Below are 123,226 nucleotides of genomic sequence, written 5' to 3' on the forward strand. Positions count from 1 at the left end.
CTAAGTATGTGTATATGTGTAAAAGTAGCTTATATTCCTTATATAGGTAGGTCAAATATCACCCCAAATGAGCTGGGCCCGTACACCAATAATCCTTTAATGATTGGATATGAGACAACTTTTAATGAGCTGGAAGGATTTTTCTCTGGATTTAGGAAGTTCAATCGATCGAACTTGAGGTGAAATCGATCGAACATGACTGAGATCTATCGAATTGAAGCTGGATCGATCCTCAATGGTGGCGCCTTTTTGGATAAAAACAAATCTGAGATATTTTGAAGATATTTTTGGGAAAAAGGACAAAATGGTTGGTAGGGTGATACAGCTGGATAAAATCTGGCATGTGGATAAGGACAAAAAAGTTCGATCGATCAGAGAATGATGTTGGATCGATCGAACTTTTATTGAGATCGATCGAAGTTGCTGAAATTCCACCTTTTTGCTTACTTTTGCTCTACTTTGCTCATTTCTTTGATTCATCCTAGAATTGCTTCATTTCTACTCTTATTTGGCTGAGTTAGCTTATTTTGGGGATAAGTACCTGAAAATGGAAATAACACGAAATCAATCTAAAGCGGGAAAATAAGATAGATGAATGGACTAAAATACCCTCGCTTAGGGGGTTTAAATGCGCACTTTTCAGCGCTCATCACACCCCCAAACTTAAATATTGCTAGTCCCTAGCAATGAACTAGAAAGTAAAGGAATGAAATGAACAACTATACAACTACGAACTAGAAAGCAATAAATGGATAACGCCACTTTCGTAGGGAACACGATTGCATTTAACATATGCAACAAGCCTTTTAAATCCCTAGGTTAGCCCTAGTGGACGAGTGAAGTCTCGTGAGGGTTTCCAGAAATGATACCCATAAACATTAAGCTCATTCTTTCAAAAGATGCACCAATATTGCAAACAAGCATTGGGAGAAAATTACCTCAAGTATGCAATATTTCAACTCTTTCCAAGCAATTTCCCAAAATCTCAACATCAAGCAAGCAAGTATGGTCCTTCACACATCAAGAAAATGATCATGCAAATCAAAGCAACTCTAGAATCCTTTTTGAGTGGACCGGTATCAAATATGTTGTTATCTTAGCCAACTAAAGAATTAATCACATCTTTACCCTCAAACTAGCACACAAATCTAGTACCGATCATCAAGACAAAAAGTGGACCTATTATTAAAGCTTTATTGTTCTAAGTGCGCTTATTCTTTTCACTCGATATATATATATATATATATATATATATATATATATATATATATATATATATATATATAGGATCAAAGACGGAAGCATGGTGCAATGTGTTGATCTATTAAGCTTTCTAGGGATCCATGAGGTCAGACGGAAGCATGGTGCAATGTGTTGATCTATTAAGCTTTCTAGCGATCCATGAGGTCAAGCGTTAGGTCAATGACTCCCAAATCGGACGACTTTAGGGCACTAGGTGTTCAAACACCCCTAAGGACTTACAAGCTCAAATTAACTAGGTTACAAATCAAGATAACCTCCATCTAATCATTTCCCACTTCTCACATTTTGGGAGAAGTCCTCACTTTTTATTTGCTTTTTGCAACTTCTTTATTTATTTTATTTTTTTTGAATAAACAAGTTCAATTATTAACCTAGAGTTTGGGCCCTCCACCTTTTGGTGCGAGAAGTTCAGTGCTTGATGAGGCTAGAATCCCGGCTACTTAGTGAAAAGAGGTTGTTATCCACATTTATCAAGAATGAAAGCTTTCAATGCACTACTAGCTCAATTGGGATATAATCAATTCAATAATCAATAAAGCATGTACCCCACAAATGAATGCTAGTGTGCGCCTGTGCTAGTGTAGAATCCTAGAGTGAATCTCAATACAATCACAAAATCAGGATGATGTGGACCACATGTGTAAGCAAGATATCAATCTTTTGAAAAATTTACTCCTAAATGGTATCCACAAGGCATACAAGGAGTATTGGACTCTCAAGTCAAGCAATTTTTAAATTTTAAGCAATATAGTCCTCAAAAGATCATCAAAATCATAGCTAGTTATGGACCAATCATAGAAAATTCACAAATACACAAGTCATGCTCAAAATTTTGAATTTAAAAACAAACACTGCAAAACACCATTGCCCCCAAGCTTAACTGGCACAATGTCCTCAATGTGCAAAGAGAACAAAAGGAAAGAGTATACTAGTGCAATTAAGGTAAAGAATGGCTGGGACAGAAGTATCCAAAGTGGGTGGCATAGCCCCCCAAAACTTGGGATTAACTGTGGTCCTGAAATTTTGGCACTTGGATAAAACTTATCAGATAACAAAAGGGATAATAACAGTGCACAGTGGACATGCAAGTGTAAATGGGATAGCAACTGAAAAATAAAGAAAGGTATAATGGTGGTCTTGAAAATTTTGGGCAGTACTCTATCTCATTGAAGTCACTGGGATGCACCTGATGGAGTCAAACAGATAACTATAAGAATATGAAAATATGGCATCTATACAGAAAACATATATAAATAAATAAAATAAAGTACAGTACATCCAGTATCAAAGCCGACAGACACAGCTACAAGAATAATATAACAGTATCAAAAGTATACAGATATGACAGATATATAGAAAGATCAAGTGGAAGAGGTAGGATGGGTAGATCGCGCTCTGCGGATGTCTCTGGATAGGTCTCTGAATGCGGTCATGACATCCGTGCGGAGGGAAGCAATATCAGCTCTAATGGAGATAGTCTCTGCGCGGATAGAAACCATGGCATCCTCCAAAGTCTGAAGTCGCTCTCCAAAGTCGGGTATGTGGGCAGGAGCCTCAGGTGCCGCTGGAGTGGGAGAATGATGATCCTGAGCCTGCTCCGCATCGTGAATGGGTTACCCAACTGGAGAGTACTAATCTGGGGCGTCTGCAGGCTGCTCCAAATCAATGTCCATATGTACGGCAGCCGGATCGACTGGTATATCGTCCGCTGTCGGGTCTGCTACTGCTGCTGCCTGCTCCTCTACCTCTAGATCCTCAGTGGCCTCTACAGCATCGTCCCTCAGACTCTTGATAAGAGCATTGTAGCTCTTATCCCAGTCCTTCTTCTTAAAGGAACAGGCCCCAGACTCAGTCTGCTCCTGTGGCTGGAAGGGATAGCGCTGGTCTCTTAGAATCTGGGTGATGAGGTGGCCAAATGGAAGATACTTAGCCCTTTTGGGCTTGGCCTTGCTGATGTGGTCAACATACAGCTTCATCATGACGCTCCAGATGAGTGCTGAGATAGATAGCCAATGCCCTGTATAGAATGCGTACAGAGCTGTCAGATAGTTGCCGTGTCTCTGTGTCTTATGGTCGGCCATGAAGATGTTACGGAATAAGACAGAGTCAAAAAACCACAGATCATCTGGAAGATAGGTCCGGGGTGGCATAGGTCTCGCCACGGGCATAGTGACCTGTGAGTAAAATGGCCATGTCTACATATGTGGGCCTGTAGAGAGTATGATATGTGTCATGTAGCTCTGGAGGGCAGACATGTGGGCACTGGCAAGATTTGGACAATGTGTCCACAGTGATGCAGATCGGGTAACCATCAATGGTGGTCCGCAGCTCCGTCAGGTTACTCGGGGCAGGCCGGAGGTTCTGGAAGAACATTCAAACCAACCTCGGGTACATTGGGTATGAGACGGGGGCTAGTATGGCTGAGATGCCCCGCCTAAAAATATCGTCATATGCTGACCGGGTAAGCACCAATCGGGAAAAGAAGTCTGTGTCGAAGACTGACTCATGCGCCACTCGAAGGCGTGAGTATCTATGTAATGGCCGGTCTAACTCCTGGGCTAGCTGAGCTGGCGATGGTGGTGGAGATGGTATGTGCTCAGCCTCAGCATCACCCTATGAAGAAGATGCTCCGTCTGAAGACTGTAGGCAGCTGTCAGCTGGAGACTGAAGTGGAGTGGGCTCCTGGGCATGAGATGGATCGGCCTCATCATCCAAACTCGGCCTGCCCCTGCGCTGATAGTGTCCGCGAGCTACAATCTTGACCCTAGCCATAGCCTGCAAAATAAAAAGGAATACTTGCAAAGGAAGTCAGTGTCGATATAAAGAATTAAAGCACAGTTCATAGAATCATGTCTGTCAAATAGGATAGACAAAACAGATAAGGAACATGAATCTATACAAGTGACAAGGAATAAGTGATATGATGTGAAACATGCGAGACAGTATAACTATGGAATGCATCTAATGTGGAAAATACAGGCATTGGGCATGTATAAGATGGCATGAAACACAAGAGATGGTGTATGAGATGTGTGAAACAAATCTGTGAAGTTTGATCGATCACAAAAATGTGAGATCGATTCAAGTTTGATCAATCAAGAATAAGTGAGAACGATCTGTTACAGATCGATCGAATAAAAAGTTCGATCGATCGAACTGTGAAGTGAAACACGAAAAGTCACAGATCTGTGACGTGGATGGCACGGGGCCTTCACGAACATGGTCGTGGGCCCATCAACACAACAAATCAACCTATTGGGTCACTTGGTTCGGCCTATATTCTAAAAATAAAATCAAAATCACGAAAAATACAAAAACATATATATATATATATATACAAAGAGCTCAAAGCTTCATCAATGGAGCTATTCATCATGGAAACAACTTAGATCTAACATTTAGAGCATGTATGCATCAAATCTAAGCTTGAATCAAAGAGATGAGGTTCGGATCTCACTGGAATGAAGAGAGAAATGGAGATGCGAAAGGGGTGAGATGCGAATCAAGATCCAAGAGGAGAGAGAGTGATTTGACGCTTGGGATGCTCGCCGGAGATGGAGAAGAGTTGGGATGCAGCGGTGAAGGGGGAACGAGGGTCTAAGATCGATTCTTGTTGAATCGATCGAATGACCCTGAATCGATTTTTAAAAACATTTCTTTGGCAATTCGATCGATCGAACTGAATCCTCAGATCGATCGAACTGACATCGATCTCTCCTCTTAAGTGACAACATATTTTTGTGATTTTTGAAAAAGTAAAATAAAAATAAAATAAAAAGTAAATTTTTAGGATTTTTGAAAAATATTTATTTATTTAAATTATTTATTATTTATTTTATTTTATATATATATATATATATTATTATTTTTATATATATAAATATATTTTTGGAAAATAAAATTAATAAAAAATAATAAAATATATATATATATATATATTGAACTTTTAAAATTTAAAACAAAGTCAAAACCAAATAAAAATTGAAAAACAAAAAACAAAGATCAATCTCCCCAAGATCGATCACAGATTACCTTTGATCGATCGAAAATGCATAAAATTGAAGAAATGTTCGATCGATGGGACAGAGAGGCTTTTGGATGCAGGTGGATGCAGGTTCAAATTTTTTCTAAGGGTTGGAACTGCAGATCGATCCAAGATGAAATTAGATGGATTGAAGAAGTTTAGATTGATCTAGGAACAAGTTCGAACGATGGGACAGAGAGCTGAAATATGCAAGTTTTGTTCGAACCATTGGACAGAGAGTGATTTGGATGCAGGTTTGATGCAGGTGGGAAGTTCGATCAATCGAACTCATTTTGAGATCGATCGAACTTATGCAAAATGCTCAATTTCAACATTAAAGTGCATGCAATCCTAATCACAGTTCCTAGCAATGCATATGAACCCAAAGCCAATATCTAGACTTCGCAAGAAATGAAATTAAAGATAGGAATGAGGGAGGAATAGGGTTTTGACACCCTATGAAATGTCTTGCTAGTCTTTAACGTCTCTAGCAAGATGTTAGGCTCTTTTAGCCCGGATCAAACATCTTGTAGTGCATCCCCTCCTCAATGGGGTGATAAGTTCTTTGAACTCCACCCAACAAATGGTTTTTTACAAAATTTATTGGATTAAGCTCAAAAGACGTTTTCGGTCCTTGGTCAAAACAATCTTTGGGCTTCCACGCCCTTTCAAAACAAGATTTTGAAACAACTTTCTTTGGTTTCAAGTTTGAAGATGAACTTTTTAGAACTTTGGTCTCATACAAAAACTCAATTCCTTCACTTTTAAGGTCATGACATTTCTCTACAACATTAATCTCTCCATGCTTATCAAATGAGTTGGGGGTTGGATTGAAAATATTCAACTTTACCTTCATGTGGCTAAATGAAATCTTCATTATCCCCGTCCTACAATTAATGTTGGCATTCGTGGTTGCCAAGAAAGGACGACCAAGGATAGCGGGAATTTGGCTCTTAGGATTTGGGACCGGTTCTGTGTCAATGACAACGAAATCAACGGGAAAGAAGAATTTATCAATTTTAATCAATACGTCCTCAATGATACCCCTAGGCTTTTTGATTGATCGGTCGGAAAGTTGTAAAACTACCAACGTCGGTTTCAAGTCTCCTAAGCCTAATTTGACATATACCAAGTATGGAAGAAGATTAACACTTGCTCCTAGGTCAAAAAGAGCTCGATTAATGATATGATCACCAATGATACATAAAGTGGTAGGTGAACCGGGGTCCTTAAACTTTGGAAGAGTGTTATGCTGCAAAATTGAGCTTACTTGCTCGGTTAAGACCACTTTCTAGGTGTTTGGCTTTTGTTCTTCCTCTTTTGGGTGCACAAGTCTTTTAAGAACTTGGCATAAGCCGGAATTTACTTGATTGCATCCAAAAGTGGAAGATTGACTTTCACTTGCCTAAACACTTCCATAATTTCATTTACTTTGGCCTTTTGTTTGTCATTTGAAATGGATCCTTTTAAGGCATCCGAGAATGGAGCTTTTGGCTCAAAAACCTTTTCAGAAATTTTCTTTGAAGTCTCTTCAACACAAGAAGTTTTCAAATCAATTTGCAAATCTTTCTTTTCAAAATCACTTTTCCAATCACTTTTCAACACATTCTTATTTATATGGTCATGCATATGCAATGAAGGAGGAATATGATATGAAACGGGATGGGTGTCAACTTGTGGTTGCACCGGTTCACTCTCTTCATTGGACATATCCACTTGGTTGTCCACAATCTCTCCACTTCTCAAGGTAGTCACTGCATTGACATGCTCTATTGTGTGACCTTCCGATGAGGAATGAGTCTCCACAATACATTGTTGTTTTTGTGGGGCATTCAAAGGCATTTTCCCTTTCTCTCTAGCATTCAAAGTATTAGTTATTTGCCCTACTTGTGTTTCTAGCTTAGCAATGGATTGAGAGTGAGAATGAAGTAATTGTATGTTTGCCTCTAAAGTGCCCAAAGCGGTCAAAACTTTCTCTTCAAAAGCGGGACGTCTAACATTTCCTTGGGAATATGATGGTTGATTAGGAAAATGAGAATCAGAGAATTGGTTTCCTTATGATTGGTATGATGATCTAAAACCTTGGGAACCTTGGCTTTGTAGTGGAGGTGGAATGTATTTCCCTTGAAAACCACATTGGGAAGGGTTTGAGCCCTCCCCTTGGTTTTTTCAAGAGAAATTCGGGTGATTCCTCCAACTAGGATTGTAATGATTGCCATAAGGATTGTTCCCTTGATTCACAAATGTTGCATTTACTTGTTCATGATGCTCACTTTGCACATGTCCATGGGGACAATTGGAAGTAGAATGTAAAACACTTGAATAAGTCATACATGTCTCATTAGATGCATGATGAGAATAGTTAGGGAAGAAAGATACTTGATTCGCCAAGTTTTGATTGATCAAACCTTTGAGATAATGATTTCATTTCGGCGGCAATTTCATTGGAGTGGTCGACTTGATGTAAGCCAACATTCTTTCTACCACTAGAATTTCTACCATTCTTCGAAGATAAAGTACGATGCAAAGGATTTTTATTCATGCTCTCATAAAGACGCCACACGTCATCCTCATGCCTATCAATGTAAGAGTCACCCATGGACGCATTAACCATGCCCTTGTAATTATCCGATAAGCTCTTAAAGAAATATTGAACTAATTGCCATTTGGGCATGTCATGATGTGGACACTTCCTAAGCAATTCATTAGAGCATTCCCATGCCTCATGAAATGTTTCCCCATCCCCATGTGAAAATTCCCTAATTGAAGTTCTCATAGCATTGGTCTTAGAAACTGGATAGTACTTCTTCAAGAACTCTTGTTGCATTTCTGCCCAAGAAGTTATTGAAAAAGGCCTAAGATTGTTAAACCAATATTTTGCCTTGTCTTTAAGGGTGAATGGAAAAAGTTTAAGCCTTAAGACCTCTTCCGGCATGTCCGTGTAATTCACGGTGGAACATACTTCAAGAAACTCATCCAAATGCTTGTAAGGTTCTTCACTTGGAAGTCCATGATAGTTATGAAGCATTTGTATGGTTTGTGATTTGATTTCATAGTGGTGTGCTCTAAATAGTGGCAATTGAATGCATGTGAGTGCATTATATTCATTAGGCACATAGTGATCTCTTAAAGCAAGTGGAGGATTAGCAATTGGAGGTGCAACATGGGCACCTTGATTGCCTTGAATGATGGGAGGTGGTGCAACATAGATTGACCTTGGCATTCCCAATGGAACTTGGCCTTGTTGTTGTGGTGGATGAGCAAATGGTCTCGGCATGCCTAATGGAACTTGCGTGTTATCATGATGCACATTGGGGTGGAGGATACCTTGTTGGTCTATGTGACCAAGGTCCTCCACATGGTCCTTATTATGTCCTTCCATTAATGAAATGGATTGACTAGAACTTCCTCTTCCCCTATGGTTTCAAACAATGGATTTAAGATGAAAATTTAAAGGGACAAGAGTGGATCTCAATGATCTTCAAACAATGCACAATGCAACACAACAAGAAATAATAACAAACACTTCACCTTCACAACAAGTCAATAATCAACAAACTTCCTCCATATACAATGTTCCCATACTCCCATGCTTTAACAATATGCAAGAAAAGTAAATTGCCTCCACGTGAGCTTACGATTTATCTAAGAATTGAAATACAAGCCTCCACGCGGGCCGACGATTTAACTAGAGATTGAGTAAGAAAAAGCTCACAAAGGTCCTTTAGCACTTCAACTCCAAATTTTTAGCTTTTAGCTTAGCAATATATTTTTTTTTAGCCTTTTTCCTTGCTTGCTTAGCTCCTTTGCTTGAATGCTCATTTGCTTACTTCCTAGCTCGATACTCCTAGTCAAACAAGAACCAATACAATACGTAGCAAAAATTGAAATAAAAATAAAGTAAAGACAGGATCAAAGGAGTACTAATTCCTAATTGATTCCACAAATACGACGTTGCCAATCAATCAATCCCCGGCAACGGCGCCAAAAACTATGATGACTTCCCGAGCGTGTGCACAAAGTAATGCATAACACTTTGAGTTTGGAAATTAGTGTCAAGTGTGCATCATAATTTTAATTTATAAACCGCTTAACACCTATACTGTGTAGTATGAGTGAGAAGGGATCGTCCAAAGGGATTGAGGGTCGTACTAGGTTAAGGAATCAAGATTAGGGTTAGTAGGTTGAGTGATCAAAATAGTGGTTGGTGGTTGAATTACACTAAGATGCAATTTAAACTAAAGTAAAATATAATGCAATAAGGAGAATAAAAGAGAGAGAGATATTGGGGTTTAGAGATCACCACTAAGCATACTTTTTTACACCTTTAATGAATGATTAATGAGGGGAAAAACATGTATTGCAACAAAGAGTGTGTGTGTGATTGTTTCAATAAGCATGAATGACAAATTAAGCATATATTGTCTAAGCAACATGGTGGATAGCACAACATATCAAATTAAGCCATTAATCCCTTCTTTAAGCTCACAACCAAACACATAATAAGGTTAGAGATAAATGTTACTTGCTTTCATAAGTATGGAACATCAACAACAAGCATGGATTAAACTAATTAAGCTAATAACATAAAATTAAACTAATTAAACTAAGGAAGAGGTACAATCCATCAAGAAATGAGTATGAACCATTAAATAAACCACAAGAACATGCCATTAAGCATTATGTCTTGATAATCTCTAGATCTATAGCATTAATACATATAGACATGCATCAATAACACAAGAAATAGAGACAAAGACATGAACATCTATTCTAGCATACATAGACATATGGATAGAATGAAATGATCAATTGGAAGCATTAAACCATACAAATCATCGAATAAACAAGATCTATATAAATATAAGTGTCAAAACATGTATCACAAAACAAATCCGCTCAAAAATACATAAATCAAGAAGTAGAAAGCATGCTTAGGGCTAACTCTAACCCCAAGAGGATGTCTAACCACTCATGGATGATGTCCTCCAACCCTCAAGGTCAAGCTCCATGGAAGAAATCTGCTCCTTGGTTGATGAAGAGTCTCCAATGGTGTCTCTAGCCTCCTCTTCTCCTTTACTTCCTCACTAAGTATTATCTTTTCTAAGTATGTGTATATGTGTAAAAGTGGCTCATATTCCTTATATAGATAGGTCAAATATCACCACAAATGAGCTGGGCTCGTACACCAATAATCCTCTAATGATTGGATATGAGACAACTTTTAATGAGTTGGAATTTAGATTTTTTTCGGGATTTGGGAAGTTCGATCGATTGAACTTGAGGTGAGATCGATCGAACATGGCTGAGATCTATCGAATTGAAGCTGGATCGATCCTCAATGGCGGCGCTTTTTTGGATAAAAACAAATCTGAGATATTTTGAAGATCTTTTTGGGAAAAGGACAAAAGTGGTTGGTAGGGTGGTACAGCTGGATAAGATCTGGCATGTGGATAAGGACAAGAAAGTTTGATCGATCAGAGAATGATGTTGGATCGATCGAACTTTTCTTGAGATCGATTGAAGTTACTGAAATTCCACATTTTGCTTCCTTTTGCTCTACTTTGCTCCTTTTTTTAATTCATCCCAGAATTATTTCATTTCTGCTCTTATTTGGTTGAGTTAGCTTATTTTGGGGATAAATATCTGAAAATGGAAATAACACGAAATCAATCTAAAGCGGGAAAATAAGATAGATGAATGAACTAAAATACCCTCGCTTAGAGGGTTTAAAACTTTTCAGCGATCATCAGAAGGGCATTTTCGGTATTTAAATAGTAAAAAATAGTAAATAAAATTTAGTTAATGTAAAAATTCAGTTGAAAAATAGTAAAAAAATTCAGTCAAAGAAGGCTATTTTTGATATTTAATACAATTAATTAGTCATGTGCGAGACACATGATTTGTTAACGATACTATTCTAACAGTTGATTGCCGAAAGCCCTGGTTTGCAACATTTTTTAAATTTTAAGGGAGTTATATGCCCAAAATAAAATAAGGGTGTTATTTCTTCAAAAAGTAAACCTTAGGGGTGTTTTCTATACTCTATTCTTTTTAAAATTCAAACTTTTGTTCTATGTGATGAAAAAATGGAGCCATAAGTGATAACATCAAAGGTTATGTAACCTAATAATATCTCATCTATCTTTTAAAATGAAATGTGAAGGTTTAAATCTTGATAAGGACAAAAGGTATGTGAATTTCTATTCTAATAGTTGATTGCCGAAAGCCCTGGTTTGCAACATTTTTTTAATTTTAAGGGAGTTATATGCCCAAAATAAAATAAGAGTGTTATTTCTTCAAAAAGTAAACCTTAGGGGTGTTTTATATACTCAATTCTTTTTAAAATTCAAACTTTTTTTCTATGTGATGATAAAATGGAGCCATAAGTGATAACATCAAAGGTTATGTAACCTAATAATATCTCATCTATCTTTTAAAATGAAATGTGAAGGTTTAAATCTTGATAAGGACAAACTGGTGTGTGAATTTTTTTTCAATGAAAAAAATGGAGCCATAATTTATGAGTAAAATTTTCTAAACTAATTTTAGGGGTGGACAAGAGTGTCAGATAATATAACAACGTTTTACTTAGACCTTATTTACTGGGAAGATAGTGTTATATTTGAAAATAGAATAGATGTCTCTGTTATTTAGGCAATCACATGGGAGGTAAGTGTAATTATTTGGAAAAAAACAAAACAAAAACAAAAGGGGGAAAAAGGTTTTAAATTCAGACAAATCAACAAGCAAAGGAACCACCAATCCCTTTCATTAAAAGATAAGAGAAAGTAATTGGTCACACAAGAATCTGTACAACCACTGTACCTTATCCCCAACACTTCTCCCACATACCAGATAGGCTGATTGCACCCCACTTCCATTTTATTTTTTCTTTCATTTTCCCTCAAACCAAACACCAATTTTCCCAGGAAAAATTCCCCCAAATGGAAAACAACCAGCCAGACGTGGCCGTAGCAGCCACAGCGGCAACCCCAACACAGTCCTCTTCCTACCCACCTCAACCCCCGTACCAACACCTCCTCCAACAGCAGCAACAACAGCTCCAAATGTTCTGGAACTACCAGCGCCAAGAAATCGAGCAGGTCAACGACTTTAAGAACCACCAGCTCCCACTCGCGCGCATCAAGAAGATCATGAAGGCCGACGAGGACGTCCGTATGATCTCCGCCGAGGCACCCATTCTCTTCGCCAAGGCCTGCGAGCTCTTCATCCTCGAGCTCACAATCCGGTCGTGGCTTCACGCGGAGGAGAACAAGCGCCGGACTCTGCAGAAGAACGACATCGCGGCGGCGATAACCCGGACCGACATTTTCGATTTCTTGGTGGACATTGTGCCGAGGGATGAGATCAAGGAAGAGGGTGGGTTGGGGATGGGGATGGGAATGGGGATGGTGGGGCCTACGGCGAGTGGGGTGCCCTATTACTACCCGCCGATGGGCCAGCCGGCGCCGCCGGGGGTGATGATCGGAAGGCCGGCGATGGATCCCGCGATGTACATGCAGCCGCCGTCGCAGGCGTGGCAGTCTGTGTGGCAGACGACGGGGGCGGCGGAGGATGGGTCGTATGGGAGTGGAGGGAGCAGTGGGCAGGGGAATCTCGATGGGCAAAGGTATGTTGATTGTTTCTAGTTGATTTTGTGCTAAGATTTGGTCTCTTTTTCATCTTTTTGTTTTTCTGATTTTATGTGGTTCATTAAATTTTTTTGTTTATTTATATTTGTGTTCTTTGATTTTGTAAAGTTTGCCTCTTTTTTAGTGTTGTAGAGATTGAAGCTGTTTAATATTGTTTGTGCTCAAAGGAGCTATTTTTTTTTTTACTTCAATACAAAAGAATCATGGTTTTACTTCAACGCGAGTTGATTACAAAAGAACCACTTTCTAGAGTCTAGATTGTGTGCATGAATGAAGGTGTTGGTTCTAGTTGTTTGAATAGTGTAGTGTGGCAAATCATGACAATGGCGTGGAAAAGGCACATGATCATTGGTAGAGGAGGTTTTTAGTTTAAATATTTCTAGGTAAAGTAAATTTGCAGGTGATGGAGAATGTGGGATCTATTAATTGATGTTACTACATTTTTCGAGGGATCTATGGTGGAGGAATATCTTCTATGCTTGGAATGATTTGGGGTATTTGATTTAGGTTGTTGCATGACTGGAAGATAGAAGAGGTGGTGGAATTGTTGGAAATCTTGTATAAAGTGGTTAGTCATGTGGAGGAGAAAATGAACTGGGGTTTGGGAAATTTGATGTTAGCAATGTGTTTGGATAAGTGGAGGGAAAGGAAATGGAGAAATTACATTAGTTATGAGATTAAAGAAACAAAAAGAATGAAAAGAAATGTGGTGTTAATTGTTAATCTCTATTCTTGTTTGGATAAGTAGGGGGGAAAAAAAAAAAGAAAAAGAAAAAAAAAAAAGAAAAAAGAATTAAGGATATTAAAGGCCCCCCCTCATGTTGCTTGATAAACATATTGGATAGGGTTGGTAGGAAAGGAAGGAATGTTCTGTTAAGCAATTAGATTGGATAAATTAGAGATTTTCTCGTTAAAAACATGAAAACAAAATTGCCTCTTTCATTTATTTTACTATTCCTCTCAATTTTTAGAAGACAGCAAAATGAGCCTTTGAGGGTTTAAGAATCCTTCGTTTTTTCTCATTTTTCTTTCTTTTGTTCCTCAATTTTTAAAGAAATGTGGTGTTAACCATTAATCTCTCTTCTTGTTTGGATAAGCAGGGGAAAAAAAAAAAAGAGAAAAAAAAAAAGAAGAAGAAAGAAAGATATTAGTGCCCCCCATCATGTTGCTTGCTAAAGATAGTGGATTGGGTTGATGGAAAAGGAAGGGAAAGAAAGTTCTATTAAGCAACTAGATTGGATATATTAGAGATTTTCTCGTTACAAATGTTTGGGCTCAAACATGCAATCAATAATTGTCTCTTTTATTTATGTATTTACTATTCCTCCCATTTTTGAGAGGAAAGCAAAATGAGCCTTTGAAGGGTTTAGAATCCTCTGTTTTTTCTCAATTTTATTTCTTTTCTTCCTCAATTTTTAACCGAACATGCTATAACCTTTTTCCCTTTTCCGTTCCCTTCTCTACCTTTCAACTCTCTCAATTCCAATGCAATGTTAAAAGATACAAGGTTAAGCAATCTATAAGGTGTTGATTGGCATTTAGTGGATCATCTTCTTATTCATTGTAGATGGTTAAGGAGATGTGGGCTCTGTGCTTGCTTTCTCGTAATGTCTTGGGTGTTTTTCAAATTAGTGTCAGGTCAGTTGTAGAGTATTAGAGATGGACAGAATTTTGCCCCAACCATAAAGCTCTTTTTAAGGAAGTCCCTTTGCCATTCTCTAAAAGGTTTAAAGAAGTATTTTCAAACACCCACAGGCACACTCCCCTTTATGATGCAAATTAAGATCATGTTTATTTGTTGCCAATTTGCCATAATCCCACCTCATCTTCCATGCAGTCCATTAGCGGTCTTCTTCAACCTGTCCAACCATCCCAATTAATAGTTCCCTTTTAATCTTTTCAAGGTCAACTTCTAAGATGCACTTAGTATTATCTTAATCTTCCTTGCATTGATCTCAAAATGATAAACATTTGTACCACAAGTATTAGCAAGATTTCAGCCCTGATGGTATATGATTTATATAAGTGTATTCATTTTGTCAGTATAATGAAATTGGGAAGTAGTTCTCTACCCCTTCCCCTTCTTCTCTATCTCTATCTTTATACTGATGTTTATTTATTTGTTTCTGTTCATGGTTTGTTCTGCTGTTAAAAAGAAGATAAGTTGAACTTTTGAGGTTTCCTAAGTGTAATTTGTGTGAACTGTTAAACGAAATAAGCAGATAAGTTTGTCGGAGTTTCAGTGTTTGTGCTTTTCCAGGTCTTGTAGGTGAAAGGAAAAAATTGTAGAAAAAAGTCATTTGAGAAAGGATAATCAATTCTGATATTATTGTTCCAATGGCTGATTGGGCCAACTATTGCTATAAATTCAATATTTGGGTGCCAGTAATGGTTCACAGGTCTTGAACAGGAATACCGATTATTTACGGATCCTAATGAATGTATGCTTCTTATCTTGCCTTTTTTTTTTTTTTTCTTCTGGAAAATGGTTTCATTTTTCATAGTTTTTAGTGAAACTAGTACTCGTGTCTTTCTGCAATTAATTACTTAACCGACTTTCTGGTCATGTATTCTAATTGATATATTTTGGCCTTCGCCCTAATCCTACCCTCCTCAAGAAATTTTAATATTCAGTTTTAATGCAAACACCAGATAGCACAGATGATATAAGTAATTCATTATCCAGAAAGATTTTAAATAAATAATTTTGATTCGTTGAATGTCTTGGTTGAAGGATGCTCGTTGGTCAGAAATTGCTATCAGTCATATTATGTCATCAGATTGGTCTTTCATCAGGTCACTATTGCATACCATAGCTACTGGGGTTCTTAAATATCGGAGGTGGTGCAATTAGGAACAGGAGAGATGACAGGTTGCATTCAAATGAGAGTGAGGCTGTCTGGACAAAAGACCTGAAAGCTTATGGAATTTGCAGTAGGTCAGCCCTAAGTAGGGCTGCAAATGAACCGATTTGTTCATGAACAACATGGGATCGGCTTGTTTAAAGCTTGTTTCGAGCTCGTTCATTAAGTAAATGAACTGAGCTCCAGCTTGATTTTTGAGCTTGTTTATTAAACGATCCCAAACATTGTTAGGCTCGGTTCATGTAGGCTCACATGTGTTTGTTCCCGTAGGCTTGTGTAGGCTCTTATAAGTTCATGAACGAAGCAAAGTAATCTTTCGAGCTCGAGCTGAGCTCAGCCTTTTAAAATATTGATGCACCGAACCTGAGCTCTGCCTTTTGAGCTTGTCACAATCCCGAGTCGAGCCCACAAACCCGAACAGACTAACAACCGTCTGAACTTGGGTCATTTGTAGCCTTAGCCCTAAGGATGTGCATTCCGGTCTGGAGTCTCTTAGTAGCTTAAAGCTCTATTATTGGCCTATTACAATGGGGACATTATATTGGATCCCAGGAGTGTGGAAAACAATAGGGCTATGAGCCTAGAGCCAATCATAGTGCGACTAGACTGCTAGCCGATAGGGCCTATGCCACTGGACAAGGCCAGTTATCGACAAATAATCATTTGTTAGATCCATTGGAGGCATGAGAACGATAAGAGGAATACAAACAATGCACTTATAAAAAATAAAGATAAAAAGAAGGGGAGGGGGGAAGGCAAACAATGTCAGTACACGGGGATGCATTTTGTTGACTACTTTCACCAACCTGCCATAATTATGATGTCACCTCTCCTCATTTCTTGGTCCATTTGAGATGTTATTTAATGCTTAATATTTTCTTGGTGGGTCCACCACAACTTGTTCCGAAAGTCTAGCTATCCTCTGTCGAGCCATATTCAAACAGGCACTGGACCTATATTTAGGTATCCTCAGCCATATTCAAACATGCACTGAGGAAATGTAGTCACAGATCATCATTTTGTTGCAAAAAAAGGTTTGAGATTACTCCTACTTTAGTCACTTGGTGGCAAATGCTTGCACCACATATCTGAGTCTCAATGAAACTTTATGCTGTCTTTTGTTAGTTTTATAAGATTAGGAAAATGGCCTCCTTTTCCTCTCTCTTATCATTTTTGTGTGTGTGTGTGTGGGGATGGAAGTCCACCAGGGCAGACCCAGAAACTTTTACTTTCGGGGGCAGAATTAGTAGTATAAGAATAAATTAAAAATATATATAATGTATATATATATATTTTTTTTCACAGAGTGAATCTAAGAAGATTATTTATAAATTTAGAGTGTTTCATAAATCACGAAGCTCATAAAATGAGAGAAATAATAGAGATAGGGGCTATATTAAGAATTTTTGAACTTTCCTTCAAATGTGGACTTCCAAAAAGTAGGCCTAAATCGACTCAAATTGCAATTCTTTTTAAAATGGGTAAAATACAATGGACCTCCTCAAGTTTCATCCGTGTGTAATTAGGGCGGGCCACGTGTTAAAACTTGTTAGTATTTTGGAATTTGCCATTTCCTTGTATCAGGGAACAGGATTTTACAAAATTCCTAGTCCCCACATAGTTTGCCCTTGGGGTCAATGGTGTTTTCAGATAGTATGGTTCCTTTCATTGTTGTGATGACTTGCTACAGAATTAATATTTTGCTATATGATTTACTTAAGGTGTATCAGTACATATCCGAATATTTGTATGGTTTGGACTTAAGACATGTTGATGTTAACCCTGGCCTTTTTTTCTTTGTTGCAGTTAAGATGGCTCATTTGCAGATGCTATGGTGCTGAATGCACGATGGAAGACTTGAGCTTATTGGTGCTACCTAGAGTTTTGATTAACTTCTAATTAAAAATGAACTGAAGCTACTGAACTATTATATATGGAACCAGGTTTTACTACAACGTCTTCATACTGTTGAGGCCTATAATAACTTGGTCCCATGTCATTAAAAATTGTTTTATGATTCCTCTTATCACCATTTATGTGCAGTTCTAAGTTTAACTTCCATAAGTTACTGATTTGAATGATTCTGGAATCTGATACTGATTCGATCTGCATTCAAGTGTTCATATCAGTGAACTTTTTCGCCGATTCTTACTGATTATTTATTTGTTTATTTTATTTTATTATATTTTTATTTGGAGAAGAGGGAGGAGTGATTGTTGTAGTTATCATTTAAATACTCTTAAGCAAGTGTAGTTCTTATAAGAGAGGATAGGAGAATTTTGAAAGCCCCATCTTTCTTTTCTCAGCAACACAAAAGAAACTTACTTTCCCTTCCATTCCCTTCTATTTTTTATTTATATTTTCCTTTACTTTCTCTTCCCACCAAACAATAAGAAAGGAATTTAGAAGTTCTTTCACTTCTCTTTCTAATTTTTCCCTTTCTTGTTTATTCTTTTATCATCTCTCTTCTTTCTTCTCTCAAACCATATACAGAAAATAACTTCCTTGTTCTTCCTTTCTCTTTCCTTCTTCTTTCCCCTTCTTAGAAGCTTTCAATAAACAGGTGGTCTGCTTGTCAATGCGAGGTTTCATCATATAATTAACATTCTTTGGTGATGCCCTATGTAACTTGGTGAAAGATTCCAATGAATTCCTCCCTCAGTGAACAACATGATCTTGACTTGTAATTTTTTGGGTTGGTCAATCTCATAGTTCAGCTTCTTTATAATTTAAACGTGTAACATTTTCCTGGTATAACACCTATGTCACAACTATCGTTTGTGTCTCATTTATACCTAATCTATAACGAACCTGAATGGCTCTTGTAACACCTATCATTTATGTTCTCATCTATGCATCAATAACGAACCTGGATGGCTTTTATAGTCGCGATTCCACACTGTAGTGTGTGGAAACCATGTGTTTCTTTTGACATTTGAAGGAATTTATAATGTTAGGTTATCAAGTTACCTTTATCTGAAATCATAGATTTGAAGGTCTGTGAGACTTCACATTTTTTGCAGAAAACATGTGTTGACAGTTGAAGGGAATTTATGCTGTTGGGTATCAAGTTAGCTTTATCTCAATTAATAGATTTGAATGACCAAATTTCAAATTAGTTGAAAATTATGTAAAATTGCTGGGGATCTGTATTTTCTGATGTGGTATATGTTTTTTGGATGCATTTATCAGATTTCTTCTGCATTTAAATATTGAAAGAAACAGGAAATGTCATTATATGAACCCTCTCTTTGCTAAGGGAGAGGTGAGTGGTTCAAGCTCTGCATGGGACAATGTGGTGTGCATGAATGTGCGTTTGTGTGTGTGTTATTCGTTATTTGATTTTCTGTTTCTTCCCTATCATTTCCTAGATGAGTCGTGGTGTTTCTGAGTTCGATTTCTTCCCTACCATTTCCTAGATGAGTCGTGGTGTTTCTGAGTTCGATTTTGTCCCTACCATTTCCTAGATGAGTAATGGTGTTTCTGAATTCGATTTCGGCTACCACCGTTCTCTCTCTTTTTAATCCCTAAGGCTCTGTTTGTTTACATGGAAATAAACAAGAAAATAAAAGAAATAAAAAATAGAAGAAAAGTTATTTTCTAACATTGTAATTGGTAAGCATGAAAATTTATTCAAGAAAATTGTTGAAAAATAATAGTTTTGATAACATGAAAGTGAAAAAGGAAGTGATTGTATATACCAAAACTTTTTCAAATATTAAAAAAATAAATAAATAAAAATAAAAATTTAAATGAATTTGTGTTTGATGATGTATATTTTTAGCAAAGAAATAGTAAATTAATAGATTATTAAATTTAATAATATAATTATTTATTTTTATTTCTATTGTTTATATTTAATATAAGTCTTCATAATATTTTCTTTCTCAGTAGAAGTAGAACTAACTTATTAGTTAAGAGAAACGAGAAAACTTAAATAATAATAATAAATATCATGATACTTATCAAATAATAATAATAATAAATATCATGGATTATATTAAAAAGACGCCACTTATCCTATTTTATTAGAAAAAAAAAAAAGAAGATTGTTTTATAAAAACACTGGTTGACAACTCACAAAGAAGAACATGGCTCCAAAAAATACAAAATACAAAAAAAGTAAGTTGTTGGGTAGAATAGGAAAGTCATATAAAAATGATCTCCTTTCACGGGAAAATATTTTCCTGTGTTTTGTGCAAGAAATCAAATTTTTCATTACATTTCTTTTTCTTTTTATTCAAACTCCAAAAACTAAGAGGATTTGGTTGCAAAATTGAAGTAATGGACGGAAAATACATTTAAAAAAAAAAAAAAAAAACCCTCTATATATATATAAAATAAAAATAAAAATAAAAACACCTTTTCACTGTTTTATAAATGGCAGATAAAAGTGTTATAGCAAAATTTAAAGTGAGTGAAGTTTTAGTTTGAAACTTACTTCATAAGTTTATCTCAACGGGTCGATTATGGCCATCCACAGACCCGGTCCAATTTAGCTGTCTCAGTTTTCAAATTTTGACTTTTTACCCGTTCAATTTCTTATCACCATTATGATAATATAATGATGAAAAAAATAATAATAATATAATATAATTTATAACTCCCTAAAATGTTCTAAAAAAAATTGTTTATGTAGATTCTTATATTATTTTTATTTTTTTTTTTTAAATGAAAAATATTTATTCAATATATTATTTAGATTTTTTATTTTATTTAATAAAAATAAAAATAATTTAGATAAACTATTATAGTATATATTCTCTTATTGTTAATTTTGATCCAAGTTTATTAATTTAGATAAACTATTATACTAGTATATTATTATAGGGTTAATTACAATGACACCCCCTGAAGTTTACCTTATTGATAACCATATACAAGTTAGCTCACTTTTGAACAATGACACCCCTTAAGCTTTGCTCCTTTGACAAAGACACCCATTAAGGGGCTTATATGTGATAAAATGACCTAAGTGCCCTTCGACTTATGAAATGACACTTTTGAATAGCAAAATTACTAAATTACCCATTCTAATAAATTTGAAATGTCCAAAATAACCTCTCACGTCCCTCTATATACAACATGGACTGATCGAAGACCCAATAGTAGCAACCGCCGACACACCCAATTTCCGTTGGGTTCTTCAAACAGCTGTCCTTGGTGGACTCGTCTTTACTGGCGTTGGACTATAACGTGAGCAGCTTGAAGAGGTGCAGAGAGTTTTTTTTTTTTTTTTTTTTTTTTTTACACAAGAAATTTTTATTTTCATTCCTCTATATCCAATCAAAATTACCCAATATCTGGGTTTACAAGGATCTAATACCACAAATAAATTGAAACCTTCGTATTCCCCGCAAGTTCAAGAACCTCAGAAGGCCGGTCTTCAATTCCTCAACGGCAGAATCGCCAGCTACCTCAAAGCTGGCAAATACGCCGAGCGAGTCGGTGCTGGTGCTCCGGTCTACTTCTCCGCCGTTCTTGAATACCTAGCCGCCTTTCTTGGAGGACCTGGGCTTGCCTCTGCCTCCTTTGGTTGAACTTGCTGAACTCATTGTTTGTGTGTATTTCTGATCGCTGTGCATAGACGAGCTTGGCTCGCGGTTGAAATCTTGCTGTAGTATTTCAGAACGCTGATTTCATCGTTGAGTTCTTCAACGACGACTATCTCTGGACTGTCGGCGAGAGGTTTGAAGAAGTCGCCGTCGGGAACTGGATCTAGGTCTTGCCGTGTTTCGCTGGTTTTTCAGTTGCAATCGCTGAGCTCCGTCTAGTGACCATCGCTACCGCCGCTTTCTGTGAATCCAATGCTCTGAGCCTTTTGCTTTCCAAAGTAGATTCAAGCAAGATTTCAGATCGTGCAAAGGAATCAAATGAATCTGATTCAGTTGATTCTGGTGATACCACCACCACCTCCGTCGTAACCTCCCACCACGGTCTCAAGAGGCAAATGGATCTGGATTGATCTGTGGGTTGCTCCTCTGTTTGTTTTTGCAAATTTTTGCACAGATCAAGCATAGTGGTGATGATAAGAGCTGTGATATTGTGCAATCACTGATGCATAGAGAGAGACGGTGGTGGCAGCTGTAGTTGAAGAGAAGTGGCGGCGGGATATGGTTGAGGAGATGGTGGCAATGTGGTTGAGGGTAAGTGGTGGTGGCTGTGGTTAAGGGGTTGTGGTTGAGGAGATGATGGCGGTGGGTGAAAAGAAAAAGGAGGGCAAAAGTGTCATTTTAAAAATCTAATATTTTACAATTAAAATTAGTTAAATATTGATGGGCAATTTTGTCTTTTCAAACCTTTTAGGGGTCTGTTTGGCTCCAAATTTTGTGAAGGGGTGTTATTATTCAAAAAAATGTCTAATTTGTATATGAGTGTCATTATAGCAAATCTCACGAGTGTCGTTGTAATTAACCCATTATTATATTATCGATAGGACTATATATCGGCACGCACGTCTTACAGACAATCGTTTCCTTCTTTGATTTCACCGAAGGAGGAAAAGAAAATCAATAAACACGAACTGCGGAAAAGCGCCTGAGAACCACATCGGAGTACCAAAATCTCTCTCAGCTCATCTCGTCCACGACCATGGTAATCTCTACCCCCCTCTCTCTCTATATGTATATGTCTATATATCTCTTCGTTTAATCATTTTAATCTTTTCGATTATGAATTTTTCATGTTTGAATTGGATTTATCAAATTCTAAAATTTGGTTGATTTTATTTTGAATTTTGTGAAGGTCAGATCTGGATTTCTCTTATCTCTTTTAGGTTACATATACATTAGTTATATTATATATTGTGATATGTGTGTATGTATTAGATCCGTGTTAACTTGTTTTGTATTTTGCAATTTTAACGGTAAATTTGCTGATGAGATAAAGCATCTTATTATCTATTTAGTGGATTGATGAAAAAGTTATCTTTTGAAGACAATGAAGAACTGTATTTTTTTCTGAAGACATGTTTGTATCCATAAATTGATTGCATTATTTCTTTAAGAGAAACTCAATTCTTGTTAATCGATATAAGTTTGACTGTGATACAATTTTACTTCACACTCCTTGCAAAATGGCTTGGAATCTTACGCAAGGCTCTCATGTGTCAAGAGTGTGAGCCGGTACTTAGACCTAAAGCTCGGTGAATAGGTCTTATGGATATAAATTTAAAATCTCAATTAATTTTTAGGTAGTTATGTTGATTGTGATTTTAATTTAGTTTGTATCTGTTATTTTTCTAGTTCAACTATCACATATAAACACTATGCATTCATAAAATTAATTATAGAGTTGAGACGCAAATTTATACATTTAGAACCCTAATCGAAACAGAGAAAAAAAAAAATCACGGGACTTAATCCAGCTCTACTCAAGTTTTCGTCTACTCATCAATGAACTCCGGTCCTTACGAATTCACTTCTCCATCGGTTGTCCATCCTTCTGCTCTGAAATCGTTTCGGCTGAATTGAATCGTGTCGATATGCTGATGAATTCCTCCTAGATGAATACTCAATCACATATCACAGTGTTTAAGAAAATCCTAGAGTGATCGAGAATTTCAATCTTTGAGATTTCACTCTCTCAAAGATTTTCTCTCTCTAGATGATTAGGGGCTTCAGATCATAACCTAGACTGTCTACAACCCCATATTTATTGCCAATGTAAGTAGGCCATACGTTTTGCTAAGTTAAATCCTTGTAGAATTCTGTTATGATAGAATTTTCAAAAATATAGGTCCGAAGGATTCGATCAATCGAGACTTTAATCGATACCCACTAGACAAGTCTTGATCGAGGCATTCTAGATTTCAAAATATTTTTCTGTTACAAAAACTTTGATTGATCAACCTTTCAATTGATGCTCTCAGGATTTAAAACCTGCAAAAGACATCCCATTGCTCGATTGACACACAGGATTTTTCCGATCGATTGACTAATTAATCGATGCATATTATTTCTCAGAAAAAAACACAATTTTGAAGTACGTTTGAATCCTGCACTTTTGAAAAGCCACTTCTTAAAGACACTTAAAACGAGTTTGAGTCTCTGAGATTAATTTAGGTAATTTAAGTTCTTTCTAAAATCAATTTACTTGAGCCCTAGATATGTGATTGAGGAGGCGAATTTCTTGCCATGTTCTTCGTAAATCTGTTTGTATTGCCTTCAGTGGTTGTCCTCAAATGACTCATGACACTTTTCCACGTTACAACCCAACTATTGAGTAGGAAATTATTCAACACATGACCTATTCCTAACATGGTGATGAAATCGATATGTTCTACAGACTCTGAAAATGATAATTATTATTTAGTTTTAATCTAATTCTGTGTATGTGCATGATTTAAACAATTTCATGCCCTTCTGAAAAAGAGAATCTCATCTTCTAACCTAAGTTCAAGATGTTCAATTCTCTGCATTGAGAATTCAACCTTTCTTTATTTTTTTCCTCTTTTTTTTTTATATATATATATATATAATGTATTGAGAATTCAACATTTGAACCAAAGGCTTTAGCCTAGTGTTACTTCCACAAGTAGAAGGTCGAGGGTTCAAGTCCCCATAGAGGCAAAAAGTGAGGGTTTGAGTTTCTTGCAAAAGGTATATGAAATCAAAAATCAAAAATAAAAAATCAAACAATTTGAAGCTTCAATTCTTGAAATTTTCCAATTCTAAGTTGAATGTGAAAAGTTTATATCTAGGTACTTGTTCTATAAGTTATGAGAATTTATGAGTTTGTTAGATTTGAAGGACTGCGTATCAGTCCGCTCTAATATTCTTTAATTAAATATGGGTCCAATTGAGATCCATATGCATTTGCATTTTTTTTCCTCTGTAGTAAACCTCAAATTATGAGATTTGGGTATAGTGTTACCAAGAACATGAAGAAGAAGAATCGTGTTTCATCACTTTATTCCTTTCAATACCGTAACTTCAGTTAGACAACATGTTCTCATAGTTTTATTTACTATATTCACCCAAGTTAAAGATTTTGTCCTCTGCACTTGGACCATGTCACTCTTAACTCACTATTGTATTTACCTTCAATACCTTCCTCTAGCAGTGTAAGGTATTGAAGTTATGTTCAGATTCCTTCGGTTGGTTTTGTAAATTTTAATTTAAATGAATTGTTGCCTCTCCTCCTCTTTAACAAATGGTGTGCTATTTTTTATCATTTGCTGTTTCTACAGACAACATCAAGGCGTCTTGCAGACCGTAAGGTGGAGAAATTTGAGAATAACATCAAGAAGAGGGGTGCAGTGCCTGAAACGACAACAAAGAAAGGAAACTCTTATCCAGTGGGGCCTGTTTTGCTAGGGTTCATCATATTTGTTGTCATTGGATCATGTGAGTTTCTTTTCTGATTAAACTGTCCTGTATTTATTTTTCACCTTTGAAACTTAAATGAAAGTAAAATATAATTATATTTATTTCTTCCATGTCCTGATTTGAGATAATACATATCAATTAAAGTCTCTGCTCCTTCAAAGCATAACTGAAGGGAGACCGGGAAAAAAAGTTACTGACCTCCATGCTGATTTCAATTTACTTCTGACCTGAAATTAAAACATAAAAACACGCACGTGCACCTACTGTTCTAACCAAGCTCTAAGAGTCAGTTTGGCATTGACAAAAGATCCGTGAAGGGAAAAATGTAGAAGTCTCGTAATTTGTTTTTTCCTTATTCTCTTGATATATATGACTAGATTTTGCAACTTTTTACGAGTGCGGGTCGCCTGGCAGATATTCTGCATTTGGGTTTGTTCTGAGGATGTAAAAAAAATGAAATGAACTGAAACCAGAGTGTTTTTTTACGATTGCCCCTACTTTCATTCTGTCTGTGATGGTCTCCTTACATGCAATTCACTCAGTAGCCCACAATGCTTATATTTCTGCTGGAATGAAAATCGAACTTGGAACTGTCTTGGCCAATAATAGTTTCGATTTTATGTTTCTTATCCAACCAAAAAAGAAAAATAAAATAAGATTTGTCTTATTTATGCCCCCAACTCCTATTGTTTACTGATTGCATTTCCTTCTTTTCCATTGTGCCAGCTTTGTTTCAGATTATCCGGACAGCGACAACTGGAGGCATGGCTTGAATGACAAGTATGCTCTTCGTCACAGAGCCTTTGCAACAGCAGGATCATGATATTTTGTAATCTTATCTTTATGTCAAAATGATAGTAGTAATTATGTGATGGTAGACTCGGGTGTTTTTCTGTTTTTGGAACCTAACAAATTTCAAATTTAAATATACTCCGTTTTTCTTAAGTTCGTATGGAACTTGCAGAGTTATGATTTTTGCACTCTACCTGAATTCTTACCTTGCTCAGATTATGTTCCTCTGTGCATCTGTGTGCACTGGGTATGGAAGTGGGTGCCTGTAAACACAGATCTCTGGGATGGCCTCGCTCCTGCGACCATGTGGTGGCCACCTCTCACCACCACCAACTCTTATGGAGAAATTATTACATAGCTCGGGACCACATGGGCAATGCAAAAATATGAATAAAGCGGACGCATTTGCATGCATATTGAGTGGTGTAAAAATTCCTCCCTCTCATGTTCTCTCTTTTTAGCTCTCCATCGTTGTCACCTTTTTTGTTTGCTCTGCTCTCCTCTCCAACCACCCAACCCTCTTTGAGATTTAAACCTTGTGCAGATGAGGGGACAAAAACAGGAAATTCACCTAGAGAATTATATGTTATGGATATTTTGTTGGTCCATTATTATTACTATTTTTCTGAATGTGTTTTGGTCCATTCAAATTCATTTAAAATAAATAAATTAATTAATGAATAAATCAAGAAACTTGCTTTTATTTGTGGTTGCACCATGGCGCTCAGCAAGAGAGAGAACAACTCTCTGATCACATTTGTATTTACACCCACATGGCACATGGTAGAACACAAAATGGGGCTTTTTTTGGCTAGAAAGAAACACACACCCACTTTTTACCCACAATTAATATGCGTGTTCTCAAACGACTGTAGTCCAAAAATTGAAACTCTATTTCAATAACTTTAATTGCTGGTGCCTGGTGTTACAAACTCTAATATATAATTTGATCTCAATAAAGCAAATATTGGAAGCCATTATACTGAATTAGATTAATTAAATCAGGTGAAGACCTTTATGTGTGGGGGAAGTTCAAGAAGGCAGAGATAGTGATGGTAGTCATAATTTCGTACTTGCTGTACGCAGTAGGACAAAGCCACCCGTACGGCACTAGATGATGTAGCAACCATTCATCAAATTCTGGATGTGGTTCCTCCTGCAAGCATATAATTAATTTAAAAGAAATGAAGATATTTATTAGGAGGGAGTGAAGGTAAATCATATCCACCAAATGAAAGAAAAATCACAAGTAAACCAAAAGATCTGCTCCAAGAACTCTTAAAAAGACGTAACAAAAGATGTTTCACATTAAACTATGCAGTCTGCGAATCCCACCAACTCCTCTAAAACGAACAAGTGTGTGTTCGAAATTGATTTCCGACACTATTGTTCTGTCTTAGTCATTCATTATTCTCTCCCAAAGTTTCATAGTATGATTTATTAATATAACAGCACAATACTTTGTATAACTTCATATACACCCCTTATTTGGATAAACGTAATAAAATATTTCACCACTCGTCAGCATATTCTTATCTTATTAAACAATTTTGTTCGCCAATCATTCTCTAAACACTTCAAGATGCTAATAGGAATGCTATTTGATCATAAATCCCATGCTGTTTCATTTCCCACAATGCATTTTTATATAGCCCATCCTGATTCTACGAAAAAGTTTCTGTAGTCTTCCTAAAGTCAAAAATATCCTTCTAAACCTAAGTTACTTGTATGTTTTTCATTCGATAATTTTTCAAAGTAATTCCATCATCTTTCACAAAACCTTTAGATTACCAATCTCGAACACTTAATATGATAACTCTTAGTTCTCTCCCTCCCTCCTCCTCTCCCTCTCCCTCTCCCTCCCTCCCTCTCTCTCTCCCCCTCTCCTTTTTTTTGGGTAGGTTTTCTCTCTATACATATTACCTATATATTTACATATATTTCCTTCTCTCTTTTTTCCGGTTAGGTTCTCTCTCTCTATACATATACATATCTATTTACATATATATCACCCCCCATTATATTTACCTAATTTATAAAATCTTCCAATATTTGATGCAAAACAAACGGATGGTAAAAGTAGAGTAATTTAATACTGTTAATTGTTCAAAACAAAGGGAATTAAATAATCAGGGCAAAAAAGCTACTCAACATTACTCAACAAGTTTACAACTACTTAGTAAATACCAACTAAAAATAACACAGATAGATTTTTAATTACCTCTTGAATTCATGAAGGTGCTAACTGCTAACTATGCAACTGTATCAATATATTACCATTAATTTTTTTTTTTTTTTTTTACACTTTCTTTGTATTTATTGAAGCTTGCTTCATTTCTATCTTTTGCTAAATTTGACAACAGTCGCTTTTGTTTTACAGCAGTTTGGACATCCTTCACCAACCATCAAGTTTTCTCAGAAAATGGACCTTTCCCTTTTTTTCTTCAGAAACCTCTTTTAATCAATGTTCCTTTTTTTATGCTCTTTTAATACATTCGATCATCATAATTTGTGTTTGCTTTATCTTCTAAACTTCATGATACCTTTTTTAAAATCTTGTTCTTAATTTATCAATCTATGTCGTGTCATCAAATTCTACATCAGAATAGTCTTACAACCATGCACGTTAATCGATTAACTCTTCCAGTTAGCATAAGATCCAACTCTTATCAGATATATATATATTAAAGGTTATCTGATCTAATTTTAAAGATTCTTAAAAGATCACATGCCACTACGAGATCTAGGATTAGCTCCACAACAGCATTCTTATCTCCAAATTTATACCATCTGGTACCATCAGTAATCTTTTCCTACATGATCATTAAAATAGGCTCCTATAAATAATTTCTCTCCTTTGAGTATCTTTGTTAATATATCTGTATGTTCCCTTGATTGGCTCTAACGTGTTTGTGTAATCCCACGTTTTTAGTGCATAAGCGCTAACTATGTTAAGTTCTGTTTTCTTCCATTAGAAATTTTATTGATATTATCCGTTTTTCTTTTCTACTCTCATTAACAACTTCTCCTTTTAAATCTTATCAATTACCATGTGTGCTCCACTTCTGCACCAAACTGTTCATGAACTGCTTGACTTGTTAAAATTAGGGGTGCACGCGTTTAGTCTGGTTCTGAGATGAACCGAATCGGTCCCAACAGTTCTGAAAATATAAGAATCAGAACCATATCATTGAAATTCTAGAACCAAACTGATATGCATCCCAACCCCCACCCTGGAATGCGCTCATTCAGTTTAGTTAGACTGTTTGAAATAAAATGGATGTTCAGCTTCCTTGATCATGAACATTCAATCAGATACAACAAAAAGGCCAAGTTATAAGGAATATATATATATATATATATATATTTGATAAGTAATAATCGATAAAAAGGGTGTTCAAAAGGGGAACGCGTCCCTAATACAAAAACGGAATAGGAACCTAAGGACCCAAAGAGTCCAAAAGATCTACTAAGACATCGGGGGAGGAGCAAGTGCTCCCCTTCACGTAACTAACAACATCTGCATCAATGATAGAAATCACCTATATGCATGTCTACATACATACATACATACATACATATATATATATATATATATATATATATATTCAAACCATTCAAATTAAAATATAATTTTGAAAGGATCAGAAGATTCAGAACCAAAAAAACTAGAAGCTAAACGTCAAGAAAATATCAGCACAACCACAAATCATCAAGAAATTACAATGAGCTCGAGATAGCAAACACCAAATTCAAATCTGTCAACAAAAAACAGAAACAATGGGAAAGCTTTAGCTTTATAAAAATAAAAAATAAACAGTTTTTGCCACCAAAAAACTCTCAAAGCTACCCCCGAGATCATTGCCGGATGCAAGGAGAGACAGAAGTTCAAATTGCTAAAAATTTACAGACACTCGATTTAGGTTGCTGGCGGTGGTGATGCAGTAAGAATTCCAAAACTGATTTTCCAGTAATGATCAACAAGTGTTTACATGGTTGAAATGACAGTAATCCTCATATCACAAAAAATGGAAATTAAAGAAATTTAGAAACAGACATTAGGCTAAGAAAAAGCACCAAAACAACCCTAACCCTAACAACAACCCCATCCATCCTACACCTACACATGCGCAGTCATATAACACACATATACACATAGACGGATAAAACAGAGAGCTTACTAAATTAGGGTTTCGTACCTGTCGGCAACTTTCGTGACCACCGCAGACCCGCCGGCTACGTTGTTGAGCTCCAAAGACGAAGAGATCTGCGAAGTGGTCTCTCTGGGTGTGTCAGTGTGTAGAGAGAGAGAGAGAGAGAGAGGAGATCTCTAATAAGCGCATATCTTGTTCACATCACATGGCAGGCCAATATTGGGCTCAAACAGGTGTGTTGGCAGGCCTGTTCTAGCTTATGGATAAGGTCAGGCTTCATAACTTAAGCCCAAGAGGTGGACCTAATTATCGGGTTGGACCAGGACGGCCCAAGTCAAACTTGGTTTGGTCCGAAACAAGTCCAGGCCTAGACCTTCAACACCATCTGCTAATATGACCCGAAGTTACCTTACTGGTGTCGACTTCGTGTATGTAACCATGTTCTTTTTATAATTTAATTTTATTAGGGTTTTTGGTGAATTTTAGAATCTCAAGCTCTGGCCATGCCATCTCAATTTTGGTCTTACATTCGTGTATTGTTTTCTTATTTTGAACTTGTGATCACCATGTCATAATGGAGCAACCTAATCGTTATGTCAAGATGAGTGAAAATTTATTATAATTATATGTGCGTTTATATATATATTTACGTACGTTATAGCTTCTATAATCTACTAAATTTTTATACAAAATTTGATTAGAAAACTCAATTTATTTTTCAAGGAATCGATCAATATTCAAAAGATAAGATTAATGGATTCTCATTCGCTTAAATTAGTAGTGTTGCACTTAGGCCTGGCAATCGATCGGATTCGAATCGGATCGATCAAATTCATATCCGAAGCTTAAAAAGATTATCGGATTTAGATTACTAAAGGGTTCTCAGACTGAATGTCCAAATCTATATCCTATTTAACTCGGACTCGAATCGTGGAGAATTGCTAATATACAGAATGCTACATAATATAACTATGAAACCAAATGAATAAAAATTTAGTAATATATAACTAATATATATAACATTGATAAGAACACCACACTATTAATATGTATATTAAGAGATTAATTAGCATGTGGATAAGAACACCATACTATTAGATATATAACATTATGATTTTCTTTTTATTTTTTGGATTTTTTGGTTACCTCTAATACAATGTATTGATATAAATATGTAAAATTATTGATAAATAATTATATATATAATTTTAATCGGATCGGATCGGATCAGATCAGCATAATCCATATCCGATTTGTTAAGCAAACGAATTATCGAATTCGGATTATAATCGAGTTATCGGATTTTTTTGTTCAATTCACATCCGGATCAGGATCAGTTCCATTGACAGGTCTAGTTGCACTCATCCATATAGGCTTCCGTCATTACATAGTTTGGAGAGAGTCAAATCAAATATAATGTTTTACTTCTTATATATGTATGTGAAAATATTATTTCCTTATTTTGACCTCGTAACCTCCATATCATAATAGATCAACCTTGTCGGTGTATTAAATTCAATAAAATTTTATACGTGGAAGTGAATAATACTTATAACTTATTTACCTCTTTAAAATTATTTATAGCATTTATAGTCTACTAAAATTTTATTCATACATGAATCTTCTTGGATATGAGTTAGACCATAATTTTTTTCAAGATTGTCTTCATTTGTCATAAAAAAAAATTAAATACTTATAAAAAAAAAAATCTAAAATAGAAATATGAGTACTTTCAAATGAAAATATCTATTAAAATAATTTTTTTACTAGAGTAATTTGATTTTTTTTTTTAATCTTATCATTGTTTAAAATGGTCCCCAGAAATAATTTAATGGCTGCGTGACTTTCTTAGCTATCTTAGGCTTAATTGATGCACATGCATTATTTTTGGTCCGTCCACATCTTATCCTTGAAAATAATCTTTTTCTCATTCGTCCTCATTTGTAAAGTTGTCACTTAAATGTGGCGGTTCAAATGCGCGCATGGTTTGGTCCCAAATACCAATTTGTCTTTGGCCTTCTTAACCACTGTCCCCACAAAATGAAAGGGGAAGCACTTAATTCACGGAAAACTTTTGTGCAAAAAAAAATATAAATAAAAAAAATAAAAATGCATGTGAGTACTAAGTCACATAAAGTATGACGAAAATATGAGTAAATTCAAAAGTGAGGGTGTGAGAGTGACATAATTAAGTTATAAATAGTGAAATTTTGATTCAAAGCGCGCGCGAAATGTGATAGAGGGAGCGTGTTCGGAGCGGGAGAACGACACATGTTGAAAAGTATTGTGTAACTGAGTACGTTTGTTTGAATTAATTTTTTTTTTTTTAAACTTTGTTTAATAAATGGTTTTGTTGAAAATAAAGTAAAAAGCTCTTATACATTTTAAGAGTTTGTAGAAATTGTTTTAGAAAATTGAATCAATTAGGGAAGGAGATGGTAATCAAAGATAACATGGAATGAGTTTATTATAGATGAATTTAACAAGTTAAATATAGTAGAAGCAATGAGATGCATTAGAAAATATCAGAGATAATTTATGGGTTCTATTTATGTGTCGTTAAGGCGAGAATGTTAATGAAGAACCAATTTAGTTATTATTTTATAAAATATTACTTTCTATGTCCTATAAAAAAATGTCATTTTTAAAACAATGTGATTCTCATAAATAAAACTGTTATAATTTTTCAAAAGCAACATTGTTTTTAGAACGGAAGTAATATTTCTTTAATTGCCTAAAAATCACTTATGTTCTCACTTCTCACTCTTATTATTATTATTTTTTTCTAACTAAAATAATTAGTTCGATATGAAAAAGATACTACAAGAAGAAGAAGAAAAAGGGGGGCAAGGCCCACCCAACAGCCAAATGAGCATGTGTTTCACTTTGCTGCTGACAGAATGAGCACCAATTTTTTTTTTTCAGAAAAAATGTATTCTGAAACTGGTGAATCTGTGTATCTTCTTCATTCAGACTTCAATGAAATTCCAATAAATTTCCTTCTTTTAAAAGTGAAAGCAATAAAGAAAAAAAAAAAAAACAAAGAAAATTACAAAAATGAAAAAAATAAAGGAGTTCTAGTACTTTAGGAAACAAACAAAAAGGGTATGCAAGTAATTTTACCTATCTGGCGCCTTATTAGTTCTCATCTGCCACCACAGAGTTGTCTCTCTTTCGCCAGAACCCTACAGAAGCCTCTGTTTCTATCTCTGCCGTCAAAAATGGCGGCCACTGCTGCGAACACCTCCATCTCCAAGCCCTCTCCTCTCTTCCCCTCCAAATTCTCAAAACCCATTTCTAGGTTTACCCTCGCATTCTCCAATAACCCCCAAAAACCCACTCTCCACCGTCCTCTCCATATCTCCAATGTCCTGTCCAACCCCAAACCCGCCACCACCTCCACCCCTGAAAGCCTCCCCGGAACCTTCATTTCCCGTTTCGCCGCTGACGAACCCAGAAAGGGCTCCGACGTCCTCGTCGAAGCCCTCGAGCGCGAAGGCGTCACCTCAGTCTTCGCCTACCCCGGCGGCGCGTCAATGGAGATCCACCAGGCCCTCACGCGCTCCACCACCATCCGAAACGTCCTTCCGCGGCACGAACAGGGTGGCGTCTTCGCCGCGGAGGGCTACGCACGCGCCTCCGGCCGGCCGGGCGTCTGCATCGCCACTTCGGGACCCGGCGCCACCAATCTGGTGAGCGGACTCGCCGACGCGCTGCTCGACAGCATCCCATTAGTCGCCATTACCGGGCAAGTCCCGAGAAGAATGATAGGCACTGACGCATTTCAGGAAACCCCAATTGTAGAGGTAACTCGCTCGATCACCAAGTATAATTACCTTGTTTTAGATGTAGAAGACATTCCTAAAATTGTGCGTGAAGCTTTCTTTCTTGCATCTTCGGGCAGACCTGGTCCTGTGTTGATTGATATTCCAAAAGATATACAGCAACAGTTGGTTGTTCCAAATTGGGATCAACCCATTAAATTACCAGGTTACATGTCTAGATTGCCAAAACCACCCAATGTGGACCAATTAAAACAGATTGTTAGGTTGATATCGGAGTCGAAAAGACCTGTTTTGTATGTGGGTGGTGGGTGTGTGAATTCCAGTGAGGAGTTGATGCAATTTGTGGAGCTTACTGGCATTCCAGTGGCTAGCACTTTGATGGGTCTAGGGGCGTACCCGTGTTCGGATGAGCTTTCCCTGCAAATGCTTGGAATGCATGGTACTGTTTATGCTAATTATGCTGTGGACAAAAGTGATTTGTTGCTTGCATTTGGAGTAAGGTTTGATGACCGTGTGACCGGAAAGCTTGAAGCTTTTGCCAGCCGTGCTAAAATTGTTCATATTGATATAGATTCAGCTGAGATAGGGAAGAATAAGCAACCCCATGTGTCGGTTTGTGCAGATGTGAAGTATGCATTGGACGGTCTGAACATGATATTGGAGAGGAAAGGAGGTCAGGGTAAGCTTGATTTTTCAGCTTGGAGGCAGGAGCTAAACGAGCAGAAAATGAAGTACCCATTGAGTTTTAAGACATTTGGAGAGGCTATTCCTCCTCAATATGCAATTCAGGTTCTTGATGAGTTGACCAAGGGGAATGCCATTATAAGTACTGGTGTTGGGCAGCATCAAATGTGGGCTGCGCAATTTTACAAGTATAATAGGCCTCGGCAGTGGCTGACTTCGGGTGGATTGGGGGCTATGGGTTTTGGATTGCCTGCTGCAATCGGAGCTGCTGTTGCAAGACCTGATGCGGTTGTTGTGGACATCGATGGTGATGGAAGTTTCATCATGAATGTCCAGGAGTTGGCGACAATCAGGGTGGAGAATCTTCCGGTAAAGATAATGATGCTGAATAATCAGCATTTGGGTATGGTTGTTCAATGGGAGGATCGGTTCTATAAGGCTAACAGAGCCCACACGTATCTGGGTAACCCATCAAAAGAGTCCGAGATATTCCCAAATATGTTGAAGTTTGCAGAAGCTTGTGATATACCTGCTGCCCGTGTGACGAAGAAGGGAGATCTTAGGGCTGCAATTCAGAAAATGTTGGATACCCCTGGTCCTTACTTACTGGATGTGGTTGTACCTCATCAGGAGCATGTCCTGCCTATGATCCCCAGTGGTGGAGCCTTCCAAGATGTGATCACCGAAGGTGATGGGAGATCAACCTATTGATCTTCTGTAGTGATGGAGCTAGTTTCAGATGTTGTAAGTTGCAATTCTGAGCTTTGCAAAATGGTGTGACCTGTTTTTGTAGCTTAAAATAGTTAGTTATTTGGAGTATGTTGTTTATTTCATGGACTGATTATACTGTTTCTTCTGTAGTTATAATGTCGATGTTATCTATCAGTTTATTATGTTCATTTCATGTACTTGTTTCAATTCTTATCATTGTTTCTTCCTTAAACTGTGACTTGTGTTGCACAAATTGAGAGTTGTAGTGGCTGGTCACTGCTACATCAATGCTGCGGATCTTAAGTTGTTTATGGTTCGGGAATTGCATTCAAGTTGGTTCGTGGTTGATATCTGATGCGGTGTTTCTCTACCTCAGTTTATTATGTGGTGTTGAATTGCATATGATGCCAGGTTAGAAGGTATTATTTCCATCTATACTATTTTGGAATAACTTTGTTAGTAAACGTGCTTTTTACAACTCTCTTCTCTCATAATCAATACTTTTTGGTTAGTATTTGAGTAATGTGTTTTTCTTGTATGTAGCTGAGGTTTATATATAAAGTGTCTGAAATTTTGGGTGCTTGTGCTGGTGATGCCCACTAATGTGGTGTTGATGTGGATATACTAGTGGTAAGACTAGTTATGATGGCATTGCACTCATATTTGTAAACTGTGAATCTTTTATTTGAAAATAATTCATTATGCTATTCTATATAATGCTAGTTGCAGTGATTTTATATTGTCTTGTAACCATGAGACATAGGTTGCCCTCTGTTTTATGGAGGCGGATTTGTGGAGGGTGTGGATCCTGTTTTTGCAATTGAGGATTTTCTGTACCTAGGGTCACAACTTAGGTTGAGGTATATTGTATACGTTCTCCACAACTTAGGGTATACCACGTGTAAAATACTCCCGGTATTGTATGCCACGTGTAAAATGGGTAGTTTTTAAGAAAAAGCATGACTAGTGTAAAATACCCCGATATTGTGTACTTTCTGGACATCTTAGGTTGAGTTTAAATTCAGTTTCAATAATTTGAAGTCTGATTAATTAAGTGGGAAACTCAACCTCTACCTTTCACTTTGAAAAGAGAGGAGTTACCCCTGGCCCCAGGACTTGGTTGTTTGTTTGAACTCTGATCAATGTTGATCCTTTTTTTTTTTTTTTTTTTTTTGTGACTTAATAGTAACATATGAATTTAATTTCAAATTTGCTGATTGTCATTATCTCTATAATATCATAAAAGCTAATATTATTGTTTGTAATGGGAAAAGAGGAAAACTAGGAAACTGGTCTAGGACCAATATTGATGAGAAAGTATAGTTGAATTATAAAAAATAAATAAAAAAAAATTCCCCATTAAGGTGTTAATTCAGTTAGTCACATTTGATCACTGCCAATGTTAAAGAGGAGTTAGTGTAGGTTTTCACGGTTTGAATTACTGTTGGACATATATGTAGGGTTGTCATCCATACAATATTCTATATAGAAATCCTTTCACTTGATATGATATTTCACAGGAAAGTCTTGGAATTTCATTTTTTGGGCCCTTGGTTTCATCATTGTTGGTTGGTGTAGCATGTTATGTTTTTTTTTTTTTTTGGGATTTTAAAGCGACTGAAAGATATTAAAATAAAAATAAGAATTTACAATGTGTGCCATTAGGCCATGCCATGCAGTCCATTTGGACCAAGAAAACAAGCCCAAGAGGGCCAACAAGAGAGAAACCCATGTAGCACGATATGTTGTTCCTTGTACAAGTGGTGCTTGATGTCGTATGCCATAAAATGCGTGTCCTCCCTTCACTAGACATTAATAAGTTTTCATTTGTGATAGCAAGGCCCGATCCAATAAATGATAGCAGAGCCTCTAAAATTTCCCTCTTACTCCGGTTCTTGTAAAATAAGAACAATCTCTTCACTTTGTGTGTGTGTGTATATATATATATATATTAATTGGAAGATTAAAGCAAGGCTTCCATTATTGTTTTACCGTTATTGGCAAATTTCATAAGCCTTTTTAATTGCATTTGAGCAAATATGATTAATGCAAGCGTAGGTGCAAAAAAATTCTACAAAACCTCACTCTACCACTCCAAATGGAAATTTCTAACCAAGAAAATTCCATAAAGATAAAATATTTTCTTTTGATTCGAAGCTCCAACTGTCACATAGAAAATAATGAGTAAGCACGTATTTCTTTCAAAAATTCATGGCAAGAAGTAAGAATTCATTCATGAATGAGGTCCGATTTGGCATAACTTTTAGTTCTACTTTTAATTCATTTTGTTCTTTGGTTATGCCAGCACTGGATTAAAATTACATTTTGTATCTTTGTGGCGGCCAAAAAAAATGTTTTCTTGCTTGTTTTTGTAGAGATATCTTGCTGTTAATTGTTCTTGGTTTCCAATTGTGCTGCCTTTGGCTTCGAGTACCTTTAGGCCATTTTAAACTTGAATCCTTCTCATGTAGATTTTTTTTTTTTCTTGACAAACTGGGAAGGGAGACTCGAACACGAGTATACTCGTTTGGACTCTGATGAGACCTTCTCAAGTAGATTATAGTGATGGCAATTTGTGTTTTTCAGTCTTGGATCATGCTATATGGATAACACCACACAATTATCATTTATGTTCACCACAAATTTATCATTTATATACCCATTCTATTATCAACTTCCGTAAAAATAATAATAATAATAATAAAAAAAAAATAACCCTACCTATTCTATTATTAAACAAAAAAATGCAATTGTAGTAATTTTTTTAAGAAAAGCCAATATATATATATATATATATATAAGCTAAAGCATCATATATGAAAAAAGCAGCCGCCACATTTCTTGGAGGACCTGGGCTTGCCTCTGCCTCCTTTGGTTGAACTTGCTTAACTCATTGTCTGTGTGTATTTCCGATCGCTGTGCATAGACGAGCTTGGCTCGCGGTTGAAATCTTGCTGTAGTATTTCAGAACGCTGATTTCATCGTTGAGTTCTTCAACGACGACTATCTCTGGACTGTCGGTGAGAGGTTTGAAGAAGTCGCCGTCGGGAACTGGATCTGGGTCTTGCCGTGTTTCGCTGGTTTTTCAGTTGCAATCGCTGAGCTCCGTCTAGTGACCATCGCTATCGCCGCTTTCTGTGAATCCAATGCTCTGAGCCTTTTGCTTTCCAAAGTAGATTCAAGCAAGATTTCAGATCGTGCAAAGGAATCAAATGAATCTGATTCAGTTGATTCTGGTGATACCACCACCACCTCCATCGTAACCTCCCACCACGGTCTCAAGAGGCAAATGGATCTGGATTGATCTGTGGGTTGCTCCTCTGTTTGTTTTTGCAAATTTTTGCACAGATCAAGCATAGTGGTGGTGATAAGAGATGTGATATTGTGCAATCACCGATGCATAGAGAGAGACGGTGGTGGCAGCTGTAGTTGAAGAGAAGTGGCGGCGGGATATGGTTGAGGAGATGGTGGCAATGTGGTTGAGGGTAAGTGGTGGTGGCTGTGGTTAAGGGGTTATGGTTGAGGAGATGATGGCGGTGGGTGAAAAGAGAAAGGAGGGCAAAAGTGTCATTTTAAAAATCTAATATTTTACAATTAAAATTAGTTAAATATTGATGGGCAATTTTGTCTTTTCAAACCTTTTAGGGGGTCTGTTTGGCTCCAAATTTTGTGAAGGGGTGTTATTATTCAAAAAATGTCTAATTTGTATATGAGTGTCATTATAGCAAACCTCATGAGTGTCGTTGTAATTAACCCATTATTATATTATCGATAGGACTATATATCGGCACGCACGTCTCACAGACAATCGTTTCCTTCTTTGATTTCACCGAAGGAGGAAAAGAAAATCAATAAACACGAACTGCGGAAAAGCGCTTGAGAACCACATCGGAGTACCAAAATCTCTCTCAGCTCATCTCGTCCACGACCATGGTAATCTCTACCCCCCTCTCTCTCTCTCTATATATATGTCTATATATCTCTTCGTTTAATCATTTTAATCTTTTCGATTATGAATTTTTCATTTTTGAATTGGATTTATCAAATTCTAAAATTTGGTTGATTTTATTTTGAATTTTGTGAAGGTCAGATCTGGATTTCTCTTATCTCTTTTAGGTTACAGATACATTAGTTATATTATATATTGTGATATGTGTGTATGTATTAGATCCGTGTTAACTTGTTTTGTATTTTGCAATTTTAACGGTAAATTTGCTGATGAGATAAAGCATCTTATTATCTATTTAGTGGATTGATGAAAAAGTTATCTTTTGAAGACAATGAAGAACTGTATTTTTTTCTGAAGACATGTTTGTATCCATAAATTGATTGCATTATTTCTTTAAGAGAAACTCAATTCTTGTTAATCGATATAAGTTTGACTGTGATACAATTTTACTTCACACTCCTTGCAAAATGGCTTGGAATCTTACGCAAGGCTCTCATGTGTCAAGAGTGTGAGCCGGTACTTAGACCTAAAGCTCGGTGAATAGGTCTTATGGATATAAATTTAAAATCTCAATTAATTTTTAGGTAGTTATGTTGATTGTGATTTTAATTTAGTTTGTATCTGTTATTTTTCTAGTTCAACTATCACATATAAACACTATGCATTCATAAAATTAATATAGAGTTGAGACGCAAATTTATACATTTAGAACCCTAATCTAAACGGAGAAAAAAAAAAATCACGGGACTTAATCCAGCTCTACTCAAGTTTTCGTCTACTCATCAATGAACTCCGGTCCTTACGAATTCACTTCTCCATCGGTTGTCCATCCTTCTGCTCTGAAATCGTTTCGGCTGAATTGAATCGTGTCGATATGCTGATGAATTCCTCCTAGATGAATACTCAATCACATATCACAGTGTTTAAGAAAATCCTAGAGTGATCGAGAATTTCAATCTTTGAGATTTCACTCTCTCAAAGATTTTCTCTCTCTAGATGATTAGGGGCTTCAGATCATAACCTAGACTGTCTACAACCCCATATTTATTGCCAATGTAAGTAGGCCATACGTTTTGCTAAGTTAAATCCTTGTAGAATTCTGTTATGATAGAATTTTCAAAAATATAGGTCCGAAGGATTCGATCAATCGAGACTTAAATCGATACCCACTAGACAAGTCTTGATCGAGGCATTCTAGATTTCAAAATATTTTTCTGTTACAAAAACTTTGATTGATCAACCTTTCAATCGATGCTCTCTGGATTTAAAACCTGCAAAAGACATCCCATTGCTCGATTGACACACAGGATTTTTCCGATCGATTGACTAATTAATCGATGCATATTATTTCTCAGAAAAAAACACAATTTTGAAGTACGTTTGAATCCTGCACTTTTGAAAAGCCACTTCTTAAAGACACACTTAAAACGAGTTTGAGTCTCTGAGATTAATTTAGGTCATTTAAGTTCTTTCTAAAATCAATTTACTTGAGCCCTAGATATGTGATTGAGGAGGCGAATTTCTTGCCATGTTCTTCGTAAATCTGTTTGTATTGCCTTCAGTGGTTGTCCTCAAATGACTCATGACACTTTTCCACATTACAACCCAACTATTGAGTAGGAAATTATTCAACACATGACCTATTCCTAACATGGTGATGAAATCGATATGTTCTACAGACTCTGAAAATGATAATTATTATTTAGTTTTAATCTAATTCTGTGTATGTGCATGATTTAAACAATTTCATGCCCTTCTGAAAAAGAGAATCTCATCTTCTAACCTAAGTTCAAGATGTTCAATTCTCTGCATTGAGAATTCAACCTTTCTTTCTTTTTTTCCTCTTTTTTTTTTATATATATATATAATGTATTGAGAATTCAACATTTGAACCGAAGGCTTTAGCCTAGTGTTACTTCCACAAGTAGAAGGTCGAGGGTTCAAGTCCCCATAGAGGCAAAAAGTGAGGGTTTGAGTTTCTTGCAAAGGTATATGAAATCAAAAATCAAAAATAAAAAATCAAACAATTTGAAGCTTCAATTCTTGAAATTTTCCAATTCTAAGTTGAATGTGAAAAGTTTATATCTAGGTACTTGTTCTATAAGTTACGAGAATTTATGAGTTTGTTAGATTTGAAGGACTGCGTATCAGTCCGCTCTAATATTCTTTAATTAAATATGGGTCCAATTGAGATCCATATGCATTTGCATTTTTTTTCCTCTGTAGTAAACCTCAAATTATGAGATTTGGGTATAGTGTTACCAAGAACATGAAGAAGAAGAATCGTGTTTCATCACTTTATTCCTTTCAATACCGTAACTTCAGTTAGACAACATGTTCTCATAGTTTTATTTACTATATTCACCCAAGTTAAAGATTTTGTCCTCTGCACTTGGACCATGTCACTCTTAACTCACTATTATATTTACCTTCAATACCTTCCTCTAGCAGTGTAAGGTATTGAAGTTATGTTCAGATTCCTTTGGTTGGTTTTGTAAATTTTAATTTAAATGAATTGTTGCCTCTCCTCCTCTTTAACAAATGGTGTGCTATATTTTATCATTTGCTGTTTCTACAGACAACATCAAGGCGTCTTGCAGACCGTAAGGTGGAGAAATTTGAGAATAACATCAAGAAGAGGGGTGCAGTGCCTGAAACGACAACAAAGAAAGGAAACTCTTATCCAGTGGGGCCTGTTTTGCTGGGGTTCATCATATTTGTTGTCATTGGATCATGTGAGTTTCTTTTCTGATTAAACTGTCCTGTATTTATTTTTCACCTTTGAAACTTAAATGAAAGTAAAATATAATTATATTTATTTCTTCCATGTCCTGATTTGAGATAATACATATCAATTAAAGTCTGTGCTCCTTCAAAGCATAACTGAAGGGAGACCGGGAAAAAAAGTTACTGACCTCCATGCTGATTTTAATTTACTTCTGACCTGAAATTAAAACATAAAAACACACACATGCACCTACTGTTCTCACCAAGCTCTAAGAGTCAGTTTGGCATTGACAAAAGATCCGTGAAGGGAAAATTGTAGAAGTCTCGTAATTTGTTTTTTCCTTATTCTCTTGATATATATGACTAGATTTTGCAACTTTTTACGAGTGCGGGTCGCCTGGCAGATATTCTGCATTTGGGTTTGTTCTGAGGATGTAAAAAAAATGAAATGAACTGAAACCAGAGTGTTTTTTTACGATTGCCCCTACTTTCATTCTGTCTGTGATGGTCTCCTTACATGCAATTCACTCAGTAGCCCACAATGCTTATATTTCTGCTGGAATGAAAATCGAACTTGGAACTGTCTTGGCCAATAATAGTTTCGATTTTATGTTTCTTATCCAACCAAAAAAGAAAAATAAAATAAGATTTGTCTTATTTATGCCCCCAACTCCTATTGTTTACTGATTGCATTTCCTTCTTTTCCATTGTGCCAGCTTTGTTTCAGATTATCCGGACAGCGACAACTGGAGTCATGGCTTGAATGACAAGTATGCTCTTCGTCACAGAGCCTTTGCAACAGCAGGATCATGATATTTTGTAATCTTATCTTTATGTCAAAATGATAGTAGTAATTATGTGATGGTAGACTCGGGTGTTTTTCTCTTTTTGGAACCTAACAAATTACAAATTTAAATATACTCCGTTTTTCTTAAGTTCTTATGGAACTTTGCAGAGTTATGATTTTTGCGCTCTATCTGAATTCTTACCTTGCTCAGATTATGTTCCTCTGTGCATCTGTGTGCACTGGGTATGGAAGTGGGTGCCTGTAAACACAGATCTCTGGGATGGCCTCGCTCCTGCGACCATGTGGTGGCCACATCTCACCACCACCAACTCTTATGGAGAAATTATTACATAGCTCGGGACCACATGGGCAATGCAAAAATATGAATAAAGCGGACGCATTTGCATGCATATTGAGTGGTGTAAAAATTCCTCCCTCTCATGTTCTCTCTTTTTAGCTCTCCATCGTTGTCACCTTTTTTGTTTGCTCTGCTCTCCTCTCCAACCGCCCAACCCTCTTTGAGATTTAAACCTTGTGCAGATGAGGGGACAAAAACAGGAAATTCACCTAGAGAATTATATGTTATGGATATTTTGTTGGTCCATTATTATTACTATTTTTCTGAATGTGTTTTGGTCCATTCAAATTCATTTAAAATAAATAAATTAATTAATGAATAAATCAAGAAACTTGCTTTTATTTGTGGTTGCACCATGGCGCTCAGCAAGAGAGAGAACAACTCTCTGATCACATTTGTATTTACACCCACATGGCACAAGGTAGAACACAAAATGGGGCTTTTTTTGGCTAGAAAGAAACACACACCCACTTTTTACCCACAATTAATATGCGTGTTCTCAAACGACTGTAGTCCAAAAATTGAAACTCTATGCCTGGTGTTACAAACTTTAATATATAATTTGATCTCAATAAAGCAAATATTGGAAGCCATTATACTGAATTAGATTAATTAAATCAGGTGAAGACCTTTATTTATACTTCACTAGACCTTCATTAAGACTTAGGTTGCACTTTCAATAATTTAAAGTACCCACTATTTTTCCTAACATCTCGTACAAGTAGGATTTACACGCACATACATACAGTAATGCACTTTTATATTTTTCATACCACAGGCACTTGGTTCCTTTTATTCAATAACACAACTTATACAGTCTACATAGTTAAAGAAGTTGTGCCTTTTGATTTGCCTGCCACAGGCAAGACTTTCTATACACTGATGCAAGAAACTTGCAGCCTCTATAAATCAAAATTTTAGTTGGGAATTGCACATTCCCACTTCACATTTATCTCTTCACAAAATTTTCAGAACTAATCCAAGCTAAAATCTCAGAGAAACTCTGGGAACTCTAAAGAATAAACAACATAATTAGTCTTCGGAGCATCGAGAACGTGTTAATGAAAACACTTGTGCCCTTATTCTGAAGGATGAAACTTAACCTCCGACCCAATATAAAATTCCTCAAATCAACTGGCAATGACGAGAAAAGGATATTTCAGTACTTCCCCCTCCATGAATGCCATTTTAGTTTCAACTGGAACCACAAAGGAGGAATACCCATAATCCCTCGGTTCAGTCTTGGATCGAACACATCAAATTGCACACGGCTTAGAGAATCCAAAAGAACCTGAGCAGGCACAGCAGGTAGAAGCACTGGACGAGCCTCAGCAGGCACGGTTTTAGCTAATTCACGAGCTTTCCTCAGATGCGCATCAGCTACAGAGGCCATTTCAAAAACCACATCACATAGGCCCTCCCGAGAATCTATGCGGATATTCAACTGATCTCCCTGCTTAACCAACAACCCATGTTTGTCCGCCAGCTTAGCTGGTATATAAGAAAAATGACGGTTGCAGCTAGCATGGTAAGGCAGTGACTTGAGCAGCAAAAGAAGGCCGCTTGCCTTGCCAACATGTGATGCTGCATGATCTGCTGCAGTGGAACTGATACCACCTGCCTGAAGTGTCAAGTACAAAATAGTTGAGACCGTGTCCTCGGCATATTTCTCCAACTCTTCAATGGTTTCCGGGATTTCAGTAACCTCTGTTTGGGCATCCCTTATCCGAGCTTCAACAGATCGCTTCAGCCAGCTCTTGCTAATTTTATGCTCGGATACTATACATGCAAGGGCCTGGGCTGTTGGATGCTCAATTAACTTGTTGGCAAAGATCTTGTCTATGGCTTCTTGCCACCAGAGCAGGCGCATAAGCCCAATTTGGGGATTAGAAGCGACATCCATAGCTCTTGCAGTTTCAACATTGAAAGCACGGAGCGCAAATGCTGCCCTCCGCATGTGTGGGGGAAGTTCAAGAAGGCAGAGATAGTGATGGTAGTCATAATTTCGTACTTGCTGTACGCAGTAGGACAAAGCCACCCGTACGGCACTAGATGATGTAGCAACCATTCATCAAATTCTGGATGTGGTTCCTCCTGCAAGCATATAATTAATTTAAAAGAAATGAAGATATTTATTAGGAGGGAGTGAAGGTAAATCATATCCACCAAATGAAAGAAAAATCACAAGTAAACCAAAAGATCTGCTCCAAGAACTCTTAAAAAGACGTAACAAAAGATGTTTCACATTAAACTATGCAGTCTGCGAATCCCACCAACTCCTCTAAAACGAACAAGTGTGTGTTCGAAATTGATTTCCAACACTATTGTTCTGTCTTAGTCATTCATTATTCTCTCCCAAAGTTTCATAGTATGATTTATTAATATAACAGCACAATACTTTGTATAACTTCATATACACCCCTTATTTGGATAAACGTAATAAAATATTTCACCACTCGTCAGCATATTCTTATCTTATTAAACAATTTTGTTCGCCAATCATTCTCTAAACACTTCAAGATGCTAATAGGAATGCTATTTGATCATAAATCCCATGCTGTTTCATTTCCCACAATGCATTTTTATATAGCCCATCCTGATTCTATGAAAAAGTTTCTGTAGTCTTCCTAAAGTCAAAAATATCCTTCTAAACCTAAGTTACTTGTATGTTTTTCATTCGATAATTTTTCAAAGTAATTTTTCATTTTTCACTAATTCCATCATCTTTCACAAAACCTTTAGATTACCAATCTCGAACACTTAATATGATAACTCTTGGTTCTCTCCCTCCCTCCTCCTCTCCCTCTCCCTCTCCCTCCCTCCCTCTCTCTCTCCCCCTCTCCTTTTTTTTGGGTACGTTTTCTCTCTATACATATTACCTATATATTTACATATATTTCCTTCTCTCTTTTTTCCGGTTAGGTTCTCTCTCTCTATACATATACATATCTATTTACATATATATCACCCCCCATTATATTTACCTAATTTATAAAATCTTCCAATATTTGATGCAAAACAAACGGATGGTAAAAGTAGAGTAATTTAATCTTGTTAATTGTTCAAAACAAAGGGAATTAAATAATCAGGGCAAAAAAGCTACTCAACATTACTCAACAAGTTTACAACTACTTAGTAAATACCAACTAAAAATAACACAGATAGATTTTTAATTACCTCTTGAATTCATGAAGGTGCTAACTGCTAACTATGCAACTGTATCAATATATTACCATTAATTTTTTTTTTTTTTTTTTTACACTTTCTTTGTATTTATTGAAGCTTGCTTCATTTCTATCTTTTGCTAAATTTGACAACAGTCGCTTTTGTTTTACAGCAGTTTGGACATCCTTCACCAACCATCAAGTTTTCTCAGAAAATGGACCTTTCCCTTTTTTTCTTCAGAAACCTCTTTTAATCAATGTTCCTTTTTTTATGCTCTTTTAATACATTCGATCATCATAATTTGTGTTTGCTTTATCTTCTAAACTTCATGATACCTTTTTTAAAATCTTGTTCTTAATTTATCAATCTATGTCGTGTCATCAAATTCTACATCAGAATAGTCTTACAACCATGCACGTTAATCGATTAACTCTTCCAGTTAGCATAAGATCCAACTCTTATCAGATATATATATATTAAAGGTTATCTGATCTAATTTTAAAGATTCTTAAAAGATCACATGCCACTACGAGATCTAGGATTAGCTCCACAACAGCATTCTTATCTCCAAATTTATACCATCTGGTACCATCAGTAATCTTTTCCTACATGATCATTAAAATAGGCTCCTATAAATAATTTCTCTCCTTTGAGTATCTTTGTTAATATATCTGTATGTTCCCTTGATTGGCTCTAACGTGTTTGTGTAATCCCACGTTTTTAGTGCATAAGCGCTAACTATGTTAAGTTCTGTTTTCTTCCATTAGAAATTTTATTGATATTATCCGTTTTTCTTTTCTACTCTCATTAACAACTTCTCCTTTTAAATCTTATCAATTACCATGTGTGCTCCACTTCTGCACCAAACTGTTCATGAACTGCTTGACTTGTTAAAATTAGGGGTGCACGCGTTTAGTCTGGTTCTGAGATGAACCGAATCGGTCCCAACAGTTCTGAAAATATAAGAATCAGAACCATATCATTGAAATTCTAGAACCAAACTGATATGCATCCCAACCCCCACCCTGGAATGCGCTCATTCAGTTTAGTTAGACTGTTTGAAATAAAATGGATGTTCAGCTTCCTTGATCATGAACATTCAATCAGATACAACAAAAAGGCCAAGTTATAAGGAATATATATATATATATATATATTTTTGATAAGTAATAATCGATAAAAAGGGTGTTCAAAAGGGGAACGCGTCCCTAATACAAAAACGGAATAGGAACCTAAGGACCCAAAGAGTCCAAAAGATCTACTAAGACATCGGGGGAGGAGCAAGTGCTCCCCTTCACGTAACTAACAACATCTGCATCAATGATAGAAATCACCTATATGCATGTCTACATACATACATACATACATACATATATATATATATATATATATATATATATATATATATATTCAAACCATTCAAATTAAAATATAATTTTGAAAGGATCAGAAGATTCAGAACCAAAAAAACTAGAAGCTAAACGTCAAGAAAATATCAGCACAACCACAAATCATCAAGAAATTACAATGAGCTCGAGATAGCAAACACCAAATTCAAATCTGTCAACAAAAAACAGAAACAATGGGAAAGCTTTAGCTTTATAAAAATAAAAAATAAACAGTTTTTGCCACCAAAAAACTCTCAAAGCTACCCCCGAGATCATTGCCGGATGCAAGGAGAGACAGAAGTTCAAATTGCTAAAAATTTACAGACACTCGATTTAGGTTGCTGGCGGTGGTGATGCAGTAAGAATTCCAAAACTGATTTTCCAGTAATGATCAACAAGTGTTTACATGGTTGAAATGACAGTAATCCTCATATCACAAAAAATGGAAATTAAAGAAATTTAGAAACAAACATTAGGCTAAGAAAAAGCACCAAAACAACCCTAACCCTAACAACAACCCCATCCATCCTACACCTACACATGCGCAGTCATATAACACACATATACACATAGAGGGATAAAACAGAGAGCTTACTAAATTAGGGTTTCGTACCTGTCGGCAACTTTCGTGACCACCGCAGACCCGCCGGCGACGTTGTTGAGCTCCAAAGACGAAGAGATCTGCGAAGTGGTCTCTCTGGGTGTGTCAGTGTGTAGAGAGAGAGAGAGAGAGGAGATCTCTAATTAGCGCATATCTTGTTCACATCACATGGCAGGCCAATATTGGGCTCAAACAGGTGTATTGGCAGGCCTGTTCTAGCTTATGGATAAGGTCAGGCTTCATAACTTAAGCCCAAAAGATGGACCTAATTATCGGGTTGGACCAGGACGGCCCAAGTCAAACTTGGTTTGGTCCGAAACAAGTCCAGGCCTAGACCTTCAACACCATCTGCCAATATGACACGAAGTTACCTTACTGGTGTTGACTTCGTGTATGTAACCATGTTCTTTTTATAATTTAATTTTATTAGGATTTTTGGTGAATTTTAGAATCTCAAGCTCTGCCCATGCCATCTCAATTTTGGTCTTACATTTTCTTATTTCGAACTCGTGACCACCATGTCATAATGGAGCAACCTAATCATTATGTCAAGATGAGTGAAAATTTATTATAATTATATGTGCGTTTATATATATATTTACGTACGTTATAGCTTCTATAATCTACTAAATTTTTATACAAAATTTGATTAGAGAACTCAATTTATTTTTCAAGGAATCGACCAATATTCAAAAGATAAGATTAATGGATTCTCATTCGCTTAAATTAGTAGTGTTGCCCTTAGGCCAATCGATCGGATTCGAATCGGATCGATCAAATTCATATCCAAAGCTTAAACAGATTATCGGATTTAGATTACTAACGGATTCTCAGACTGAATGTCCAAATCTATATCCTATTTAATTCGGACTCGAATCGTGGAGAATTGCTAATATACAGAATGCTACATAATATAACTATGAAACCAAATGAATAAAAATTTAGTAATATATAACTAATATTATAACATTGATAAGAACACCACACTATTAATATGTATATTAAGAGATTAATTAGTATGTGGATAAGAACACCATACTATTAGATATATAACATTATGATTTTCTTTTTATTTTTTGGATTTTTTGGTTACCTCGAATACAATGTATTGATATAAATATGTAAAATTATTGATAAATAATTATATATATAATTTTAATCGGATCGGATCAGATCAGCATAATCCATATCCGATTTGTTAAGCAAACGAATTATCGGATTCGGATTATAATCGGGTTATCGGATTTTTTTGTTCAATCCATATCCGGATCAGGATTAGTTCCATTGACAGGTCTAGTTGCACTCATCCATATAGGCTTCCGTCATTATATAGTTTGGAGAGAGTCAAATCAAATAGTTTGGAGGGAGTCAAATCAAATATAATGTTTTACTTATATACGTATGTGAAAATATTATTTCCTTATTTTCAACTCCTAACCTCCATATCATAATAGATCAACCTTGTCGGTGTATTAAATTCAATAAAATTTTATACGTGGAAGTGAATAATACTTATAACTTATTTACCTCTTTAAAATTATTTATAGCATTTATAATCTACTAAAATTTTATTCATACATGAATTTTCTTGGATATGAGTTAGACCATAATTTTTTCAAGATTGTCTTCATTTGTCATAAAAAAAAATTAAATACTTATAAATAAAAAAATCTAAAATAGAAATATGAGTACTTTCAAATGAAAATATCTATTAAAAATAATTTTTTTACTAGAGTAATTTGATTTTTTTTTTTAATCTTATCATTGTTTAAAATGGTCCCCTCAAATAATTTAATGGCTGCGTGACTTTCTTAGCCATCTTAGGCTTAATTGATGCACATGCATTATTTTTGGTCCGTCCACATCTTATCCTTGAAAATAATCTTTTTCTCAGTCGTCCTCATATGTAAAGTTGTCACTTAAATGTGGCGGTTCAAATGCGCGCATGGCTTCTTAACCACTGTCCCCACAAAATGAAAGGGGAAGCACTTAATTCACGGAAAACTTTTGTGCAAAAAAAAATATAAATAAAAAAAATATAAATGCATGCGAGCACTAAGTCACATAAAGCATGACGACAACACGAGGAAATTTAAAAGTGAGAGTGTGAGAGTGACATAATTAAGTCATAAATAGTGAAATTTTGATTTAAAGCGCGCGCGAAGTGTGATAGAGGGAACGTGTTCGGAGCGGGAGAACAACACCTGTTGAAAAGTATTGTGTAACTGAATACGTTTGAATTAATTTTGTTTTTTTGAAACTTCATTTAATAAATGGTTTTGTTGAAAATAAAGTAAAAAGCTCTTATACATTTTAAGAGTTTGTAGAAATTGTTTTAGGAAATTGAATCATTTAGGGAAGGAGATGGTAATCAAAGATAACATGGAATGAGTTTCTTATAAATGAATTTAACAAGTTAAATATAGTAGAAGAAATGAGATGCGTTAGAAAATATCAGATAATTTACTGGTTCTATTTATGTGCCGTTAAGGCGAGAATGTTATTGAAGAACCAATTTAGTTATTATTTTATAAAATATTACTTTTTATGTCCCATGAAAAATGTCATTTTTAAAACAATGTGATTCTCACAAATAAAGCTGTTATAATTTTTCAAAAGCAACATTGTTTTTAGGACGGAAGTAATATTTCTTTAATTGCCTAAAAATCACTTATGTTCTCACTTCTCACTCTTATTATTATTATTTTTTTCTAACTAAAATAATTAGTTCGATATGAAAAAGATAGTACAAGAAGAAGAAGAAAAAGGGGGGCAAGGCCCACCCAACAGCCAAATGAGCATGTGTTTCACTTTGCTGCTGACAGAATGAGCACCATTTTTTTTCCAGAAAAAATGTATTCTGAAACTGGTGAATCTGTGTATCTTCTTCATTCAGACTTCAATGAAATTCCAATAAATTTCCTGTTTTTAAAAGTGAAAGCAATAAAGAAAAAAAAAAAAAAACCAAAGAAAATTACAAACATGAAAAAAAATAAAGGAGTTCTAGTACATTAGGAAACAAACAAAAAGGGTATGCAAGTAATTTTACCTATCTGGCGCCTTACTAGTTCTCATCTGCCACCACAGAGTTGTCTCTCTTTCGCCAGAACCCTACAGAAGCCTCTGTTTCTATCTCTGCCGTCAAAAATGGCGGCCACTGCTGCGAACACCTCCATCTCCAAGCCCTCTCCTCTCTTCCCCTCCAAATTCTCAAAACCCATTTCTAGGTTTACCCTCCCATTCTCCAATAACCCCCAAAAACCCACTCTCCACCGTCCTCTCCATATCTCCAATGTCCTGTCCAACCCCAAAACCGCCACCACCTCCACCCCTGAAAGCCTCCCCGGAACCTTCATTTCCCGTTTCGCCGCTGACGAACCCAGAAAGGGCTCCGACGTCCTCGTCGAAGCCCTCGAGCGCGAAGGCGTCACCTCAGTCTTCGCCTACCCCGGCGGCGCGTCAACGGAGATCCACCAGGCCCTCACGCGCTCCACCACCATCCGAAACGTCCTTCCGCGGCACGAACAGGGTGGCGTCTTCGCCGCGGAGGGCTACGCACGCGCCTCCGGCCGGCCGGGCGTCTGCATCGCCACTTCGGGACCCGGCGCCACCAATCTGGTGAGCGGACTCGCCGACGCGCTGCTCGACAGCATCCCATTAGTCGCCATTACCGGGCAAGTCCCGAGAAGAATGATAGGCACTGACGCATTTCAGGAAACCCCAATTGTAGAGGTAACTCGCTCGATCACCAAGCATAATTACCTTGTTCTAGATGTAGAAGACATTCCTAAAATTGTGCGTGAAGCTTTCTTTCTTGCATCTTCGGGCAGACCTGGTCCTGTGTTGATTGATATTCCAAAAGATATACAGCAACAGTTGGTTGTTCCAAATTGGGATCAACCCATTAAATTACCTGGTTACATGTCAAGATTGCCAAAACTACCCAATGTGGACCAATTAAAACAGATTGTTAGGTTGATATCGGAGTCGAAAAGACCTGTTTTGTATGTGGGTGGTGGGTGTGTGAATTCCAGTGAGGAGTTGAGGCAATTTGTGGAGCTTACTGGCATTCCAGTGGCTAGCACTTTGATGGGTCTAGGGGCGTACCCGTGTTCGGATGAGCTTTCCCTGCAAATGCTTGGAATGCATGGTACTGTTTATGCTAATTATGCTGTGGACAAAAGTGATTTGTTGCTTGCATTTGGAGTAAGGTTTGATGACCGTGTGACCGGAAAGCTTGAAGCTTTTGCCAGCCGTGCTAAAATTGTTCATATTGATATAGATTCAGCTGAGATAGGGAAGAATAAGCAACCCCATGTGTCGGTTTGTGCAGATGTGAAGTATGCATTGGACGGTCTGAACATGATATTGGAGAGGAAAGGAGGTCAGGGTAAGCTTGATTTTTCAGCTTGGAGGCAGGAGCTAAACGAGCAGAAAATGAAGTACCCATTGAGTTTTAAGACATTTGGAGAGGTTATTCCTCCTCAATATGCAATTCAGGTTCTTGATGAGTTGACCAAGGGGAATGCCATTATAAGTACTGGTGTTGGGCAGCATCAAATGTGGGCTGCGCAATTTTACAAGTATAATAGGCCTCGGCAGTGGCTGACTTCGGGTGGATTGGGGGCTATGGGTTTTGGATTGCCTGCTGCAATCGGAGCTGCTGTTGCAAGACCTGATGCGGTTGTTGTGGACATCGATGGTGATGGAAGTTTCATCATGAATGTCCAGGAGTTGGCGACAATCAGGGTGGAGAATCTTCCGGTAAAGATAATGATGCTGAATAATCAGCATTTGGGTATGGTTGTTCAATGGGAGGATCGGTTCTATAAGGCTAACAGAGCCCACACGTATCTGGGTAACCCATCAAAAGAGTCCGAGATATTCCCAAATATGTTGAAGTTTGCAGAAGCTTGTGATATACCTGCTGCCCGTGTGACGAAGAAAGGAGATCTTAGGGCTGCAATTCAGAAAATGTTGGATACCCCTGGTCCATACTTACTGGATGTGGTTGTACCTCATCAGGAGCATGTCCTGCCTATGATCCCCAGTGGTGGAGCCTTCCAAGATGTGATCACCGAAGGTGATGGGAGATCAACCTATTGATCTTCTGTAGTGATGGAGCTAGTTTCAGATGTTGTAAGTTGCAATTCTGAGCTTTGCAAAATGGTGTGACCAGTTTTTGTAGCTTAAAATAGTTAGTTATTTGGAGTATGTTGTTTATTTCACCGACTGATTATACTGTTTCTTCTGTAGTTATAATGTCGATGTTATCTATCAGTTTATTATGTTCATTTCATGGACTTGTTTCAATTCTTATCATTGTTTCTTTCTTAAACTGTGAATTGTGTTGCACAAATTGAGAGTTGTAGTGGCTGGTCACTGCTACATCAATGCTGCGGATCTTAAGTTGTTTATGGTTCGGGAATTGCATTCAAGTTGGTTCGTGGTTGATATCTGATGCGGTGTTTCTCTACCTCAGTTTATTATGTGGTGTTGAATTGCATATGATGCCAGGTTAAAAGGTATTATTTCCATCTATACTATTTTGGAATAACTTTGTTAGTAAACGTGTTTTTTACAACTCTCTTCTCTCATAATCGATACTTTTTGGTTAGTATTTGAGTAATGTGTTTTTCTTGTATGTAGCTGAGGTTTATATATAAAGTGTCTGAAATTTTGGGTGCTTGTGCTGGTGATGCCCACTAATGTTGTGTTGATGTGGATATACTGGTGGTAAATTTTATAGGTATTCTCCATTTTGTTCTATATTTTGTTCTTGTAAGACTAGTTATGATGGCATTGCACTCATATTTGTAAACTGTGAATCTTTTATTTGAAAATAATTCATTATGCTATTCTATATAATGCTAGTTGCAGTGATTTTATATTGTCTTGTAACCATGAGACATAGGTTGCCCTCTGTTTTATGGAGGCGGATTTGTGGAGGGTGTGGATCCTGTTGTTGCAATTGAGGATTTTCTGTACCTAGGGTCACAACTTAGGTTGAGGTATATTGTATATGTTCTCCACAACTTAGGGTATACCACGTGTAAAATACTCCCGGTATTGTATGCCACGTGTAAAATGGGTAGTTTTTAAGAAAAAGCACCACTAGTGTAAAATACCCCGATATTGTGTACTTTCTGGACATCTTAGGTTGAGTTTAAATTCAGTTTCAATAATTTGAAGTCTGATTAATTAAGTGGGAAACTCAACCTCTACCTTTCACTTTGAAAAGAGAGGAGTTACCCCTGGCCCCAGGACTTGGTTGTTTGTTTGAACTCTGATCAATGTTGATCCTTTTTTTTTTTTTTTTTTTTTTTTGGTGACTTAATAGTAACATATGAATTTAATTTCAAATTTGCTGATTGTCATTATCTCTATAATATCATAAAAGCTAATATTATTGTTTGTAATGGGAAAAGAGGAAAACTAGGTAATTGGTCTAGGACCAATATTGATGAGAAAGTATAGTTGAATTATAAAAAATAAATAAAAAAAAATTCCCCATTAAGGTGTTAATTCAGTTAGTCACATTTGATCACTGCCAATGTTAAAGAGGAGTTAGTGTAGGTTTTCACGGTTCGAATTACTGTTGGACATATATGTAGGGTCGTCATCCATACAATATTCTATATAGAAATCCCTTCACTTGATATGATATTTCACAGGAAAGTCTTGGAATTTCATTTTTTGGGCCCTTGGTTTCATCATTGTTGGTTGGAGTAGCATGTTATTTATTTTTTTTTTTTTTGGATTTTAAAGCGACTGAAATATATTAAAATAAAAATAAGAATTTACAATGTGTGCCATTAGGCCATGCCATGCAGTCCATTTGGACCAAGAAAACAAGCCCAAAAGGGCCAACAAGAGAGAAACCCATGTAGCACGATATGTTGTTCCTTGTACAAGTGGTGCTTGATGTCGTATGCCATAAAATGCGTGTCCTCCCTTCACTAGACATTAATAAGTTTTCATTTGTGATAGCAAGGCCCGATCCAATAAATGATAGCAGAGCCTCTAAAATTTCCCTCTTACTCCGGTTCTTGTAAAATAAGAACAATCTCTTCAGTTTGTGTGTGTTGTGTGTATATATATATATTAATTGGAAGATTAAAGCAAGGCTTCCATTATTGTTTTACCGTTATTGGCAAATTTCATAAGCCTTTTTAATTGCATTTGAGCAAATATGATTAATGCAAGCGTAGGTGCAAAAAAATTCTACAAAACCTCACTCTACCACTCCAAATGGAAATTTCTAACCAAGAAAATTCCATAAAGATAAAATATTTTCTTTTGATTCGAAGCTCCAACTGTCACATAGAAAATAATGAGTAAGCACGTATTTCTTTCAAAAATTCATGGCAAGAAGTAAGAATTCATTCATGAATAAGGTCCGATTTGGCATAACTTTTAGTTCTACTTTTAATTCATTTTGTTCTTTGGTTATGCCAGCACTGGATTAAAATTACATTTTGTATCTTTGTGGCGGCCAAAAAAAATGTTTTCTTGCTTGTTTTTGTAGAGATATCTTGCTGTTAATTGTTCTTGGTTTCCAATTGTGCTGCCTTTGGCTTCGAGTACCTTTAGGCCATTTTAAACTTGAATCCTTCTCATGTAGATTTTTTTTTTTTTTCTTGACAAACTGGAAAGGGAGACTCGAACACGAGTATACTCGTTTGGACTCTGATGAGACCTTCTCAAGTAGATTATAGTGATGGCAATTTGTGTTTTTCAGTCTTGGATCATGCTATATGGATAACACCACACAATTATCATTTATGTTCACCACAAATTTATCATTTATATACCCTTTCTATTATCAACTTCCGTAAAAATAATAATAATAATAATAATAATAATAATAAAATAACCCTACCTATTCTATTATTAAACAAAAAAATGCAATTGTAGTAATTTTTTTAAGAAAAGCCAATATATATATATATATATATATATATAAGCTAAAGCATCAAATATGAAAAAAGCAGCCGCCACATTTATGATTGATGATGCAACTCACATAATATCTAATAGGATTAACAATTTCCCAGCAGCGACCCATTTTGCTTGATTGAAAACAGCATCAAAAGTATGCTTTAGAACGTACTGCTGTCGGGGGTGGTCCCACTTTTCAGCAACTTGATCAGATTTGCAATCAGAGAGATACTTGAAAATGGTTAGAAATAATCTCTCTCCCCTGAATTATAGCGCCTTCAAAATAAAATTTGTTTCCAAAGATTCCAAGAGATAAAAAGTAATCCTCTGAACTCTGAATGCTTCCCCAAGAGGGCTAAAGGGATTTGAACAACTTAAGAGCATCTCCAATCCAATACTACGATGTCTGTCATTTTTTAAATATAGCAAAGGAATTTCAAAAGAGATTTTTCAATATAATGTTAAAATGCTTGCTAATTTTTAATTTTGCTAAAAGTTTTGTCAATTATAGCACAAGAAATATCTACTGCTATTTGAGAGAGAGAGAGAGAGAAAGGCGGGGTTCAGATTTGGCACACATATACATATATATATTTAAAAAAGATCATAAAAAATTTCACCAATGCTAGAGAGAAGAGTGCAGGGTGTTAGAGAGAAACAAAGATTAATCTCGCCGGAATCCATGGACGCCACGGTTGCCAATGAGGATGTCTGTGAAGCAGTAAACTGCTAGAGAGAGAGAGGAGTGTAGAGATGGCACTGGAGAGAAACATAAAAAATTTCATCGGAATCGAAATCCATGGTCGTTGATCGTTTTTATTTAGAGATTGTCTTTGTTCTGGCAAAGGCATTGAAAGATGATGCGAAGAGATGGAGAAAAGCTGAAAAGGTGGAGAGGATAAATTTGAAGTTGTCTGTTTGTGATAGGGTGATGAGTTGTCAACTTCTTATTGGTTATTGAGATTTCATTTGACACCATCAGAAATCCAGAAATCATTTTGTTTTATTATTATTTTTTTTTTTGTCCTTTTTTGACCAGATATTTTAAATTTTTGCTTCTTTTTAATTAAGTTTAATTTTAGTTCCTTTTAATGTCTACAACTTGACTTGAAATGTGCCTAATATTAATATTACTGATACAAATATGATGATGGGAATGGTAGTTGAAAAATAATGATGGTTGTGTCAAAAAATAGTATTTTGCACAAAATGTATCATTGTAGCAAAATTGCTAAAATGTAGTATTTTGACACTATAGTACTGTCAAAATATAGATTTGGCATCCATATTTAACAATTCTACGAGATGTGATATGATTGCATCGCGATGCCTAAGGACACGATCTAATAGATCGTTGTATCGAGTAGTTGGATCATAGTCTCTTACCATAAAAATGGCTGCATGCGCAGCAGCACCAACTATGAGAAATCCGCCAATCCACATGTGATGTGTGAACAATGACAGTTGTGTACCATAGTCAGTAGCTAGATATGGATAAGGGGGCATGGAATACATATGATGAGCTACAACAATGGTTGAAGATGCTCTAAGTAGGAGTAAAGTGAAAGCGGGAGGTTCAAAGCGGTAAAAGTAAAATTTATAATTATGACGGAACGAAATTCATTTAAAAAAGTTACCTATGAATAAAGTACCTTTCAAAGGTCTCTTCTTCTCTGATTTTTGAGTTGTAAATGATAGTGACGCAGTGTTCAGTGTTCATTGTATTAAGTTTGTAAAATCTTTGGTCTCATTGAATGAAATAAGAGTGGTTCCTCTTCCTTCGTAGAGGGTTTGTAGTGTGGTTTAATTTTAGAAGTTTAACAAAAAAATTAATTTTTTTTAATAGATTAGATATTCCATAAACTACCTAATTGGATATGAATTCATTAACAAATAATTCGTCAAGTTATCGGATCAAGTATATTCTTCATGGAATTAGGATCGAATTAGGCCTAACAGTTGTAGAGTTGTGGTAGGGAGATACGTTTTAGAGGGAGAGAGCTAAGCCCTATGGTTTAGAGAGGAGAAAAAATTGGGCCAACAAAAGTGCTAAAATATGTAATCTTTAGGGGTATCATGATTAGTAGAAAAGGGCATTTTCAAGTTTTCATACAAGTTTTTGGTTAAATAGCAATTTTTTACCAAATTTTAAAATATAGGGATTTATATAGAGAATGTTTTGTTTTGTTTTGTTTTTTTTTTTTCGGTCACATTTTTTATATAGCTCCCATATATAATTGGCAGGGATGGAATGATCCTGGAATATGTACAAATAATTTCTCTTGTAAGCTTTCTCGAAGATGTTTTTCTATATATATATATATATATATATATATATATATATATATAATGGGTGGTAAAATGGGTCATGACTCACCAATCCGTTCATATCGGCCCGTTTTAAAATGAATATGGGTAAACTATTTTAAAATATAAGTCAAAATAGGTGACCATATTCAACCCATTTTTACAGAGAGTTGAATATGAGTTACTCATTTTGACCCATAGTCACTCGTTATAAGAGACCTAATTTTACAACCTTTATTTGACTCAAATTTACCTCTTCTTTTTAAAAATTCTCTCACACGATCCCAAATTCTGTGATGTTTTCGATTTTCACCATTTTCCAATTTTCTGGAATTTTGTCGTTGTAGGGGCATTTTTATCTTTTCTCGTTTTGTGTACCGGACACCGTGGAGTGTGCCGGTTATGTCCGAGAGTTGATTGGGACCCGCTACCGGAACTGTTGCTTACGAAAATTTTAATTGGAACCATTTGCACCATAATCATTTTTATTTAATGCATTTTATGTGGTGGTAATTTAATATGTGTATGTGTATGTATATATATATGTGTGTGGTGTAAAATGAGGTTAAAAATAAAAGAAAAAGAAAAGAAAATTCTAGGTGGGGCCCACAACCATTTAAAGTGGTCTAGAGACCATTTGGTCACTCATTTCTTCTCATTCTCCCGTAGCTCTCTTTCTCTCACTCTTTTTCTGGATTTTTCTTTTTCTTTTAGGTTTCAATCTTCAATCCAAGATTTTTCCTTCATCCTTTGGAATTTTTAAATGAAGCTCACAATGAGACCTTCAAATCCATACCAGTAATTTCAGTTTTTGGCCACTCTAGAAAGTCCGAAAATTGAGACCCATTTTGAGGGTTTTTGCATCCTAAGAGGTAGGGGTTCTTAATCCACAACTTCTTACTCCTTTGTGAGATTTTCTATGTGTTTTGCTATATAGCATGCTCAATTGTGTTGAATATTTCTTTAAATCACTTAATTATGTATTTAAAGCATGCAGTTATGTGAATTAATTGATGTGGTATGTAAAAGCATGTTTAAGTGGTGAATCTCTATGCCTATTGTGTTTGATTTTGCTAATTGTGTTAATTGCTCCTTAATTGACTTGATTATGTATATGAAGCATGTGAGTATGTGTATTTAATTGAATTGTATGAAAGAGTATGCTTTATGTGCTAATTCTCCATCCCTATGATGCTTATTAACTTGCTAGAAACTTGTATGAAGAAGCATGTTAATTATGAAATAATAATTTTTTTTCCATTTCAATAGTATTGAAGGCATGAGATATACATGCATGTCATTGGGCATGAAGGAAGGGAAATGTTTTGAAATGAAAAAGGGGTTCTGAAAAAAAAAAAAAAAAAAAAAAAAAAAAAATTTGAGAAAAGAATTTTGTGAAAATCCGGACGCCAAGGGGGTACTGAGGGTCCGTGGCGTTAATGTAGTCTAGAGAGAATTAGGGAGATCGCCCCAGCATGGTTGAGCTATCTGGGCCCCAAATGACACCGCGGGGGTACCAAGGGTCAGGGACGGTAGCTAATCCTTCTCTCGTCGTTGAGGGGTTACCGAAGGGGGTTACATTAACGGTTTGAAAAGTGAAGAATGGAATTGTTTTTAAGTAAGGGGAGCGACATACATGGTATTGCATATCATGGCACGACATCGTTTATCATGAAATTGAAATTAATGTTGGATTCCTTTTCGGCATAGTATGATCTTTATTCCATATTTCTATTCATTGTGTGGATTCACGGGGTCACAAGAGGTGTGTCTTAGGCACCACCTACTTAGCAATTTGCTCACCCCTTAAATTTAATATTTTTTTCAGGACACGGATGGCAAGTGGCGGACGACGCTCCTCCACAGGGTTCGATGAGTTAGTAGATCATTTTGACATACTTTATAGCTATAATCTCATTTTATTATTATTTATTTATTTATTTATTATTACTTATTTTTTTTATAAACCCGGAATGACACGTATAATATGTATTGACGTAGGAAAGAATGGTGTTGTCCCTAGTTGACTTCGGGTTCGGTTAAGGACCCGGCTAACGGTTCGGACCTACGGGTTCAGGTCGTTACAAAATTGGTATCAGAGTAATGGTTCGAATACCATTAGGACGACAGGTAGAGGCCTGCCTAGGATTGCATGGGAAGTTGAATTGCATGTTTATATATTTATGTGCTAAGTGTTTAATTTTTTTAAAAAGCATACCTAATTGCTTACTTGCTTATCTGCTTAGGTGTTAATTACTTATTGAATTAAAGCATGCTTAAGTATTTAATGATAAGTGACAAAATTTATGAGATTAATTCCATGGTTAAATTTTTAATGCATACTAAAATGACAAGGTTCCATTAGGAGTCCTTTCCCTAGAGACTGGTAACGGTGATAGGGTTTGATCTTAGGTATCTTCCGGGATGGAAGTTCTCATTTTCTTGAACGGGCAAGAGTTTGTGTTGTGTTTTCTCGGTGTAGTGAGTGAACTTTTGGGATAATAGGTTAGTAGGGTATGGTGTGTGAGTCACGGGACCCTTTCATGTAAGCAAAATTGATTAGATGTCATAGGACGTAAAGTCGTATGTAGTGTATGGCTTGTAAGGTTCAGGTGTTGTATGGGTTGAACAAGGTTTGTATTTGGATTTTTATTTAGAAGTTTACTGATGTTAAGGTTGAGAGTTTGTCTTTTAGATTGCCGTTTTGGGAGTAAAAGTTGAGGTTGACTTTGAGTTGGTGATGAGATGAGTAGGTTGCACCTTTTGTTTTGATTTCCAGTGAGGAAGGCAGAAGCTTAATGTGATGTTGTTTGGTGACCATAGAGTGTTGGTCATAGATTGTGTTGAGCCAGGATGAGGAGTGACCTCTTGAGCTTGGTGGCCTGTTCTATTTAATTTCTTTGTTTTGTGGCCCTATGGGCGGGTGTGCGTGAGCGTGTGCAGGTGTCACTAGAAGGCTACCACACTGGGCTAGCTGCAGGCAGACAACTCAGATGAAATCGATGTGGACATTCCCTTGAGTTGTATGGTAGTTGTAGCGATTGGTTGGAAAATGATAGTGTTAGGGGCGTAGGAGTTGTATACCCTTTTGTTTGGTCGGATAAGTCAGTTGTAGGTATGACTTGAGTGTCCAGTTAGATACCAATGAGAGACCACTGTTTTGTAGTTGTCGTAGAGTGTAGTTTGTGTGGTTGACCGTTTGGCGTGGTGTCTGTTATCCCTCTTAGGGATTATTCCTGTAGCGTTGCCACGTAGGATTTTTATTTTCTTGTAACGGGTTGTTGACTATGGTGTCGGGTATCATGAGTAATGTGTGTGTTTAGTGCTAGGTTGGTATCACTTTTGAATGAGCAGTTGATTAATGGAGGCTCGTTGTCTCCAGGGGATTGGAGTTGTGTAGTTATTTTAGGAAGGATGATCATGGGGATATTAGTACTTGAGATTCCTGTATTAGAGAGTAAGTCAGTTTTGGGGTGACCTCAGTATTCGGGAAGAAAGTGGTGATTGATTACATCGTTGATGGTTTTAAGAAGACAGTTGGGTGTTGAGCATTTTGGATTTTTATGCTCATTTTTATTTTGAGAATTTATCGGCATGGCCTTGCCGTATGGATGTTCTTTTCAAGTGGTAAATAGTGGTCATTGTGGGAAGTACTGAGAGTGGTGCTCATTCTATTGTTGTGATGGTGTTATCTTAAGGATATTGAAAGAAGAATCGTTTGGCAGTGGCTTGATGGTCTCATGGGATGATAGGTTTGAACTGTTGTCTTAAATGAGTGGCAGTGAAGGTGTTATAGTATGATAATTAGTGTTGAGAAGTAGAACGGTTTAAGATGTGATTCAAATGTGATGTAGAGATTATGAGTTGTTTGTTGTATGTTGTTATGTAGGTGATAGGATTGTGTGCCAATTGAGGTGATTGTGGACAGTTTAGTCCTTAGAGCCAGTGACAGTGGTGTTGCCAAATAGCCATATTTTCTTTTGAAGAGTCAGGTCACAGGTCTTGTGTGCATGGTGATCGAGGCAGTGTCGCCTTTAAAGGGTAGAGGTGGAACAGGTGATCATGTGTCGTTGTATTTCATAGAGTTTCTCATTGGGAGATTTTTGGGTAGGATGGGACACGGTATCCAACGTGAAATGATGGTTCCTAGTGTTAGTACGTTGAGGGTGTTGGTGCTTTTATCTGATTGGTTTTGGTTAGCATAGTGTTACGGAGAAGTATTTGTGAGGTTTCTGTGTTGATTGTGTAGGACGGTCCGTTAGTGGCGAGGTCGCTTAGATTAGTGTTCGTGGTCTTGTATATGTTTCCAAGTTGGTTCTTCTCTTTGTGTATAAGGAGTTCAATTCATCTTAGGAGAGTTTGGGTGTCAATGGTTGGACGAACGATGAGTAGCGTGTGACAGGTTGTTGGGTGCATTTAGGTGTGAGTTGTCGGACTTTTGTGAGGGTGGGGTTTGTTACCCTTTCCGTTTATTCTGGTCTGGCGAGGACGTCATTTGTTGTGTGTCTTGTCCTCCATCTAGAAGTTGTGTGCGTCCGTGGGTGGACGGACCTATGTGTAGTTTTTTATGTTGTTAGGGTTCAACGGTAGAAGCTCTGATTAAAAGGGGTCGACTCACTCCCTCGGAGGGAGGTGGAGTCTTGGGTTTCTGTAGTGCCCGTTTTGAGTGTGGTTTTGCATGGTGGTGTGTGAGGCACGAGCTGTCTAATAGGGATTGTATGTTTTCGGTATCAGATACTAGTGGCGGCGGCAAGGAATTTGTCATGAATGAAATATTGAGGATGATTAGGTGATGTGATGTGACTCATATATTTAGATGTTTTTATAGGTGATTGATTCTAGCAATGTCTTGGGGACAGGTGTTGGTATTGTTGAATGTTATGCAGTTAGAGAATGATTATGGGATTCCATTGAGGATAATAGGAATAATTGATTCTGTTTTTGAGATCTTAGGTATTAAATAGTTGTATTGTGTGTTTTGACGAGGTCAGAATTGAATCGAATGATGTTTTGAAGTTATTTACCAGGTATGGGTATTATAAGAAGATTAGAGAGCTTTGATGTTGGTCGATGATTGAAACATTTAGTGCTGTGTTGTTTTTGTTTATTATGATTATGTGATTGAGATATGATTGGGATTTTAAAGATAGGTATATGATTGTATAGTTATTGAGGTTGTGTATAGCAATGGATGGATAGTGAGTGGATCTTATAGTTGTTTTGTGGATTGTGTGAGACTGTGTTTGAGGTTTGGACCTGAGGACAGGAACGACGTCTGTGTTGAGATCGGATCAATGATGAGAGTGGCCTGGCCAACCATTTCTCCTGAATCAATCCCTCTTTAACACGATGTCAGGTCAAAGGTCAATGGTTGTTTCAAGTTGTCATAAATAGTGAAAGTATGGTGTTGGGTGTTGTGTCAGTGTGAGGGTGTGGATTCAGGAAGTTGTCTCGGGTGACGAAGTGTGTTAGGTGGAACCAAGTCCAATCCGCTTGATTATTAAAGATCTGGTTTTGAGGATTTGAGTCCTGGGCACAAGAGGGTACGCTCTATCGATTTGGTGGCTTATGATTGTATAATTGTTAGGAGATTCATCATTTAGTCATCTTGAGGTTGATCAGTATAATAATTGCCGGTTGGTGTGTGTGATACCCCTCGATTCTAGAGCCACGGGTGATCAAGTCCGAGCACAGATCCGAGGGATATCAGACAATTAATATGTAACCAAGCAAGAATAAAACTGAATTAAGAATAAAATAATAATGCGCTGAAAGAAATTAAAATGAAAATCCTCGAACCTTAAATAATAAATTAATAACATTTAAATCCGTCAAATCTGTACAACTCGGGAATCCATCTAGTGGACCCCTAATAATTCCAACTGGTAAAACATTTACAGAATCAAAATCCAAAACCAAAATCAGAAAGAATATCCTATGTAGTCGGAAGAGTGAGTGACTGTATCTGCATCACCACGATCAAACCCTAAGTCTGGTACCCACGAACACCTGAAAAATAGGACTGGGTCAGGCCCACATGCAAGTTCCAATCTACTACAATCCGTACATAAACCTGATACGCAGATACTTCCTAGATAGCTCGGTAATATCTACAATAGTCCATATATATATATACACACTATAGGATGCTCACTAGCCTATAACATAGTTCAGCCAGAGTAGAAGGTGACCTATAAAACACGCTTTTCAGCGGCCAAGTACCTAGACCTACCAGGGAACATTAGCTATATCTAGCTACTCAACCTTTGCAATATACACACCCTAACTGTGATCAGGAGACTCAAGTTCGTATCACGGTACCATAAATATATATATAAATTCCTTCCTAAATGCAGAAAGATAAAACAAACATCCGTTATGTCGTTCAACTGTTTTAGTTGACAGGACATGTATCCATGTAGGAGTTAACTATTTTAGTTAATCCATTCCGTATGTATGAAGGGGTAGGACTTAGCTTTTTAATCTAATCCCTCCCTAATATGTCACCGTCCCATACCGGTGCATATAATGCAAATGATCCTTGAATGATGCAACATTTTAAGCAGTTCATCAAATCATATCCACGTAATCCAAATAGTTGATATACATCATTTAAACAGTTCATCAACTAGCAATCCAGAATCCATCCACGTAACTAATCAAGACAAGGTTTATAGTTCACCAAGTTAAAATCCAGCATCCATTTATGTATTTGACAGAAAATATATATATAGTTATTTCTTCAATTAATTCCAGGCCAACATCCAATTAAATTAACAGAACCCAAATATTAGTTCAGAAATTTAAGTCCAAACTATAACCCAAGTAATTGTAAAATAGTGCTTAATATCACAGTAATTACTATCCAAGCTCAAATCCATATATCGCAGAAAAAGAATTTGTATTTCATTAATTAATATCCAAGGTATGCATAGATCAACCATGATATATAAATGATCCTAGCATGCTACCATAATAAAATTTATAAAGATATATATACTCCGTTAAACTGCTGAAATTAAACTGGGCAATTAAACCTATTCCTTCCATTAACAGCCACCGTTGAACTTTCCTACGGTTAAATCCATGAATATAAAAACATTAATTTATCAAGTGTGGCTCCAATATAGCCCAATATCATGTTTAAAGTCCATGCTACCATCCGTTAAAATTTTAAAACAAGACTTAGCAACTTAGTCCTTCCGATCCGTTAGCAGCGTACAAAGTCGCTTATTTTTACACTGTTTATTCCATTTGCCTTATGAACCAAATCATACACGTAGATGGTTTAACATCCCTTGAAATTACTTTTAGAATTTTCATTCCAGTCCCTGAAACCATTTAAAATCCCAAACATGGCCCAAAAGTGCCCAGACAAATTCCAGAACGCACCCAAACAAGACCCAACCAAAGGAGCCTGCTCTAAAAATCAAGAGCAGGCTCTTTTTACCTTAGAGCCGGCTCCCTAACCCCTTGGAGCCGGCTCTATGAAGGGGGGAGCCGGCTCCCACCTTCTGGAGCCGCCTCTCTCCTCCTTTGAGCCTTCTCCTCTGCTCCAACTTCCTTTCTGCTTCGTCCGGTTACCTTCTGTGTTTCCGGCGACGTCCAATATCCTATTCCAGACTTCTTAAGATTATTAGAGGTCAATTAAAGTTCTTAAACCCCTAGAGACTCCTCTTATTCCAGTGTGAACCGATTGACAAATAACTTAAACTACACACAATAATTTATGCAAGGAAAACCAAATTCAGTTTAACTAAGCATACGAACAGTTTAAAGTCTGAAACATATATCAACAATTCGTTTTAAAGTTTTCAGTGTTAAATTGTAGTCCAAACCATCCTAGAAACTCCTTACAAATAAATTTACAGAAGTTTAAAACCATACTTAACACAGTTTTATGCAAGAACCAAATTTCAGTGATCTAAACCATAAACAGATTACAGTCTGATACATTATACGTCAATCATGAATTTTTTTAAAAGTTTAATTAGTCCCTGGAGACTATAAAGAATGCACAGAACACAAGTTTACAGGAAGGAGAGAAGGAAACTTGCCTCTAGGTTTCAGTTGTAAACCTTCAACCTTCGTCTGCAAATTCCGGCAAACCTAATACATTCCCTTCCTCCTTTGGTCACTGCCCCTTTTTCCTCTGTTTTGCCTTCTCAAAACTAATACGTGCATAGGGTTTTCTAACCCTAGCAGACTTATTTTGTTCAATATATATAGGCCTTCATTCTATATTTAACATACTTTTAATTTCGACTAATTTACAAGTCGGCTAAATACTCCCTATAAAAGAAAACCCTAACCCTAATCTATATCCACGACTATTTAAAAAATTAAATAAATAATTGACAAATAAATTATATAAACTAACCAACAATACACGTCAATTAAATCATACAAATAAAATAATGAAATTAAATCACACACAAATAATTCAACTATTAAATTAAATACACATAAATAGTAATTAAGCAATTAAGCAAATACACATAAAATAAATTCCCCAAATAAAACAATCAATTCAAACAACTAAGTCATATAATCAAATAAAAATGAAATAAAAACCAAAATGCAAAATTAAATTTCCATTTTGTCCTTTTGAAAACTAGGGGTATTACAGTGTGGTTGGTGGTCATTGTATGATTATGTAGTCGTATAGCCATATGTTGGATGGCAAGTGTTGGTTTGACTGAGAGGTGTAGGTCTGAGTTTGAGTCTGATTGTGTGGTGGATAGGGTTCCTTGTCTGGGACTCGTGTGTCCTTTAAAGGGATGGGTTGAGATAGGATGTTGTCATGTTCAGGGGTCTTACGACCATTCTTCTTTTGTGCCTTGTGTAGTAGTGTAGCGGGGACCAATGTTGGTTTTAAGTCGAGTGTAGAATTCAGTGGGTTGTGTATGATGTTGTGAGTGATGAGTACCTTTATAAGGTAGTGATCATTGGGTTTTCTGGCGGCAGAGTGTGATTGCCTGTTGGCGCCGGTGTCAAAGGCAATATGGTTGTTGAGTTCTTAGTCTCGGGGTTTTGTGAGGTGTTCTCGGAAAGTGTGTGGTTGTGAGCCTCCTTCTTTTAAGGAGGGTAGATTTCGAGGACGAAATCTCTTTAAGAAGGTAGATTGTGATGTTTTCGATTTTCACCATTTTCTAATTTTCTGGAATTTTGTCGTTGTAGGGGTATTTTTGTCTTTTATTGTTTTTTTGTACCGGACACCGTGGAGTGTGCCGGTTATGTGCGAGAGTTGATTGGGGCATTTTATTGAATCCAGGACTCTTTGAAATGTAAGGGTGGTCATTTTTGCATTTTTCTGTTTTTCGCGCCGGACGGTTCCTTGTGGGACCCGCTACCGGAACTGTTACTTATGGGGATTTTAGTTGGAACCATTTGCACCATAATCATTTTTATTTAATGCATTTTATGTGGTGGTAATTTAATATGTGTATGTGTATATATATATGTGTGTGGTGTAAAATGAGGTTAAAAATAAAAGAAAAAGAAAATAAAATTCTAGGTGGGCCCACAACCATTTAAAGTGGTCTAGAGACCACTTGGTCACTCATTTTTTCTCATTCTCCCGTAGCTCTTTTTCTCTCCCTCTTCTTCTGGATTTTTCTTTTTCTTTTAGGTTTTAATCTTCAATCTAAGATTTCTCTTTCATCTTTTGGAATTTTTGAGTGCCGTTTGCGGCAAAATGAAGCTCACAACGAGACCTTCAAATCTATACCAGCAATTTCAGCTTTTGGCCACTCTAAGAAGTCCGAAAATTGAGATCCATTTTGAGAGTTTTTGCATCCTAAGAGGTATGGGTTCTTAATCTACAATTTCTTGCTCCTTTGTGAGATTTTCTATGTGTTTTGCTATATAGCATACTCAATTGTGTTGAATATTTCTTTAAATGACTTAATTATGTATTTAAAGTATGTAATTATGTGAATTAATTGATGTGGTATGTAAAAGCATGTTTAAGTGGTGAACTTTTATGCCTATTGTGTTTGATTTTGCTAAATTGTGTTAATTGCTCCTTAATTGACTTGATTGTATATATGAAGCATGTGAGTATGTGTATTTAATTGAATTGTATGAAAGAGCATGCTTTATGTGCTAATTCTCCATGCCTATGATGCTTATTAACTTGCTAGAAATTTGTATGAAGAAGCATGTTAATTATGAAATAATAATTTTTTTTTTCTATTTCTGTAGTATTGAAGGCATGAGATGTACATGCATGTCATTGAGTATGAAGGAAGGGAAATGTTTTGAAATGAAAAAGGGGTTTTGGAAAATAAATAAATAAATAAATAAAATTTGAGAAAAGAATTTTGTGAAAACTAGGATGCCAAAGGGGTACTGAGGGTCCGTGGCGTTAATCTAGTCTAGAGAAAATTAGGGGAATCGCCCTAGCGTAGTTGAGCTATCTGGGCCCCAAATGACGCCGCGGGGGTACCAAGGGTCATGGACAAAAGCCAATCATTCTCTCGTTGCTGAGGGGTTATCGAAGAGGGTTACATTAACGGTTTGAAAAGTGAAGAATGGAAGTGTTTTTAAGTAAAAGGGTGACATACATGGCATTGCATATCATGGCACGGCATCGCATATCATGAAACTGAAATTAATGTTGTATTCCTTTCCGGCAAAAGATGATCCCTATTCCCTATTTCTATTCATTGTGTGGATTCACGGGGTCACAAGAGATGTGTCTTAGGCACCACCTACTGAGCAATTTGCTCACCCCTTATATTTAATTTTTTTTCAGGACACGGATGACAAGTGGCGGATGACGCTCCTCCACAGGGTTCGATGGGTTAGTAGACCGTTTCTCATTTTATTATTATTTATTTATTATTACTTATTTTTTTTATAAACCCGGAATGACACTTATAATATGTATTGACGTAGGAAAAAAATAGTGTTGTCCTTAGTTGACCTCGGGTTCGGTTAAGGATCCAGCTAACGGTTCGGACCTACGGGTTCGGGTCATTACAAATTCTCTCTCTTTAATATTCTCTCTGCATCATGGACTCCTCGTGTATGTAATATTACGGCTCGAAAAAAACTTATGTTTACATCTGTATTTCGAAATAGGACGACCTGATTTATTCTATAAAAACTTAATAGATTATTTCATATTATATATATATATATATATATATAATATCCTACTTTTATACATGTTTAGTCACAAAATAAAATAAAGAATTTTCAAAATAAATTAGAAGATTTACAATTATCCATATATATTTTTACAAGCTTTCATCCATCTAGTATAACATTTGTTTTTCTTCGCTAAAACGGGTTGTGGGTCATGACGGGTTAATCGGACTCATTTTTATCCAAATCATATTTAACCTATTAAAACGGATTGAATATGAGTCACAATCCATACTCGACCCATCATATTTAACCATGACTAAACCTGACCCGTCCTGTCCATTTGCCATTCATAATATATATATATATATGTATATATATGTTTGTGTGTGTGCGCGCGTGTGTATTTTGCATAACATGCGACCTGGGCCATGTTTTCTCCTCCAAGCTTCCTCGAAGATGCTTTTCCGCTGGGTGGTTTCCTAGTTCACATTACTTTTTCCAATGGCTTGACTTTCATAGAAGATGCTTAATCACATTTCTTCCGCAGTTGTGGGGCTGTACATTTTTAAAATTAATATACTTTACTTTACCTTTCAAAATTACAAAAAACTGACCCTCTTCGCTTCCTTTACGCATTTCTCTTCTTCACATATTAAGGGTGAAAGTCAAGCCATTGGAAAAAGTATGATGTCACGGTATATTAAAAACTTTCCGAATTAAAAAAAAAAAAAAAAAAATGTATGATGGCACGGTCCTGGACCAAGTACAAATAATTTCCCTTGCATGCTTCCTCGAAGTTGTTTTTGTGTGAATATATATCTATATATATATATATATGCATGTACATGCAATTGGCGATACTGGGCCATGTTTTTCCCCCAAGCTTCGTCGAGGATTCTTATCCGCTGGTGGTTTACTCGTTCACATTACTTTTTCCAATGGCTCGACTTTCATCGAAGTTGCTTAATCGCATTTCTTCCTCATTTGTGGGGCTCTACAGTTTTACAATAAATACAGTTAAACTTTCAAAAACACACTCGCCCTACTAGCTTGTTTCTATTCTCCACATTTTTGTTACTGTATCACACTGTCCTTGTCCCCCCTCTGCCACTAGAAAATGGTTTGCAAAACTCAATGTTGGAAAAAGTAGAAGGAAAATCTTTTGCATTTTTTATAATCCATTTGTATCAATAATTCCAAGTACTAGTAGTATTCCTTCCATCTCCCCTATGTCGTTAGCGGTCGTGCCACATGGGGTGGCGAGGGCATGCGGTGGGACGATTGATATGGCAATGAACGCAACGACTTCTGGAGAAGACACAATCATAGGTATCAACATGGTGGCACAAGCAGACGAAATACCGAGCAGTACCATGGATCCTCAATTGTACAGAGCCATAACAATTGGGATCCTAATTATGGGTTACTATTAGTACAATCAAACATTTCTTCCATTCAGCAGCAACTGAGCCCACAAGGGAACACGGTTCTTCACCTCGCCGCTAGTTTAGGCCATCACCACCTTGTGGAACCCATCCTCGTGGACTATCCAGAACCGTTCAGGGCTACAAATTCGACAGGCGACATTCCCCTTCATTTGGCTGCAGCTTCCGGGAATCTATCTACACTCAACTCTCTGCTTCGTCAAGCCAAACAGCTCGGAATTTTTAGTCCCTAGGCCCTCGTGTATGGAAATTCGGAGGAGAATACTGCATTACATGCGGCCATGAAACATCATCACTACGATTCGGCTATGGTCTTAGTTAAGCAGAACCCACAAGCGTCCACGCTTCCAAATGGCGAAAACATGTCTTCCCTGTTTATGGCTGCCGAAGCAGGGCAACTGGAGCTTGTTAAGGCAATGATGCAAAATGGATTAGTTGACATACAAACTGTGGAAGGCCAGTCAGTTGTGCACGCTGCCATCAAAGCAAGAAACTTGGGTATGTATTGGTAGCCACTATTATTATTATTATTTAATTTTCTTCTCTAGTTAGGAGAAAGTCTACAATACCCAGAGTATTTATCACGTAGTATCTCCAACCAATTATTTCTCATGTATTAAGACAAAATGATTGTTTCTAGACTGTCCATTGGCCAGATAGTCATACCTTCATTGAAAACTCCTCATTTCTCGTTTATCTTGTATCAAGACAAAATGACTATTTCTATGATTCTCCATTAGCGGGAGGCACCACGGTGTAAATCTCGCCGGGGCATTACTTAACTTATCTTTACCTATTAAAATACCAGATGTCCTAAAGGCTTTGTTGGAGCGGCAATCAACGTACTTTTGTGTATATGATGGAAATGGGAGGTCTCCTCTGTCCTATGCATCATCAATAGGTTACTTTGAAGGCGTTTGCTACTTCTTGGGCAGAAGTGGTTATGAAGCTGCTACATACAGAAGAGACCGGGGCGACGATGGCTCATTTCCCATCCATTGGGCATCCAAGATAGGCCATGTCAATATTATACAAGAGTTTCTCAAACTTCGGCCTGATTCGAAGGAGTTGCTGGACTATAACGGTCAGAATATTCTTCATGTGGCTGCCATGAATGGGAGAGTCGATGTAGTCTCTTATGTGCTTAAGAAGCCCGAGCTTGCAGTGCTCATCAATCAAATAGATATGAAAAAGGGAAACACTCCATTGCATTTGGCCAGCAAAGGGGAGCAAGCTCGGGTTGTGCATATCCTGACGTGGGACAAGAGAGTTAACTTGGAGATCAGAAATGATAAAGGCTTAACTGCTCTAGATGTTGCAGCCAAGCATGGATATTGGACAACCACATTTCAAAAGGTATGTGTTGTAGCCTTGTAGGAAGTCAAATTCTTGCTACATCTATATCTGAATTTTTCTTTCATCACTAACTGTTACATGATGATACTTTGCAGCGGTTGACATGGTTAGCCCTTAGATATGCTGGTGCGACACAAACACATAAGCGGAACACTAGTCAAGGAATACAAAATTTCTATTACACTGCCAGGGTCAACACTCTTTTGTTGGTGGCGACACTAATAGCCACCGTGACCTTTGCTGCCGGTTTTACCATGCCAGGTGGGTATAATAGTTCGGATGATCATCCATACAAAGGCATGGCAACGCTGGTCAAAAAGCGTATGTTTCATATTTTCGTGTTAAGCAACACCATTGCAATGTATACTTCCATTATCGTAGCCGTTCTTCTTGTTTGGGCAATGCTGAATGATCTACATTTGAGCCTTTGTTCCGTCAAATTGTCGATTCCATTGCTGGGAATCTCTCTTTCAATGGTCTCCTTGGCATTCATGGCAGCCATTTCTCTGGTAGTGAGTGACGTAACTTGGCTCGCCATTGTTGTGCTAATCATAGGTTCACTCTCCCTCCTCGGTCTTTGGATGGTATTTCTTCCACTTTCCTTCCCCAATTCCTTGACACATCGTGTCTCTCTATACATCCTCCGCTATCCACTTTATCTTTTGATATTAGCAACTGAAAAAAGGAAAAAGTGAAGATGATGATGCAGATCAGAAATTTCCAACTTTTAATTTGAATGCTGTTCGCTTTGTAGTAGTGTTTTCTAAAAGTAAAAAATACCTCTAAGGCCTTCTCCAACTAATAAATTATTATATATGAGCATGTAGCTAGTCAGAGCTTGGATTTTGTATTCTGTACTTGCTTCAGTTTTTCAAATGAGTGGTTTGCTGGTTTTATTCGTCCCTTCGTACTTTTTAGACTTTTGTTTGGGCTTTGTTTCCATTTGTGCTTTGTTGGGCTTGTACACTCTTTTATTCTTCTAATAAATTTTTAATTACTAAAAAATTGTGATCAAGAATTTGAATGGCTCCCACTCTCTATGGCTGAGCGTTTATTGCTGACATCCAGTTCTAAATATATATATATATTCATAAATGACAGAGGCTCTTTCTATATTTTGAACGCTTAAAATTCAATTAAATTTTAAGTGAAAAAAAAATGTCATTTAGTACAACCCTACAAAAAAATGCCAGTCAAGAAATTTTGCTTCTGTTTGGTTTCTCAGAAACTGAAGGAAAGGTCAAGTTAAAGAGACAATGGGAAAGAAATTTCAAATCTTTTCTTTAAATTTTTCACCATGGAATCTATGGTTTGATATGAACTGAGAATTTATAGAATTTTCACTAAACTTGAATTCATTTAATAATTCATCATACCCCCAATTTGGCATGATGTGAATTTTTTAAGCAGCACCATTGAAAAAAAAATTAAAAAAATAAAAATCAATAATACCAATACTGTTATGGAATGGGATACTGTGGGTGTGTGCATTTATTTGAACTTTTAATAATAATAATATCAATTCTGTTTCTTTACAACTCCAACACCAATAAAATGATCACATCAAGGGCGGAAATCACAAACATCATTTTGTCCATCCCATGTCAAGAACAGAAAATAGTTTCCTAAACACTACGAAAGCTGAAAAAGTATAAAACACATCACAAAAATACACACGAAATATTGAAACTGGTTCCAGCCTAGGATTTCATTGAATTAGACAACATACACTAAAACCACTTCTCCAGTAAGTAGTAATTTGGAGTCAGGAAGATTCAGTGTTAGCTTAAGCAAATATACAAGGGCATTTCCTAAATAAAAAAAGAACACAATGTTCGAAAAAATGCAAGCTCACCTCCACTGTCAAAGCTTCCGAAACTCGATTAGAGATGTTCTTTTAATGCATCATCAACTTGTGGGAGTCTGCTGAATACATTGACAGTAGGTAGTAGCATAAAACACTAGGGCAATGAACAAAATTTGATATTTCCCACAAATGTGCATCCGCGTGTAAATACGCAATGTTCTGGAGAACAGATTTACAAATCGACTTCAAAGCTGGTTTTCAATCAACTGCCTCTTTTAACAAAATTGTGGATCCATTTGATCTCTAATCGAAATCGAAGGTCAACACAGAAAAATATATACAGACTCGAGCAGCACGGGGATCTAAATACTTATAAGGCTGCTAGTAGAAATTCTCATGAAATACTAAGCAAAAAGCACTATTCCCCGTCATCTCTTCGCTGCAATAACCAAAGGAAACAGTTAGCCTCAGTTAGTCCATTCCACAAAATCATGCAACTAAATACTAAAGTGCCATTGAATATTCCAACCCCGGGTGCTAAACAATCTATCAGAATTTTGTTAGCATTTATTTGTGAGAGACCAAATGAAATAGTGGGTAACGGGTTGTAATAGTAAAAGCAGGAGCATGTGCCAGGGAAACCCAACCACCAAAAAAACAAAAAAAATGGAGATGATGATACTTTTCTCCCAAGTCCTACAACAAATATTACTAATACAGTACTTTAAATTTATAGAAACATAATAACTGCATTTAATACAACACAAAACAAAATTTCTCGAATTGATTCTAATCTACTCTAAACTGATACTAATGCTACTCTTTTAAGATACTCCTTGTAATGCTTGCATGCACACGTTGTGTCATAACAAGGATAGACCAGAAATTGCAAGCTCTATATCAATCATGGGAGATAAAAGAAGGAATCCATGTGAATAACGCATCACCATCCAGGCGCACACAATTGTATAATGAGATAAGATATCAAAAGCCATAATCTAACCATTTTAATATAACAAAGAAAAATGAAAATTTTATAACATGGTACATGGGGATTCGAGGTTTACTATTCGTTTGCTGATGTAAGGCTGTATCTTGATTGGCGTCTCACTTTCAGTTTCAACCTTTAGTGGTTTTTTGTCCTCCACCTCAAATTCTTTTCTAGATTCCTTCCGGCTACCTGATTGCCAAACTCTACCAAAATTAGGGAGCCAATTAGCATCAAAATTATTGGTGATACACTCTCCTCTCCTTTCCATCTCCAGTTCAATCTTTCTCTTCTCTGCCCAAGCAGCTCCCACCCGTTTCGGGTTCAATTTCTGGGACTTCCCAGGTTTACTGTGAGGAGAGGCAACAGCATTGAGTCCTAACCCTGGTTTTAGTCCAGCATTTAGTGGATTTGCTTCAGTTGCATTGAACCAAGGAGGAGGTGCTCCAGAATGCACATTTCCTTTACCATCTACATGAACAGTGGATGAAATTTGAGTGATGTTCTGCAAACCTGAAAATAAAGTATCCCAGAAGAGTAACTCGTGCGAAACAAATCCATCATATTGACCTTCTTTAGCACTAAGTTGCCCATATACCCATATGGGTTTTACAGCATTTGACGTCTGTAATTGCATTTCTTAAAGCAAATTTACCAAATTAAGAACACACGTGCAGCTTCAGAGAAATTAGCATTGAAGTAGAAATTTAGATAAGAAACAAAAACCAAATTGTAGTAGTCAAACTTGTATACCCTGAGAAATGCTTCCTCCATTAATTGTTCTTCCATCTTGACAGACCTGGTACAGACATTAAATGTTTGCCAATGGTTTAACAATGAATTTATTTGAACAGAATAAAATGTTTTGATCTAATCCCATTATAAAATTGAAAATCAAACAAAGCAAACTAAGTATCTGAAGGAATATAGGAAGCAGTACTGAACCACAGGAAAGCAAAGAGACAGAGAAAGAAATGTAAAGAATTGACTTTTTAATGTCAACATCACACAACAAATTTATAACACTTTGCACTGTTAAGCTGATATATAAGATTAGGCTTTCTCAGGGTATACATTTTATTGATGTTGATATACTAGTGGTAAATTCTATAGGTATTATCCATTTTTTTGTACATTTTGTTCTTGTAAGACTAGTTATGATGTTATTGCACTCATATTTGTAAAGTGTGAACCTTTTATTTGAAAAATATTCATTATGCTATTCTATATTGTAACGACCCGAATCCATGGGTCCGAACCGTTAACCGGGTCATTACCCGAACCTGAGGTCATCTAAGTCAATCCACATCATGTCTAAGGTCAACACATCATACTTGTGTCAAAATTAAGCTGCGAGAAGGTTCTAGACAACTTTCCAAAGCTTAGGATAGATTACGTCGGAGGAAAAAAGAACAAAAAGAGCACAACATGCGAAATGTCCCTGACCCTTAGTAACCCCGCGGCATCATTATGAGGCCCAGCTAGCTCAACCACGCTAGGGCGACTCCCTAGTCCCCTCTAGGCTATATTAACCTCCGGCCCATTGGTAACCCCGCAGTGACCGGGTTTGCATAAAACCATTTCATCAAAACATTTCCCCAAAATTCCCCATTTTCATTTCAAAACATTTTCCATCATGCAACCCCATGATTTACATGTATAGCTCATGCCTTTGATGCTTAATCAATGAAAGATTATTACAAAATACAATAGGGCATGTTCTCATACATCAATCATAGCATGTAAATAATATGATAGACATAAATTTCATAATATAACATGTTTTTCACACAACATAATCAAGACAAGTCTCCATATACCCACACATATACAATCAAAGCTTTTTTAAAACAACAATTAACACAATTAAACATGCTTTAACACATTTCAAGTAGAATAACTCACAAAGGAGCAAGAATATACGGATTAGGAAGCCCCTACCTCAAAAGTGAGCAAAACCCTTGAAAATGGGTCCTCAAATTCGAAATCCAAAAGGTGCTCAAAGTCTGAAATTGCTGGTACTAGTGCGTAGAGCTCGTCGTGCTCTTCGTTTTGCCTCAAACGGCACTTTAATCCGATAAGAGATGAGAGAGAAATCTTGCTTCAAAGATTTGAAACTAAAGTGAAAAAGAAAATGAAGGAGAGAAGAAGAGAGAAAGTGACGGGGAGAGAGAAAAATGAGAGTGAAAATGTGGTCTCTAGACCACTTGTGCATGGTGATGGGTCCCACCACTCATTTTCTTTTCTTTTCATTTTTTCTTTTGCTTGAAAATACACCTCACACATATGAATGCACCACCAAGCATATACTACATGATTCCATAAATTAAAATGCACCAATTGCAATTGGACCCAACCACAATCCCGAACACAACATGCGAAATGTAATACCCCTAATTTTAAAAGGATAGTCTCGGCATTTATTTATTATTTTGATTGTATTTTTGGGTGATTGTTTGGCTTAATTATTTTTATTTATTATTTGATTTAATTGCTTAACTATGTGACATGGGTTATCTTTTATTATTTAATTGGAATTAATTGTTTAAGTGTTTTACTTGTTTAATTATGAATTTTAATTTCGTTAATTGTTTCTTGTTTTTCTTTAATTGGGTTGTGTATTTAGTTATATGTGTATTTTCGTTACTGTGTTAAAATAAATTAATAACTGGTCTAATTTTAAACAGTAGGGTTCCCTAAGAGGTTACGCGTATGTAGCCGAGTATCTTATAACCTAGATTGTTATATGGGCCGACTGACTAGAGTTTTACATTACGGTTCTGGCTTTAATTAAACAAGGATTAGGGTTTAGGATTTTTACGCCTATATATACATAGTTATAATCTGTATTAAGGGTTGGAAAAACCATACTCACGAAACATAGATACAGAGAGTTACAGAGTGAGGCTTTGAGAGAGCAGAACAAGTTTGTGAGGTTTCCAACCGAGGCTTCAAGATTTGGCTTAGGAGAAGGGAGGAACAGAAGTCATAGGAGGCTAGACAATATTGCAGTGGTCGTCGGAAAGCTTAGAACAACGGCGACAAGGTTTTGTTTACAAAACTGTACAGGCAAGTTCTTATCTTCCTCCTTCCCTCTGACTTGTGTTATGTGCACCTAGATAACCTCTAGGGGATTAATTGGCTATTAATTGAACCATGCATGATTTGTATATGTTTACTTGAGGGTCTTTTAATTGTGAAAAATTATCTGTAAAACCATTTTGTCATGTATGTGTTCGATTCTTTGTTTTGGCATAACGTCCCACTGTTCTAATTTTTATTTTGAATCTTACTGGAATCAACCAAGGTCTGAATGGATACTAAATGTAATTTAAGACCTTTAAATATAAATTAGAGGGAGAACAGAGGGGTTGGGATAGAACTGATGTTGTAATTTAGTTTCAGTGTTGTTCTTCAACAATGCTAGTTTAAAGGGTTTTGTTTAAACTCTGTAATTGTTTTCAAATTTATTGTAAGCAACCTTGGGGATGCTTCTAGACTCAATTAAGACTCCTAAGATTAGTTTTAGAAACCAACAGAGTGGTAGAAATTGATCAGAGAGGGAGCAGACGGACTGAAACGAAGCAACGGGGATAGAGGCTCTCAAAGGAGGTGAGAGCCGGCTCCATGGATGTGGGAGCCGACTCTCACAACAAGTAGAGCCGGCTTTAAGGACTCCTAGAGCCGGCTCTAGGCTGAAAGAGCCTGCTCCCAAAATTTGGAGCAGGCTCCCTCTTCAATATACGATTAATTTTATTTTATTTTAGTTTTCTTAGGCACTGTTTGGTATTCTGGACACTGTTTGAGCCTTTGGATGTTTCTAATGGATTGTGGGGACTTTACAGAGGATCTAAATACTTGATTCTAAGTGTGATTAAACTAGTTATCGCATGGTTTAAGTCTCTAAGATAAAGGATGAAACAGTATAAAAGCATATGACTTAGTACACTGTTATCGGATGGGACGAAATAAATTGTTTAGGTTAATTTTAGCAATTTATTGGACTATAATAGGATTATAGAATTTGTTTTAAATGCATGATAGAGTCATTGATATATTGGATTGGGTCTATGCATGCTTTGGATGCTAGTTGTGTAAATTATTAAACAGTTTCCTGCAATTACATGGTTTAATTCTTGGATTTAAATTGCTGAAACCTTATATACTTTTCTGCAATTATTTGGATAATGGTTTTGGACTGTAGATTACTTGTTCATTATGTATACATTGTAATTTACCTGGATATGGAGGATGGTATATACCGGTATGGGACGGTGACATACTAGGAACGGTTTAGCTCAAAACGCCTAAACCTAACCTAACGGATTAAAGGAATGGATTTATAAATATTGAATCCTAATTTTGGTTAAGACATATCAACTGCAACTAAGTTGAGTGGCTTCCTGGATTAATGGACGGTAGTTAAGTCACATCAACTGAATAAGTTGAGTGACTAACACATTGGTTTGTTATATGTCAGTTTATTAAATATTTGAACTACATATCCTGAATTTGGACGGACTTTATAAATATGTTTATGGTACCACGAGCTGAGTTTGAGTCTCAAACTCGCTGGTTAGGGTGCGTATATGCGGTGGATGCATAGCTAGTTATAATAGGTTGATGTGTACCCTGTTAGGTCTAGGTACTCATGCCCACCTTTGGATGCGTATTCGCATGTTACCTTCTATTCAGGTTGAGACCCCTGTTATAGACCAATGAATGTCCCTTAGTGTGGATATATTTATATGTATGGACTAGATAGATATTGTGAGGTATCTACGGTGTATCTGTGTATCGAGTCACTGTATGGATTGCAGTTAGATTAGAACTTACTCGTGGGTCTGACCCACTCCTTTATTATTCTTTTCAGGTACAGGATGGTTCCAGCCTTAGAGCTTGATCGTGCTTGTTGAGGGCAGTCTCACATTCATCTGATTACGCAGGATTTCTCTCGATGTTTCTAGCATTATCTATTTTCCAATTTCAGTTTCAGTTGAACTTTTGGTTATGGATCCACCAATGGATTCCCAAGTTGTAACCTTAAAGTTTTGGAGGATTGGAGTTTTATTATTCAGTTTTACATGGAGGGTTTTATAATTGATGTTTCTTTCAATTTTATTCCATCTTTATTATTTCATTTTATCATATTTGTTCGCTTTAAAATACTTTAATTATTTGATATTCCCTCAGGTTTGGGCCTGAGCCTGATCAACCCATGTCTCGGATCCAGAGGGTATCACACGAAATGACCAAAATGCCCTTGCATCAATGAAATTCCAGAAAAATTAAGAAATGCTGAAATTTGGAAACATCACAATCTCCCCAACTTATAAGGATTTTGTCTCCGAAATCAAGCCATGCCTAGGGAAGAAAACAACTCTGGGCACTTGGAGTGAACCAGCTGTTCAAGCTCCCAAGTAACCTCCTCGACTCCGTGGTGTCGCCAAAGAACTTTCACCAACTGCACCATCTTGCCCCTTAACACCTTCTGTCGTGTGTCAAGGATCTGCATTGGTCCCTCTTCATAGGAAACATCTTTATCAACGTCCACGTCAACCCAATCCAAAACATGAGATGGATCTGGTTCGCACTTTCGTAACATCGACACATGAAAAACATTGTGAACCTTGTCCATCTGTGGTGGTAAAGCAAGTCTGTAGGCCACTTCTCCTACATGGTCCAGAATCTTAAACGGTCCAATGAATCGTGGTGACAACTTGCCACTTTTCCCGAACCTCATCAATCCTTTCCGTGGAGAAACCCTTAGAAAAACATGGTCTCATACTTCAAAAGATAGCGGTCGTCTCCACTTATCTGCATAGCTCTTTTGTCGACTCTGAGTTGTGAGCAACCTCTGTCTGATCAATTTAATCTTCTCTGTAGTCTCGAGTACAATGTCGGGTCCTAAGGCAGCTGTCTTGCCTATCTCAGTCCAACAAACTGGAGATCTACAAGGTCTGCCATACAACGCCTCAAATGGAGCCATTTTAATGCTCGCTTGATAACTGTTGTTGTATGCAAACTCAACCTCTGTCTGATCAATTTAATCTTCTCTGTAGTCTCGAGTACAATGTTGTTGTATTTTCTTTTTTATTTTTGGGGAAAAAATTAAGAAAATTTTGAAAATTATTTCAAGGTATTTTTATTTTCTTATAAACTAACAATTTCAAAAAAATCAATTTTTTTATAACAACCCTATGCAAAATGAGTTTGTATTAATTTTAATTTAATATTAAGGAGCACCATTTTATTAAATTTATATTAAGGGTCAAATTAGTCATTATAACATCACTTTGCAACAAATTAGAAAGTTAAGGGGTTTTATATGAACTTTTTTGTTCAAGGAGGTTTTTTGCAAAACAAATAAAAGTAGAGGGGAGTTTTGTGCAATTTTTCCTATATAATAGGAATAGGGGCATTTTTGTCTCAAAATTATTTTTAATCCACTCCCATCCACTATGTTATGGAGTTTTTTTTTATAGCAAAAACATTAAACAAGGGGAATTTATTGCAAAACCGAAAAAGTTAAATGGGATTTATTACACTTTGCCCAATTTTAAAATATAGGAATTTATATGCGAAATTATTATTATTATTTTTTGTCACGATATTTTTGTATGGCTAGGAATTTTATTTATTTATTTATACTTTACCCAAATATTTATTGCAAAACCGTATAATTGGCAGACCTTTCAAAACAAAAAACAAAAAACACGCGTAACTGGCAGGTATGATGTCACGGTCCTGGACCATGTACAAATAATTTCCCTTGCAAGCTTCCTCGAAGATGTTTTTCTGTGGATATATACATGCAATTGGCGATCCTGGGCCATGTGTTTTCCCCAAGCTTCGTCCAGGAATCTTATCAGCTGGTGGTTTCCTCGTTCACATTACTTTTTCCAATGGCTTGACTTTCATCGAAGTTGCTTTATCACATTTCTTCCTCATTTGTGGGGCTGTACAGTTTTACAATAAATATAGTTAAACTTTCAATAACACACTCGCCCTCCTAGCTTGTTTCTCTTCTCCACATTTTTATTACTCTAACGCACTGTCCTTGTCTCCCCTCTGCCACTAGAAAATAGTTTGCAAAACTCAATGTTGGAAAAAGTAGAAGGAAAATCTTTTGCATTTTTTATAATCCATTTGTATCAATAATTCCAAGTACTAGTAGTATTCCTTCCCTCTTCCCTATGACTTTGCAGCTATAGAGTGCGATGGTTGATATGGAAATGAACGCAACGACATCTGGAGAAGACACAATAATAGGTATCAACATGGTGGCACAAGCAGACGAAATACCGAGCGGCACCATGGATCCTCAATTGTACAGAGCACTAACAATTGGGGATCCCAATTATGGGTTACTATTAGTACAATCAAACATTTCTTCCATTCAGCAGCAACTGAGCCCCCAAGGGAACACGGTTCTTCACCTAGCCGCTAGTTTAGGCCATCACCACCTTGTGGAACCCATCCTCGTGGACTATCCAGAGCTGTTCAGGGCTACAAATTCGACAGGCGACATTCCCCTTCATTTGGCTGCAGCTTCCGGGAATCTATCTACAGTCAACTCTCTGCTTCGTCAAGCCAAACAGCTCCGAATTTTTCGTCCTGAGGCCCTCGTGGATGGAAATTCGGAGAAGAATACTGCATTACATGCGGCCATGAAATATCATCACTACGATTCGGCTATGGTCTTAGTTAAGGAGAGCCCACAAGCGTCCACACTTCCAAATGGCAAAAAAATGTCCCCCCTGTTTATGGCTGCCGAAGCAGGGCAACTGGAGCTTGTTAAGGCTATGATGCAAAATGGATCAGTTGACATACAAACTGTGGAAGGCGAGTCAGTTGTGCACGCTGCCATCAAAGCAAGAAACTTGGGTATGTATTGGTAGCCACTATTATTATTATTATTATTCTTTAATTTCCTTCTCTAGCTACGAGAAAGTCTATAATACACAGACATACTTATCACGTAGTATCTCCAACCAATGGACAGTCATATATATTTTCATTGAAAACTCCTTATTTCTCATGTATTAAGACAAAATGATTGTTTCTAGACTGTCCATTGGCCAGACAGTCATACCTTCATTGAAAACTCCTCATTTCTCGTTTATCTTGTATCAAGACAAAATGACTATTTCTATGATTCTCCATTAGCGGGAGGCACCACGGTGTAAATCTCCCCGGGGCATTACTTAACTTATCTTTACCTATTAAAGTACCAGATGTCCTAAAGGCTTTGTTGGAGCGACAATCAACATACTTTTGTGTATACGATGAAAAAGGGAGGTCTCCTCTATCTTATGCATCATCAATAGGTTACATTGAAGGCGTTTGCTACTTCTTGGGCAGAAGTGGTTATGAAGCTGCTACATACAGAAGAGACCGGGACGAAGATGGCTCATTTCCCATTCACTGGGCATCCAAGAGAGGCCATGTCAATATTATACAAGAGTTTCTCAAACTTCGGCCTGATTCGAAGGAGTTGCTGGACTATAACGGTCAGAATATTCTTCACGTGGCTGCCATGAATGGGAGAGTCGATGTAGTCTCTTATGTGCTTAAGAAGCCCGAGCTTGCAGTGCTCATCAATCAAATAGATATGGAAAAGGGAAACACTCCATTGCATTTGGCCAGCAAAGGGGAGCAAGCTCGGGTTGTGCATATCCTGACGTGGGACAAGAGAGTTAACTTGGAGATCAGAAATGATAAAGGCTTAACTGCTCTAGATGTTGCAGCCAAGCATGGATATTGGACACCCACATTTCAAAAGGTATGTGTTGTAGCTTTGTAGGAAGTCAAATTCTTGCTACATATATATTTGAATTCCTCTTTCATCACTAAATGTTACATCATGATACTTTGCAGCGGTTGACATGGCTAGCCCTGAGATATGCTGGTGCGACACAAACACATCAGCGGAACACTAGTGAAGTTGGAGAAAATTTCTATTACAGTGAGAGGGTCAACACTCTTTTGTTGGTGGCGACACTAATAGCCACCGTGACCTTTGCGGCTGGTTTTACCATGCCAGGTAGGTACAACAGTTCGGATGATCATCCATACAAAGGCATGGCAACGCTGGTTAAAAAGCGTATGTTTCATATTTTCGTGTTAAGCAACACCATTGCTATGTATACTTCCATTATCGTAGCCATTCTTCTCATTTGGGCAATGCTGCATGATCTACATTTGAGCCTTTGTTCCATCAAATTGGCAATTCCATTGTTGGGAATCTCTCTTTCAATGGTCTCCTTGGCATTCATGGCAGCCATTTCTCTGGTAGTGAGTGACGTAACTTGGCTCGCCACTGTTGTGCTAATCATAGGTTCAGTCTCCCTCCTCTGTCTTTGGATAGTATTTCTTCCACTTTCCTTCCCCAATTCCTTGACACATCGTGTCTCTCGATACATCCTCCGCTATCCACTTCATCTTTTGATATTAGCAACTGAAAAAAAGAAAAAGTGAAGATGATGATGCAGATCAGAAATTTCCAACTTTTAATTTGAATGCTGTTTGCTTTGTAGTAGCGTTTTCTAAAAATAAAAAACACTTCTAAAATTATTATATATGAGCATATAGCTAGTCAGAGCTTGGATTTTGTATTCTGTACTTGCTTCAGTTTTTCAAATAAGTGGTTTGCTGGTTTGTTGGTTTGTTCGTCCCTTTGTACTTGTTTAGAAATTTGTTTGGGGTTTGTTTCCATTTGTGCTTTGTTGGGCTTGTACACTCTTTTAATTACTAATAAATTGTGATATATATATACACCCAAGAATTTGAATGGCTCCCACTCTCGATGGCTGAGCGGTTATTGCTGACATATTATTCGGCTTGGAAAGTGATACACACCCAGTTATTCATAAATGACAGAGGCTCTTTCTATATTTTGGACGCTTAAAATGCAATAAAAATTTAAGTGAAAAAAATGTCATTTAGTACAACCCATCAAAAAAATGCTAGTCAAGAAATTTTGCTTCTGTTTGGTTGCTCAGAAACTGAAGGAAAGGTAAAGTTAAAGAGAAAATGGGAAAGAAATTTGAAATCTTTACTTTTAATTTTTCACCATGGAATCTATGGTTAATTTATAGAATTTCCATTACTACCAACTTGAATTCATTATAATTCATCAAACCCCCAATTTGGCATGATCTGAATTTTTTAGATTTTGGCGGACTCGATTTGGTAGGCAAAAATTTGTTGTTGATGATCTAAGGTCTGAAATTATTGGTGGAAAATTGGCCGGAGGGGTTGATTTTGGCAAGTACAGAGAACAAGGTCAAAAGTTTTGGTGGTAAAGTTGATCGGAGGGGCAACGGCGATAAGAGATATTAGTTTGCTGGTGAGGCGACGAAAGGATATGTGAATGAGGAGTTAAAGAAGGCGTTGATGGGGATACTAATGCCTAAATCTGATGACACTGCCTGAAATTAACTCTCTGGTTTAATCTGAATTTAAAATTAAAAAAAAAAAAAAAAAAAAATTTACCTCAATTTATTTCTATTTCAAATTCAAACTGATTCAGTAAAGAACTTTTTCTCCCATTACCAACGACATCCTTTATCAGTGTCCTTGCTTCTCCTCTTATCTTAGAGAAGTATTCTTAAGCCTTTATGCACCATTACTTTGAAGATTGGTAAAAGGAATCTGTCAAGATTGCTCCAATATCCCAGAATTTCTACCTTTAAATATCAAGTTTGACTCTTGGTTTAAGGTCAAAATGGTTCCTCGTTAGGTGAAGGACAAAAAAAACACAATCCATTTTTTCAAAAATTATATATATATATATATATATATATATATATATATATTTGGTCAAGCTCCATGAAACGTCAAAACTACCCTTACTTAGGCTCTATTTGTTTGGACATAAAATATTTTTCAGAAAATATTTTTTTATTTTTTAGTGTTTGGTTGTAGTAAAATATTTACGAAGAAAAAAAATATTAAAATTTAACAAAAATAATTTATTCATAAATTTTTGGTAAGTTATTTTACATGTCCCGCCAGATTGACTCGACCTCAACCTCGACGTAGACCTTTACTAAACACCGACAAAGTAAAAATAAAAGAATATTTTACCTGAAAAAGAAAAATATTTTTCAAAGAGAATATTTTACATTGAAACAAACGAAACTTTAGACTAAAATAACAAGTCAAACCTTACTAACCCTTTAAATTAGGGATAATTACACCCGACCTCCTTTTAAGTTTCGTCGACATACACTGACCTCCCTTCTTATTTGTCAAATTACACGTACCTCCCTCGAGATTTGTATATTGATAACAAGCACCTCCCCTTCGTCAATGGAAAACACCGTTATTGACGAAAAATGATAATGTCAGCAATTTTTTATTCTCAAATTTCCATTTTACCCTTGAAAGACATGTAAATAAATTATTATCCTAACTAAATTATGTGAAATTACTTAAATACCACCTCTTTTTTCTTCAAGGCCAAGTTAATCAAACTGGTTCGCTGTTTCTAGGGGGCTCGCCAGACTGTGTAAGCTTCACCGGTGGTTCTATACACTTCATCGAGCTTGGGTATATGAACTTCAAACCCAAACCATCACCATTTATCTCTACGATGCCGACGCATACATTCTTAAAGCTCAGGCCTGGATCGAATGAAACGTCGCCGCGTACTACCCACAGACGCTCATCGTCGCTGTCGGCGACGAAATTTTGACCACCGTACCCCTCTTCCGCTCCCTACTTATGACGGTAATCGAGTCCATCTACAGTGCTCTCGTCGTCACCAATCTCCACACCCAGATTAAGATCTCGATGCCATGTGCGGCGTCGAATGTTCTCGACCCATTCCCTTCGTCGCAGTCGTCATCAGCATACCCAATAACCAACTCTTCACAATTGGGTCCTCCAATACCACTGTCGTCGGCACCAGTTTCTATTGATTTCGGCAAGCACCCAACATAATTAGAACTCCATTGATTCTAGTGAGCTTTGATTGAACTGTACTTCAATGATTAAAATACAGAACTACACACACACACACACACACACACACACATATATGTTGGGATTTGTGTGCCCTAACATAGCAAATTCTTGTTTGGACTGTAAAAATCATGGTTCCTTATCTGAATATTATTATTTAGGCATTATACAATTAGTGAATGAAATGTATTGTTTTTTTGATTCATTATGGAATTGAATATGTTCACTTGATTACAAGATATATTTAGTTAACTAAGACTTGAACCGAGTTCACGATAGGTTGAGATATATTGCGAGAGCCATCGTATGCAATTGTTCTCTATCACTGTCATGACTTTTGACTCTCAAGCATGAGAGAAATATATATTCTTTTATTAATTAATAATTACTTTGATTTATTCGGGGGATACTTCGGGATCCAAAGATCGACACTTTGGGTAGTTATGTAATTAATAGTTAAAGGGTTATATTCTCAATAATTGCATCAGTGCTACTTATATTTATTTTGTATTAATTATGGTTGATCACAAATTAAATTCAAAGGTCTTCGTATGATTTAGACAAAATATTTTCTATATATTTATTTATTAAATTATTATTTTTTGTCAAACAATTTTTATTTTATTTTATTTTTTATTTTTTATTTTTTTATTTTATTTTATTTTATTGTGATCAAGTCAGAAATAAACAAAGGTAACAAAATAGTTATATTAATTATGTTGTTGGATTGATGACTTTATAATCCGATAAATAATTATACATAAAGGGGTCAAAGTGCAACTTTGACTTAAAAGTTATTTACTATTTAATTGGAGTGCAATTAATTTCTTTTAGTGGAGTAGAAATTAATTTAAGAATTAATTAAATTGGGTCTATGATTTAATGGACCAGGCCAATTATTAATTTATAGTAGCCAAGAAAATTGTAAGCCCAATGGATTCTCACCCATAGCCCAAGTTGATATTGGAAGCCCATTAGATTTGAGTTATCACGTGAATTAGATATTGAGAAAAATATATTGTCTTTAATGTTTATTTTTATTTTGCCTATATATACATAGGTCCATGTATATTTTAGGTTACACCTTTAAAGACAGAAAAATATATTTTCTTTCTCTAGTTTTCTTTAGAGTTTGCTTTCTCATCTAAAGAAGGCTACCACAAGCCTTGCCTCCAAGGTCATTCATCCAAGTTTATGGGTGATTCCTAAAGGGAAGATCACTAGCAAGAAGAAGAAAATCGTGGGAAAAATGATCTTGCTAAAGGATCTACAATAAGTGAAAACATTCACTTTGGAAGAAAGATTTAAAGGTTTACTCAAACATTTGATATAAGTTTTCAATCTAATAATTGAACGATTCATCATCTTATTTTTTTTGTATAAAACTTGTCTCAATGTGATGAATCAAGATACATGTATGAAAATCCCTCAAAAGTTTTAAAACTTATATTTTCCCAACAATATATACATATAAAAGAGAGAGAGAAAGAGCACTTGTTCACTAAGATACCCAACCGAGAGAGAGTTTGAAGAGAACAGAGCCCATGTGAAGCAGATATCTTAGTAGATATGTGGAAATATATATATATGAAGCCGCAGTAGAGAGCCCGCCCAAATCCTTGTCGATGCGCTGATTGAGAACAATAACTTGAATTGTTTGATTGCTTGTGCTGTTTGTTACATTCAGTGGCTTGTGTTTATGTAGGTTGAAGGATAAATTTTAGGCCTTTTTGTCTTTTCAAACTCCATTGAGTTTGTAATAAAATACAGTATAGATATAATAAAGGCAAAAATTTGATTTCAATATAACAGTTAAAGCCATCTGCCCAAAAGCTCTGACATGGAAGGTCAGTGTTATTTAACGAACAAGAAGAGAGGTCAATGTATGATGACGAAACCTCAGGGGAGGTCAGTGTAACTATCCCTTTATATTACCATCGCACCCTTAATATTTTGGACTTTTATACCCTCATTTGTCAACACTTAAATCTCCTATCTCTCTACCATTACCGTCTTTTCACGTGAAAAAAATCGAATCTCTCGGGTTTGTTTCTTTATCTCTTAATCTTTTGCTCCTTCCTCTCTTTCAATTCTCACTCTCTCTCTTTTCCTCTTCATCTTTCTCTAATTTATTATTGAATCATTTTAACCAAAAACAATCATGATTTTGTGACATTTGGATTTGAATATATATATATATATATATATATATATATATATATATATATATAAGTACATTATCGATAAATATATAAGTATATATGGAAACTCAAGTATGGGAAATGGAATTTGGATTTGAATTGTTGGGGGTTTAAGTTACGAAAAGCGATAAGCCTAGTCAAAGGGGATTGTGGCCGGAGATTTGGGGAAGGGAAAATGGTGAGCATGGATTAGTTTTTCATTTGTTGTGTAAAGCAATTCTAATCCAATTTTCGAAAGTCAGTGTTTTAGACTCTCCAAATTTTAGCTAGCGCATGTATTCCAATGGTGTGTTTTCTTTATCCAAAAATAATAATATATTTTTTAAAATTTTTGAAATTTTTTTATTTTTTCAACAACTATATATAAAATGACTATATTAAAAAATAAATTAAACAATACAATATCCATTATGAATTAAAGAAATTAAAAAAAATTAAAAAATTAATTTTTTGGACCAATATAGTCGTTAAGACATTGTTTGGTTTAACGGCTATAATATCAATATTGTGCAGAAGAACAATATTTGAATTTGTACTCTTTTTTGTGCTTTTTTTGCCCAAAAAGTCATTTTGACACTGTTTATGTCAGCCAAACAATGTTTAACGACCCTTAACCTTAGTATTGTAAGGAAAAAAAAAAAAAAAATTGGCATTTTTCATAGTCAAACAAACCCTTAGAGCCTTAGAGCCTTAGAGCTCAAGACTCCTAACAAGAAATTACCAAGTAAAATACAACTCTAAGATAGAAACCTAATTGGAATAGGAACATGAGCCACAATTCTTAACGGTCTCCTCTTTAGCTCAAATTTCATCCGGTCAATCATCACTTCTCACGGCATTGATCGAACAACTCATTTGCATTTTCAATCTTAACGATCCATCTGCAAAACTCTGAATTCTTAATAAACATTAGTTGATCAGTTTTATCAATTGCAAGTACAGTTAATTAGGTTAAATTTAGAGGCTCCCCTTTTTGAATGCTCGACCTCCATGCCATGTAACCTATCACAATTTTCTAATTATCATGATCAAATAAGCATATTGATTAAATGTACCTGCAATTGAAACACATTGCAGAAGCCCGTTGATGTTCCTCGTGTTTTCTAGATCATCTTCAAATTAAGGTTGAACATCACCATTGGCTCTTTTACCACTTGCTGAGGGTAGCGGAAGCATAGGAACATCAAGATAAAACGATATATATATATATATATATATATATACATACACAAAAGATAAAGACAAAATTTACATGATTCACCCAAAATCGGGTTACGTTCACGAATGGGAATAGATTCACTATGATTATATAGAGATGTTACACTAGTAAAGAATTTTTAACACTAATCCATGTACACAAACTCTTGTTCCAAAGTTCTCTCCATATGCTCCATGACACTCCCTAGCACTATCAAAGTACACTCTACCAAACACGTATGTACCTCTACCATCAACCCCTTCGCGAGACTACATTTCTCTCAATCTCACTACTCTCACCATAACATAATTTTCTATTTATAGAGTACAAAACTCAATTCCTTATTGGAAAAAAAAAAAATTACAATTGCTTAGATCCCAAAACTTGCCTAATAAAAAATTATCTAATAAATTACAATTTAAGACAGAAACCTAATTAGTATAGGAACATAATCCACAATTCTTAACTTCTTTTTGATTTTGTTTAGAAGCTATAGCCTGTTCGTTGAGTTTTAATAAAATGATCGTTTAGGGGAGAGGGAAATAACTGTGTATTCAAAGCTTATGCCTTGTCTATTTTGGAGGCAAATATTAGGTTCATGTTGTTGGCAAGGAGAATGCTAAGACTAGTGGAGGAGTAAATGAATAACTTATTTAATTAATGTGTGATAGAAAGGGTTGCTTAAAGATAGCAGATAGCAGATTGCAGGATCAACGTGGGCATCATACATTATGCTTCATAACATAATGACTACATGAAACTAAATTTATGTATCCTTGACTATTTGTTTTGGTTATGTATAATTTTTTTTTTTTTTAATTAGTACTCACACATTTATATATGTCTTCATTAAAGTTTGAATCTCTTAATTTTTTTTGAAAGGCCAGGGCTTGGTATCACTGACCCCTTGGTTGATTATGTTATGATTATGTATAACTTAACTTAAATACACTTAAAAATTTTAATTTTTTTGGATGTTTGAAAAACTGTAGTTTTTCCAACCAAAGAGATTTCCTCAACCAAGCAGATTCTTATATTTTAAAAAAAATTAAAAAAAAAAAATTTAATTCTAAAGAGTTTAAAGAGTTTTAAATTTTTTTTTTTTTATTTTATTTTTTTTTTTTAAGAGCGAATAAAAAACCAACAATTGAGTTTAGTTTCTAGAGGCCGCTTGCATTAATATTATTACACACTGAGTATTTTTCATGATTTATTGTGTTTCTATAAATGAGATTATTTAATTTTTCTTAAAAAAATATTTTTGTTGTGAAGATTATTATAAATGTAAGAGACAGTAGATTTAATAAGATTCTATATCCATGAGAAAGAAGGATTAAGATGAACGAAAGTGGCAAGCATGAGATAAGAGGCACATTGACATAAATACCCTCATTTTTTTAAAAATGTTACAATTAGTGCAAATTTGGCATGTGCAATAGCCATACAACACACTATCTTAAGTTGGGTTAGGCCCTGTTTGGTTCGTGATATGATATTGTTTTGGGTGTTTTGTTTTTTCTAAAGTGGCCCATATCACGTTTGGAGGAGTTGATGTGGTTTGAAACAGTGTGAAGTCCAAAACAATGGGCCTAATCCATATCACCAGACTGGTGATATTAGTTGTTTCTGACACTGTAGCATTTCAAACCCATAACAGATTACTGTAGCTGAGTAAACAGTTATACAGGCGTTATTTTTAAAAACCCTACCACTTCTGTCTCCTCTCTCTCTCTTATTATTGGACTTTTACAGGGACACCAGTGATCCTTGTGGGTTCTGATCAATAATGTAATTAGGTAAATTTTCCCCAATATGGAAAGCTCTAAATATGATATCATATTTTTAAGCCTATTGTATTGAATTTTCTCATAAGAGTAAGGGTTTCATAATTATTTTTTCCTTAAAATCTCAGTACAATCTACTACGAACACTTTCAGTTGCATGTTACTAAACCCTCAAGTCATAGCCCTTACACAAAAATTTATAAAACTTTTTCGTCAAATATTCAATTCCTTTTTTTTTTTTTCTACTTCCTGATTTTTCTGATTGTTACCAGTAATTACCCAAATCCTCAACTCAATCCTTCATGTAACCCATGCTTATTGTTTTTCCTGAACACCATTCTAATAATTTTTTCTGATTCAGTTTTTGGTTTTCCGCGGAGTGAGTAAGAAAGTTTCTTTAGACACGGAATCATTAAAATACTGAATATTATATGTATGTATATTTCTTTCAAAAACTGAAGTACAAAAAGTGATGAAAGTATATGTGTGTCAGTCTGTGTGTGTGTGTGTGTTATGGTATGCTGCTCAATATTTTCTTTTCTCTAATTTATTATTCTTTACATAGATTTAGTTTTGAAAACTAACAAAAATTCTCCTACATCAACCTATTTTCCAAAACAGAATGAAGAGTGCTTGAATGGATAAATTTGATTTTATTTTAAGATTTTTAATGAATTTTGTTGAAAAAATCAAAAGGAGATCAATATTGGGCATGCTTTATATTGTATTTCTTTTTCTGCATGCTTTATAAATGAACTAAATTCTGAAATTTACTTAAAATTAATCAGATGGCAAACAATATTCAAAATGATGAACAATATCTCAATCCAATTGAATTGGAAGGAGAGGACGAAGTAGATAGTTAGATATCACAACAGCTACCATAGAGACCAATGCCAAAATTTGGTGTGACTCCCGTCAAGAGACATTCATTACATTTTAATGTTGGATGATTGTACTATTTGATAACTGATTTCGAGAGACTGTTTTGTAGGTGAGAGGGCACATTAGTAATTTTGCTAAATTTAGAGCACTAGAGGAGAATGTCAGAGCACAATCAGATAGCCGACTTTTCCTAGAATCAGTCCGAGCTACTACCGTTGATGGCAAAATCTCTATACCTCTTTTGTTTGCCAGAACACTAGAAATACAAGCCTCTTTTCTCTCTCAGCTAGTTGAAAATGGCCGCCATTGTTGCGCCTTCCATCTCCAAGTTCTTTCCTCTCTGCCCCTCAAAACGATTTACCCTCCTACCATCAATCTCATATGGCTCCCAAAAACACACACCGCGCGGTAATCTCCGCATCTCAAATGTCCACTCCGAAACATCCAAATCCCGATTCGCTGCCAACGAACGCAGAAAGGGATCCGACGTCCTCATTGAAGCCCTCGAGCGCAAAGGCGTCACCAGCGTCTTTGCCTACCAAGGCGGCGCGTCAATGGAGATCCACCAAGCCCTAACACGGTCAGCCACCATCCGAAACATCCTTTTCCAGAACGAACAGCGCGGGGTCTTTGCCGCAGAGGGCTACGCACGCGCCTCCAGCCTCCCGGGCGTCTGCATCGCTTTGGGCCCCAACGCCACCAATTTGATTAGCGAACTGGCCAACGCGATGCACGATAGCATCCCAATCGTAGCTATTACCGGACAGGTCCCTAGAGGAATGATCGGCACTGACGGATTTCAAGAAACCCCAATTGTTGAGGTAACTCGCTCGTTCACTAAGCATAAATATATTGTTTTAGATGTAGAAGACATTCCTAGAATTGTGGATGAAGCTTTCTTTCTTGCATCTTCGGGCCGACCTGGTCCCGTGTTAATTGATATTCCGCAAGAAATACAGCAACAGTTGGTTGTTCCAAATTGGGATCAACCTATTAAATTACCAGATTACATGTCTAAATTGCCCGAACCACCAGATGTGGAGCAATTGGAACAGATTGTTAGGTTGATTTCGGAGTCTGAGAGGCCTGTTTTGTATGTGGGTGGTGGGTGTTTGAATTCGAGCGAGGAGTTGAGGCGGTTTGTGGAGCTTACAAAGATTCCGGTGGCAAGTTCTTTGATGGGTCTCGGGGTTTATCCGTGTTCGGATGAGCTTTCCCTGCAAATGCTGGGAACCCATGGTACTGTTTATGCTAATTATGCTGTGGAGAGAAGTGATTTGTTGCTTGCATTTGGGGTAAGGTTTGATGACAGTGTGACCAGAAAGCTTGAAACTTTTGCTAGCCGGGCTAAAATTGTTCATATAGATATAGATATAGCTGAGATAGGGAAGAATAAGCAAGCCAATGTGCCGGTTTGCGCAGATTTGAAGTTGGCATTGGAAGGTCTGAATAGAATATTAGAGAGGAAAGTAGCGGAAGGGGGTAAGTTTTATTTTTCAGCTTGGAGGCAGGACCTAAAGGTGCAGAAAATTAAAAACCCATTGAGTTTTAAGTCTTTTGAAGTAGCTATACCTCCCCAATATGCAATTCAGGTTGTTGATGAGTTGACCAGGGGGAATGCCATTATATGTACTGGTGGTGTTGGCCAGCATCAAATGTGGACTGCGCAATTCTACAAGTACAATAGGCCTCGGCAGTGTCTGACATCGGGTGGATTGGGGGCTCTGAATTTTGCATTGCCTGCTGCAATGGGAGCTGCTGTTGCAAGACCTGATGCTGCTGTCGTGGTCATTGATGATGAGAGAAGTTTCATGGCGAATGTCCAGGAGTTGGCCACAATCAAGAAGGAGGGTCTTCCGGTAAAAATGATGATGCTGAGTAATCAACGTTTGGGTATGGTTCTCCCATGGGAGGATCCGGTGTTCTGGGCAGAATCTTGTGATATACCTACTGCCCGGGTGATGAAGAAGGGAGATGTTAGGACTGCAATTCAGAAAATGTTGGATACATCTGGTCCGTACTTCCTTGATGTTGTTGGACCATATGAGTGGCGGGGAACCTTTCAAGATGTGATCACCGAAGGTAATGGAAGATTGACATATTGATCTTCCGGGTCCTCCGGGATTAGTCGGGTTGTTGAGGAGCTCTAAGGGTTCGTGCCATCCCGGACACCTGAGTTAATCCAAAAAAAAAAAAATTAATGAGCTTTGTTGTATTTTAGGCTACGTAGTTCGTTATTTCGGGGTATACCTGTAACCTTCCAAGATGTGATCACCAAAGGTAATGAAAGATTGACATATTGATCTTCTGGGTCTCTGGATTAGTCGGGTTGTTGAGGGGCCCTACAGGTTCGTGCCATCCCGAATTAATAAAAAAAAAAAAAAAAAATTAATGAGCTTTGTTGTATTTTAGGTTCCATAGTTCGTTATTTGGGGGTATACTTGTAACTTTTTTATTTCATGGACGGGGTTATACTATTTTCTCTGTAATGGAAAATTTTTGTATCTCTTTCGTCATTTTGAGACTTGCCAGTTTTGAAGTTGGATCTATTTGTGGTAATCTTCCTGAGATAATTGTTGTGCTTTAATGAATTATGGTCGTGAACCCTTATTATCATTGCTGGGTTGAGTATGGACATGTATGCTAGATGTGATTAACCTATTTTCATTCAAAGATTCAAAACAGGATTGGACATCGATATATGCTAATGTGATTCTAGAGAATGATATAAGGTTATTGTACATTGTGCAAAGAGGATTGGGGACATTACTTGCCGAAGATGTTTTTGTTTTGAGAATAAATCATTGTACAACAAAAAAATTGCTTCCATTTCTTATTTTGGATCCTATTTTGGAAGGTAAAGAAGTTGCACCGAGTTAGACACTTTGGTAACATTTAGCCAAAACAGTTGTAATTCTCTAAATAGAGTAATTGAATTTTTAAACATGCTTTGCAAGCTTGCTCTGCTGAAATTGTAACCAGATACAAAAATGTAAGCTCACCTCGAATAATGATGAGTTTGCTGAATACATTAACCTTTTGAAGCTGATTTTCTTCAATGAGCTGCCTCTTTTTTAACAAAATGGAAAAATAGATGGGGTGAAAAGATATTGTTTTAGGAAACAAACAAAAAGAGTATGTAGATAATAATTTCAGTTATCTAATACCAAAAGAGTATGTAGATATTAATTATTGTCTGCTGCCATTTGTTTGTCCTTTTTTCTTTTTTCTTTTTTATTTTTACCTCATGTTGTTTGGGAATTTGGAGAGGTCCACTTCAAAAATAATAATAACAAAACAAAAGTAGTAATTTTTAATTACTTTAAGTTGTGTTGGGATGAAAAAAGTAATTATTTAAAATTTTTGGAAAAACCAAAAATGGAGTTGAGTTTCTAGAGATTACCTTCTTATTTAATATTAAAACTTTTTTTTTTTTTTTTTTTTTTTTTTCCCTACCAGATTTCAAAATAGAAATAAATACTCACACCAAATACTTATAACATGGGCAACCTGGTTACATTTTCTATTAGCCTATCCTAGAAAAATATTGAGAGTTTAACAAATGAGGTAGATACTCACACCAAATATCTAACCGAATAATTTTTTTATTAGTTATTTATACTAAATACAAATAAGTTGAGGATTTTACTCTTTTATTTATTGTATAAAATATAAATTAAAACTAATAAGTTTAAAAATAAAATTAAAAATATTAACTCTAGTAAGTCATGATAAGTAGTCGGTTTAAAAATTATTTTCCAATGAGATAACACTACAATCTACAGCTGAGTGATCAAAGAACTTGATTAAAGCACCAATCATTCCTTCTTCTCTAGATTGCCGGATAATGAAAGGAGAGGTATTCGATCTATCATGACCATATTGCAAAAATAATAATAATAAGGCATAATTTCACTGACATCCCCAATAGTTTGGCCAAGTATCAGTCTAAAATATTTTTTAAAAATAACTATTACTTAGGTCCATTTTCGCTTCTACGTTAAAAATATGGGAAAAGACATGTTTGCTCCTAATTTTTTAATCACATTTATTCTAAAATATTAGATAATATAAATGACTTCTTTACCCCTACACACACTATTTCTCTCTCCTCTATCTCTATCCAAATTCTATGCTCCCGAATTTCTAACTCCACCCAGTTGTTCCTCGATCTCTTCTCTACAGATACACAAAACCTTCTAGAGTTCAAATTTCGTACCATCAAGCCCAAGTTCCAGAGCCATCTACATACATCACCGAGCAAATCCATATACCTTCCATCCAACTGCGTATTGTCGATCAAGTGGATCTGCAAATATGGGTTCATCGTCAATGCCTCTGCAATTTAGGTCTGCAAATAGTGGTTCTCTTCCACTATTTTGGCACCATCGTCGGTGCCTCTGTAATTTAGGTCTGCAAATATGGGTTCACTTCCATCATCGATGCCTACACTTTCTCAATCTCTCTGTCTCTCTCTCCACCTGTTTATTTAAGAGTTTTCGACATTAGTTGGGCTTACCGGATGTAACTAAATGCACCAGATGGGTTGTAGGAGGTGGCAGCATAAGAGTGGGTGTCTTCGTTGATGGTGTCGGTGCCGGAGACTTGTCTGGCCTGAGAGATTAGAGAGAGAAAAAGAAGAGAGAGAAAGAGAGCGGAGAGGGAATTTTGAATAAACATATAAATTCAACCAATTAATTCCTAAGTCAACTAATTAATTAGCAGTTAGCACTCCTCTAAAAATAAATGGAGTAATAAATTTGAAATTTTTGTCAACCAATTAATTCCTAAATCATACAAATTCACCAATCTGAAAAAACATAAACATGCAATAAGCAATTCTCACGAACCTAAACATATATAATTCAAATTATAAAAATATATATATAATGGGTGATTTTTCTTATTTTATTTTTCTATTTTAGTTTTTAAAATTTTTCTTATTTTTCTCTTTCTCTTTTTAAATTTCATTAACTTCCTTAAAAAAATAAAATTTCATTAATTTCCTTAAAAAAATATATGAATGGGTGATTTTTCTTATTTTATTATTCTATTTTAGTTTTTAAAATTTTTCTTATTTTTCTCTTTCTCTTTTTAAATTTCATTAATTTCCATAAAATAAAATAAAATTTTCTTACTTAAAATTTCATTAATTTTCTTAAAAAAATATAGAACCGGACACTTGTGTGGCATATAATAGCCCTCAATACCACACTGTATGATGTTGATCACCAATTTTATTTATTCTTGTATATGGAAAAGGAAGGGTAAACATGTCATTTGAATAGTCAAACTAAAGTCAAATGAGGGTAAACATGTAATTTTAATTATTAAAGAAATAATTTAGTGGGTTAAACCAAAGTCAAAGGGTAAGAATGTCTTTTTACAATACCACACTGTATGATGTTGATCACCAATTTTATTTATTCTTGTATATGGAAAAGGAAGGGTAAACATGTCATTTGAATAGTCAAACTAAAGTCAAATGAGGGTAAACATGTAATTTTAATTATTAAAGAAATAATTTAGTGGGTTAAACCAAAGTCAAAGGGTAAGAATGTCTTTTTACATGTAAAAAGACATCTGACACATCTGTCAACTAACTTTTGGGGTGTGAGTAAAAAACGGAGCAAACATTTGTAATGTGAGTGATAATTATTTTCGAAAAATGTTTTAAACTAATATTTGGCCAAACTACTGGGGTGTCAGTGAAATTATCCCTAATAATAATAATAGTAAGTTTCTTCTTGATTTTAAGATTCCACAAGCCTTTCCATTTTGATTTAAACTTATGCTTGGACTATGTTGTATATTATTATTTGTAGGTTGCTTGGATAGATTGATGGCTCATTGATAGCTAGTCTTAACCTAAGTCACATAATTATTCTAAACAAATGCTGCTATCAGGTTACGTATTTCCGTTCTCGTGCTTCGCTCTGATTTTCAATCTTACTATGTGTGACTTAGATTTTGCCGTTTTCCTACTCTTGCTCTCACATTCGCTTCCACACTCGCTCTTGACCCGCATGACTTAAATCTTAACTGAAACAAGAAAAACGCCTTACCAATCTGTTCTAAGTATTTCAAGGTAGTTTGCAGAATTAGAGTTGAGTCCCTCGGATTTAATAAGGATCTGTTAATGTCTTTTCTCCACCTTCTAAGAGGATCAATGAGGTCGGCAACAATAGTTACGGAGGGTAATGCTCAGCTCCCTTTATCCAATTGTCAGTCCAACAGTTTATACTTTGCCCTGAACATATGTTCCAGAACTTTGGAAATTTATATGGATATGTTTCATATATTAACTGCATTAATATTATTTGATATTTTTTGTTTCTAAGGGGGGATTATTCAATTTTCTGTTTAAGTAAATAATTAGATTTATGGTTATAAATATAAGCAAATGATTTTAGGTGAATCTAGTAGGATTTTAGGCTTACCTTGGTTAGATGAAACCGCTTGATAGGAAAAATAATGAAAAATTTTTAAACTTTATTGAAAACCTATATTTTCTTGTCTGATACTGTCCGGATAAATATTCAATTTTATGATTGGGATACGCTGAGGATATGCGGAGATAATTTTTGGATATGATTGAGATCGATGATACTTTTCAAAGGATTTTTAAAAAGAATTTATTCAAATCAACTTTTTTATATTTTTTTTCATGTTGTTTAAACATTAAAAGTTTATTTGATGTTTAGCTTGTTATGAAATGAAATCTTGTATTTTATATACTTATTTTTTATTTATGAATATGTTAATTATTGCATTTAAAGTCATAATATTATAGGAAATTAAAATATATATATATGTGTGGCGTGTATGTATATATTTTTAAAAATTGAAGTATATGTTGTATTCGCATTTTATTTTTTTTAATATTTACTCACCTTTCCGTGGCTTATTCTACCCGTATCCGTGTTTCATATGAGAGAAAGAAAGAGATTCGCGTGAGTTTGATGGCGAATAGGCTCCCCTCCTTGGTCTTAGTTTTGCTGAACCTTCTGAGAGAGCGGATGTAACTTTATTGGAACATTTTTCTTCATATTAACCACCCAATTATTTCCTGAAAATTTTTGCTTTCTTTAATATATATATATATATATATATATATAATATGAATTCTCATTTATACTCGTTTACTGTGTAAAATTAAAATATGTTTATACATTAGTTTTAAACACAATCTGTTTCAACAACTCAAATTAAACTTTTGCTCATTTTTCTTAAAAATTATTCAATAGGAACCGAATGAATCGTACAAAAATTCATTTTCTTTTCTTCGTTAACTTTCATCTAAGGAAAAATAATAATAATAAATAAATAAATAAATAAACTCATGGACGAGACAGTCGCCGAGAATACTATTTAAAGGATTTTTTAAAAAACTGATGCAAATCAGCTTCTTCCTTTTTTTCGTGTAATGAATGGTTTAAGTCTTTAAAACTATAAATTTATTTGATATTTAGTGTGTTGTGAAATGAAATCTTTTTTTTTTTTTTTAGTTTGCATTATATATGAAGTCTCAACTACTATATTAGATTAGTTAATTTTTGTTTTTTTTTTTTTTTCTTTTTGCAAATGTGGGGAAGAATCCTAATTTAAATAGTCATAAAATTGTAGTATAATAACAGAATTTTAATCTGAAGATAAACAACTAACAAGAAAATAATAAGAAATCAAAATATAATGTTACAAGAAAAACTAAAATTTTTAAATATTTTATGGAGGAATTTCTTAAAGATTTTTGTTTCTTTTCCTTTCTTTTAACAGCTCTTCATTTCTAATAACACGTGAAATATATATATATATATGAACATCGTTGTCTACCAGAGTCACCGGACTGGTTCTGTTGCTATTGGTAACAAAGCTAACCCTAAAGATACCAGACGTCTGTTTCTCTCTCTGCTCGTTAAAAATGGAGGCAGTTTTGCGCGTTTCCCCTTTATTGCCCTCTACTCTCTATCTCACAAAACCCAGAAACCCCAAACCCACTCTCCGCCGCCATTTCTCCTTCTCCAGTGTCCGTTCCAACCCCAAACCCACCACAACCGCCGCCAAAGCCCTCCCCGGAAACTTCATATCCCGATTCTCAGCAGACGAACCCAGAAAGGGATCCGACGTCCTCGTCGAAGCCCTCGAGCGCGAAGGCGTCACCAACGTCTTCGCCTACCGGGGCGGCGCGTCGTTGGAGATCGACCAAGCCCTCACACGTTCCAGCACCATCCGAAACGAACAGGGTGGCATCTTCGCTGCCGAGGGCTACGCAACCGCCTCCGGCCTCCCTGGCGTCTGCATCGCCACTTCGGCCACCAATTTGGTTAGCGGACTGACCAAAGCGAAGCTCAATAGCATCCCAATCGTAGCTATTGACGGACAAGTCCCCAGACGGATGATCGGCACCGACGGATTTCAAAAAACCTCAACAATTGTGGAGGTAACTGATCACTCGATCGCTAAGCATAATTATCTTGTTTTAGATGGAGAAGACATTCCTAGAATTGTGGGTGAAGCTTTCTTTATTGCATCTACGTGCCGACCAGGCCCTGTGTTAATTAATTTTCCTAAGGATATACAGCAACAAATGGTTGTTCCGAATTGGGATCAACCCATTAAATTACCTAATTACATGCTTAAATTGCCAAAACCACCCAATGAGCCCCAATTGGAACAGATTGTTAGGTTGATATCTGAGTCAAAGAGGCCTGTTTTGTATGTGGGTGGTGGGTGTTTGGATTCAAGTGAGGAGTTGAGGCAATTTGTGGAGCTTACCGGGATTCCGGTGACATGTAGTTTGATGGGTGTCGGGGCGTACCCGTGTTCTGATGAGCTTTCCCTACAAATGGTTGGAATGCACGGTACTGTTTATGCTAATTATGGTGTAGATAAAAGTGATTTGTTGCTTGCCCTTGGGGTAAGTTTTGATGACCGTGCAATCGGAAAGCTTGAAACTTTTGCTAGCCAGGCTAAAATTGTTCATATTGAAATAGATTCAGTTGAGATAGGGAAGAATAAGAAAGCTCATTGGCCGGTTTGGGCAGATGTGAAGTTAGCTCTGGACGGTATGAATAAGATATTAGAGAGAAAAGGAGGTGAGGGTAAACTGGATTTTTCAGCTTGGAGGCAGGAGCTAAAGGTGCAGAAAATTAGAAACCCATTGAGTTTCAAGACTTTTGAAGAAGCTATTTCTCCTCAGTATGCAATTCTGGTTCTTGGTGAGTTGACCAAGGGGAATGCCATTATAAGTACTGGTGGTTCTGAGCAGCATGAAATGTGGGCTGCGCATTTTTACAAGTTTAATGGGCCTCGGCAGTGGCTGACATCAGGTGGGTTGGGGTTTATGGGTTTTGGTTTGCCTGCTGCAATCGGAGCCACTGTTGCAAGACCTGATGCTGCTGTTGTGTGCATTGATGGTGAGAGAGGTTTCCTGATGAATGTCCAAGAGTTGGGGACAATCAGTAGGGAGGATCTTCCGGTAAAGATAATGGTGCTGAGTACGGTTCCTCATCTTGATGATCCGGTGAAGCATGCAGAAGAATGGGATATACCTGCTGCCCGTGTGACCAAGATGGAAGATGTTAGAGCTGCAATTCAGAAAATGTTGGATACCCCTGGTCCCTACTTGCTGGATGTAGTTGGACCATATGAGTGGTGTGGAACCCTGAAAGATGTGGTTACCCAAGGTAATGGGACATTCACATATTGATATTGACCTTTTGTATTTTTCAGCTTTACATAGTTCTAAGTGTCGTAGGTAGGAATGGCTTGACCTGTTGTATTTTCAGCTTTACATGGTTCGTTATTGGGGGTGGGGTATAATTATTTATTTCATGCACTGTTTGCAATAATGAGCTTTTTTGTTACGAATATGAAGTTCGATCTATTTGTTTGTAATGTTACAAAGATTACTTGCTTTGCTTTAATGATGAATTACGGTGGTGGCCCCGTGTTATCAGGGTTTGGATTGATGAAAGTTGCCACATAGTAAAGGGGTATGACTTCTCCTTTTCTGTTGAGCTGATTGACATGTAGGCCAGATGTGATGTTTAAACTTTCTTGCTTCAATATGGTATAATCATAATGGTAATCATTGTAACTTTTTTGAATGATAAGAAAGCTATCACTAAAGTACAACATTTAACCAAAACATTTATATCCGTGTTAAAAGGAATGTGCAGCATATTCAAACCACAATAGCTTTTGTGCAAGTGCAGAAACTTACCTAAGTGTAGCTTGAATGTTGGTCCGACAATAAACCGAAAATAACACCTATTTTAGGATTTGTTTGGTAATAATTTCTGTTTGGTATTTTTTGCTTCTGCCAACTTAATATAACGAAGCAAAAGTACAAACATATTTCGTAATGTTTGCTACGATTTGAATAATATCCAAATGCTTGCAAAAATAAGTCAAAATAAGAGACAAAAAATTAATATTTTTGGTTGCTCCCGCACTATAGTAAAAGCATTATTCACCCTAAAAAAAATAAAAAATAAATAAAAAGACATTTTTAATTATCCATTTAATTTTTCAAACTTGCAATACTTTTTTACCAATCATGTTTTCCTGTTTTTGTTTCCAAATATCTTGCAACAAATACATTAGTATTGAAAACATTTTAAAGCAGAAACATTGATTGAGTTTGCTGAATACATTAACCTTTTGAAGCTGATTTTCTTCAATGAGCTGCCCCTTTTTTAACAAAATGGAAAAATAGATGGGGTGAAAAGATATTGTTTTGGGAAACAAACAAAACGAATATGTAGATAATAATTTCAGTTATCTAATACCAAAAGAGTATGTAGATATTAATTATTGTCTGCTGCCATTTGTTTGTCCTTTTTTCTTTTTTCTTTTTTATTTTTATCTCATGTTGTTTGGGAATTTGGAGAGGTCCACTTCAAAAATAATAATAATAAAACAAAAGTAGTAATTTTTAATTACTTTAAGTTGTGTAGGGATGAAAAAAGTAATTATTTAAAAATTTTGGAAAAACCAAAAATGGAGTTGAGTTTCTAGAGACTACCTTCTTATTTAAATATTAAAACTTCTTCTTTTTTTTTTTTTTTTTCTGCAAGATTTCAAAATAGAAACAGATATTCACACTAAATACTTATAACATGACCTGGTTACATTTTCTATTAGCTTACCCTAGAAAAATGGCCAACCTGGTTATATTTTCGAATAATTTTTTTATTAGTTATTTATACTAAATACAAATAAGTTGAGGATTTTACTCTTTTATTTATTGTATAAAATACAAATTAAAAATGGTAAGTCTAACAATTCCTATAAGTAATCGGTGTAAAAATCATTTTTCAATGAGATAACACACGGTCTAGAGATAAAATTAAAAATATTAAGTTTAGTAATTCATTACAACTGGTCGGTGTAAAAATTATTTTCCAATGAAATAACACTGCAATCTACAGCTGAGTGATCAAAGAACTTGATTAAAGCACCAATCATTGCTTCTTCTCTAGATTGCCGGATAATGAAAGGGGAGGTATTGGATCTATCATGACCATATTACAAAAATAAAAATAATAATAATAATAATTTTCTTCTTGATTTTAAGATTCCACAAGCCTTTCCAATTTGATTTAAATTCTTGACTGATGCTTGGACTATGGTGCATATTATTATTTGTAGGTTGCTTGGATAGTTTGATGGCTCATTGATAGTCAGTTTTGACCTAAGTTACATAATTCTTCTAAACGAGTGCTACTATCCATTTAATTCCATGCTTCCATTCTCGCACTTCACTCTTATTTTCAATCTCACTACGTGTGACTTAGATTTTGTCGTTTTCTTACTCTTACTCTTACTCTCACATTCGCTTCCACACTTGCTCTCGACCTGCATGACTTAAATCTTAACCAAAACAAGAAAAACACCGTACCATTCTTTTCTAAGTATTTCAAGGTAGTTTGCAGAATTAGAGTTGAGTCCCTCGGATTTAATAAGGATCTGTTAATGTCTTTTCTCCACCTTCTAAGAGGATCAATGAGGTCTGCAACAATAGTTACGGAGGGTAATGCTCAGCTCCCTTTATCCAATTGTCAGTCCAACAGTTTATACTTTGCCCTGAACATATGTTTCAGAACTTTGGAAATTTATATTGATATGTTTCATATAGTAACTGCATTAATATTATTTGATATTTTTTGTTTCTAAGGAGGGGATTATTCAATTTTCTGATTTGATTTATGGTTATATAAATAAGCAAATGATTCTAGGTGAATCTAGGAGGATTTAAGGCTTAGTTTGGTTAGATGAAACAGCTAGATAGGAAAAATAATGAAAAAATTTTAAACTTTATTGAACACGGATATTTTCTCGAAGGTGTCGTGCGGTATCGGACACGTGTATGATACTCCCCGGAAAAATATTCAATTTTATGATTGGGATATGCTGAGGATATACAGAGATAATTTTTGGATACGACTGGGATTGATGATACTTTTCAAAGGATTTTAAAAAAAAATTTATTCAAATCAACTTTTTTATATTTTTTTTCATGTTGTTTAAGACATTAAAATTTTATTTGATGTTTAGCTTGTTATGAAATGAAATCTTGTATTTTATATACTTGTTTTTTATTTACGAATATGTTAATTATTGCATTTAAAGTCATAATATTATAGGAAATTAATAAAATTATATTTTAAAAAATTGAAGTATTTGTTGTATTCGCATTTTTTTTTTTTTTAATTTACCGTATCACCTTTCCGTATCTTATTCTACCCGTTTATTTCCTGAAAATTTTTGCTTTCTTTAATATATATATATATATATATATATATATATATACTCTTTATAATATGAATTCTCATTTATACTAGTTTACTTTCTAAAATTAAAATATGTTTATACATTAGTTTTAAACACAATCTGTTTCAACAACTCAAATGACACTTTTGCTCATTTTTCTTAAAAATTATTCAATAGGAACCAAATGAATCCTACAATAATTAATTTTCTTTTCTTCCTTAACTTTCATCTAAGGAATGATAAAAAAATAAATAAATAAAATAACCAAAAAAAAAAAAAACATCCATGGGCCAGACAGTCGCGGAGGAGACTTTTTGAATACAACTAGAATGCGCGGAGAATATTATTTAAAGGATTTTTTTAAAAACTGATGCAAATCAGCTTCTTTCTTTTGTTTTTTTTCCTGTAATGAATGGTTTAAGAAGAAGAAGAAGAAGAAGATACAGTGATACGACAAATCTAAAAAAACAAGGATATAAGATAGATATATATATATATTTATATTTATTTGATATTTAGTGTGTTTTGAAACGAAATTGATATATATATATCAATTTCGTGTAATATTATTAATTTAAATGTAATAATTAACATATTTATAAATTAAGAAAACACAAAATTTCATTTCAAAACACACTAAATATCAAATATATATATATATATATATATATATATCCTTATTTTTTTAGATTTGTCGTATCACTCTGTCTTCTTTTTCTTCTTCTTTTTTTTTTTTTTTTTTTTTTTTTTTTTTTTTTTTTTTTTTTGTGAAAATATGGGGAAGAATCCTAAAATAAATAGTCATAAAATTGTAGTATAATAACAGAATTTTAATATGAAGATAAATAACTAGCAAGAAAATAATAAGAGATCAAAATATAATGTTACAACTTTCATGAAAAACTAAAATTTTTAAATATTTATGGAGGAATTTCTTAAAGATTTTTGTTTCGTTTACTTTCTTTTAACAGCTCTTCATTTCTAATAAAAGTGATATATATATATATATGAACATCGTTGTCTACCTACAGTCACCGGACTGGGTCTGTTGCTATTGGTAGCAAAGCTAACCCTAAAGCTACCAGACGTCTGTTTCTCTCTCTGCTCGTTAAAAATGGAGGCCACTGTTTCGCGCGCTTCCCTCTTATTGCCCTCTACTTTCTCACTCCCAAGCCTTGCCCTCCGATTACCCTTTAACCCCCAAAAACCCACTCCCCGCCGTCATTTCTCCTTCTCCAGTGTCCGTTCCAACCCCAAACCCACCACAACCGCCGCCAAAGCCCTCCCCGAAACCTTCATATCCCGATTCGCAGCGGACGAACCCAGAAAGGGATCCGACGTCCTCGTCGAAGCCCTCGAGCGCGAAGGCGTCACCAACGTCTTCGCCTCCCAGGGCGTCGCGTCATTGGAGATCCACAAAGCCCTCAGACGCTCCACCACCATCCGAAACGTCACTGCGCGGCACGAACAGGGTGGTGTCTTCGCTACCAACGGCTACGCACGCGCCTCCGGTCTCCCGGGCGTCTGCTTCGCCACCACTTCGGGGGCCGGCGCCACCAATCTGGCCAGCGGACTCGCTGACGCGTTGCTCGATAGCGTCCCAATAGTGGTCATTAACGAACAAGTCCCCAGTCGGACAATCGGCACTGACGGATTTCAAGAAACCTCAACAATCGTTGAGGTAACTCGCTCGATCACTAAGCATAATTACCTTGTTTTAGATGTAGAAGACATTCCTAGAACTGTGCGTGAAGCTTTCTTTATTGCATCTTCGGGCCGACCAGGTCCTGTGTTAATTAATATTCCAAAAGATATACTACAACAACAAATGGTTGTTCCAAATTGGGATCAACCCATTAAATTACCTGATTACACGCCTAAATTGCCAAAACCACCCAATGAGCCCCAATTGGAACAGATTGTTAGGTTGATATCGGAGTCAAAGAGGCCTGTTTTGTATGTGGGTGGTGGGTGTTTGGATTCAAGTGAGGAGTTGAGGCGATTTGTGGAGCTTACCGGGATTCCGGTGGCATGTAGTTTAATGGGTATCGGGGCATACCCGTGTTCTGATGAGCTTTGCCTACAACTGCTTGGAATGCACGGTACTGTTTATGCTAATTATGGTGTAGATAAAAGTGATTTGTTGCTTGCCCTTGGCGTAAGTTTTGATGACCGTGCGATTAGAAAGCTTGAAACTTTCGCTAGCCAGGCTAAAATTGTTCATATTGACATAGATTCAGTTGAGATAGGGAAGAATAAGCAAGCACATTGGCCGTTTTGGGCAGATGTGAAGTTGGCTCTGAACGGTATGAATATGATACTAGAGAGGAAAGAAGGTGAGGGTAAGCTTGATTTTTCAGCTTGGAGGCAGGAGCTCAAGATGCAGAAAATTAAAAACCCTTCGAGTTTCAAGACTTTTGAAGAAGCTATTCCTCCACAATATGCAATTCAGGTTCTTGGTGAGTTGACGAAGGGGAATGCCATCATAACTACTGGTGGTGCTGGGCAGCATCAAATATGGGCTGCGTGTTTCTACAAGTTTAATACGCCTAGGCAGTGGCTGACATCAGGTGGATTGGGGTTTATGGGTTTTGGTTTACCTGTGGCAATCGGGGCTGCTGTTGCACGACCTGATGCTGTTGTTGTGGACATTGATGGAGAGAGAAGTTTCCTGATGAATGTACAAGAGTTGGGGACAATCGGTAGGGAGGATCTTCCGGTGAAGATAATGCTGCTGAGCAACCGACGTCCGGGTATGGTTCGTCATTGGGATGATCCGGTGAAGCTTGCACAAGCTTGGAATATACCTGCTGCCCGTGTGACAAAGAAGGAAGATGTTAGAGCTGCAATTCAGAAAATGTTGGATACCCCTGGTCCCTACTTGCTGGATGTAGTTGGACCATATGAGTGGTCGGGAGCCTTGGAAGATGTGATCACCCAAGGTAATGGGACATTCACATATTGATATTGACCTGTTTTATTTTCAGCTTTACACAGTTCTAAATGTTGTATTTTAGTTCGTTATTGGGGGTGGGTATACTTCGTTTATTTCATGCACTGTTTGTAAAATAGCAATAATGAGCTGTTTTTGTCATTTTGAGACTATTACGAATATGAAGTTGGATGTATTTGTTCCAAAGCTTCTGTACTTGCACAAAAGCTATTTGTTCCAAAGCTTCTGTACTTGCACAAAAGCTAGCTTTTGTGCAAGTACAGAAGCTCACATAATTGTAGCTTGAATGTTGGTCCGATAATAAATCGAAAATAATACCTGTTTTAGAGTTTGTTTGACATGGTTTCTGTTTTGTGTTTTTTTTTTTTTTTTGCTTTTGTTAGCTTACTGTACGTTTCTTACTATTTGAATAGCATCAAAACGCTTGCAAAAAATAAACCAAAATCAGAAACAAAAAATTGATATTTTTGGTTGCTTCCGCACTATAGCAAAAGCATTGTTCCCTCGGAAAAAAAATAAATAAATAAAATAAAACAAACATTTTTAACTAACCATTTAATTTTTCAAACTTGTAACATTTTTTACCATTCATTTTTTTGTTCCTAAAAGTCTTGCAACAAATATACATTACCAAACAAACTTTCAAAGCAGAAACATTGATTTTGCTTTGGGTCAAAGCAAAAGTATGGACCCCTTATGTTCACGAGAGTTTTTCAAAAAACAGTTGTGTTGCTTATGGAAAGCATGGTATTAGCGCAGAGTTTGAACTAATTTTCCATGCTCCCAAACATAATATTACGTAAAATACTATGCCAAAAACGTTCCACATCGTTTTTTCTATCCTATGTCGAGAACAGAAAATAATTTCAGACAGGCCCGAATGTTTGCCATCTCTGGAAAGCTGAACAAGTTTAAAACATGTCACAAAATTTTACCCCAATACAAACGAAATATTGAAATTGAGAGGTTCCAGCCTAGGATTTCAATGAAGAACAGAACACAAACTAAAATCTATTTTTCAATAAGTAATAATTTGGAGTCAGGAAGCCTTCAGTTTCAGCTTAAGCAAATATACAAGGGCAAATTCTGCCAAAAAGAAAAAAAAAACCCTAGGTTCGAAAAAATGCAATCCACCTTGACTGTCATTACAACTGAAACTCAATAATAGTGTATTACAGATGTTCTTTTGATGCATCACCTAATGACGAGTTTGCTGAATTCAATGACAATGATTGGTGAGTTAGCATAGAACACTACAGCGATGAACAAAAATTGACATGTCCCACTAATGTGTGTGTATATATACATGTGTTGTGTGGACATCTAAGTTGACAGCATTTTTAGTCCAATGCTCTGGAGAAACGGATTTATGACTGGACTTTGAAGCTGATTTTCAATGAGCTGCCTCTTTTAACAAAATTCTGGATCCATTTGACCTCCAATCAAAATTGAAGGTGAATACAGAAAAATATATGCATACTCTAAGTAGCACCGGGATCTAAAAACTTTTAAGCCTGCTTGGCAAAAAGCACTACTTCCCGTCATCCCTTCGCTGCAACAACCAAAGGAAACAAGTTAGCCTCAGTTAGTGGGTGCTCAATACCCAGTATTAGTGAGATAACTAAGTAGAATTTTGTTAGCATTAGTGAGAGACCAAATGAAATAGTGGGTAACAAGTTGTAATAGTAAATGCAGAAGCATGCGCATGGAAACCCACCACCAGAAAAGTAAATAAAAAATTGGAGATGACAATACTTTCCTCCAAGTTCCACAAGAAATTAATAGTAGTAGTAGTGGCATTATAATAAAAGCAGAAGCATGTCTGTGCAACCCAACCACTATAAAAGGGAAAAAAATGGAGGTGATAATACTTTCCTCCAAGTTCTACAAAAATTAATACTAATAATAATAATAATAATAATACAGTAGTTTAAATTTACAGAAACATAAGAACTGCATTTAATACAACACACAACCAAAATTTCTCTAATTAATTCTAATCTACTCTAAATTGATGCTAATGCTACTCTTTTAAGTTACTCCTTGTACTGCTTGCATGAACACGACGTATCATAATAAGGATAGACCAGAAATTGCAAGCTCTATATCAACCATAGGAGATAAATGAAGGAATACATACGAAAAACAAATCACTATCCAGGCACACAATTGTAAAATGAGATTATATATCAAAAGCCATAATCTAATCTCTTTAAAATAACGAAGAAAAATAAAAACTTTATAACATGGTACATGGGGATTCAAGGTTTACCATTCGTTTGCTTATGTAAGGCTGTATCTTGATTGATGTCTCAGTTTCAGTTTCAACCTTTAGCGGTTTTTTGTCCTCCACCTCAAATTCTTTTCTAGATTCCTTTCGGCTACCTGATTGCCAAACTCTACCAAAATTAGGGAGCCAGTTAGCATCAAAATTATTGGCAATACACACTCCTCTCCTTTCCATCTCCAGTTCAATCTTTCTCTTCTCTGCCCAAGCAGCTCCCACCCGTTTCGGGTTCAATTTCTGGGACTTCCCAGGTTTACTGAGAGGAGAGGCAACAGTACTCAGTCCTAACCCAGGTTTTAGTCCAACATTTAGTGGATTTGCCTCAGTTGCATTGAACCAAGGAGGAGGTGCTCCAGAATGCACATTTCCTTTACCATCTTCACGAACAGTGGATGAAATTTGAGTGATGTGCAAACCTGAAAATAATAGAAGATCTCAGATAAGCAATGCATGTGAAACAAATCCACCATATCGATCTTCTTTAGCACTACACTGCCCATATACCTATATGGGTTTTACAGCATATGATGCCTGAAATTGAATTCCTTAAAACAATTTCACCAAATTATGAACCATGCTGCTTCAGAGAAATTAGCATTGAAGTAGAAATTTAGATAAGAAACAAAAACCAAATTATAGTAGTCAAACTTGTATACCCTGACAAATGCTTCCTCCATTAATTGTTCTTCCATCTTGACAGACCTGGCACAGCTATACCACAGACATTAAATGTTTGCCAATGGTTTAACAATGAATTTATATGAACAGAATAAAATGTTTGATCTAATCCCATTACAAAATTGAAAATCAAACAAAGCAAACTAAGAATCTGAAGGAATATAGGAAGCAGTATTTAACCACAGGAAAGCAAAGAGACAGAGAAAGAAATGTAAAGAATTGACTTTTTAATGTCAACATCACATAACAAATTTATAACACTTTGCACTGTTAAGCTGATATATAAGATTAGGCTTTCTTTCTCTTCATCACTGGTAAAACATTTTCCATGTTTATTATCTTTTTAGGATTTTAGAAAAGTCTTGTTGGCTTTTTTAGGTTTCTTTGTAATATGTTCTATTTTATTATTCTTCTTTTAGAAAAACTTTTTCGTATAAAAGAGCCATATTGGGCTAAGGAAAGCAGTTCTTTTCAAGCATCAAAAATTGTACTTCCATCATAAGTAGCTTTTACAACACTCCATTCTTAACTGTGTTGTTCATGCTATATGCAATCCGTTGCACCATTTTGCATGCAGGTATTCTGAAACGATGAAAATTTAAAGCTTAAACCTATCTCAAGCACTCAAGTGAATAATTTACAAAATTCATAACATGAGTTATATGGAGCACAATAAATTGTAGTCAATTTTTTTATGAAGATGAAACAAAGAAAACAAAAATGACACAAACAGAAACTTATCTATCTGAAGAGTACCAATTGAATGCGTGCTGTGAGGGATAAATTAGAGCCATGTCTAACATTTGTCATTAATTTGCACAAAGTGAATGTTTCAGTCTTGAACCTGTGTCTTCATACTTATCAGTTCAACTTATACCATTGTACCAATAAATCACCCTTTCAATTTGGCAGAATTAGTGAACAATTTTCATTGAGATACAGAGCAGACAATTATGAGAATATCACAAACAAAACTACAGAACTAATACACACACACAGTTTTTGCAAAAGGTTTTAGGGCCAATCAAATTTCCAGAAAATGTCCAGAAACAAGTTTTTAAGCCAAAATAATACATTAACAACTTTCTAACAGACTTAAAACCAATTGTCAAATCCCCAGCTTAACTGCCAGAAGACAAGTTCTTTGGACACAAATGTGCAAGTACATGGTCATATCCTCCCTCACAGGAGAGGCCACCAGTGCTCCATAATCCATATAGCCTCTAAAATCCCAGTGAATCTTGTCAAGTCAAAATACTACCACCCACAAATTACGAGGCTATAAGCCCGTAAGAGTAAAAAAGAAGGCGCCAACAAAGAGAAAAAATCCCTGGTCTAAGACAAGACATTAAGCCAATGTCTATCTTGCTTGAACTGTGCCTGCCACGTTTTAGATTTCCATTAAGACTAGCATCCTTAGTACAAGTTCCCATACATTCCCAACCTTGTGTCAAAATGTGATTACCTAAGTGGACCATGGCCCACAAATCATTAAAAAAGAAAAGAAGGCAAAGAAACATACAACCGAGAGAGGTCATTCTCTAAGTGTCTATACAAAAATGCAACCTTCAATGCAACGCGTCTTTCAAAATAGAGAACAAGTGGAGATACATCACTAGAATGCACAAGGATCAATTAAATGAGACAATAGAAAATATTCTGAAACAAATGTCCAATCTAGGGTTGTAAAGGCCTGTACTAAGAGATTCTCCAAATAGTCAATTCCGCAACCTTGTATATTTAAGCAAAAGCTAGGTGCAACATCCATCAGACTCCACTGTTTTTAAAAAGCTCTTAAAAAGGTTGTTTCCACCCAATGCAATCTAAAAGGCCAGGGAATCCCTGAGAAGGAGCCAGGCACCAAACCACGTCCATGTAACTTGGAAAGATTTCAATCTCGACTAAGAAAGTCATTGTAAAATTCGTCACCCTTTTTTATTATTAATTAATATTTGTTTAACCAAAAAGCAAACCTATTCACAAAAAGCCAACCACCAAATTCCAACACAACACTAGCCTATACAAACTCTAGAAAAAGATAGATATATGTAATATTGAGGGCGCCCACCATGCACCACATAATTTCTCTAGCGTAATCTATCCCAAAAATTTAGGTTACTTGGGCTACTATTAGCTGTAAACCACCACAAAGCATTTAAAGGCGCACTTGAGCATTTTCAATTGGTAAACAAGGACTAAATGAAGAGAGAAATACAGCCTGCAAATACTGAGTGAAAGCAAATAACTTTCTGTCCAATCCAATCAAAAGCAATTTTTCATAACTTCTGAAAATTTTCATAAACTTTTAAAACTTCATCCCACCCCAGAATCAGCAATAATATAAAAACAAACTCAAATTTTATGAATCACGGTTGAATTAAAAAATGTTTGATTTAAAATTTTCATTTACTTAAATTTAAACGAACATTTCCATATCTGGTGATGTACAATGCAAAGACAGTTTTTCCAGAAGACATCAAAACATAAATCTCAACCTTCCTAAAGAAGCACATATTCCGACCATCACATAAGTGTCGTATCTGACTATTGTTGCCTCTTGAAAATCGGAACAAAAAGAAACACACAGTTTGTTGGCTTACGGAACACACATTATAATATTTTTTTCGATAAATGGAACACACAGTATAATATGGCCGGTTCTTGACCCTGGATAACATTAATTTCTTCCTGAAAGGCAATGAGGTAAAAATATGGCCGAAGGAAATAGCCTTCAACAAGAGGTGAGTCCTAAAATCTATGCTCTCCCTTTAGTGAATCACTTTCCCCATTGGCTACCTTGATTGAAAAAAAAAAAAAAGAAGAAGAAGAAATCTAAACTATTTTTTTTTCAAATTCATATCCTTTCCTACAAAACAGGGCATCTCACCGTTGTTAAGTCTCTAGCAAGTCTATAATCAAATAACTACCTCATTTTAAAAGTTCTATCCAAACAAAAATATTTCCAAATAAAACCTGAATAAGAAATAATAATAATAATAATATAACCAGGGACTAGAACCAAAAACAAATAATTTGGAGATTATGTGGATGAGCAAACTTACCCCTCCATTACTAAAACCATCAGCTGAGGATGTCCTACCATCATAAAGGAGAGAGTGTTGGCCATCCATGTAACACGAATCACAATACAAGCACCAAAATATCAGTGCAAGTATTCTTGTTCCACAAGAACCTTCACAACAACTTAAACATTAATAGTAAGATATGAGGTTTTTAGAATATGCACATGTATGATATCATCATGTAGAAGAGGGCCAACCTCTCTGACTTCAGATAGTTCTGAATGGGATACCTGATATCTCTCATTCGTATAATTTTGTAAAGGCAAAACACCATTTGAAAAGCTTGATTTAAGAGAAAGGATATTATTTTTGTCAAAAGTATCTATATATTCAGAGCTCAGTTCATTGCGGAAATCATTTGAAGGTCCAATATTAGGTCCATGAGATCCTTCAGTAGCAGCTCCACTCTTCAATGATTTGCACTTTTTCTCCCACTGCAACCACAAATACATGAAAACTGGTAAATAATGTGACAGAAATATCTAAAGAAATAATATTTATTTAAATGAGTAGAGATTCTAATAGTATCAATATAATTAATAAAAACATATGCCATAATAATTTCATCATCATCCTTACCTTTATCTCAAATGATTAAGTAAGCCAATATGCCAGAACAATTTGTACCCACAAGTGTGTGTGTGGTCGCGCATAGTTTATATATGAATTCCAGTTATAACTTATAAGCAAATAAACTTATTTCTACATAAGAAAAATAAAATAAAGCATATATATGCTGCAAATAATATTTATACAGCAGCTGAACTTGTATCTAGACATCTAGATATGGAGAGAGAGAGAGACAGAGAGAGAGTTAATGTTACCTATTATATTTTTTTTCACACACACTGAGTAATACTTCTTAGGATAAAGGAAAATTGGGTTAGAGAAAGTGGGAAAAAAAAAAAAAACAACGAACAAACAAACAAACAAACCAACCAACCAACCTGACAATGTCACGTGCAGGGAAATTAAACTCGTACAAAGTGGCTGTGCTCTGAAGTATAAACATTGTCATCCAAAATGCAATTATCGAGAATGAAAAGTACCAAGTATCTCTTACAAAAATCCTAAGAATATAAAATATGTAACACTTACATGTACAAAAGACCTTTGTTGAACAGAAAACCTTTTCAAAATCTGTCACCATCCAATCAGAAAAGCATCTATAACGAAAAAAACTTGACAGGCTCTAAAAAGCTTCCGTTTTTTTCCCCCAAAGCAAAGCCACTTAAAAACTGTTGAAAAAGGCTTTTGACTATAATGAAAAAACGTAATTTCTAGATGTCTACATAGCCAATTGTCAACAACAAGAAAAAAACACCTGCTAAATAAGGCCGTCTATGATTAATATTTTCATGGTATCTAACGAGTTCAAAAAAATTCAGAACACTCTTCTATTGTGTTTCATGTAATTCGAATGCTATGTTTTACTTTTAACTCCTAGAAAGTTGGCCAGTGTATGTCACTATGTCAGTGTAAAGCACGATGGTACAAATTGAAGCCAAATGCATCCCAACTCTAGAGGTTGCTATTTTTGCAGTCATTACGACCTCTCACATACAGATGGGCAGGAATAATTCTGTAAGTTATTAAGTGTGGTGCAGTGATAAATTACAAAAACAAGAGCTGATGGTTGAATGCTACTTGCCCACTGTTCATGTCAGTAATTCTCTAGTATGCCCACTGTTCATGTCAATAATTCTCTACTCATTTATCTTAGTTTATAGAAGACACTAGTTTGAAACAATCTACTGTCATAACCAACCAGCACATATAATACATTCGAAAGAAGCAAATTACGCATTAAAAGACACGAAAAAAGAGAAAAGTACCTTAGCAAGATCCACATCAGAAATCCTTAAAGCATCCAAGCGATCCATCCCACCGCCATACTTCCCCAAAAATCTCTTCAAATGATCCTCACTTGCCAGATGATTTATCGCATTACCACTATATTAACACAATTCAAAACAAGAATCCCAATACAACAATAGTATAAAAATTGAAAACCAAAGCCATAAACCTCTGTTTTGCTTCAGATGAAACCCAAAAACAATAACAAAAATAATAAATAAATCTCGGTATCCAATGTTTTCCCTTATGTATTATTCCGGAAAAAGGAGAATTTCAACTCTGCTAAGAATAACAGGATTGATTTCCACATAAAATTCTTGTCAAGCATTGTTCAGTCTTTTTTTTATAAATAAAAATAAAAAACTCTACAAACTAAAATAGAAAATTCTTGTTAAACATTTCAAATTCTTTTTTCCTTTTCTAAATTTTCTCAGCAACCAAATGGATCGAAATTGAAACGGAGAGAGGTGTGAAGTTTAGTTACCAAGCGAAGGAGCTAGTGAGCTCGTCGACGTCAGAATGGCAGAAGACGCACCAGAGTCGATTGCGAGAGGCATGTTCTGGACGGAGGAGGCTAGGGTTTTTGAGGAAGAAGTGGACGTCGGAGAGTTTGGTCTGGAATCGGGAGTGGAAGGCAGAGAGTGATTTGGTGTGGCTCGGAAAGTAGTTGTGGCGTTGACCTTGGTCGTGATTCAGTTTGCAGACTTTACAAAACTCAAATTCATCGTTCTTCTTCTTCTTACTGTGCTAGCCCTTCGTGGTATTGCTAGGGGTTAGAATTAGGGTTTGGTTTCTTCGACAGATTTGTGTCCTCTTCCGGAAAGTGGAAGTTGCAAAACTAGTAACGAAATAAAAAATAAAAAAATAAAATTTTCAAAAATGAATTTTAATTGTTGAGAGTGGATTTGAACCCACGCCACAAAAAAAAAAAAAAAAAAAAAAAAAGAAAAAGAAAAGAAAAAACTAGTTTAACCAAAAACCATATCAATCCATTAATTGTGTCAATCAGATGGGATTTTTTTTTTTTTTTTTTTTTTTTGGGGTAAAGTGCAATAAACTCTCTTTAATTATACTCCAAGTGCAATTAATCCACCTCAACTATGATTTTGGTGTTGTCTTAGGACATAGAAGGTTTTCCAGTCATCTCCTATAACCGAAAATTTGAAAAGTCTATTTTACCCCTCTCATAAAAAGGGTGCCACTTCACAATAAAAAACGCCATTTCCTTCGGCAACTTAAATGAAATTAAATAAATTTAATAACCCATTATAGGGTGACACCTCATGTAACTTAAAAAAAAAAAAATCAGTTGTATAATATAGTACAAGCCATATATATATAGAGAGAGTAAAGTACAGCCACATCCCTTGAGGTTTGACAAAAGGACATTTAGATGAAAGTTACTTATTTTTTGGATAAAGATACCTCTTTAAGGTTCAAAAATGGACAAAGACACCCCTTTATATGAGAAATTGATAAAATTACCTTTTGACCGTTTAGGAGACTTTTTTAACTTTACAATTTAATAAATTGGACCAATCTACCCTCATGAACAATTTATGCATAAAAAAAAAAAAAAAAAAAAGTAACCAAAAAAAAAAAAAAACTTTATATTGTTCCCTTTTTTTTTTTTTTTTGGTTATTTTCTTTATAAATGTCCCAACTTCTTAAAAATGTAGACGTCTAAAATGATTTTTTGATCCAATACATATATTTCAAATAAATTATATTTTGTTATTGCTTCTTTTCTTTTTCTTTTTTTATTTTAAAATTAAGATGCTTAATTCTTTCATCTAAAAAAATTAAACCAATTTTTTTTTCTTAAAAATAAAAAATATGATATCAGTATAACTTTATACATCTTAAATTATATATCAAATATTATGCATTTCCCAACATAAAAGGGAAAAAAATAATAATAAAACAAAGGGAAAAAGAAAAAAAAAACAAAGGCATGCATAAAGTTATTTTGTTACCTATTTTTTTTTTATGATGGAAAATGCATAATATTTGATATATAATTTAAGATGCATAAAGTTATATTGGTACCCTATTTTTTATTTTTAAAGAAAATAGATTGGTTTAATTTTTTTTAGACGTAAGAATTAAGCATCTTAATTTAAAAATAAAAAATAAAAAGAAAAGAAGTAATAACAAAATATAATTTATCTGAAATATATGTATTGAATCAAAAAATCATTTTAGACGTCTACATTTTTACGAAGTTAGAACATTTATAAAGTAATTAACAAAACAAAAAAAAAAAAGAAGAAGAAGTGAACAATATAATGTTTTTTTTTAACTCTTTTTTTATGCATAAATTATTCATGAGGGTAGATTGGTCCAATTTATTAAATTGTAAAGTTAAAAAAGTTTCATAAACGGTCAAAGGGTAATTTAGTCAATTTTTCATGTAAAGGGGTGTCTTTGTCCTTTTTTGAACCTTCAGGAGGTGTCTTTGTCTAAAAAATAGATAAATTTTCTCTGAGTACCCTTTTACCAAATCTCAGTGGGTATGGCTATGCTTTACCCGTATATATATATATATATATATGTATGTGTGTGTGTGTGTGTGTGTGTGTGTGTGTGTGTGTGTGTGTGTGTTATATTTACAGAGAGAGAGCGAAATAGAAGGGTCAACCCAACCAAGTTATCTCTAGCAAATTGAGGAAGGCGAAGCAGCGGCGACAACCAATAAATCTGACGATAGCAAAGAGTTGGTGAGGAATATGACAGTGACAGATATGGATGGCCACAGTAGGAATCAGCCCAATGGCGACAACGGGAAAGGCTTAACCAACTATGATAAAAGGTCTGATCAACGACAACGGCGATGGCTGTGAGAATGTTGTGATGGTGTTTAGATGGCGAGACCCGCTGACGTGGTTGTTGTAGCGGGTTGGGTTAAAAATGGACGAGTTAACATGGGTCAAGACTCATATTCAACCCATTAAGAACGAGTTAAAAATGGATTGGTTGAAAATAGACAAGGTCAATCCGTTATGACCCGTGGACCCATTAATTATTATTTCTTATTTTTATTTTTATTTTTTTTAATTTTTTTTTTATTTAAACTTGATGGGAATATTTCTGGTGCCTCTGCCGGTGACGTCGAAGTATGTCTGATGCTCCTTCTCTCTTAAAATCCCACCAACCTATTCTCTGCATTTACTTCTCATAATTAATTAGATTTTTGAAAACCAATTTCAATGTCAGATGGATGATAATGATTTTGGAGAGAGATGTAATAAATTTCAAAAAAATCTGATGCTCATTCTCTCTTAAAACCCCACGGAGTTGATCTCTGCAATATTTACTTCTCATAATTAGATTTTTGAAAAACAAATTCAATGTGATCAGATGGATGATAATGATTTTGGAGAGAAATTTCCCCCACACACAAACACAAAAAAATCTACAATTTGTGAAGATTTTTATCTGGAAGATGTAGTAAGGGGTTTCAGATAAAGACATTTATCTCCAAAATGAATATGGACCATCACAGAGCTTACGGCCAACTAAAAATATGGTTTTAGAGAAAGGAGCATTGGTCCCTTAGGCGCTGCCCCCTTATTTTTTTTAATTTTTAATTTTTTAATTATTTTTTAATTTTTTTAAAAAAAATTCATAAGGTTTTTATTTTCTTTTTTCTTTTTTAATTTTTTAAAATTATTTTTAATTTTTAATTTTTTAAAAAGAAATTTCTAGAGAGAGAAACTTATAGAGAGGGGATTGATGAGAAACAAATTTAGAGAGAGAAGATTGTGAGTGAGAAAATTTTAGAGAGAGAAATGAGTTGAGTGTAATATAGAATAGATATTTGTTGTGTGTTTATTATGTGATGTGTGAAATATAAGTTGAATATAGTTAATCATATTCAACCTATCTTAACCCTCAAATTAAGTGGTTAAAAATTACCCAACCTATCTTGACCCTCAATTAAATATGGTTCACGCATAACTATTAAAAAGCGGGCATATATGGACAGGTTGATAGTTCCTGACCTATTTTACCACCCCTAGTTTCAATTAAGGTTCTGTTAATTATATGTGTTTGGTGATGATGGGGTTATGAATTTTTTGAATGAGTTTGCTTGGTAATCAGCCACAAAGATATTGATGGAGTTTTGCAATTGGGTTTTGTTGAAATTCAAAAAATCGAAATTCAAATTTCAATTTAGGGGTTGGGTCTATACTGTAACTCACCGGATTGAGCTATGACGTTCCCGTTTTGAATTGAAACTCTCGAGTCTTGACTAAACTTCACCGGACAGTTGGTCATTGTTCTAAACCTTTTCCGATTTGGGTCGCTGAAATTCTCAAGTGACGATCGTCTTGTTTTAGCAGCGAATCTTCTATCTTAGATCACGCCGGTCGTTACCTTATTCTCCTTTAACCAGGACTCTGGCGGCGACCTGGTATATCCCATGGATGGCGACGGTCGCTGTCCTCCATAGCTTGCTCAGTCGCTACAATAGTGACCCAATCCTCCAATATGTAGCAACCCAAAGGTCATTACCATCCACGGCGAGAACCAGGTCACAAAAACGACCTGGTCATATTCTTTCCTGGCGACACAAAAATCGCCGTGGTGTTCTGATCAAGGCTGTCGCCGAAGTTCGTGGTGTAGACAGTAGACGCCGCTCTCGGTTTGGTGTAGAGATGAAGCTCTTCCTTTTGGTCTTCAATAGAGATAGAGAAGAGAGAAAAAAATGGGTGAAAATGATAGAGAGGAATTAGGGATTTTGGGTTGAATGGGTAACAATATTATAATATAAGGGTAGTATGATACTTTTGTATGACAAGGGTTGAATGGTCATTTAATTTAAATATGGTACTGAGGGACTCAATTTAAGGGCCAAAAAATTAGCTGGTGGTCGGATTGGATAAATTGTCACCAAACCCCTAAGTTGAGGGGGTTAAATGCTATTTTAGAAATTCAAAGGGGTTTTGTGCTCATTGGGGTATAATTGAGGGGGATTTATTGCACTTTGCCCTTTTTGAAAAAAAAAAAAAATGACATCAATTTTAAATATTAGCATTCAAAACTGTTGCCCATAAAAAACAAAAATCTTAAACAATTGTATTGAATTTTAAATAAGACTTAAATCATAAAACTTTCACTATTTTTAATTTTTGATCATAAAACTCCAATATGTTTTTACAAACTCCAACATTTTTAAAAAGTTATTCGATTGCCTCAATATCCGAGTCCGATCCATTAACTGGGCTGTGAAATGACAAATTTGACCTTGCTGTTTAATATTAAATTAAAAACTAATATTATTTTTTTTAATTATAAAAATACCCTTTTTTTTTTTTTTTTTTGCTGTTCTTCTTCCTTGCCGACAACCTTGTTGCCGGAGTCTTTACCCCAGTGTGGAGTCACCGGACTGAATATAAAATCTGTGATAAATAAAGGAAATAATTATTTTTGGAATAAATTCAATCAGGGTCCCTAATTTTTTTATTTATCACTTGACTATTTGTGCATTTGTCCAAAAAAAAAAAAAATTGTCCTTCCTCTAAATGAATAAATGAATGTGTACAAGTATATGTGTAAAAAAAAAAAAAAAAAAAAAAAAAAAAAAAAAAAAAAAAAAATCTCTTTTTTGCAAAGTAGGTGTATGGGTTATTTATCTGTCAAAAACAAAATAAATAATAAATAGATATCTTCATGTAGATTTGATATAATACCATCCCAATGCTCATTATTTGCAATTTTTATTTGCATTCATTAGTTGGTTAAGTTTTTCACTTCAAATAAAAGAAGAAAAATAAAAATAAAAAATAGTAAAAGAATAGGAAGTATAATTACAATAGGAAAAGGAAAAATAACATTTGTTATTTCAAAACCACATTATCAGAATTTCATTTCCTTTTAATATTAGTAGATCTAAAAAAATATTATAAACAAGCACCGGTTAAAACATTACACAAACATTAATATATATATATATATATATAAAACATAATTTCACATTATAAATAAAAATAATAAAAAAGAAAATTAGAAAAATCAGAAATCTTCATCAAGCTTGAACACATGGGAGTCTCCACCATTCCCATTCAAACTATTCATCACAGAAGCCTTCTTCTACGCCGGAAATTAAAAATAATAAGTCTAGCAATTCACTATAAATAGTCCGCGCAAAAATCATTTTTCAATGAGGTGACACTACAGTCTACAGCTGAGTGACCAACGAAATTGATTAAAGCACCAAGCATTCCTTCTTCTCTAGATTGCCGGATAATGAAAGGAGAGGTATTCTATCATGACCATATTGCAAAAATAAAAAATAATTATAATAATTTTCTTCTTGATTTTAAGATTCCACAAGCCTTTCCATTTTGATTTAAATACTTGATTGATGCTT

At 35.8% G+C, this 123,226-nt stretch overlaps 13 protein-coding genes, 1 long non-coding RNA gene and 1 pseudogene across 21 annotated transcripts; 11 read left to right on the forward strand and 4 right to left on the reverse strand.

Moving 5' to 3' along the window:
* Positions 1-7,959: 7,959 nt before the first annotated feature.
* Positions 7,960-8,058, forward strand: LOC132287501 (small nucleolar RNA R71; annotated as a pseudogene).
* A 4,018-nt stretch (positions 8,059-12,076) lies between these two features.
* Positions 12,077-17,949, forward strand: LOC132283103 (nuclear transcription factor Y subunit C-1-like). Its single transcript, XM_059784998.1, has 2 exons — positions 12,077-12,920; positions 17,613-17,949. The coding sequence occupies exons 1-2, from the start codon at positions 12,235-12,237 to the stop codon at positions 17,614-17,616; spliced, it is 690 nt and encodes a 229-aa protein (XP_059640981.1). The 5' UTR covers positions 12,077-12,234; the 3' UTR covers positions 17,617-17,949.
* A 4,296-nt stretch (positions 17,950-22,245) lies between these two features.
* LOC132283287 (uncharacterized) lies at positions 22,246-26,080 on the forward strand. The gene is made up of 3 exons (XM_059785225.1): positions 22,246-22,400; positions 24,997-25,153; positions 25,862-26,080. Exons 1-3 carry the CDS (start codon positions 22,398-22,400, stop codon positions 25,906-25,908), a joined length of 207 nt encoding a protein of 68 aa, XP_059641208.1. The 5' UTR covers positions 22,246-22,397; the 3' UTR covers positions 25,909-26,080.
* Positions 26,081-26,799: 719 nt separating this feature from the next.
* On the reverse strand, positions 26,800-30,250 carry LOC132283289 (uncharacterized). The gene is made up of 2 exons (XR_009471986.1): positions 30,127-30,250; positions 26,800-27,083 (listed from the first exon to the last, which is right to left on the reverse strand). It is a non-coding gene; the product is annotated as an uncharacterized LOC132283289 (long non-coding RNA).
* Positions 30,251-33,096: 2,846 nt separating this feature from the next.
* On the forward strand, positions 33,097-35,669 carry LOC132281482 (acetolactate synthase 3, chloroplastic-like). 2 transcript variants are annotated; one of them, XM_059783182.1, is made up of 2 exons: positions 33,097-35,294; positions 35,520-35,660. In XM_059783182.1, the coding sequence occupies exon 1, from the start codon at positions 33,189-33,191 to the stop codon at positions 35,259-35,261; it is 2,073 nt and encodes a 690-aa protein (XP_059639165.1). In that variant the 5' UTR covers positions 33,097-33,188; the 3' UTR covers positions 35,262-35,294; positions 35,520-35,660. The 2 variants fall into 2 exon arrangements, with proteins under 2 accessions (XP_059639165.1, XP_059639163.1); XM_059783180.1 differs by having other exon boundaries at positions 33,098-35,294; positions 35,528-35,669.
* A 3,427-nt stretch (positions 35,670-39,096) lies between these two features.
* LOC132281484 (uncharacterized) lies at positions 39,097-42,872 on the forward strand. The gene is made up of 3 exons (XM_059783185.1): positions 39,097-39,194; positions 41,789-41,945; positions 42,654-42,872. The coding sequence occupies exons 1-3, from the start codon at positions 39,192-39,194 to the stop codon at positions 42,698-42,700; spliced, it is 207 nt and encodes a 68-aa protein (XP_059639168.1). The 5' UTR covers positions 39,097-39,191; the 3' UTR covers positions 42,701-42,872.
* A 953-nt stretch (positions 42,873-43,825) lies between these two features.
* Positions 43,826-48,389, reverse strand: LOC132281483 (uncharacterized). 2 transcript variants are annotated; one of them, XM_059783183.1, is made up of 2 exons: positions 48,249-48,389; positions 43,826-45,176 (listed from the first exon to the last, which is right to left on the reverse strand). In XM_059783183.1, exon 2 carries the CDS (start codon positions 45,148-45,150, stop codon positions 44,242-44,244), a length of 909 nt encoding a protein of 302 aa, XP_059639166.1. In that variant the 5' UTR covers positions 45,151-45,176; positions 48,249-48,389; the 3' UTR covers positions 43,826-44,241. The 2 variants fall into 2 exon arrangements, with proteins under 2 accessions (XP_059639166.1, XP_059639167.1); XM_059783184.1 differs by having other exon boundaries at positions 48,231-48,373.
* A 2,834-nt stretch (positions 48,390-51,223) lies between these two features.
* Positions 51,224-54,104, forward strand: LOC132287118 (acetolactate synthase 3, chloroplastic-like). Of its 3 annotated transcripts, none has more exons than XR_009472935.1 (3): positions 51,224-53,375; positions 53,601-53,761; positions 53,886-54,104. XR_009472935.1 is itself a non-coding variant. In XM_059789624.1 (2 exons), exon 1 carries the CDS (start codon positions 51,270-51,272, stop codon positions 53,340-53,342), a length of 2,073 nt encoding a protein of 690 aa, XP_059645607.1. In that variant the 5' UTR covers positions 51,225-51,269; the 3' UTR covers positions 53,343-53,375; positions 53,609-54,104. The 3 variants fall into 3 exon arrangements, 1 of the variants encoding a protein (XP_059645607.1); XR_009472934.1 differs by having other exon boundaries at positions 51,225-53,375; positions 53,609-53,761; XM_059789624.1 differs by having other exon boundaries at positions 51,225-53,375; positions 53,609-54,104.
* Positions 54,105-59,242: 5,138 nt separating this feature from the next.
* On the forward strand, positions 59,243-73,228 carry LOC132285656 (protein ACCELERATED CELL DEATH 6-like). The gene is made up of 5 exons (XM_059787850.1): positions 59,243-59,356; positions 68,166-68,290; positions 69,244-71,524; positions 71,835-72,382; positions 72,478-73,228. Exons 3-5 carry the CDS (start codon positions 71,308-71,310, stop codon positions 73,075-73,077), a joined length of 1,365 nt encoding a protein of 454 aa, XP_059643833.1. The 5' UTR covers positions 59,243-59,356; positions 68,166-68,290; positions 69,244-71,307; the 3' UTR covers positions 73,078-73,228.
* A 1,412-nt stretch (positions 73,229-74,640) lies between these two features.
* Positions 74,641-80,782, reverse strand: LOC132281138 (TITAN-like protein). The gene is made up of 4 exons (XM_059782872.1): positions 80,559-80,782; positions 77,119-77,278; positions 75,931-75,976; positions 74,641-75,690 (listed from the first exon to the last, which is right to left on the reverse strand). The coding sequence occupies exons 1-4, from the start codon at positions 80,780-80,782 to the stop codon at positions 75,224-75,226; spliced, it is 897 nt and encodes a 298-aa protein (XP_059638855.1). The 3' UTR covers positions 74,641-75,223.
* A 1,248-nt stretch (positions 80,783-82,030) lies between these two features.
* LOC132282718 (protein ACCELERATED CELL DEATH 6-like) lies at positions 82,031-84,849 on the forward strand. Of its 2 annotated transcripts, none has more exons than XM_059784473.1 (3): positions 82,031-83,064; positions 83,409-83,962; positions 84,058-84,849. In XM_059784473.1, exons 1-3 carry the CDS (start codon positions 82,398-82,400, stop codon positions 84,655-84,657), a joined length of 1,821 nt encoding a protein of 606 aa, XP_059640456.1. In that variant the 5' UTR covers positions 82,031-82,397; the 3' UTR covers positions 84,658-84,849. The 2 variants fall into 2 exon arrangements, with proteins under 2 accessions (XP_059640456.1, XP_059640457.1); XM_059784474.1 differs by having other exon boundaries at positions 83,415-83,962.
* Positions 84,850-93,341: 8,492 nt separating this feature from the next.
* On the forward strand, positions 93,342-95,806 carry LOC132282719 (acetolactate synthase 2, chloroplastic-like). The gene has a single exon (XM_059784475.1). The coding sequence runs from the start codon at positions 93,512-93,514 to the stop codon at positions 95,318-95,320; it is 1,809 nt and encodes a 602-aa protein (XP_059640458.1). The 5' UTR covers positions 93,342-93,511; the 3' UTR covers positions 95,321-95,806.
* Positions 95,807-101,075: 5,269 nt separating this feature from the next.
* LOC132282721 (acetolactate synthase 2, chloroplastic-like) lies at positions 101,076-103,226 on the forward strand. Its single transcript, XM_059784476.1, has one exon. The coding sequence runs from the start codon at positions 101,137-101,139 to the stop codon at positions 102,922-102,924; it is 1,788 nt and encodes a 595-aa protein (XP_059640459.1). The 5' UTR covers positions 101,076-101,136; the 3' UTR covers positions 102,925-103,226.
* Positions 103,227-107,063: 3,837 nt separating this feature from the next.
* LOC132282717 (acetolactate synthase 2, chloroplastic-like) lies at positions 107,064-109,255 on the forward strand. The gene has a single exon (XM_059784472.1). It carries the CDS (start codon positions 107,107-107,109, stop codon positions 108,955-108,957), a length of 1,851 nt encoding a protein of 616 aa, XP_059640455.1. The 5' UTR covers positions 107,064-107,106; the 3' UTR covers positions 108,958-109,255.
* Positions 109,256-109,940: 685 nt separating this feature from the next.
* LOC132282722 (TITAN-like protein) lies at positions 109,941-117,695 on the reverse strand. 3 transcript variants are annotated; one of them, XM_059784478.1, is made up of 8 exons: positions 117,335-117,694; positions 116,829-116,946; positions 115,349-115,427; positions 115,191-115,239; positions 114,973-115,114; positions 111,889-111,943; positions 111,218-111,648; positions 109,941-110,497 (listed from the first exon to the last, which is right to left on the reverse strand). In XM_059784478.1, exons 2-8 carry the CDS (start codon positions 116,874-116,876, stop codon positions 110,477-110,479), a joined length of 825 nt encoding a protein of 274 aa, XP_059640461.1. In that variant the 5' UTR covers positions 116,877-116,946; positions 117,335-117,694; the 3' UTR covers positions 109,941-110,476. The 3 variants fall into 3 exon arrangements, with proteins under 3 accessions (XP_059640461.1, XP_059640462.1, XP_059640460.1); XM_059784479.1 differs by having other exon boundaries at positions 111,889-111,934; positions 116,829-117,695; XM_059784477.1 differs by having other exon boundaries at positions 116,829-117,694.
* Positions 117,696-123,226: the final 5,531 nt, after the last annotated feature.

Source organism: Cornus florida, unplaced genomic scaffold, assembly GCF_030987335.1.
Source record: "Cornus florida cultivar Cherokee Brave unplaced genomic scaffold, ASM3098733v1 CherokeeBrave_3.0.0_Hap2_Chr11, whole genome shotgun sequence".
Classification (NCBI taxonomy): Eukaryota; Viridiplantae; Streptophyta; class Magnoliopsida; order Cornales; family Cornaceae; genus Cornus; species Cornus florida.

Coding starts and splice junctions, on each gene's coding strand:
- LOC132283103 (XM_059784998.1), top strand. CDS start 12,235: ATGGAAAACAACCAGCCAGACGTGGCCGTAGCAGCCACAGCGGCAACC.
- LOC132283287 (XM_059785225.1), top strand. Junction 25,154..25,861: donor ATTTGTTGTCATTGGATCAT/GTGAGTTTCTTT, acceptor CCATTGTGCCAG/CTTTGTTTCAGATTATCCGG.
- LOC132281482 (XM_059783182.1), top strand. CDS start 33,189: ATGCAAGTAATTTTACCTATCTGGCGCCTTATTAGTTCTCATCTGCCA.
- LOC132281484 (XM_059783185.1), top strand. Junction 41,946..42,653: donor ATTTGTTGTCATTGGATCAT/GTGAGTTTCTTT, acceptor CCATTGTGCCAG/CTTTGTTTCAGATTATCCGG.
- LOC132281483 (XM_059783183.1), bottom strand. CDS start 45,150: ATGGTTGCTACATCATCTAGTGCCGTACGGGTGGCTTTGTCCTACTGC.
- LOC132287118 (XM_059789624.1), top strand. CDS start 51,270: ATGCAAGTAATTTTACCTATCTGGCGCCTTACTAGTTCTCATCTGCCA.
- LOC132285656 (XM_059787850.1), top strand. CDS start 71,308: ATGAAACATCATCACTACGATTCGGCTATGGTCTTAGTTAAGCAGAAC. Junction 71,525..71,834: donor CATCAAAGCAAGAAACTTGG/GTATGTATTGGT, acceptor TTAAAATACCAG/ATGTCCTAAAGGCTTTGTTG. Junction 72,383..72,477: donor GGACAACCACATTTCAAAAG/GTATGTGTTGTA, acceptor GATACTTTGCAG/CGGTTGACATGGTTAGCCCT.
- LOC132281138 (XM_059782872.1), bottom strand. CDS start 80,782: ATGTTACGAAAGTGCGAACCAGATCCATCTCATGTTTTGGATTGGGTT. Junction 75,977..77,118: donor GGGTTTTGCTCACTTTTGAG/GTAGGGGCTTCC, acceptor TGTCTGTACCAG/GTCTGTCAAGATGGAAGAAC. Junction 75,691..75,930: donor TGGAGGAAGCATTTCTCAGG/GTATACAAGTTT, acceptor CTTTATTTTCAG/GTTTGCAGAACATCACTCAA.
- LOC132282718 (XM_059784473.1), top strand. CDS start 82,398: ATGGTTGATATGGAAATGAACGCAACGACATCTGGAGAAGACACAATA. Junction 83,065..83,408: donor CATCAAAGCAAGAAACTTGG/GTATGTATTGGT, acceptor TACCTATTAAAG/TACCAGATGTCCTAAAGGCT. Junction 83,963..84,057: donor GGACACCCACATTTCAAAAG/GTATGTGTTGTA, acceptor GATACTTTGCAG/CGGTTGACATGGCTAGCCCT.
- LOC132282719 (XM_059784475.1), top strand. CDS start 93,512: ATGGCCGCCATTGTTGCGCCTTCCATCTCCAAGTTCTTTCCTCTCTGC.
- LOC132282721 (XM_059784476.1), top strand. CDS start 101,137: ATGGAGGCAGTTTTGCGCGTTTCCCCTTTATTGCCCTCTACTCTCTAT.
- LOC132282717 (XM_059784472.1), top strand. CDS start 107,107: ATGGAGGCCACTGTTTCGCGCGCTTCCCTCTTATTGCCCTCTACTTTC.
- LOC132282722 (XM_059784478.1), bottom strand. CDS start 116,876: ATGGATCGCTTGGATGCTTTAAGGATTTCTGATGTGGATCTTGCTAAG. Junction 115,428..116,828: donor CTGATGTGGATCTTGCTAAG/GTACTTTTCTCT, acceptor TTGTGGTTGCAG/TGGGAGAAAAAGTGCAAATC. Junction 111,649..111,888: donor TGGAGGAAGCATTTGTCAGG/GTATACAAGTTT, acceptor TATTATTTTCAG/GTTTGCACATCACTCAAATT.